The sequence below is a fragment of the Podarcis cretensis genome, assembly GCF_951804945.1.
Source record: "Podarcis cretensis genome assembly, chromosome: 5".
Classification (NCBI taxonomy): Eukaryota; Metazoa; Chordata; class Lepidosauria; order Squamata; family Lacertidae; genus Podarcis; species Podarcis cretensis.
Window position 1 is genome coordinate 12,972,653 of NC_137174.1, and position 144,179 is coordinate 13,116,831.

Consider the following 144,179-nt stretch of genomic DNA (forward strand, 5'->3'; position numbering starts at 1 on the left):
GTATCTTATTTCACATGTTGCTTAATTCACTCCCTTAATCCAGCCTTGCAAGAGAGTCAGAAAAGTGGCAACGGACAATTGAAAGTAGATGGAATAATAAGGGATTTTTCCGTGAGAAGGTTGGGATTCTTGGAGGTGCGGAGGAAAGCAGTGACTTTCCGTGGTGTGGCTAGTGACGGCGGGGGCAAGAATATCCTTGCTGATCTTGGGCCAGCGTGTCTCGGTAGCCTGCGGAGATCAGTGATCATTTCCACCCCACCCAGGCTCTCTAACAATGGAGGAGAAACCCTTTGAGATCAAGGAGCAAAGATTATTTTCAAAGGTGCGGTAAACAAACTCACTTGCTCTGTTATGTGTAAGAAGGCCAGGAGCGACCTCTGCCACCCCTTCCTTCCTGAGGAAATAGCTGCAGGAAGCTCCTGCAGATTTTTCCTGCTGAGAGGGGGAAAGGACGTGATGGTAACCACTGATGAACTTCTTTAACCCTTATCACATAGAATGGCTAGAGGCCCACTGGGGACTAATGGTTATGTAGGCAAATGGATTGTTGACGTGCCAAAGGAAAGTCACCATGTTTTGCTGGCTGAAATGTCGTTTTCTTCAACCATTCATGGGTTCGTTGATGGTCCCAGCCAGCCTCTGAACCAGCCTTTCCCAATTTTGGGTCCTCTGATGTGCTTGGACTACAACTCCCATCGTCCCTAGTGAAAAGGGGGGCCAGCAGTCAGGGATGATGGGAGTTGTAGTCCAACCACATCTGGGGGAGACCCGAGGTTGAGAAAGGCTGCCCTACATAAACAGGCGCTCTCTGTCTTTGAAGGGCCCATTTGTTTTCAAAAGCTTGTTGACCTCATGGTGAGAGATACAGTATTGCTATCCAACCATACATCTAATGAACGTGGCTGATTTGCGACTGGCCCAGGGACGCGGGTGGCGTTGTGGGTTAAACCACAGAGCCTAGGACTTGCCGATCAGAAGGTCGGCGGTTCGAATCCCCATGACGGGGTGAGCTACCGTTACTCGGTCCCTGCTCCTGCCAACCTAGCAGTTCAAAAGCACATCAAAGTGCAAGTAGATAAATAGGTACCACTCCAGCGGGAAGGTAAACGGTGTTTCCATGCACTGCTCTGGTTCGCCAGAAGTGGCTTAGTCATGCTGGCCATATGACCCGGAAGCTGTACGCCGGCTCCCTTGGCCAGTAAAGCGAGATGAGCGCCACAACCCCAGAGTCGGTCACAACTGAACCTAAAGATCTGGGGTCCCTTTACCTTACAGCTGGGTCAAAACTCTTAAAAGCAGATTGTTCCCTCCAAGTCCACTAATGTTGCACAAGTGACAACTCAAAGTCTTGGTGCTGACCTTTAAAGTCCTAAACAGCCTCGCACCAGTATACCTGAAGGAGCGTCTCCATCCCCATCATTCTACCCGGACACTGAAGTCCAGCACCAAGGGCCTTCTGGCGGTTCCCTCACTGAGAGAAGTGAGGTTACAGGGAACCAGGCAGAGGGCCTTCTCAGCAGTGGCACCCACCGTGTGGAATGCCCTCCCATCAGATGTCAAGGAAATAAACAACTATCTGACTTTGAGAAGACATCTGAAGGCAGCCCTGTTTAGGGAAGTTTTTAATGTTTGATGTTGTATCATGTTTTTAATATTCTGTTGGGAGCCGCCCAGAGTTTAATTGGTTGTTTTGATGGATGTTTTATCTGCTGTCTTATTATTTCATTGCTGTATTTTTGCGAATTATTGCATTTTACTGTGTTATTTCTGTCGGCGCCATTTAGTGGAAAGGTGGGCTCTAAGTTAAAAAAACCCCAAAGGCCATTGCATTGTTTTAAATATTTGTGGGGTAGGTTGTGCTGAGAGAAAATGACTTGCCCAAAGCCATGGGGGGGAGCTTTGTGGCTGAGCAAGGATTTCAACTGGGTTCACGGCATCCAAGCCTAACATTAAACGAGCTGTAGCTCACAAATCTGCTCCACTTCCCAGTGGGGAGGAGTTGCGGTGGACCACATGGCCACCCACTCCCCACCGGGGGCGGGGGACTTTGTCCCCCATTGCCTGGGGGATCCCGGCCACGTCAGAGCCCGGCCGGCCAATCCGCTGGCCGGGGGGCAGGGCATGGCTGGGGCAGTTTAAACGGTTTTTCACCTACCTCATAGCAATCGTCACAACTTTGTTAGGGTTGTGGTTAGGCATTGTTTGACCTTGTGTGGGGGAGGGGAGGTGTGGCCATCACCTGCCTCTCCATGTTTAAGGGTATTCCGCTAAAGGAATCCAGGGGTGTTGCCCTTGTCCGAAGCCCGGTTGACATGACCAAGATGGAAACACCAGGGGGAGCTTGAGTTGGTTTGCATCGACAGGGCTGCCCCTACCGGTGGTTTACCCTTACCGGACTTCCTGCGCACCGGGCAGGAGTCAGATATAGTCGGGTCCAATCAATGCCTAGCCAATATCACTCACATTCTGTAATTCATTAAAGTGGTGGCCCAATTTGCCCAATAGTAAAGGTAAAGGGACCCCTGACCATTAGGTCCAATCATGACTGACTCTGGGGTTGCGGCGCTCATCTCGCTTTATTGGCCGAGGGAGCCGGCGTACAGCTCCCGGGTCATGTGGCCAGCATGACTAAGCCGCTTCTGGCGAACCAGAGCAGCGCACGGAAACGCCGTTTACCTTCCCGCCGGAGTGGTACCCATTTATCTACTTGCACTTTGACGTGCTTTCAAACTGCTAGGTTGGCAGGAGCAGGGACCGAGCAACGGGAGCTCACCCCGTCGCGGGGATTCGAACCGCCGACCTTCTGATCAGCAAGTCCTAGGCTCTGTGGTTTAACCCACAGCGCCACCCGCGTCCCTTTGCCCAATAACATAAACTTAATACCTGTGTCCTGGTGTGAGTTATTTCCCAATGAGGGGGTGGCTGAGGGGTCTCCACATGCAAAGGATCAGACCCGCACATCCCATTAAAATCAGTAATTAGGCTGCATATGGGCAGTTGTATTAAGGTGCTTCCACAGACTGTTATTTTGCACGTGAGATTCAGTCGCATTCTGGCAGTGAATGCGGATTTGGTGCTCTTACACAACAAAGCAACTTCGGACTTTTTGCGGGAAGGAAAGTGGTGAGGAAATGTGGGGTGACAAGTGCTTCATGTGAAATTGTATAGCTTAAGAATGCTTAATAACGTCAAACATTAAAAAGGAACTTCCCTATAGAGGACTGCCTTCAGATCTCTTCTAATGGTTGTAGAGTTACTTATCTCTTTGGCTCAAGGGTCACATAACTCCATACCCTCCAACATTTCTCTGATGAAAATTGGGACATCCTAAGGAATAGTGGTTCGTTCCAGGATCAAAACAGAAACCAGGACGGCTTCTGCAAATCCGGGACTGTCCCTGGAAAATAGGGACACTTGGAGGGTCTATGAAGGCTCGACAAACAGGTAACCTGGAAGCTACTGCAAACATTGCTAACTTGTCCCATTGATTTCAACAAGATTTCAGCACGACTAATTGTCTTTAAATGAGGGGTTTACCCCTCATGATTTATACAGAAAATGAGCAATGTATAAGATGCAATAATCACGAGTGCTCCCTTTCAGGGCTAGAATCCTGGAAAATTTTCACCAAAAAGCTTTCTTTGAAGAGGAATCAACCTGATGGCTCTTATTTATCTGCGAATTGAATTTCATAACAAAGACTTGCCTCCTTTTTCTGTGTTTAAATATGTTATCTTTTTCACTGAGCCTCTCCCAGAAATATGTGAGTTGGCACAACATGCGAGATTATATAGTGGCAGCTGCCATAATCTTCGGGAGCAAAGTTCGGCCTGCTCCACACACGCCCTGAATCCATGCGCAGGTCACCATAACCTGGTCTTTCATAACTATATTTGATTTCTCATTTTTACATAACATGCTGCCAGAGGCTTTGGAAGCCAAAGTTCCTGTGGGAGCTGCTCATAATCTGAACTCTTCCTGCTTGAAAAGGAATGCCTCATATTGAGTCAACCCCAGACCTGTTCGTTTCCCTCCCTTGTCTTAATTTTGAAAAATCTGGAGTAGGGGAAAATATTGAGGGTTCAAACCTTCCAGTGGCTTGCTCAAGAGCACACATGTTTTTTGTGTGTAGGGAGGCTAAGCAGAGTGAAATATACTTGGAGTCGAGTGTGGATTTCATGCTCTCTATTCAGTTCATAGTAGTGAGGAATGGAAGTTCCCCCGAAATGTCTGCTTTATATACATTATTTACACAATGGGACACACGTGATTGGCTAATTTTGGGATTCTCCTGTCGGCCAATCAGGTTGCAGATTCACTTCCACCTGGAGTTGGATTGGGTGGTTCCTGCGGACCAATCAGACTGCTGCAATCTGGATCCTATTGTTCTAGGACCAATCAGACTGCTGCATTTTGGATCCTATTCAACTCAGTACATAACACAGAGCCTCCAAGTGTCCCTGTTTTCTAAGGACAGTCCAGGGAATTACAGAAGCCGTCCTGGTTTGCGTGTTCAGACCCAGAAACCTCCTCCCTAAATAAATTCACACAACTGAATTTTTTGGTTTGGTTTTTGGCAGAATTTAGGCCACAACTTTATTGTTTACAGAAAGTGAGTGGTTGCATAGGCTCTGGTTCGACTAGCTCCCTGCCTTGCAGGTAGCGCTGACCCAGGGTTCCAGCACAGGTCAGCCAAGGGTGAACACCTGGATAAGTGGAAAGCCAGGAACTGGCTATCTCTGCCACCCAAATGTCCTCCTGGACTCAGGCACAGGCACAACCCCCTCACAGGGATTGACCTAACCATCGAGTCCCTGGATTCCTTTAATGGAATACCCTTCACATAGGGATGGCGAGAGTGTTCTCCCATCCCTATCACCTGAACCAGAGCCTATCCGCAACCTTACAAGTTGTGACGATTTGCTATGCGGCAGGCGAAACCCCAATGGCACCAGCCAATCAGCCTAGTGGGGGAAATTCCTGCCGTTCCCCTGTCCCAATGACAGACGACACACAACGGCATAGCAAGCTCATGCGCAACAAACCCTAAAAGTAGGGAGAGGTGGGCGGGTGTTCCGAATGCACGCGCCGAAAGAGAAAGCTCTGGGTCATGTGCATGGGCATAAATAGGTTCCTCAAACTGTTTGGACTGCATTCCATTGGCCAGATTGTACCCAGCTACGAGGGACCTACCAATTGGTTGTTGTGGCTGACCAAATGTACCCACCCACAACACAAGGTGTTAAGTTGTGGGTGAACATATCAGACAACACAGCGATTCTTCAGACAGCTCTTGTTTATTCACAGGCCAGAACAGAACTGAACTGAAGGGTGCAGCCAGCCTGCTTATATAGAGCTCACCTACAAAGCAACAGTAACAACTTTCTGTAACTATCCTTACGGCATATAATGCCCTAAGAGAAAACTTAATGAAAATGATCTACAGGTGGTACATGACACTAGTCAAGCTTGCAAAAATTTATCATTTGCCCAATAATAAATGTTGGAAATGTAAAGAGAAGGAAGGTACATTCTTTCACCTTTGGTGGACATGCCCAAAGATTAAGACTTTCTGGGAGATGATCTATAATGAAATGAAAAAGGTTTTTAAATATACCTTTCTGAAGAAACCAGAGGCCTTTCTCCTGGGCATGGTCAGCCAATCGGTGTCAAAGAAGGATAGAACTTTCTTTATGTATGCTACAACAGCAGCAAGAATACTTATTGCAAAGTACTGGAAGACACAAGATCTATCCACCTGGGAAGAATGGCAGATGAAGGTGATGGACTACATGGAACTGGCAGAAATGACTGGCAGAATCTGAAACCAGGGAGAAGAGTCGGTGGAGGAAGATTGGAAGAAATTTAAAGACTATCTACAGAAACACTGTAAAATTAATGAATGTTAGAAGGATGTTGGAATGAAGTTATGTGGTTTTAGCAGAAATGTTATAAGGGTTTAGGAAACAATAGACTGTTAATTGGTGAAAGGAGTGAAAGTAAAGTTACATTATATTAAGATAAATTACAGAACAAAAAGTGGAAAAGATGGAAAGGATTTGGTGAAATAGTTAACTGAACTAGAATACAAAAAAGGGAGGTGTGAGGAGGTCAAGGTAAGAAGCAAATGAAAGACAAGTTATGGGAAGATTAGCTGTGTTTTCTTTTTTCTTTCTTCTTCTTCTTCTTCTTTCTTATTGTGATGCGTTGTTTTGTTCTTGTTTGATATGGTGTTTTTACTTTTCCTTTTTGTAACCTTTAAAATTTTAATAAATATTACAGTGGTGCCTCGCAAGACGAAATTAATCCGTTCCGTGAGGCTCTTCGTCTAGCGGTTTTTTCGTCTTTCGAAGCAAGCCCATTGACAGCTTAGCGGATTAGTGCTATTAGTGGCTTAGCGGCTTTTAGCGGATCAGCTGATAAGCGGCTTAGGGCTTAGGAAAAGGGGGGGAAAAGGGAAAAAACCCCGCAGGAACTCGCAATACATTTTCGTCTTGCGAAGCAAGCCCATGGGGAAATTCATTTTGCGAAGCGCCTCCAAAACGGAAAACCCTTTCGTCTAGCGGGTTTTCCGTCTTGCGAGGCATTCGTCTTGCGGGGCACCACTGTATTTATATAAAAAAAACTTTCTGTAACTATCCAATCACTGAACGTCACTTTCAATTTCTTATTTGCATATGCAGATCTGAGTGAAAACTATCTACAGCATCCCCCTGCTGGTCCAGGGTGAGAACTTCAGTACATAACACTGGGTGTCAGTTGTCCAAGTCTCACCGCAATACATGCCCTCTTTAAGGGAGGACCCGGTTTCTGATTTGATCTCAGAACGTCCCAGTTTTCCTTTCTGCTCCCCTCCATGTCTCAGAGAACAATTAAAAGTGGTTTGTGCTTGTAGGTGCAAAAACTGAGTCCTGTTTATGCTGAAAATAAAATTCCTGCACCAAATGAAGGAAATAGTGAAGCTGGCCTATGAAGCTCTTCTTATGATTTTGAAGGAAAATGTCACCCATCCACTTTAAAATTTAAATTATTTAATTGCAGGCAGCCTTTTTTTTTTTTTTTTTTTTGGAAATGCATTTATTGCTTATTCCTTTATTGTAAATGGAGCCTTACACTGTCTACTGAGAAGCTAAGTCCCACTGAATTCAATGGAGCTTACTCACAAGTAACTGGGTAAAGACTGGGCAGCCTTACACTGCAATCCTAAGCATTTTTACTCTGAACTAAAATCTCACTGAGTTCAATAGGATTTACTCTCTGCGATGTTCCTGATCATCCTCACAGTTTCCGTTGTTGTTGTTATTATTATTATTATTATTACCCGCATTTTCTGTGACAGAGACTTAAGGCAGCTCACATTTTATTTCTTTCCATTCATCTGTTGAAGGTGTTGTACATGATCTCTTCCTGCACACATTTTTTTTCCTTTAGAACAATACTGCGAGGTAGGCTGAGAGGTTGCACTTGTTTCAAGGTGGCAGTTATGCATATGATGGCTCTGTGTGTGGCGAGATCAAATGCGGGAGAAGCTTCCTGATGCAGAAAAGGCTGTCCCAATTTTCATCATACAAATGTTGGGGGGATACGCAACCCCACATGCCACACTAGACTTCATCACACACATGTGCAGAGGTGTACGACAATGTACAATGCGTTGCAACACCCAGTTGAAGTATCTATGAGAAATATCCCAATGTGCAACCTTCTGAGCATGAAGTTCGTATTGAGGAAATATGTTTTTGAGGGCAGTTCCTTTGCTTCAGTAATGTATCGACACATGGTTTCACTGGCATGGAAATGCTTCATGTCGTATATGTCAACAATCTAAAGCAAATTATGCGGTCCAGCCCTACGCACTTTATTTAGAAATAACTCCCACTGAGGCCAACAGGCTTGCTCTAAAGCATGTTTGCATAAGGCTGACACCAACGTTTCCGAACCCTGCCCTTGTCTACTCCACAAAACGTGTAGAGCTACAGGTGACCTGAGAAGACCAGGGTTGATTGAAACGCTCAGCTCTTAAGAAACACTTGCTGGTGTTCCTTCTCTTGTTTCTCGTCATAGCCAATAGCATTGTTTAGAAAACTTTGTTGTTGTTTTTTAATGATATTTATTCAGAGTTTAAAAGTTACAAAAAGAAAAAGAACAATACAAAATACAAAAGAAGAATACAACAACAACAGAAAAAGGGAAATAAAATAAAAGTAAAAGTAAAAATGAAAAATACATTCACTTAAAAAGTAAAAAGAACTGATTAAACCTTTACATAACTTTCTTCCTTTACTTATTTCCTTGACCTCCCCTCACCTCCCAATTTTGTATTCTAGTTCAAATCGTTATTTCAGCAATGACCGCTCCCCACTTAAAACGGGGGGCGCCTTTTGCGTGGACGCGTGCAGCCCTGGACCTGGAGTGGCCCCATCAGCATAGGCTTTGCCTTCCCTCAGGTGGGATACCTGGAGGTCCCCGCCTACCCCAGTGAGTTGTCCAATCCCACCTGGGGGAAGCGTTGCCAGGGAAACCAGGCCAGGTAGGGGGAGGGATTACCTGCCCACACAATAGAGGGTGGATCTTAATTGTTAATCCTCACTTGGCTCCAGAGCTTTTCCCACCCTACCCACCCTCAGTTAATGTCTTCTTTTGCAGGTTAACTTTTCTTCACAGGTTTTGCAGGTTAACCTGTCTCCACAGGTATGCGGGCGCTGCTACGATAAGGTCGCTGTTAAAGGGCCGGAAAGGAATTTCCCTGCATTGGCAGGTTTCGCCTTTCCCGTAGCAAAACGTCACAACTTTGGCGGTATCAGGCCTTGGGCGGAATCCTTTAGTCCATCTTCCTCTTTGCGGCGGCGATACCAGGGTTCCCCGTTAAAGGGGTTTCTGAAGGGAGGCTTTGGCCGTACGCCGAAAGGTCGTCATTGCTCTCCCCTGCGGCGGCGTAATGGGGGCGGCTATCTCTGCTTGAACATATGTTCTCCAGAGCCGGCCCATCCCCCCCCACACACACTGGATAACCCTGATGCTCCCTAGGTCCCCGGCTGGGGACTAGGGAGGGAGAACGCCCAATGCCTGAGCCAAGGTCTACCCACATTTGAAATTTAATAAAGTTGTGGCCAATTTAATCCCATAGCACGTTGTCTAGGGTCGTTATTCCACATGACGGGGGGGACCACTCGGGATCTGGGGACTCCGCCTGTCCACGCAAATCCTTCCAACCTTATTTTCTTTTAAGTAATTTAATTCATTATATTATAATTTAACGTCCTCTCTTTCATCAAGTTCATCAACTCATTTTTTTACTTAGTCCTTTATATTATTTCTACCAAAACCACCTAATTTTCTTTTTCCAACATCTTTCTAACATTCCTTAATTTTACAATATTTTTGAAGATATGCTTTAAATTTTTTCCAATCTTCTTCCACCGACTCTTCTCCTTGGTCCCAGATTCTGCCCGTCATCTCAGCCAATTCCATATAGTCCATCACTTTCGTCTGCCATTCTTCTCGGCTGGGTAATTCTTGAGTCTTCCAATACTTTGCAATGAGTATTCTTGCTGCTGTTGTAGCGTACATAAAAAAGGTTCTATCCTCCCTTCGCACCAGTTGGCCGACCATGCCCAGGAGAAAGGCCTCTGGTTTCTTCTGGAAGGTATATTTAAATACCTTTTTCATTTCATTATAGATCATCTCCCAGAAGGCCTTAATCCTAGGGCACGTCCACCAAAGGTGAAAGAATGTACCCTCAATCTCTTTGCATTTCCAACATTTATTATTGGGCAAATGGTAAATTTTTGCCAGCTTGACTGGGGTTAGGTACCACCTGTAAATCATTTTCATTATATTCTCTCTTAAGGCATTACAAGCCGTAAACTTAATACCTGTGGTCCATAACTTTTCCCAGTCAGCCATCATAAGCATTGTATAGAAAACTTTGAAAGGAGAAATGCTTTAGAAAGTGTGATAGGAATTTTGAGGTCTTAGATATATGTTAAATGTTCATAAGTGTACCAACCAAGCACATACATGGATCAGCACAGGAAGACCGACCTGGAACCATTTTGATTCCCAAACTGACCAAATGTTTTCTCTGCAAGGTCAAAAGAAAATGGAAAAGCCTCCCCATTGTCTTTTCCTTCACAAATCCTGTCTTAATGGTATGTCTTTGTTTGAATAGGGTGTGAGCCTGTGACCTGGCCCAGGAACTATTTATCATTACAAAAGACTGGCCAGGCTACCCAGGCAATCCAATCAAGTAACCTGCCAGACAGGAGATAAACAACGACAGGAGAAAAACAACATTCAAATTTATGTTTTAAGACCGCCTTTTCTGTGATGTAGGTATGATGTATCTTGGGGTGGTCTTGATCTACAGGGTGGCAATTTCAAAAGTCTTTATAAGGTCTTGCACGCCTCGGCCCAGTATACCTGAAGGAGCGTCTCCACCCCCATCGTTCTGCCCGGACGCTGAGGTCCAGCGCCGAGGGCCTTCTGGCGGTTCATTCATTGCGAGAAGCAAAGCTACAGGGAACCAGGCAGAGGGCCTTCTCGGTCGTGGCGCCTGCCCTGTGGAACGCCCTCCCATCAGATGTCAAAGCGATAAATAACTACCTGACATTCAGAAGACATCTTTAGGCAGCCCTGTTCAGGGAAGTTTTTAATCTGTGATATTTTAGTGTATTTTTGGTTTTTATGGAAGCCGCCCAGAGTGGCTGGGGAAACCCAGCCAGATGGGCGGGGTACAAATAAATTATTATTATTATTATTATTAATTATTATTATTATTATTATTATTATTATTATTATTATTATTTTCCTGGGTTCCTCCTCCTCTCCTACAGGTGAGGGGAGCACCCTGTTGCAACACATCAATAAAGATCAAGCTTACTAGCTGCTTTGCTTCTCAGTATTCTCTGGTTGGCCTCTGTTTATTTTCTCCTACCAATAGGGAACCTATGTAAGGACTCTATATGGGCTCTTGGATACTCCATAAGGGAAAAGGACAATTTTTGTTTACAACAAAAGAAGAAAACATTCTGGAAAGAAACAAACATGAAGGGGGTGGTGGGGGCCCGGCCTTGCATTGGCCCCAAATCCAAAATGTATGAAAGCTGTCCCTGTGTTGTGAAAACTTTAAATCTCATCTGCCCCATTACTTGTAGGTCACTTACTCCTTTCTTTCTTTTTTATTTCTCCCCCCCTTTTTGGGGGGGGGGAGAGAATGGTTCCTGCTGAAAGGGTGACATACTGATTTTTCTTAAGTGAAATTCCGCCTTTCCACTAACGGGGAGAAGAAACATAAGAAGCTAATCAAAACCTATTACTTGGCGCTTTTGTGGGTCAACATGCAGCCATGTATTCCAATTTTTTCTTTGGTTATGTCTTAATTCCTCCTCTGTGCCCCTCACCATGCAGCCAAAATAGTAAAGGGTCAATGACCCACACCATGCCCTGTTGACTACATCCCTTTTACTCTTTTCCATCAATGGAGTGCTGGGATAAGGTTCAGGGAAGGACTGAATGGGAAACAGAGGCTGCGGTGCCTTGCCCTTTCTTCCACTAATACACACAGGGCCAGATTTAGGTTTGATGAGGCCCTAAGCTACTGAAGGTAATGGGGCCCTTTATATGTCCAGCTGTCCTTTGTCAACAACAAATTGGCACTGTTTTTTGTGTTGAATATATGCTGTATGGTAATTTATGGACCTAATAGGTATCTAAAGCCATTTGCACGTGCAGAATGTAGGCACCCTATATATGCTGTTGTTGTTGTTTAGTCGTTTAGTCGTGTCCAACTCTTCGTGACCCCATGGACCAGAGCACACCAGCCACTCCTGTCTTCCACTGCCTCCCACAGTTTGGTCAAACTCATGTTCGTAGCTTCGAGAACACTATCCAACCATCTCATCCTCTGTCGTCCCCTTCTCCTTGTGCCCTCCATCTTTCCCAACATCAGGGTCTTTTCCAGGGAGTCTTCTCTTCTCATGAGGTGGCCAAAGTATTGGAGCCTCAGCTTCAGGATCTGTCCTTCCAGTGAGCACTCAGGGCTGATTTCCTTCAGAATGGAGAGGTTTGATCTTCTTACAGTCCATGGGACTCTCAAGAGTCTCCTCCAGCACCATAATCCAAAAGCATCAATTCTTCGGCAATCAGCCTTCTTTATGGTCCAGCTCTCACTTCCATACATCACTACTGGGAAAACCATAGCTTTTACTATGGTTTTCCCAGTAGTGATAGAAATGAGCAAACCAGTGATATTTTAGGGAGCAGGCTAGCAGGCGGGGCCCATGACTTCCATTACAGGAGCCTACACAACACAAAACACTGCTGCTGTATGTAGGTTTTATTTTATTTGTTTTGTATCTTATAATTTGGAAATGTACATCCAGTTGTTTTTTTACTTTAAATTTTTTGGGGGGCGCCCAAGAGAGTGTTGCCCTAAGCTATAGCTTGTTTAGTTTATACCTAAATCCGGCACTGAATACAAGTGTGTCAGAAAGTGTGCAAGGGCGGGTAGTTTCAGGGGTGGTTCACAGGCAGCCCACAGGTGGGCTAAGCAAAATGTGCTACATGAAACAAAATGCATCGTATAAAAGAAGGTGTGGTCCTTGAATCTATCCACGCAGAGCCGTGAGGGTTTTCAGGTGCAGTGCAGATGGGCCCACATATTGTAACTGTCTTGTACGCTTGGCTTATGAAGGGCGCTGTTTCACTGATTTGGTGAAGTGCAAGATATAAAGAAATAAGCGATGCAGTTGCCTGCTAGATTGTGCGCTAGAGACATCTAGTGTTCTGCTGGAGAAGTGTCTGATAAACTTAACAAGGGTGCAAAAGGGGTGGAACAATTTTTGTGTGATGGCACCGGTGTGGAAGCTGAGGTCTGAGGAAAACCACTTCCCCAGAGTGGGGCTCTGTGTAGGATAGATCTGTTTTTAAATCCCTTCATTTGGAGATGAGCAGCAGCATTACCACATCTGTGGCACTCCCTAGGGTTGGCATGGTGGCGCCAAATATGCCCAACTCATGGAGCACAAAGATTGCACCTTCCATGTGCAATGCCACTACAGGAAATTATTTTTGGCTGCCTCCCCATTGGGACTATAACCTTAAAACCCAGGGCTTTTTTTCAGCCGGAAATCGCTCCCGTTGCTCTGTCCCAGCTCCTGCCAACTTAGCAATTCAAAAGCACACCAGTGCAAGTAGATAAATAGGTACCGCTGTGCGGGAAGGTAAATGGCGTTTCTGTGCGCTCTGGCTTCCGTCACGGTGTCCTGTTGCACCAGAAGCGGTTTAGTCATGCTGGCCACATGAACCGGGAAGCTGTCTGTGGACGAACGCGGCTCCCTCCATGGGGTCACGAAGAGTCGGACACGACTAAATGACTAAACAACAACAACAACATCGGGTATTTATTCAGCCAGGACTGTGGTAAGAAACTTGTTCCTTTCAAACATTCAGACGGGGTGTGTGGGTGTGGGGAGGAGGGGAGGAAAAGAAAGCCACCCACATTGTGTACATATTGTTCACTGAAAAATCCTTTACTCCTTTCAAGTTACATTTAGAACTTTTAGCCAGAAGCGCCATATTTTTTATTTTTTTTTACAAGAATACAAGAAGTCACAAATGACAATACGGCAGGTGACGGCACTGCATAGCAATAGCCATAGAATCGTAGATTTGCAGAGATGGGAAGGGACCACAAAGGACATCTAGTCCAACCCTGGTCCCGAGTGACAATCATTGCGCATCACACAAGAGGATGGGAAGACATGACAGGTTATCGTGCCTAATCTAGTCATCAAGCATCAGTAGCAGTGCTGAGATGTGTGTGATGGAAGGTAGATCTAACACAAGGCTGAGCGCTTGCGGGGTCTGAGCAGAGAACAAATCTACACAACAGGAGATCCAGGCAGGTGGGCTCTGGATTAGGGGCCACACAGAGGTGGAGGAGGAGTTGGGCAGACCTGGCAGGTGATAGCAATAAGTTCAGCCCTGGGTGCAATGGTCCAGGCTCTGCATATGGCTTTGGGCTCTACCGAGAGAGAGGTACAAAATGATACGTGGAATTTTAGGTTATAATATCTGCAACCTCTATTTAAAGCAGGGGTCAGCAAACTTTTTCAGCAGGGGGCCGGTCCACTGTCCCTCAGATCTTGTGGGGGGCCGAACTATATACCGTATTTTTCTCTCTATAGGACGCACTTTTTCCGTTCCAAAAATTAAGGGGAAATGTGTGTGCGTCCTATGGAGCGAATGCAGGCTCCTTGGCTTCAGCGATAGCAACACGAAGCCTCTGAAGCGCAGAGGGAACGCTCCCCCCATGCTCCGGAGGCTTCGGGTTCCTTTTGCTGAAGCCAGGAGAGCAAGACTCTCCTGGCTTCAGCAGAGAGGGAGAGCTGTGCAGCGCCGCTTCAAAGAAGTGGGAGGAGAAATGGAAGGGGCTCCGTTTCTCCTGCCGCTTCGCTGAAGGGGCGATGAGCAGAGAGGGGGAGAATTTTTTTTCTTGTTCTCCCCCTCTAAAACTAGGTGTGTCCTATGGTCCGGTGCATCCTATAGAACAAAAAATACAGTGGTTTTTTGTGTTTTTTTTGAGGGGGGAAATGAACGAATTCCGATGCCCCACAAATAACCGAGAGATGCATTTAAATAAAAGCACACATTCTACTCATGTAAAAACACCAGGCAGGTCCCACAAATAACCCAGTGATGCATTTTAAATAAAAGGACACATTCTACTCATGTCAAAACACGCTGATTCCCTGACAGTCCACAGGCTGGATTTAGAAGGCGATTGGGCCGGATCCGGCCCCCGGGCTTTGGTTTGCCTACCCATGATTTAAAGGAAGAGTCAGGGAGAACATGTGTACAATAGACAAGGAAGCCATTTGAAGCTTCCATCTGAGGCAGCGGATTTGCACCAGACCAGCTACGGGCCCTTCCAGATTGATGCTGTTTCTGGATAGCAATCAGTCACATGCTGGCAAATTTAGGCTGCACAATTAAATGCGCTGGGAAGTGTGGGATAGTAATGGCCTGACGCACAGTTTTGTAACTCCCCGCAAACAAATCAGAATAAACGTTCCATAAATGACTAACCTTGCCTAAGCTCCCCACAAACTTTGTGCAAACGGATTAGGAGGAAGGCTCAATAAGCTGGCAGTCTGCAATAAATAGACAGGTTTCTATTTAGCCATGTATGCAGGTGCATAGCTGTCAACTTTTCCCTTTTTTAAAGGGAAATTCCCTTATTCTGAATAGGATTACTCACAAGAAAAGGGAAAAGTTGACAGCTATGTGCAGGTGGTGGGAATTTGCTGCCTCAGATGGAAATGTTATGTTCGTCCTTGTCTATCGTAATTGTCCTATTAGTTTTATTTTAAGCACATGTTGCACATATTATTATTAGTTTTTACAGTTCTCGGAATACATACCATTCAATTATATTTATTATAATATATAGTGTGGGCATGATTTCCCTGCATTGAATTGAAATCCATGTCGAAAAATATTTTTGTGCAAAGAGACAACAACTTTTAGACTTCCTCAGGGCTTTCAATCTATCTGAGCAGGACTGGGGTCCATTTGAAACATACAGAAGCCAGCGGCAAAATTTGAATCCAGATCTGAAATCTGCCCCCCCACTCCAATGCCCAGAGGAAATATTGATCCTTCTCCATTGCAGTTCATCGCATGTAGCCAAACAAAGTTGTATTGTGAAGACTGTGTTCTTTCTCTTCCAGGGGCGAAATGAGAAGAGACTTTAATTGCCATAGCTGTCAACTTATAGATTTGAAAATAAGGGACCAGCAACCTCAAAAATAAGGGATCAGCAGCCAAAATAAGGGATTTTCTGGACACAGGTATGTTCAACTTCTGAGCCCCTCCGAGCCAAAGGCAGAAAACCCAGCCAGCAGCCAAACGAAGCCTCAAGCGGTGGTTCCCACAGCGCAGCAACCCGGCAAAGGGGATGCAGCAAGGAAAACCACCGTCACCTCTCCGCTGGGAAGCGCTGAGCAAAGGCGAGTCCCCAGGCAACGCGGCCGATTTGATCGGCACAAGGCATGCAAGCTCCCTCCCCCCCAGTCGTTCTTAGACTCCTTATTGGGTGAGCAACGCAGCCAAGCAACACAGTTGGAGCCTCCCTCCTCCCTGGCCGGCAGGGAGGGAGGGAGAGGAGCTGCTTCCTTTGAAACCCAGGAAATTTAAGGGACATCATCAATAAGGGACAGCAGCGGGACACAGCGCTGGGATAAGGGACTTTCCCACCAAATAAGGGACAGTTGACAGCTATGTTAATTGCACTTTTGAATCCCATGCCACAAAAAAGTAGCTACGGATTTCCCCAATAAAGGAAGGGTTATTCTGTGCCCCCGTGACATTTATCAAATGTCATTTATCAATCACCCTCCTTGCCAGCTCCGATTTGCTGCAATTTTTAACGACTGAAAATTGCATACTTTTTTTAAGAAATCCAGCGGGGCAGGGGCAGTTTTCAGCAGGAAAAGGAGACGAGGTTAAACTCTCTCTCACCCCACTGCTCTGATCTGGACTGAGGCCCTTGAGGTTCCATTTTGGAAAGAGCAAGACATGGAGAGTATTATGTATTACAGTATTTTAGGGGGTTTTTTTGGAAGCCGCCCAGAGTGGCTGGGGAAGCCCAGCCAGATGGGCGGGGTATAAATAATAAAGTATTATTATAAATTATTATATTATAACCATGGGATTAAAAGTACAATTAAAATCACGCATAGGTGTTTGTTTTTTAGCCCTGACTAGTCTAAAAGTAGTAAAATAGCGGAAATTGTGGTGGTGTTTTATTAGCGAAGTGGGGTTGTTCAGAAACGAGTTAGAAGCTTTTATTGGATTGTCGTGGGGCGCTCTTGGGTGTCTGAGAGCCGGGGAGCTCTGTCTTGGGGTAGAAAGCGCTGCTGCCACTCAGGGGAGTTAAGCGGACATCGTTCTCCTGCCTCTCCGATCCACCTTCTTCCTTGATGACCCACTCGGCGTTCTGAGGAACCAGACTTCCTTGGCTGAACTGTTCTTCCTGCGAGCAAGAAAAAGGGTGAAATATACTCAGAGTCGAGAGTGGATTTCATGCTCTTTATTCAGCTCATAGTGTTGAGGAGGAATGAAAGTTTCCCCAAAGTATCTGCTTTATATACCGTATTTTTTGCCCTATAGGACACACTTTTTCCCCTCCAAAAATGAAGGGGAAATGTGTGTGCGTCCTATGGGGCGAATGCAGGCTTTCGCTGAAGCCTGGAGAGCGAGAGGGGTCGGTGCGCACTGACCCCTCTCGCTCTGCAGGCTTCGCGGACCTCTCCGCAAGCAGCGGGAGCGCTCCCGCTGCTTGCAGAGTTGCCTGCATTCCGAAGCCTGTGTGAGCTGAGCTCAGCGCGTTCAGGCTTCACGGACCTCTCCGCAAGCAGCGGGAGCCAGCGCTGGGCTCCCACGGCTTGCAGAGAGCTGCCTGTTTGGGGGCTGGGGCGGGGGAAGCTCGGGCCTCCCCCGCCCCAGCCCCGCGCCTCGGGGGGGGGAATAATTTTTTCCCCTTTATTTCCCCCCCAAAAAACTAGGTGCGCCTTATGGGACGGTGCGTCCTATAGGGCGAAAAATACGGTACATTATTTACACAATGGGCTGCACGTGATTGGCTAATTCTGGGATTCTCCTGTAGGCCAATCGGGTTGTGGATTCACTTCCACCTGGAGCTGGATTGGGTGGCTCCTGAGGACCAATCCTACTGCTGCATTGTTCTAGGACCAATCAGAATGCTGCATTCTGAATCCTATTGTTCTAGGACCAATCAGACTGCTGCATTCTGAATCCTATTGTTCTAGGACCAATCAGACTGCTGCATTTTGGATCCTATTCAACTCAGAACATAACAAAGGGAAAGGCAGCTGCTCATTCAGAGGCTTACGGACAGAAGTGGGGAAGGATTTGCTGCAACAATAGGATTACCAGCAGCACTCTCCCCACTCCATGGGTTCCTGAAGCTGGTATTCAGAAGCATCACTGCCTCCTGTGGCAGGGAGTTCCAAAGTTTGACTATGCGGATTATCAAGCGTTACTGAGGTGGAGAGGAGACTCCAATGGGAATCTTTTCACTTTAAACCACCAGTCCACAGGGAGATGTAAAGGTGGGTTCAGATGATGCAAGAAACCAGAAACCAGCAGGGGAGGAGTGCTCTGGAAAAACACACACACACCACACACACACACTCTTTCAGTTTTAAAATTTAAAATACAGTGGTACCTTGGGTTAAGTACTTAATTCATTCCAAAGGTCCGTTCTTAACCTGAAACTGTTCTTAACCTGAAGCACCACTTTAGCTAATGGGGTCTCCAGCTGCCGCAGTGCCAGAGCACGATTTCTGTTCTCATCCTGAAGCAAAGTTCTTAACCTGAAGCACTGTTTCTGGGTTAGCGGAGTCTGTAACCTGAAGCATATGTAACCTGAAGTGTATGTAACCCGAGGTACCACTGTACTAATTTAAACATCCTTGAGATATCAGTGACTTCCCTTCCTCTCTTTCCATGGTTCATTTTGCATATCACAAATCCCTGCATATTTTACAAAAACTAAACCTTTCAGTATTCCATCCATCAACCTATTTACACTGTTGAATTCATCTTAATGCTGCCAGTGTTTTCAAATCTACACAATTTCCCCCCAGGTACTCAAAAAATGTTTTCCAGTCTTCTCTAAAGGTATGTTATTCTTGTTCTCTTATTCTATATGTTATGTCTGCATGCTGTGCATATTCCATCAACTTAAGTTGCCATTCTTCTTTAGCTGGGAGCTCGCTCGTTTTCCATTTTGGGGCTAACAAAATACAGCCCGCAGTAGTGGCATACATAAATAAACTTTTTTTGCACCTGGGAATCTCTGTCTGTATTATCCCCAACAAAAGGACTCTGGTTTTTTTTTTGTTTGTTTTTTTGAAAGGTGCTTTTAAACATTTTTTTTTTCCAATTCATTATGGATTATTTCCCAATACTCTCTTACCCTTTTACAATTCCACCACATGTGAAAGAACATTCCCTCAACCTCACTGAATCTCCAGCACTCATCTGATTCAGTCTTAGACATCTTAGCAAGCCTAAGGTAAAGGGACCCCTGACCATTAGGTCCAGTCGTGCCCAACTCTGGGGTTGCGGCGCTCATCTCGCTTTACTGGCCGAGGGAGCCAGCGTACAGCTTCCGGGTCATGTGGCCAGCATGACTAAGCCGCTTCTGGCGAACCAGAGCAGCGCACGGAAACGCCGTTTACCTTCCTGCCAGAGTGGTACCTATTTATCTACTTGCACTTTGACGTGCTTTCGAACTGCTAGGTTGGCAGGAGTAGGGACCAAGCAATGGGAGCCCACCCTGTCACGGGGATTCAAACCGCCGACCTTCTGATCGGCAAATCCTAGGCTCTGTGGTTTAACCCACAGTGCTACCCGCATCCCTTAGCAAGCCTAGGTAAAGGTAAAGGTACCCCTGCCCGTACGGGCCAGTCTTGACAGACTCTGGGGTTGTGCGCCCATCTCACTTAAGAGGCCAGGGGCCAGCGCTGTCCGGAGACACTTCCGGGTCACGTGGCCAGCGTGACATCGCTGCTCTGGCGAGCCAGAGCCGCACACGGAAACGCCGTTTACCTTCCCGCTGGTAAGCGGTCCCTATTTATCTACTTGCACCCGGAGGTGCTTTCGAACTGCTAGGTTGGCAGGCGCTGGGACCGAGCAGCGGGAGCGCACCCCGCCGCAGGGATTCGAACCGCCGACCTTTCGATCGGCAAGCCCTAGGCGCTGAGGCTTTAACCCACAGCGCCACCTGCGTCTCGGAGTTAAATGCCATCTGTAAATCAATTTCAAGACACTTAGGAGCAGTGTGGGCCAGCACAATTGTTGATTCGCATTGAACTACAGCAGGCTTCCTCAACCTTGACCCTCCAGATGTTTTGGGCCTACAACTCCCATGATCCCTAGCTAGCAGGACCAGTGGTCAGGGATGATGGGAATTGTAGTCTCAAAACATCTGGAGGGCCAAGGTTGAGGAAACTACATTTTGTTTTAAGCTTGGGTTTCATGTGACTGGCGAACCAGGTCAAAGCCTTTGCCCCACTTTATTGGGTGGAGTGGATACCGTACTTTTCTGTGTATAACAAGCCCCCGTGTATAAGACACCTCTTATTTGGGGGGGGGGCTAAAAATTCAGATAAGTGGGGGGATTGCCCAGAGTTGTTGAGATTTATTTTTTTTTTTGGGGGGGAGGAATGCCCAGTGTGGATTCTGCACCCTGAGTAGATAGGATGTTGCAAAGCGTGTTCTCCCTCATGGGGAGCAGGTGTTGTGGTGGGGGCTGACGAGACACCTCACTGTTGCTAGGCAAAAGGTTTGGCCATCTTTTAAGCAGGGGTGGGCTGTTACTGGGGAAAGTTATATGTTGCCATTTGTTGATTGACAGCCCTATTGGTTAAATACGTTCCACACAGCGACGAACTTCCTCTTTTCGCTGCTTACTTCGGATCACCCGCCCTCCCTTCCCTAATTTTAGGCTCTTTGCTTGACCTTGCAATGCCTGTCATGGGGTCGTCTGCTTTGGGGCAGAGGCCCGGTAGGAATTTTGTCCATTTGGCTGATTGGCTGGTGCCATTTGGTTTTTGCCTACTGCGTAGCAAATCGTCACAACTTGTAAGGTTGCAGTTAAGCATTGGTTTGGGAATTGGTTGGTGGAGGGGTATGGATTTGGCTGTGCCTGCCCCTCCAAAATGCTGCTGCTGCAAGGGTTTTCCGTTAAAGGAACCCAGGGGCTCCCCCATGCTTTTGTCCGAAACCCCCTGGCAAGGGGCTAGGGCCACGCAAGCCCCTGGGAGCATTTGGGGAGAGGTGAGGCATGGTTCCCAGTCCTGTCTCTCTCCCCGGGTGACTTACCCTTGCTGACTTTGCGGGGGGTGCGAATGTCAGACTGTCCCCGTGCGGGGTCAGTTAGTCGCTACCAATGCCTAAGCAACCACTGACATTGCTGTAATTTTAATAAAGCTGTGGCCAAAATTATGCCAAAAACCTTAAACAAAAATTAAGTGCCATTGTGTTTTTATTTGGGGTGTCTTGGGGACCTCGACGCGCAATTGGAACCTACAGATACCTACTTTGCTAATGTTGTTGAGAAGCTTGCTCGCGGAGTCCTTGTTCTTGAATTTGCTTCTCTCCAGACCCTCCAGCTTAACCACCAAGGCTTCTGTCTTGGATATGACACCCCCGATGGAATGCTCCAGCTGCAGAACCCGCCTCAGGAGTCTGCGGAAGAAAGTGCGGTTTGTTTCTGTGCTGACATCAATCAGCAAAGGAGAGATTATTCCCAATCTCTGCTTCTAGTTTTGAGCCCAACTCTTCCCAATTCGTTTGATATAAGAAGGGGAATATCAGACCCTCTGAGTGTCCCTATTTTCCAGGGACAGTCCCGGATTTACAGAAGCCATCCCGGTTTCTGATTTCATCCCCAAATGCCCTGCTTTTCTCCTATTTTCATTGGAGAAATGTTGGATGGTATGACGTTAGATTACCCCTGAGCCAAGGAATAAGTAGCTATACAACCAGTGTTTTTTTCCTGGGAGTACGCAGGGGTATGCATACCCCTAAACATTTTGTGAATCTAACGGGAGAAGAAACTAAAAATGTTAAATTTTAAAGGTTTTTTCTAGCATGGTGAACCATCAGTTCCATTGCTACCCCCGATGGCGGCCTCATTTCCTGTCACAGTGTATTTTCCTCAGTCTCAGACAGAAGCGAGTGTTTAACGTGTGAAGTAAGGTAAAGTAAAGGGACCCCTGACCATTAGGTCCAGTCGTGACCGACTCTGGGGTTGCGGTGCTCATCTCGCTTTATTGGCCGAGGGAGCCGGCGTACAGCTTCCGGGTCATGTGGCCAGCAGGACTAAGCCGCTTCTGGCGAACCAGAGCAGCACACGGAAATGCCGTTTACCTTCCTGCCAGAGCAGTACCTATATATCTACTTGCACTTTGACGTGCTTTCGAACTGCTAGGTTGGCAGGAGCAGGGACCGAGCAACGGGAGCTCACCCTGTCGCGGGGATTTGAACCGCCGATCTTCTGATCGGCAAGTCCTAGGCTCTGTGGTTTAACCCACAGTGCCACCCGCGCCCCAGCGCCCCACCTCCAATGGCGGCCTCATTTTCTTTCCTGGTGTTTCCTGAATCTCAGACAGAAGCGAGTGTTTAATGTGTGAAGCAGTGTGGAATGTGGACATGTGGTGTTTTACTGATAATAGTTTGGCCTCATTGAGGGGCAGTATTTCAAAATGAGTAATGCATGTTCTTTGTACTTTTGTCCATTTACTGTATTTATTTTCCCTGATTTGAACTATAAAATGGTGATTTTATTGAGTCAAAATGAGAGTACCCCTGAACATTTTTTAAAGAAAAGAAGCACTGTATACAACCATTAGAAGACATCTAAGGCAACCCTGTACAGATAAAGTTTTTTAATGTGTACTGTTTTATTATGGTTTTTATACAGTATATATTGGAAGCTGCCAAGAGTGGCTGGGGCATCCCAGTCAGGCTGGTGGGGTATAAATATTATTATTATTATTATTATTATTATTATTATTATTATTATTGAATAGGACGTCCCTATTTTCATCAGAGAAATGTTGGAAGGTAATGGCGTATAGGCGCCATACCTATGTTTCGCATAATATATAATTTAGTGATCTCTTTTTGGGTCTGTATATTCTGATGAGTGTATTTGACAGGTACTAATAAAATTAAATGATAATACAGACGTTTGGAACTCCTCCTCAGACACCAGGCTAGATTTGTTTCCTTGACTGTTCTTTGCATCCACAATGGCAAATGGGCCGTCCAAATTGTTGTCTCTGAAGGATTTCCCCAAATTCTCAATTTCTGCATTCAACGCAACCTAGGAAAGAAGAAGCAGCCAGTCATTTTTATCGTGTTCAGGTTTGACCATCGTGCTTTTAAAACTCAGGACCACAATCAAAGGCACTCCCGTGACACAGAGGGAGAATGTATCCTTACTCTCTTCTCCTCCAAGTCGTTCCGCATTCTCTTCTGCTCCTCCTCATCCAGAATCTGGTTCCCATCTTTATCAAACTTTGCAAAGGCTGCCGTTATCTCGTGCTCAGCATGGCCGAGCCTAAGGAAGGAAGGACAGCAGGAGAGAGACTGGAGCTGAAACACAGGGCCTGAACACCTAACATTCTTATTATCGACGAAAATTTGGCAAAACACTTTGGCCACCCCTTCAGCATATGCTGTGAGTGTGGGATGTGATTCATGAGGAGCAGTCAAGTACAGTGGTGCCCCACAAGACGAATGCCTCGCTAGACGAAAAACGCGCAAGACGAAAGGGTTTTTCGTTTCTTGAGTTGCTTCGCAAGACGAATTTCCCTATGGGCTTGCTTCGCAAGACGAAAACATCTTGCGGGTTTGCTTCCTTTTTCTTAAAGCCATTAATACCCGGGGAATCCACGCTCTGCAAGATGAAAAAATCACAAGATGAAGCAACTCACGGAACGAATTAATTTCGTCTTGCGAGGCACCACTGTACAACATTCCTTCTTTTCCTAGAGAAGACATCCGGGGGAATTGTGATGGCCTGGGATTCGGACTTGGAGGCTGAACCTGAGGAATCCCAGCCTGCACAGGAGTCCCTGTCTCCAGGACCGGCTGAGCCGGGGCTGGGGCTTGAGCCTGAAGGGTCCTCACCTGTGCTGGATCCTCAGGTGCAGGCACCAGCTGAGTCTACTCTGGCTCCTGAGGTGATGGAGGACCCATTGCCTGCAGGTGCTCTACTCTCAGCCCCGTCAGGGGAAGCTGAGGTTGCCTCTGAGTCCGGTAACCCTCCAGCCTCTCCTGAGCTGCAGAGGCTCAGGGCAGAGAGGTGGAGGGAACTAAGTTCCCACAGGAGGAGTGCTTGCCTCCAGGCCAGGAGAGGCAAGTCTCCTGTGGACCAGGCCGCCCTATGCCTCGGGGCAGATAAAAGCCAGCCAGCCCCAGTCCCAAGTTGGGGGAGCAAAATTGTTGGTAGCCAGTTCCTGCCTGCACCCTGTCCTGCTGGATCTCTTGACCTTGCCTGACTCCCTGCTTTGGACCCAGTTTCAACTTTGACGGCCGGCCTCAATACTGCACCCTCGACCTCGGACTGAACTCGGACCACGCCTCAGGGAAACCCATGGGACCAGCACAGGAATGTTTGGTCCAGCCAGTCGAAAACTTCCTGTTTCCTCCTGGCCTGGAACATCCTTCCTCTTGCATGTGACTAGAGGTGGGCGTGACCTTACCTGCCCAGGTAACAAAAAGGGCAAGGCACACAACACACTTTCTTCTTTTCGACTCTTCTCCATCTTCCTTTCGTCGTGTGAACTGCAGGACTGCTAGCCTGCAGTCACTGGGATTATTCCCCCATATGGGATAGGTCCAAATGTATATACTTTGTAACTAAGTCTGCCTTCAGGGAACCAACTGTGAACTGATGATGTGAGTAAACTTGTGTACTTTAAACAAGATTGTGGCGTGTTCATTCTTTTAAGAGGGATAATAAGGGGACTTACCAGGAACTTTATTGTGAGAGGCTTAAACGAGCCTGCAACCAGCTATCTGCTGTGCGTTTAAAAGGGGAATGTAAAACTCTGCTAAGTTATGGAACTTGCTAGCGCAAGTTAGGAAGGATATTAATAAACAATATATCCTCTCCTGCCTCCCTGAACATTCCCACAGTGAGACTAAGATATGTGAGGAAGTCTAGCATCAAACATTGTTGGCCGATGCCAGTCTGTGGTATGAGGGACTTCCAAGAAGGTTCTCTGCAAACTCTGAAGCTACTTACTCTCTCAAGCTGTTCTTAAAGTCTTCAAATTCCAGCTCCTTGGTCCCTTTCTGCAAAGCTTTTTGCACATCAGAGATCCGGTCTTTTTTCAGCTTCAGCTTCATTAGGGTCCTATTATAGCCCTGGAGTTAAAAGATGCATGGAAAAATTCAGCCTTGCCACCTCACCCTGCTGCAGGCAGAGGAAAGAGGTATGGCAGCAACATGAACAGTCTGGAATATGGTCACAATGAAATCAGACATCAAAGTGAGTTCACATGTCCCCCCCACCCTGCACACCTTCCAGTTCTCTCTGCAGTGTGTCTGAAGTGCTTAATAATAATACTAATAATATTTATTATTATTTATACCTCACCCATTGGGCATCTTATAGCATATCTAAAAACATAATAAAACCATCAAGCATTAAAACCTCCTGATACAAGGCGGCCTTTAGATGTCTTCTAAAGTAACCAGTGTGGTATAGTGGTTAAGAGCGGTAGATTCGTAATCTGGGGAACCGGGTTCGTGTCTCCGCTCCTCCACATGCAGCTGCTGGGTGTCACACTTCTCTGAAGTCTCTCAGCTCCACTCACCTCACAGAGAGTTTGTTGTGGGGGAGGAAGGGAAAGGAGATTGTTAGACGCTTTGAGACTCCTTCGGGTAGTGATAAAGTGGGATATCAAATCCAAACTCTTCTTCTTCTAAAAGTTATATAATTCTTTATCTCCTTGACATCTGATGGGAGGGCGTTCCACAGGGTGGGCACCACTACTGAAAAGGTCATCTGCCTGGTTCCCTGTAACTTTGCTTCTTGCCTTGAGGAAAGAAGGCCATCGGAGTTGGACCTTAGGCTGATGGATGGGGGTGGAGACACTCCTTCAGGTATACTGGGCTGAGGCCGTTTAGGGCTTTAAAGGTCAGCACCAACACTGTGAATTGTGCTCGGAAATGTACTGGGAGCCAGTGAAGATCCTTTAGGATCGGTGTTACATGGTCCTGGCAGCCACTCCCAGTCACCAGTCTAACTGCCGCATTCTGGATTAGTTGTATTTTCTGAGTCCCCTTCAAAGGTAATGTTAAGTTGTGGGTGAACATATCAGACGACACAGCAATTCTTCAAACAGCTCTTCTTTATTCACAGACCAGAACTGAACTGAACTGAAGGGTTCAGCCGGCCTACTTATATAGAACTCCACTAGAACGCAACAGTAACCACTTTCTGTAACTATCCAATCACTGAACGTTACTTTCAATCCCTTATTTGCATATGTGGACCTGAGTGAAAACTATCTACAGTATCCCCCTGCTGGCCCAGGGTAAGAACTTCAGTACATAACAGGTAGCCCCATGTAGAGTGCATTGCAGTAGTCCAAGGGGGGGAGATAAGCTGTTCCTCCCTCTTCCCTCTTCCCGGCACCCAGTGTGATGCATAACAGTGGGGCAGAAGGACCCAAAGTTTTGTGGACCTTGAGGAAATTATGCATCCTGAGGGTTGCTGGGGTTCTGCGTGCCAGGGTGCTGCCATGTAGCATCTGAAGCTGCAGAAATTGGAAGGAGGAAAAGACTGCCCTTCTTTTCCCTCCTTATGGCTTCTGTAGCAGAGCCTTTGTTGTGTCAGGATGTGGGGGTTCAAAAGGAAAGGGGTGTGTGTGTGTTTGTAGCAGGTCACCTGATTTTGAAGCTGGTGGGGGGGATCTTGTCTAGAGTCGACCTTAATCCTCTATCAGGTTTATCACCACCACCACCATTCATTGACAGGATTCAAACAAACACCCCAAATTCCCCTCTTCCCATCATCTATCGTTTCCCAGAAAAGCCTTATAATGGTGAGCGTTTTCTCAGTGGGCAAACCCTCCGAAACATAATCCAAATTTCACAGGAGAGGAAATGTGGATTTCAATTAATGAAGGAACCTGTTTCAGAATATCCGTGAGCTGCAGTTCATTCTTCTGGTTTGAAAGCTCCTCTTTGACTTCAGAATACGTGTCGTTGATAATAGCCAGGAACATGTTCTGTGGGAAGAGAAGCAGAAGGGTCGGTTCCTCCATGTGGACTAGACACATAAAGCACCCTCTTTGCTCCATGGAGCAAATGAAAGTACTGTAAATTATACCTCCCAACCATAACACTTCAAGAATCTTAAAATATATATATATATCTGCTCAACTGCTGTCACAAATAATGTAGTCTTTCCCACTCCACCTATTTAGTGGCAGTGCCAAAAAGAGGGAAATGTCCCACAAGCCACCTAGTTCAGTGTTGGGGGGGGGGGACACACAGTCATTGTATTATAGTCTAAACCACTGAGAATAGGGCTTGCCGACTGGAAGGTCGGCGGTTTGAATCCCTGCGACGGGGTGAGCTCCCGTTGCTCGGTCCCTGCTCCTGCCAACCTAGCAGTTCAAAAGCACGTCAAAGTTCAAGTAGATAAATAGGTACCACTCTGGCAGGAAGGTAAATGGCGTTTCCGTGCGCTGCTCTGGTTCGCCTGAAGTGGCTTAGTCATGCTGGCCACATGACCTGGAAGCTGTACGCTGGTTCCCTCGGCCAATAAAGCGAGATGAGCGCTACAACCCCAGAGTTGTCTGCAATTGGTCAGGGTTCCCTTTACCTTTACCCCACACATCCTACTGAGTTGCCCCAGCCACTCTGGGTGGCTTCCAACACATATAAAAACATAATAAAACATTGAAAAAACTTCTCTATATAGCATTGCCACCAGACGGCTTGCGGGGTCAAATAACTCCATACCCTCCCCAACATTTCTCCAGTGAAAATAGGGACATCATATCAAACCCTCCAACATTTTTCCAATGAAAATAGGGGCGTCCTAAGGAAAAGCAGGACATTCCAGGATCCAATAAGAAACTGGGACAGCTTCTCTAAATCAGGGATGTCCCTGGAAAATAGTGACACTTGGAGGGTTTGCCATTTGGAGGGCTAAGGTTCCCCACCCCTGACCTAGACAAACTGAGAAGAAAAGAAGATGGAGGCGCAAAACTCTTCTTCACGACACCATTTATAAGCATTCTTGCTTGAGACTTGCTCGATGCAAAGAACTGCTGCTTACTCCAGGTAGCCCTGCTTTGAGCAATCCCGAATAAAATCAACAAGCACTTTTGTTTCGTTAAATCTGGAACCACTGCTTCACACTCCCTGTATCATAGGGGCCAATGCCCTGGGACCCTGGGTGCCCGAGCACCCACAAAATTCCCCTGAAGGGGCTGGGCACTCACAAATTTCAGTGCCAGAGACATGCACGCTGCTTCCCATGGTCACGAGGCCAAGCTGGGACTCCTGCCATCTTGTTTGCAATATTTTGTTGGTGTAAAGCAGAGAGACTTCCCAAATCTAGATCAAAGCCCTACATTGAGCTGTTGTGACAATAATCTGTTTGTTTGCCTGATGGTGTATAACTTGAGAACAGAATCTAATATATTCCAAAACGCTGGAGTGGTTTCCAGCTGGCTTTTTCACAGCTTCATCTCTTTGCAAAATACCAGTGCATTTGCTCCTATCTGCTTGGCTCATAGGTCACATCACTTCATACCTTCCAACATTTTTCCGAAGAAAAAAAGGACGTCTGAAGGGAAAGTGGGGCATTCTGGGATCAAATCAGAAACAGGGACGGCTTCCGTAAATTCAGGACAGTCCCTGGAAAATAGGGACACTTGAGAAACAGCAGTGATCTCTGTAAAAGGTAAAGGTAAAGGGACCCCTGACCATTAGGTCCAGTCGTGGCCGACTCTGGGGTTGCAGCGCTCATCTCACTGTATTGGCTGAGGGAGCCGGCGTACAGCTTCCGGGTCATGTGGCCAGCATGACTAAGCCGCTTCTGGCGAACCAGAGCAGCACACGAAAACGCCGTTTACCTTCCCGCCGGAGTGGTACCTATTTATTTACTTGCACTTTGACGTGCTTTCGAACTGCTAGGTTGGCAGGAGCAATAGAAAGCAATAACGCACAACTTACCAACAGCACAAAGAAGACAAAGAAGACGTAGGTGACAAAATATATCGGCCCCAAGACCCGGTTAGCGTTGTCAATGGCATTGTAGTCAAAGTCGCCGAGGATTATTCGAAACTGGGTGAAACTGGAAGGTAGGAAGAGGGTAAGGGTCAGCAATGTATGGCAGAATGCTTCACTGGGTGCAGAAAATAAGTTCAAGTGGTAAATATGTCACCGTGTATCCCTAGACCTCAAATGGAGGAGCTCAGGGCTCTGGCAGTCTAGAAGGAGAGCTTTGTAGTGTTGTGCTGGGCTTGTAGGACTCTTACTTCCCATGACAGAACCTTCTGTGCACAAAACATATAACTGAAGTTGTAAGGTTAGTGCCTCAGTGGGGAGTCCTGCCAGGACTCCCCATTTGGTCCATGAAGTAGTTTGGACCAAACGAGAGCCACCTGTCCATTTCCTGAAATCACTGGGCATCAGGTGCAGGGCAGGTCAAGCTGTGGGGCCAAATTCAAGCGGAAAGTGGGGGGTTGCTTGCATCCGTAATAGCTTATAATATTCTTAATGAGAGAGATTAGGGTCAGAAGGTGTCAGGGACTGGTCAGAGGGGGGATGGTGGAGACCACCTCCCCATCCTGACCCTTCCAGGGAAGAGGAAGACAGTATAGATTTACAGCAGGGAGTTGAGGGAGGTAGCAGCTCAAAGGCAGACGAGGGGGAAAGCTGGGAAATCATGGGAGAGCTGGAACAACACCTAGCTGAAATGTTGTCATTAGAAAGCATTCCATCTCCCAGAACCTGGCGAGCCTTAAAAGTAGGAGAGCAAAGAGCTCAAAGACAGAGGGCGCTTAGCAACACCTGTAGATGAGGTGATGATGATATTGATGAATGAGGAGGTGGGAGAGATAGGAGGTGGAGAGTCACTTGGGACAATGCCATTATCCAAGAAGCTAGGCTCTATAGCCTCTCTCTGTAAAGATTAAAATAAAAAAGGACGGTTGGAAACTTTCCCTTGTCTTTATACTTTCCTGGGCAACCAGCCGGGAGCCACTGACAGCATCCTGACAGATGGCTATCCTGTGAATTTAAAAACTACCTCCCTCCAATATAAAGCACTTAGATTTGCATTGCAGTCGACCTATTGCAGTCGTTAAGAGTCGTCAACGACCTATTGCAGTCGTTAAGAGTCGTCAACAGGCTCATCACAGCTATCTGCCAATCACCCAATCCCACCACCCTTCTGAGTAATACCCCTCCCCACCTTCTCACTATATAGAAGGGTCTGGTGACTTCTGTTTCAGTGTATCTGAAGAAGTGTGCATGCACACGAAAGCTCATACCAAGAACTAACTTAGTTGGTCTTTAAGGTGCTACTGGAAGGATTTTTTAAATTTTGTTTTGACTATGGCAGACCAACACGGCTACCTATCTGTAACAAGATTTGCATGTAGCAGCTTTGTATGGTTATTCCTTCAAATATTGAACTCTGTGGCCTGGTGAAATGGGTCCATCCAGTAGAGTTGTTCAAGGGCTGGGCGATATCTGGTTTCCAACATTGTGGTATATCACCAGTTAAACACCGCAATGTAAATATATGGAGCTATGTAGAGGCACTGGTTGGCTTCACGGTTTTCCCCACATCGTGATTTTTTATTGGCACCTGCTCTTGGGATTTGCTGCCCCTGCATGAGGCAGGGGAGAGCTGAGCCAACAGAGTTTACCTGTTTCGCGATATATTGCCAGGCAGTGCTTTTTTTCCTTAAAAATGTTTTGGGGTACTCTCATTTTGGCTCCTCCCCCTCCCCCTAATTCCCTCCAATCCCTGAACAAGGGACTCGAGGGAGCGGAGGTGGCACTGAGAGGACAGGAAGGGCGATGACGGGGTTGGCTTGAGAGAGAAGGAGGGGGAGCAGCACCGTCGCCTCCACTGCAGCCACCCCAGACTCCCCTCCCTGGGCAACAGAGGGGAGAATGATGGAGCTCCAGTCTGTGCTGCTGCTGCTGCAGAGACAGCTGGCATGTCGGTCCATCGGTCAGTCAGTTGGCAACACAAAATGTTGGGAGATTCTATTCCACCTTTTGTTGCAGACATGGGATTGTAGCGTGTCACATGTCTGTTTACATTCCAGCGCAGTTTGCTGGCGTAACTTCCGCTGTGTTGCTTTGGTTTTGAGACTCTCTCCGTGAAGACGGCAAGAAGAGACGACATATTTCTTTGTTCTGATTTATGTAAAATAAATCTGTAGTTTATGTATGTATCCACAGCCTCCAACCTCTTCTGTTATGCAGCTTACTCTGCTACATATAGTGTGCTCATGGCAGCAAGCTTAGTCGCTGATTTATGTCAGAGCCAGAGGTCGATGAATCCCTGCAACGTGAATGCTGAGAGGGAGACGATGCAGCTGGGGGCTAGCCACCTGGCCTTTCGACCCCTGGATGCCGACATACACGTCCCCCTGTGTCCCCCCAGAAAAAAGCACTGTTGGCAGGTCAAAAATTATGAAACTGATATCACAATACAGTGGTACCTTGGTTCTCAAACTCCTTGGTATTCAAACAACTTGGAACCCAAACACTGCAAACCCAAAAGTAAGTGTTCCGGTTTGCAAACCTTTTTCAGAAGCCGAACGTGCTCCGTTTTGAGTGTCACACTTCCATTTTGAGTGCTACGCTGAGGTCTGCCTGGTTTTTGCTATTTATTTTGTTTTTTTGTTTTTGTGGCTCATTTTTTGTTTGTTTTTGTGACTGTGGAACCCAGTTCAGCTACTGATTGATTGATTACAGGTAGGTAGCCATGTTGGTCTTATTGGTGTTTTGCAACTTTGACCTGTTGCAGGACCTTGGCCAGACCTTAGCAGAGCATATGCAGAGTTCTCAAAAGCAATCAGTTGCAGGCAGGATGGACGAAGCAGGAACAAGACGCTGCTACCAGTAACTTGATTACTTAGAGGTGTTTATTATTTACAGCAGACTTCAAGTTACTATATACAAGAACAGAACAGATACACAGATTTTAACTAGCTCTCTCTTAACAAACTCCAAACGACTCTCAGAACGCCACACTGACCAACCAACACATTCCAGTCAGTAAGGTCATAAATCATCATGCCTGTGTGAGACCTTAACCAATGGTAAAGCTGTTTCCAGGGTCCCATATTTCCAGGCAGATAACTCCTCAGTCATCCTTGGCTGTCTGCCAACTCTTAATTGCTTCCGTGTGAAGCTGCACAGAATTGCATGTAGTCAAAATCCCAACAGGTCTGCTGTAGTCAAAACAAAATAAAAAAAATTATTCCAGTAGCACCTTAGAGACCAACTAAGTTTGTTCTTGGTATGTGCTTTCGTGCACACGAAAGTTGGTGTCTAAGGTGCTACTGGAATATTTTTTTATTTATTTTTTATTGATTGTTTGACAACAGTACGCTGTTTATTGCTTTCATTTTATGGATCAATGGTCTTGTTAGATAGTAAAATTCATGTTAAATTGCTGTTGTAGGGGTTGTTTTTAAAAGTCTGGAACAGATTAATCCATTTTGCATTACTTTTTATGGGAAAGTATGCCTTGGTTTTGGAACGGACTTCCGGAATGGATTAAGTTTGAGAACCAAGGTACCACTGTATGGACTTCAAACCAGTTTTGGATGATATATTGATCTACCGCCCAGCTCCGAGTTGCTCTGGAAGCTGAGCTCCAGTCCTGAGAGAAAGGTTATTCGCTTACCAACAAGCCTTGGAGAGTTTTCTGATTAAGCGGTCTATACTTTTGTCCTGAACAAACAAGCAAAGAGGAGAACAAACAAACCCAGCACATGCTAGTCTACACAATCAGGCACACACTATAAAACGTAGAGCAGGTGTGTGATGCGGTACAATTCAGTGCTTACCAACCTATGTGGTGGCATGCGACCAAAAACCTTAAAGGAGGGTGAGGAGGAGGAGGAGGAAAGGGAGGTCCACTCACATGCATTTGACAAAGGTGCTGAAGTTTTCCACTTGGGTCCCGAAGAGAAGGTATCCTAGCTGGGCGTAGGCAAAGAAGACGATGAAGAACATGATGGCAAAGCCTAGGATGTCTTTCGCACAGCGAGCTAAGGTGGAGGAGAGCTGTGTCATTGTTTTGTTAAAGCTAATGTATTTGAATATCTGGATAAGGAAGGAAAAGAGAAGGACAGGTTAAAGTGAGATGGGATGAGGAGAAAGCCTGGGGGAATTTATGGACTTCCTCTCAAGTGACAAAGATTGACAGGGCTCTAATGGTATACAGTGGTACCTCAGGTTACATATGCTTCAGGTTACAGTGGTGCCTCGCAAGACAAAATTAATCCGTTCCGTGAGGCTCTTCGTATAGCGGTTTTTTCGTCTTGCGAAGCAAGCCCATTGACAGCTTAGCGGATTAGCGCTATTAGCGGTTTAGCGGCTTTTAGCGGATCAGCTGATAAGCGGCTTAGCGGCTTAGGAAAAGGGGGGAAAGGGGGGGGAAACCCGCAGGAACTCGCAAGACATTTTGTCTTGCGAAGCAAGCCCATAGGGAAATTTGTTTTGCGAAGCACCTCCAAAACGGAAAACCCTTTCGTCTAGCGGGTTTTCCGTCTTGCAAGGCGTTCGTCTTGCGGGGCACCACTGTACATACGCTTCAGGTTACAGACTCCGCTAACCCAGAAATAGTGCTTCAGGTTAAGAACTTTGCTTCAGGATGAGAACAGAAATCGTGCTCCGGCAGCGCGGCGGCAGCAGGAGGCCCCATTAGCTAAAGTGGTGCTTCAGGTTAAGAACAGTTTAAGGTTAAGTATGGACCTACGGAACGAATTAAGTACTTAACCTGAGGTACCTCTGTACCTCAGAAGCAGGTCTTCTGTGGCTGATGGTTCGAGGGAGCAGGGTGTGTCTGTTCCATACTCTCCAACATACCTCTGTTGAAAACAGAAATGTCCCCTCCAATATGGGGTTGTCTGTATGTGTATCAGGTTGTAAGGTGTTGTACTGTGGTTGTGCAGCAGTTCTTCAGTTTTTCAAACAGGTCTGTTTTCTTCATGACAAAAGGGGCAGACATTGCACACAACATCCGGTAGGTGGCTCCCTCTGCAAATTTTGTCGCCCTGGAAATTTCTCATTTCAACATTTAAAATGCATGCACCCCGTATTGTCTGGCCAGCAGCTGTTGCCTTAGGCTTAAGTAGAGCAGCGGAACCTGAATGACTTTTGAACTACTCAGGACTTCACCCAGCCAATGAAAGCATGCCGTCCTCAGCCAGCTTGAGTACAGCACATAAATAGTTTTTGCCAAAAACCAGAGAGGGAGAATGATATGCCTTGCAAAGAACCGCAGTTAAAAGTGTCGAGGGGTCCATTTTCAGCACGTTTCCAGCATAGCTGTCAACTTACAGATTTGAAAATAAGGGACCAGCAGCCAAAATAAGGGATTTTAGTCAACGAGTTAAAAAGGACCAGATAATTTTGGAGAGCAGCGCCGGTTTTTAGCCCTTCGTTTCCAGAGGTTGCTGCTCAAGACACCAGCCGATGAAGCACTGCAATTAAATAACTAGAAGCAGCAACCACTTTTTGTGCAAAACAAAGTTCAAGTTACGAAGATGCTGCTGCAGTTCTGTATCTTTTCTCTCATGCTCCATCTGCAGCTCTCAATTCCATCAGGTGGGGCGGGAGGAAGGGGGGGGGGAATAGCGCCCAAAGTAAACCCGCAGATCAGACCATCTATGCTAGTCTACCACTACAAATCTATGGGAGAAGCGCTTGCGGTCCTTCCCTTGTAGCCCTTGGAACACCTGCCCACGCCTCCGCCTCCTCCTCTTCCTCCTCTTTCTGAACTGCTTTCTCTATGGTTGCCCTTGCTCTCCTCTCAAGGTTCCTCATAAATTCATAGACCATGCTAGGCTGCCCATCTGATTCGGGTCCTTCGGCAGCACAGCCGCAGTACGGCCTGGCGGGAGTGGCGGCAGTAGGCAGAGGGGAGGCCCCAGGCAGAGACACTCAGTTTGGCAGCCGCGAGGAGGATGGTGGCGGAAGGGCCCGAGACTCCCACCAGTCCCGGCGGGGAGGGGTTCCTGGGGGCCGAGGCTGGTGAGAGGAGGCTGGAGGGGGCCGGGCCAGGCAGCCAAGCAACACAGTTGGAGCCTCCCTCCTCCCTGGCCGGCAGGGAGGAAGGGAGAGGAGCTGCTTGCTTTGAAACCTGGGAAATTTAAGGGACATCCATCAATAAGGGACAGCAGTGGGACACAGTGCTGGGATAAGGGACTGTCTATGGTTTCCAGTTGCTGCGGTACGGTTGCCACCCATCCTGTATAATACAGGATCATCCCGCATTTCAATATAAAATACTACATCCTGTATTCATTCAATACAGCATGTCGTTTGCCCTGTATTTCCGCTCTGCTGTGTGCCTCGGATGTGACTTCTGGTGTTTCACGAGGCACCAGAAGTTGCGTTGGGGGCCATGCGGTGTGGGTGCTGGCCACCCACCCAAAAATTTAGGTGGGTGCTCAAGCACCCAGGGCCCCCTAGAGATGGCACCCTTGGAGGGCAGGGGAGAAGATGAGGGTGAAGGAGACTAAGCGGAGATATGATAGACATCTTCAAGTATCTGAAGGGCTGTCACATGGAGGAGGGAACAAGCTTGTTTTCTTCTGCCCTGGAGAGTGGGACCAGAACCCATGGCTTCAAGTTACAAGAAAAGAGATCCCAACTAAACATCAGGAAGAACTTCCTGACAGTAAGAGCTGTTCAACAGTGGAACGGTCTTCCTTGGGAGGTTGTGAACTCTCCTTTCTTGGAGGTTTAGAAGCAGAGGTTGGGTAGCATAGATGCATCAGTTGAGATTTCTGCAGGGCTTGGGTTAGATGGCACTTGGGGTCCCTTCCAAATCTACGAATCTACGATTCTGTGCATAATATAGATGCTCCATCCTAGGAGTGCTGGAATCTTTGGCTGACAACAGACGGATTCATAGTCAGGAAGCCAAGTTTTTATCTTGTAAATTGCCCTGTGATCCTCAGATGAAGGGCAGATAGATAACCAGATAGATAAATATATAGATGTTAGATAGATAGATAGATAGATAGATAGATAGATAGATAGATTAGATAGATGATAGATGATAAATAGATGATAGATGATCGATAGAAGATAGATGATAGAGAGATAGAGAGAGAGATCGATAGAGAGATAGAGAGATATATAGAGAGAGATAGAGAGATATAGAGAGAGAGATAGAGAGATAGAGATAGAGAGACAGAGAGATAGAGAGATAGAGAGACAGAGATGATAGATAGATAGATAGATAGATAGATAGATAGATAGATAGATAGATGATGGATAGATAGATGATAGATAGATAGATAGATAGATAGATAGATAGATAGATAGATGATAGATAGATAGATGTTAGATAGATAGCTAGATAGCTAGATAGATGTTAGATAGATAATAGATGATAGACAAACAGACAGACAGACAGACAGACAGACAGACAGACAGACAGACAGATACCTTGATCCAGGCAAAGAACAAGTTCACAGCGTTCATGTTGTTGTACTGAGTCTGCCAAAAAGCCAGGAATTCAAAGTCCGCATAGATGCTGGGGTTTCTCAGAAGCTGTCCCATCAACCTGTTGACCTCAATGGTGCGAAAGATGTGGAATCCGATGGCTACAATAGAAAGCTGAGGGGAAAACCCTGGGATTTAAAGGAAATTCTACAGAGAGTGGAGCCTCATCATTCTTTCGGACTTTCTGTAGCCATATTGCTCGACTACACCAGGGGTGGGGAACATCACATATGACGTCAGGTGTGAGAAAGGTTGGTTTGGCCCAAAGGGACTTTGACAGCACTGCTGGGTGTCGGGTGCTTTAGAACTGCTGAACAAATTGTTTTGCCAGCCTTGTGTTTGGTGCCTAGGAAAGATACCATGCCTTATCACACCCTCCCAATGAAGGTTCATTAGGTGAAAGTGCATTTTCGAATGAAGACTATTGGGGCAGGGCAGTTTCTGTTGTCGCCTGCTAATTAGTCGAGAAACACATATGATTTCTGCAAAGGTGAGATTGCAATCATACTTAACATAGTCAGCTGCTTTGCATATTGCATACCACCAGTGCTGGATTTACATATAAGCTAAACAAGCTATAGCTTAGGGCCCTACTCTCTTGGGGGCCCCCCAAAAAATTAAAGAAAAAAAACCTGGATGTACATTTCCAAAATATAAGATAAAAAAACCAATAAAACCTACATGCAGCAGATATTGGTGTTGTGTAGGCTCCTATGATGTAAGTCATGGGCCCCGCCTGCTAGCCTGCTCCCTAAAATATCACTGGTTTGCTGATTTCTATATATAGGGTATCTACATTCTGCAGGGAATGGTTGCAGGGCAACATGTAGCATGCAGCTGCAGACTGCAGGGCAGCACAGTTGAATGTAGGCCAAGCTGTTGTAAGGTAAAGGTAAAGGGACCCCTGACTATTAGGTCCAGTCGTGACCGACTCTGGGGTTGCAGCACTCATCTCGCTTTATTGGCCAAGGGAGCCGGCATACAGCTTCCGGGTCATGTGGCCAGCATGACTAAGCTGCTTCTGGCGAACCAGAGCAGTGCACAGAAACGCCGTTTACCTTCCCGCGGGAGCGGTACCTACTTATCTACTTGCACTTTGACGTGCTTTCGAACTGCCAGGTTGGCAGGAGCTGGGACCAAGCAACGGGAGTTCACACCATTGCGGGGATTCGAACTGCTAACCTTCTGATTGGTAAGCCCTAGGCTCTGTGGTTTAACCCACAGCGCCACTCACGTCCCTTTGGTTGTACCTGTTACCTAATATTAAAATACATATTTTGTTATGTGCAAATGGCTTTAGATACCTATGAGGTCCATAAATTATCCTATAGCATATATTAAACACAAAAAACAGTGACAATCTGTTGTGGACAAAGGACAGCTGGACATATAAAGGGCCCCGTTACCTTCAGTAGCTTAGGGCCTCATGAAACCTAAATCCGGCCCTGCATACCATCCAAGTGTCCCTGTTTTCCAGGGACGGTCCCAGATTTACAGAAGCTGTCCCGGTTTCTGATTTTACTCCAGAGTGTCCCGCTTTTCCTTAGGACGTCCCTATTTTCATCAGATGAATGTCGGAGGGTATGTTGTTTCCCTGTCTTTCTCTGATCTGCGCTGCTCTCCTTGTCAGCTCCCAGACAACCTTAGTCTTTGGTGGAGGGGTGGTTGCAACCTCTGCCCGCCCCTCTAAAAGTGCAGAGGTATCCTATTAAAGGGATCCAGGAGGAGCTGCTTTTGTCTGGAAACCCAGTGTCAGGAGTCCAGGTTCTCAGCTTGATAACACAGTGAGCGTAGCTAATTAAAAAGGAGGCTTTATTGCAAAAAAAACCCAGATAGCTCCGGGCGGCTTGAACAAAGCCTGCGGCCCCATTATTCAAGAGGACCCTTCTGAAGACTGAGTGACCAGAAGCAACTGAACTTTCGCTTCTGACATCTTTTGTTTTGCTTCCTATCCTGCAGCACTCTCATTCGTCGAGATCTCGGACTGAGTGGGTCAGCTCCCGCCTCTTCCCCATTCTCTGAGAGGCTGTCTCTTCACTCTTCCCTGCCTGTTTGTGCTTCTGGCGAGCTTTGACAGCGTTCTAGCCTGCTCTCCGTTCCTGTCTTATCAGCTTGCACATCAAGGTCAGGAGGAGCCGGACTATGCAGCTGCTGGTTTTCCTCTGTCTGACTAACATCAAAGCAGCCTTTCTGTTCCTGGCTGTTTTCTGCATTTAGCTGCAACCTTTCGCTTGGAGCTGACTCATTCCTGACACCCAGAGAGGGGCGGGGGCCATACCACTCTTCAAGGTGTCAGTCTCACAGGGGAGACCTCCTTGATGTGTGTCATTAGGTCCTCTGCTCCTCGGGCTGACCCCAAACGGTATACAGTGGTACCTCGGGTTACATAAGCTTCAGGTTACAGACTCCGCTAACCCAAAAATAGTACCTCGGGTTGAGAACTTTGCTTCAGGATGAGAACAGAAATCATGCTCCGGTGGCAGCTGGAGGCCCCATTAGATAAAGTGGTGCTTAAGGTTAAGAACAGTTTCAGGTTAAGAACGGACCTCCGGAACAAATTAAGTACTTAACCCGAGGTACCACTGTATAGCTCAGCAGGCAGGCTGATGGTCAAATTAGTTTTCCAATAACTTGCCAAACCCTTCATCTGTCATCAATAAAAGTTGTGGTCTTCTTGGAACCAAGCTATGTGTCTTTCCTGTGTAATCATTCAATGGTTCGTTCAATATGAATGGAAAGTAATCTCACCAATATGACAACGATGTCCAAGATGTTCCAGATGCTGGTGAAGTACTTTAGCCTGTGAATGCGCAGCTCCAAGATCTCTTCCACCACGTAGTAGAAGATGAAGACGCAGAAGATGATCTCGCAAGCGACAATGAAGAAGTCCCAGGTGCTGACGTAGCGGAGGAGCTTTACTGTTCGGATCTGCCACGAAGGGATGGCTCCACCGGTGGCTGGGAATTCAATCACTAACCTAATATGGAGGGAAGAGAATGTGTATGGGCAAAAACCAAGGCTGCATTTTCCATTGACGTGCCTCAAAGAAGAATGGCAGATCAATAAAGGTAAAGGTAAAGGTACCCCTGCCCGTACGGGCCAGTCTTGACAGACTCTGGGGTTGTGCGCCCATCTCACTTAAGAGGCCAGGGGCCAGCGCTGTCCGGAGACACTTCCGGGTCACGTGGCCAGCGTGACATCGCTGCTCTGGCGAGCCAGAGCCGCACACGGAAACGCCGTTTACCTTCCCGCTGGTAAGCGGTCCCTATTTATCTACTTGCACCCGGAGGTGCTTTCGAACTGCTAGGTTGGCAGGCGCTGGGACCGAGCAGCGGGAGCGCACCCCGCCGCAGGGATTCGAACCGCCGACCTTTTGATCGGCAAGTCCTAGGCGCTGAGGCTTTAACCCACAGCGCCACCTGCGTCCGTATATATAAAACGTGATTGAAAGATGAACTCACCCGCTCTGCATATTGGTTTTGTAACTATTCTGCAGTCTTTGGTAGTAATTCTTATTAGTTTTCAATTTCATTCCAACAATAGCCTCATTTTAACAATGCCAAATTATAATACAATTACTAATACCAATCATCCTGACACCAAATTAAATAATAATAATAATAATTTTTATTCATACCCCGCCCTCCCCAGCCAAGGCCGGGCTCAGGGCAGCTAACAAGCAATAATAAAATCAAGTTGAATGAATACAACTTAAAAACAAGATTAAAATACAACATTAAAATATTGAAATATTAAAATATTAAAATGCAGCCTCATCGCAGGAGGAGAAAGGAAAAAGAAAAAAGAAAGGGGGGGGAATCAAATTGGCTCCAAGCCAAAGGCCAGGTGGAACAACTCTGTCTTACAGGCCCTGTGGAAAGAAATCAGATCCTGCAGGGCCCTGGTCTCATGAGGCAGAGCGTTCCACCAGGCCGGAGCCAGTGTTGAAAAGGCCCTGGCTCTGGTTGAAGCTAAATACAGTGGTACCTCGGGTTAAGAAGTTAATTTGTTCTGTAGGTCCGTTCTTAACCTGAAACTGTTCTTAACCTGAAGCACCACTTTAGCTAATGGGGCCTCCTGCTGCCGCCGCACGATTTCTGTTCTCATCCTTTAGCAAAGTTCTTAACCCGAGGTACTATTTCTGGGTTAGTGGAGTCTGTAACCTAAAGCGTATGTAACCCGAGGTACCACTGTAATTTAGGTGACCCCCCCCCAGCTGTCAATGTTTCCCTTTTTTAAGGGAAATTCCCTTATTCTGAATAGGATTCCTCGCAAGAAAAGGGAAACGTTGACAGCTATGATCCCCCCCCCGCATGCTGGAATTGATGGTTTAACGTTTTTCTTTATTTCTGCGTTCCAAAATCTTATTAATTTCAATCGCACTCCAGTCGAGATAACAATTCCTTATACAACAACTGCAATATTAACAACTTCCCTTGGTATTGACACATTAAATGACATATGAAATGGGTAATAGATGGTCACTCACCTCAGGACGCAGAAAAGGTTGATATTGGCATTGTACACAGAAAAGTCAATGAAAACCACGCGAGTTCCCCGATTGAGCCACAAGTTTTCTTTCAGGACTCGGAGAGCTCTAGCGCTTTCCCGACGGGTCATTTTGAGATCCATGTAATAACCTCCTCCGCTGTAACTTGTCAGCCGGCCCCAGTGAGAGGAACCGTCTAGCTCTTCCTCTGTGTGGTACTGCCACCTGCACACAGAAGATGCAAAAAAGAGAAAGAGGGGGCTGACGGACAAAGCCAAAATGTTATCTATTCCCGACCCGGGATGCCATGTGCATATTGCACATGAATTTCCCCCCCCCCTCAAAAAAAGATTTAACTTAATGCCCCAGAGGTGCACACAACCAGAACACAGTTCTTGGGACTCTGGCCGATATTCTTTACATCAAATATTTTCAGAACCCTTTATGCGACGTTGGCTCAGTCTGCGCCGAAACAAGGCATGGAGCGAATGCGCAGGCTTCTAGAACGGAGATTATGGCTGGACTCTTTGCTCCCTCACAGGACCTGCTCCTCCTGTTTGGCTCCATGGTTAGGCTTAGCATGTTATCTGAACCCCAGGTTCATGGTTTATCTAAAGGTAAGAACTATCACCTTGAAATTAACTTTGGGACAGCTCATTACTCAATGGTTCTACTGTGGGCCGGCCCATCTATTAGTCTCCTTGAGGCAGTTGCCTCAGGAGCCAGGCTGGGGACAGCTGGGAGAGGTGGCAGATCCGGGTGCCTGAGGGTCATGCCACTCGCGGACTCCTGCGCTTGCGTGGTGAGTTTCCACCTCCCCCCTCAGAAATAAAGACACAAGACACTGGAGTTTAAGGTTAATGGGCAAAATAGGCCACAACTTTATTGATTACAGGAATTGAGCGGTATTGCCTTAGGCATTGGTCCTATCGACTAACCAGCTTCAGCCTGCTAGCTTGAAGACCGGCAAGGGTTAACCACCAGTAGGGGGAGTCCTGCTGATGTACATCAACTAGGTAGTCCCCCGGGGTCACCGCTCGGGGGCGTGCCTTAGGCCCACACCTCCATAGGCTTCGGACAGGGCAACGCCCCCCGGAATCCTTTATCGGACTACCCTTCGATTTGGGGGAAGGTGATGGCGCTTCCTTCCCACCCTTTCATCTGCATAACAATACCCCTACCAATGTCTAACCGCCAATGCCGAGGAAGTTGTGACGATTTGCTACGAGGTAGGCGAAAAACCAAATGGCTGGTGCCAATTCCCAAGTGGAAAAAATCCTACCAGGCCCCTGGATGGCGACCAACCGAAGTCCATAGCAATGTCAGAGATCCGAACCTAACGGGTGGGAGGGTGGGAAAACCTAAGCAGCTGGAGGGAAATCCTTGGCCACGCCGGCCCTAAATAGGACGGGCCACGCCTCCTGGACCAGCCAATTGGCTGGCCAAGGAGATGAGGCAACCGAGGATTCCCCTAGTATCGCGGGGAGGGGGGGTGAAGCCCGCAACCCCACCTCCTCTCTAGTTCGGAAGTGGCTTTGTCACACACAGCTGCCAGTTCAGAAGAGCAGGGCTGCTGCCGGCTCTTTTCTGGCCTCCTTTTCTCTCCGTGTCACCTTCAGCGTGTCAAGGCCAACCCAGGCCACCTCCAGTCGCCTCAGGCGGCGGCAGAGGCAGCATGTGTGCGTAACAAGTGCATGCGTACCATTTTCTGTTTTGCCTCAAGCTGCAAAATGTCTTGAGCTGGCCTTGGTTTCACTGTTACCTGCTCCTAGTGGCTAAGAAACACCACCAGGCTGGGAATCACCTGTCCCTGCTTGCACTGATGGTGTCTCAGAATAACCTTCCTGACATCCCACTGGCTACCAAACCGGAGGTTCCCCCTCCCATGCCAACCGCAGACCCTCCAAAAGTGCCTATTTTCTTGGGGCAGTCTTGGATTTACAGAAGCCATCCTGGTTTCTGATTTGATCCTGGAATGTCCCGCTTTTCCCTAGGGCGTCCCTATTTTCATCGGAGAAATGTCAGAAGGTATGGAGTTATGTGACCTCCGAGCCAAGGAGATAAGTAACTATACAACCTTTAGAAGACACCTGAAGGCAGCCCTGTATAGGGATGTTTTTAAAAAGGGTTAATGTTTTATTATGTTTTCATGTATTTTGGAACCTGCCCAGAGTAGCTGGGGCAACAGTCAGATAGGTGGGGTATAAACAGAATAAAATAATAAATATAATAAAAATAGAGTGGGACATGCCTATTTTCATCAGAAAAACATTGGAGGATATGAAGGTGTAGACGTTACTTTTGCTTTCCAACCAGTGCCGGATTTACAAGCTAAACAAGCTATAGCCACCCCAAAAAATAAAGGGGGGGAAACTGGATTTACAGTGGTACCTCAGGTTAAGTACTTAATTCGTTCCGGAGGTCCGTTCTTAACCTGAAACTGTTCTTAACCTGAAGCACCACTTTAGCTAATGGGGCCTCCTGCTGCCGCCGTGCCATTGGAGCACAATTTCTGTTCTCATCCTGAAGCAAAGTTCTTAACCCGAGGTACTATTTCCGGGTTAGCGGAGTCTGTAACCTGAAGCGTATGTAACCTGAAGCGTATGTAACCCGAGGTACCACTGTACAGTTCCAAAATATAAGATAAAAAACAAATAAAATAAAACCAACATACAGCAACAGTGTTTTGTGTTGTGTAGGCTCCTGTGATGTAAGTCATGGGCCCCGCCTGCTAGCCTGCTCCCTAAAATATCACTGGTTTGCTCATTTCTTTATATAGGGTGCCTACATTCTGCATGGACTGGTTGCATAGCAACATGTGCAAATGGCTTTAGATACGTATTATGTCCATAAATTACCATATAGCATATATTCAACGCGAAAAACAGCGCCAATTTGTTGTTGACACAAGGGCAGCTGGACATATAAAGGGCCCCATTACCTTCAGTAGCTTAGGGCCTCATCAAACTTAAATCCGTCCCTGTTTCCAACAGTGGAGAGGATGACCAAGCTCTTAGTTTGTGAAACTCAAAAAAGGCAGAAGTTATGATCTACTCACGCTGTTCCATTGAGGAGCCCAAAGGGGGACCTGTCCTCCTTCTCCTCGCTGTAGACATCATAACAGCCAAAAATGTCTTCCTTGAAGTCTTCATGCACCACACACGAGTTGTTCTGCACCTTCAGTTGACGCAGTCGTGGGACCCCCAGCAGCAAGTTCTCGTAATAGATGTACGACTGAGTGTTGTGGCCTAGAGATTCGTTGTTGTACCATTTGGTCCAATACAAGCTGTCCAATAAAGGGCCTTGAGTATACTGTGGATATATGCAGAAAGGGACAAGAAGAAGGACATGAGATCTAAGACAACAACAACACACAGAATGGCCAGAGACTGGAAACTAGGGTTGCCATATTCCCCAAATCCACACAAAGTTGTTGGAACTTTTTGGGGGGAACATCCCCCCCATCAAGTTTTTGGGCTCTTCTTGGATTTTTAAAGCATTTTATAAAAAAGAAATCGCCCTACTTGCCATACATCCAGATTTCCCCAGACATTTTGCCGATTCAGCAAAAATCCACCCGGGCGCCATTTTTGCAACCCGATTCCCGTATGTGTCCAGGAAAACACGCATGTATAGCAGCCCTACTGGAAAACTGCCTTTCTCATATGACTAAATGTATTATTGGGTTCTGTTTGCAGAGATTCTCAGTTTAAAAGGGGATGGGGAGCAGTTTGGACTCTCCTTGTATAACAGGCCTCTCTAAAAGGTTGGAGAGTAGAGCCAAGTTGGGAGTGCAAGCAGATAAGAGTTATGACTCTGAGCAGCCAAGGGTGGGAGGGTCCCTTTGTGTGTGCTGGGGGAAGTATCTTTGCCAACGGGCTACTAGCTGACATGTGCACAAATTGCTAACGCATGATGGCATGGGCTGTGTGTACATTTTCTCACATAGCTCAATGTGCAGTCACCAACACAACTGACTCCCAAGTCCAGGAAGGCTTGATGTCTATACAAATTGAAAAGGAACCCTGATCAGCTGGGATGAATACGTTGTTCTATTTCTGGCCTGGGTCTCTATCCTTCGTAAGTCCATACCATTCATTTTCTCCCTTCATTTGAATGTTTAAAAAAGATTCTTCAAAGATTGTTTTTAAATACACATTTCGTCACAAAAATACATATTTAAACATGTATTTTATAGCAGTATTTTAAAGTGCACATTTAAACCTAAAATGCACACATTTCTTCTTTTTTAAACATTTTTGGAGCTAAGAACTGTTTTGCAAAGTTCGGAGAGCTGCAAAGTCCAAAGAATGGTTGCATTTTGATCCACGTGTCCCGGAGGCACAAATTTGCTTTCAAATGTGGACCGAATGAAAATTCTCCCCCGTTCCTGCTAATCCATTTTGAGCTGTTGGATGAACAGCTTTCAGCTGAACCTGTGCCGATTTGTAACGGCCAGTTCAAGCCAGTTAGTTATGATAGGCCAATTTACGAGAGCCACTTTCAGTTTGCTAGGAAAAATCTGACACAGGAAACACAGAGCTTGTTGGTTACTCACTCGCCAAAAGTCAGCCATGCTTCCAATCTCCTGGAAGGAGATACCACTGTCCGTAGGAGTTTCCAAGAAGAGTTCGGACATCACTTTGGTGTAGTAATAGGCATTTGAACTTGTCATCCCATAAGTCACTAGAGATAAATCAGGTTGGGGAAAACAGCACGCAATTCAATAGGATTTAGACATTCATTCCACCTGACTGGCTTAAGTACGCAATATTAGAGTGGGAAGGTAAGCTTTATTATACTGATAAGCTGGAAGAATGCAGATATGATCCCCAATGATCAATGGATTGACAGTATGACAACACTTATAAAGTATGAACAGACTGCTTAAAGATTTAGATTTTGTTTGGATAAATATTACAACATTTGGAAAGAGTTCGTACGGGGCGAAGTATGCAATTAATGTCTACATACATATTAGGGTAATAACACTATATAAGAATACATGGGAGTATATTATATTGCTGGTGGGGCTGTGGTCTAAATCACTGAGCCTCTTAGGCTTGCTGATCGGAAGGTCGGTGGTTCGAATCCACTCGACGGAGTAAGCTCCCATTGCTCTGTCCCAGCTCCTGCCAATCTAGGAGTTCAAAAGCATGCCAGCGCAAGTAGATAGGTACCACTGTGGCGGGAAGGTAAACAGCGTTTCCATGCGCTCTGATTTCTGCCACAGTGTTCCATTGCTCCAGAAGTGGTTTAGTCATGCTGGCCACATGACACAGAAAGCTGTCTGCGGACAAACGCCGGCTCCCTCAGCCTGAAAGCGAGATGACTGCCACAACCCCATAGTCACCTTTGACTGGACTTAACCATCCAGGGGTCCTTTACCTTTTTACCTGATATACACACACTTTTTCCTCACGCCCCACTTTTTTTCTCTGTATCGTTTTATTTCTTAAAAAATGAAATTCTTTCAATAAAATATTAATATTTTTTAAAATTGGCATTTATTATTAGAGTATCTCGAGGCAGGAATGGGAAGGGGTTTGAGTGACAGGAAAATCTTTCTTAGGCAGCATCGATGATACAGAATTTACAACAAAGCATGTTCTCCTTCATGGAGAGCACGTGTTGCGGTGGGGGCTGCCAGGACACTCCAAAGTTGGGGGCGGGCTAATTGATCGTTGGCCACTGATGCGATTGGGGCTTCCCTTGTTGTTGGGAAGAAGTTAATGTTGCCATTTATTGATTGACAGCCAGAAATAGTAAAACTCCTTGCACGAGGCTAGGGCTTTCTCTTTTCGCCAGTGCATTGGATTGCCCGTCCCTCCCTCCCTAGAATAGGGTTGTTTGCTTTGACCTTGCTATGCCTGTCATGGGGTCGTCTGCTTTGGAGTGGGGGCCTGGTAGGAATTTTGTCCATCTGGCTGATTGGCTGGGGCCATTTGGTTTTTGCCTACTGCGTAGCAAATCGTCACAACTTGTAAGGTTCGCAGTTAGGCATTGGTTTATGATTTGGTTGGTTGAGGGGCATGGATTGGCTGTGCCTGCCCCTCTAATGCTGCTGCTGCAAGGGATTCCGTTAAAGGAATTGGGAGCTAACTATTGCTTGTCCACTCTGAAAAGGGGGCTAGGGCCATAGCAATGAGCTCCTGGTTGCATTTGGGGTGAGGGCAGGTTCCCTGCTCCGCGTAACCCCCAAGTGTATTCCCCCATTCTGACTTTCGCATCGTGCGGAATGTCAGTCTGTCTCCCATGGTGGGGGCAGATAGTCGCAACCAATGCCTACGCAACCACTCACAAATTTGTATTTTAATAAAGTTGTGGCCAAAATTATGCCAAAAATCTTAAACAAAAATTTCTGTCAAAACAAAATAAAAAAGTTTTCCTTCCAGTAGCACCTTAAATACCAACTAAGTTAGTTCTTGGTATGAGCTTTCGTGTGCATGCACACTTCTTCAGATACAAAGAAGTGTGCATGCACACAAAAGCTCATACCAAGAACTAACTTAGTTGGTCTTTAAGGTGCTACTGGAAGGAAAAAAATTTTCTTTTGTTTTGACTATGGCAGACCAACACGGCTACCTATCTGTAACTAAAAATTTCTGTGTGATGTGTGAGTTATTGGGGTGGACCTGGGGACCTCGACACGCAAAGGCAAAATCTTGATGGCGCCTATATCAATAAAAATATGAAAGATTTCAATTTTTATATCAAGAGGAAGTAAACAGCATTAGTAAGCTCTGTGTCTCAGGCTAAAATCTCAGGCTATCGAAAGCACCTGATCTACAGATTAGCCAGCATTGCAGCAGTCAAGGGTTGCCGCCCTCCCTTTCTGCAAAAAAAAATTATCCTTAACACATTTTACAGAGTTTCCGACATACAATAGATCCTAAAGGGACCGTTTAACGGGCAATGATGCATTTAGGACAGATCCTTTGGCATATCAGCATATGGTGACTGGGAGTGGCCACCGAGACCATATAACACCAGTCCTGAAAGACCTACATTGGCTCCCAGTATGTTTCTGAGCACAATTCAAAGTGTTGGTGCTGACCTTACAGCCCTAAACAGCCTCGGCCCAGTATCCCTGAAGGAGTGTCACCACCCCCATTGTTCAGCCCAGACACTGAGGTCCACGGCCAAGGGCCTTCTGGCGGTTCCCTCACTGCGAGAAGCGAGGTTATAGGGAACCAGGCAGAGGGCCTTCTCGGTAGTGGCACCCACCTTGTGGAACACCCTCCCACCAGATGTCAAGGAAATAAACAACTATCTAACTTTTAGAAGACATCTGAAGGCAGCCCTGTTTAGGGAAGTTTTTAATGTTTGATGTTTTGAGCGCTGAACTGGAGCAAACGGCAATCGCTCGAAGCCTAGAAATTGTGGGGGAAGTTGAAAACTACTTGGGCCTGTCTAGGCACAGAACAAGGGTGTGTTCGATGTAAAAGTATTTTTGTATGCCACAACTGCTGCACATATTTTACTAGCCAAGAAATGGAAAACACAAGAACTACCAACGGTAGAAGAATGGCAGATGAAGATAATGGAGTTTATGGAGCTGGCTGATCTCACCAGGAAAATCCATGACCAGAAAGAAAAGGAACACCAAGAAGACTGGAAGAAATTCAAAGACTATTTGAATATATATTGTAATATTAAAGATATGTAATCACTTGAAAGCATCTATTACGCCTAGGATTAAATTGGGATTACATATATATAAAAAAGAAAATGTACGATAAGAAAAGTTAGGAAATATGATTATGACTGTGATATGGTTTTATGAAATAATGATATTGGAAACTGCTATATATAAATACTAAGAAACTCAGGTGGAAGAGATTTGAGGAAGTCAAATAATATGTTTATGAAGATGGATTCCAATTAAGTGTTAGTTTATGTGGTGATTTGTTGTATTTTATGTTTTATATTCTTTTTTCTTTTTTCCGTTTCATTTCCCCCCCTTTTCTTTATTATTGTTACCTTTTTCTTCTGTTATGTTTATGTATGGAAAATAATAAATATTATTGTGTGGGGGGGGAGAACAAGGGGGTGTGTGCATGAGCCCTGAGCCATGTGACTAAGTAGGAGTCCATGTCTATTTTCCCTGAGTGGAGACTAATCCATAGAATTAGTAGATCCTATCTCCGTGTGCGGCTCTGGCTCGCCAGAGCAGCGATGTCACGCTGGCCACGTGACCCGGAAGTGTCTCCGGACAGCGCTGGCCCCTGGCCTCTTAAGTGAGATGGGCGCACAACCCCAGAGTCTGTCAAGACTGGCCCGTACGGGCAGGGGTACCTTTACCTTTACCTTTATCTGAGGTTGGTGTCGGAGGCCTCAAACACAGGCATTTCCTAATGTCCTCCCGACTAATCCGATTCACATGCTTTAGAGTAGGGCAGCCATAGTTACGTTTACTTCTTGTATCGGCCTGTTCAAAGCAGGCTCCCAAGCCAGTTCAGTTGTACAGTGGTGCCTCGAGTTCCGCGAGTCTCTTCGTCTAGCGGTTTTTTCGTCTTGCGAGGCAAGCCCATTGACGGCTTAGCGGATTAGCGCTATTAGCGGATTAGCGGCTTTTAGCGGCTTAGCGGATCAGCTGATAAGCGGCTTAGCGGCTTAGAAAAAGGGGGGGGGAACCCCGCAGGAACTTGCAAGACATTTTCGTCTTGCGAAGCAAGCCCATAGGAAATTCGTTTTGCGAAGCACCTCCAAAACGGAAAACTCTTTCGTCTGGCGGGTTTTCCGTCTTGCGAGGCATTCGTCTTGCGGGGCACCACTTTACAGAGAGTAGCAACGAGACGCAGAGGCATAGCATGGTGGGGGGAGCCAGGGAGGCCGTGGCCCCAGGCACACATTTTTGAGGGGACGCAATCAGGCGCCCGCACGACAGCTGAGGCATGGCAGCGGGTGGGTTTGTCTAGTGGGCAGGTGGGATAGAGGCAACGGGCAAGGACGAATGTGTTGGAGGTCGGCTCCGTTCACCCTCCATGCACCCCCCAGCATGCGCCCCCCACCCCAGCTGCCCAGTCCATCACAGGGGTGCAACACGCTGTTAAGTTGTGGGTGAACATGTCAGACAACACAGTGATTCTTCAAACAGCTCTTGTTTATTCACAGGCCAGAACAGAACAGAACTGAAGGGTTCAGCCAGCCTGCTTATATAGAGCTCCACTAGAACGCAACAGTAACCACTTTCTGTAACTATCCAATCACTGAACATCACTTTCAATCCCTCCTTTGCATATGTGGACCTGAGTGAAAACTATCTACAGTATCCCCCTGCTGGCCCAGGGTGAGAACTTCAGTACATAACACTTGCCCTGCCCTGGCCACCAGCAACCCACGCTACACCACTGGAGGACGGTGGCTGCTACTCTCAAAACACAGCCTTGGAGGTAATTTTCAAGGTAACAGATCTCCACATAGCATGGGTTTGGGCTACATTTGGGGAAACGGTTGCATCTCTGAAGAAACTGATCTGGATATCCGCTACTCCAGAGATTTCCAAACTTTTCATGTTGGTGACAGACTCCTTACACATGCATCATTTTGCAACACAGCAATTCAGTTTTACTGGCAAACCAGAGGTTAAATTAACCCTTTCCCAGCCCTGGGAGGAGCTCGGGAGGAACGTGTGACACACCTTACACCAGGGGTCAGCAAACCTTTTCAGCAGGGGGCCGGTCCACTGTCCCTCAGACCTTGTGGGGGGCCAAACTATATTTTTTTGGGGGGGAAGGGAATGATTGAATTTCTATGACCCACAAATAACCCAGAGATGCATTTTAAATAAAAAGACACATTCTACTCATGTAAAAACACGCTGATTCCCGGACCGTCCGCAGGCCGGATTTAGAAGGCGATTGGGCCGGATCCGGCTGCCGGGCCTTAGTTTGCCTACCCATGCCCTACACACTGCAGCCGACACACTAACTTGCCACAACACACAGTTTGGAAAGCTCTGATCTACACCAAAATGGGAGGTAAGAAGCTTCACCCTTAAACATATAAGTAAAGGTAAAGGTACCCTGACCATCAGGTCCAGTCGTGACCGACTCTGGGGTTGTAGCGCTCATCTCACTTTATTGGCCGAGGGAGCCGGCGTACAGCTTCCGGGTCATGTGGCCAGCATGACTAAGCTGCTTCTGGCAAACCAGACCAGCGCACGGAAACACCGTTTACCTTCCCGCCGGAGAGGTACCTATTTTTCTACTTGCACTTTGATGTGCTTTCGAACTTCTAGGTGGGCAGGAGCAGGGACCGAGCAACGGGAGCTCACCCTGTCGTGGGGATTCGAACCACCGACCTTCTGATCGGCAAGCCCTAGGCTCTGTGGTTTAACCCACAGAGCCACCCATGTCCCCTCAAACATATAGCAGCAGTGAAAGTTTTTCTTTCACACGTGAAGTGATATAAGGGCTTGTGTGACAAGAAATCATCAGGAATTATGGCTATAAACATGGTTTGGGATTGTCATGGCCATTTTAACCAAATGCCTCATCCATTCAGCAAAGGGATCAGGTTGTGCTTGCTCTGCTAAGAGAGGGATCAAACTTATCACATGCATGCATGCACTCAGAGACACGTAAGCGCTGCCTAAGCTGTAACGTCAATGGCAGGATTCTCAGTGGGGAGAAAACTCGATAGGCATCCTACACAAACAACACATTTTCAAAGCTCCTCTTTTGCCCAGGTCAGAACATCATTACTGTATGAGAAGAGTGATTTGATCTTTGTCCCCCTGTTTGCAAGTGATAACTATTATTGCCATACCTGTTCCGCCGTGGAGTGCATGAAATATAATCTGTTGCCCTATGAGACATCACAGGTGCACCTTTGAGATAACAATAAATCTTCCCAAAACAAACAGCCATTGTTGTGCCCACACAAAGTGGTTTAGTATTTGGCACACAGCTGCATTCAATCTACCCAGAGAGCACAATAGGAACGGCCATCTATGTTATCGTTCAGACCATCCTTCCTGCATAGTTCTTTGCGATGGAAAGGGGGGGAAACATCAGGGTGTTGTGGAAGTTCTAACCACGCATGTCAAATTCCGAGTAGATGCAAGAAAATGTGGATATTCCTATGAAATGAGAATGGGTCGTTCCTTCCACTACAACAGTGCCCCCCAAACTTGGGTCTCCAGCTGGTTTTGGACTACAATTCCCATCATCCCTGACCACTGGTCTGCTAGCTAGGGATGATGGGAATTGTAGTCCAAAAACATCTGGAGACCCAAGTTTGGGGAACACTGCCCTAGAATAAGGTTACCAGATTTTTTTTCCCAATGAATCTGGGGACACTTTTCAACTTCAGTAGGAATGATAGGATTTTGTATGGGGACTGATTTGTAAATCCAGGGACTGTCCCCAGGAAATGGGGACATCTGGTAACCTTCCCCTAGAAGAACCAATGAATTTGTGGGCAGGAGAGGAAGGAGGGGATACCAAGAAGGCACCATTGTTTCTCTTACCACAATCCAATCCAGGAAGCCAAGTTCAAAGCTTGTGGGTTTGGCATCATTTGAGACAGCCCCATGGTTACCATGGAGGTCATGAAGTTCTGAGCTACTCTCAACAAGGGTGTCCCAGTGAGAAGTCTCACTGCTTTGGGGCAATGAAGGGGACAGTATGCCAATCGGATTCCTGTTCTGTCCCAAACACCCAGCCTCAGAAACAAGCACTAGAAACTGGACACTTAAACACCTGATAACGGAGAGCTGGACCATAAAGAAGGCTGATCGCCGAAGAATTAATGCTTTTGAATTATGGTGCTGGAGGAGACTCTTGAGAGTCCCATGGACTGCAAGAAGATCAAACCTCTCCATTCTGAAGGAAATCAGCCCTGAGTGCTCACTGGAAGGACAGATCCTGAAGCAGAGGCTCCAATACTTTGGCCACCTCATGAGAAGAGAAGACTCCCTGGAAAAGACCCTGATGTTGAGGGCACAAGGAGAAGGGGATGACAGAGGACGAGATGGTTGGACAGTGTTCTCAAAGCTACCGGCATGAGTTTGAGCAAACTGCGGGAGGCAGTGGAAGACAGGAGTGCCTGGCGTGCTCTGGTCCATGGGGTCACGAAGAGTCGGACATGACAAAATGACTAAACAACAACAACAAGGGAACTAGGGTCCCAGTAGACTACAGTATCTCTGCCTCCTTATCCCCGGGGCCCAGTTTGCTGCTGCATGGAGAACTCGTCTTTTCAAAAGTCACCATGTTGAAAGGCGGGGTGCATGTGTAATGAACCAACACATCTAAAAGAATATTTGCCCCTCATTGGGCTGGAACCAATAATAAAAAGGAAAAGCAGCCCAGGCAAACTTACATAAACAGATATCCACCAAGAATACAATGTAGACCAACAGTTCGCGCAGTGTGGTCCTTACGTAAAGCTCTCGGTTCTCAGCGGTGTTTTCTGTTAGTGTGGTGCCCCAAAGTCCTGCAAAGAGAGAGAAAAGGGAAGAAAGTGATTAAACGTGCTTCTGTATTCACCTATTTTAGGTGCTAATCCACAGCACAATTGCCCCAGAGGGCTTCATCTGATGTGAGCAGTACAACCCCAGAAAAACTGAGTGAAAGCTTTCAGGGCTGCTCACAGGAAATACTGGGGGTGTATATATGACAGGCCCCAGCCCAGCAAGGACCCCAGATTCTTAGCTAGCTTTTCTTTCTTTCTTTCTTTCTTTCTTTCTTTCTTTCTTTCTTTCTTTCTTGTAAGTTAATTAGTCAGTTCTAAAGAAAGTTAGCCCCTTCATGGATCACTGCCTTGTTGTGGCAAAGGGGCTTGAATAACTCAGAGAAGCTATGAGCTATGATGCCATGCAGGGCCACCCAAGACGGACAGGTCATAGCCGAGAATTTAGACTAAATGTGATCCACCTGGAGAAGGAACTGGCAAACCACTCCAGTATTTTGCCAAGAAAACCCCGTGGACATAAAAAAGGAGAAGCTTTGAGAAGAAAGTGAGCGTTTCCAAGGCATGCACTGGTTCATGGGGTCACGGAGAGTTGAACCCGACTAAGACGACTAAACAACAACAAAACAAAGTTATAAAACAAAATGCAGAGGCAACTCTAAGGCTTCAGCACTTAGCAGGCAGCACCTTTGCTAAGGACACATAATCACTTCAACACTGTTGCCAAACAATCCAAAGAGGGAATGCTGACCACCCCCATCTGGGATTTGAAAAGGGGCCCCCTACCAGAGCAGCAACCCCCCAAGAGAAACTTCTTGTTACTGCTATTCTAAAGCTGAATAGAGGAGGATACTGGAGTGGTTTGTTTAAGCACCTTCCTTGTATCTCATTCACTCTTCAAGGGTGCTGTCTTTACAGAATAAAGCACAATTACTCGGCTTTGGTGTGTTGTAGTCAGAAGCAGGGCTTTTTTCAGCCGGAGTGTGCCGGAGCACAGTTCCGGCACCTCTAAGGACAATGCCATTGAAGGGTGGTGCTTCCCCCGCCTGCTTCTTGCCTTTACGTACTTCTGAGAAGCCCAAAACGAACATTTCAAGTTAAAATGGAAGCTGACCAGTGTGTGTGAGTCTACAGGAACTAGCTCTTATAAATTAAATAGCGGTTCTTATAATGACCAGCTGGAGTGGAAACCAGTAGCAGTCAGTATGGCAGAGCATCCCCACTCCTCCTGACGGTGAGGTCAGTGCAATGCGAGGACATTAGCGGGAGCGATTGGCTCTGCTACCGTGTTAGCACCATGCTGGTCTCACATTACCCCTCCTGTTCTACATCCTGGTAAGCCACAGTGATGCAACTAACCAGGGCCCAGGTGAGTGTCCTTTCGGCCGAGCTGACGGGACACATTCTGCTCCCCACCCCTTCCACTGAGGCAGCCTGACGGAGCTCATGCGCTCGACTGCCATTCCAGATTCAAATCAAATGCTCTTTCGTGCTCCCAGTGGTGCCAAACCTGAGTCTAAGAACATGGGCTGGGATCTGTTTGAACATTGTTTTCTTTCATCAAGTCGCTGTTTCATCAGCTAACAAGCTGATGAGATAGGTCAGACCATTAATGGCTTCTTCGTTGCCTTCTTCTTCTTCTTCTTCCTACTTAAACTTTCATCTGGTGCGCATGTGATTCCCCACTTAAAAGCCGAGTAGGTGTACCAACATCAATAGCTTAAGGGTTTCCATTCCTTTAATATAGTCTCAAGTGGTTCAGCTCTAAGGACACCTGCTATCAGCGATCTGTGATGGATATTGCTCCACACCCCTAATCAAAAGCACTAAGTACAGAACAGAACAAAGTGTGCTGTAATAGGGAATGCTAATATATCGTGCGAAGACAGGAGTGCCTGGCGTGCTCTGGTTCCATGGGGTCACGAAGAGTTGGACAAGACTAAACGACTAAACAACAACAACAAAATATATTGCGTGAGTGAAGCTTTTTCCTCCTTCCTACTCGCGCTGCAAAAGCTTCCTTATCACGACACAAGTCTGTCTCTGTGTTGAGATGGCCTCTGGAATCCTCACGGCCACCATCAGAATTAAGGCAGGGTTTCTGATTTTAGTCCATTGTCTGGAAGGACAGGGTAGTGAGTCTTTAATTCATTAATTCAATCTATTGGTATCTGTGAGATATGAAAGACATTGGGTTCACTCGCAAGTAATAACCCTCAATCAGCTATGTGGATCCACATGAACAAATAAACATGTTTCTGAATGCACATTCCCATCTGGATTCAGTCTGGTATGATAAAAAAATGTGTTGCGCATCGTGCAGTGTTAAAAACTCTACTAGTATCCGCAAGGCTACTAGTTGGGCTCATGGGTTTCTGGCTTAGGGATATTGTATTTAAAAGTGGTGGTGGGATTTTCCCCTACCCTTGACTTTTCTGTCTATTTTTAATACATAATGATTTCTCACGATCATCCTTGTTAGTGTATCAGTTGTCTATTATTTGCAGAATTTATGGGGGGATTATGTTCTTGTTGTTTTCCTTTCTGTCTTAAAATGCACCTTCTCATTAAAATATCCCTTCTCATTTCTCCAGGTCTTTCATCTCTCAGTTTTATCAGACCAACTTCCATGCAACTTTCTTTTATCTGTTGCCTTTTGATTTCACGGGTGCTATTTGATCAGAAAGTTGGGTTGCATTTTATCGCTTTACAGTCAAACCTTGGATCCGAAACGCCTTGCGAGTCCCAAATATTTTGGCTCCCAAACACCGCAAACCCGGGAGGGAGTGTTCCGGTTTGCGAATGTTCTTTGGAACCCGAACATCCGACACGGCTTCTGCAGCTTCCGATTGGCTGTAGGAGCTTCCTGCAGCCAATCAGAAGCTGTGCTTTGGTTTCTGAACATTTTGGAAGTCAAACTGATTCTGTTTGACTTCCAAGGTACGACTGTAATTATAAGCCACCCTGAAAATAGTTTCCTTGCAGATACACTCTGCAAATGACCATTATGAATTGTTCCAATAAAATATATATCCTGTACCACTCCCACTGATTTTCTGATTCCCTACAGACGCTTTTTCTTTTTCTTTTTCTTTTTACCAAATCTGTCAGGGGTGGGAGAATATCTGGCCGTGAGCTATGTGTGGGCTCTGTTGGTAGAGCATGAGACTGTTAATATCAGGGATAATGGACACAGGTATAGCAAGAGAAGATCAGAAAATATTCCTCTATGCCACAGGAGCGGCAAGGATCCTAATTGCTAAAAACTGGAAAAAAGAAACTGTGCCAACAAAAAAGGAATGGCAAGACAAGCTGTTAGAGTATATTGAATTGGCTAGATTAACAGAGGCAGTTAGAGATCACGCTAGACAAGAGTTTCAAAAAGCATGGGGGAAATGCAGAGAATACTTCACAAAACAGTGGCCTAAAATACATACCTGGACTTGTTTTGATTAATGTCTGCAGGAGGCTTTGTGGATACAGCGGTACCTCGGGTTAAGTACTTAATTCGTTCCAGAGGTCCGTTCTTAACCTGAAACTGTTCTTAACCTGAAGCACCACTTTAGCTAATGGGGCCTCCTGCTGCCGCCACACGATTTCTGTTCTCATCTGAAGCAAAGTTCTTAACCCGAGGTACTATTTCCGGGTTAGCGGAGTCTATAACCTGAAGGTACCACTGTATTTAAGTTACAATTAGAAAAACCTTAATAATTATTCATAAAGGAAACAGTTTATAAGAAGTAAATAAGTGGACTATATGCAACTGGCCGAGATGACTGGTAGAATCCGAGACCTGGGAGAGGAGAGGGTTGAGGAGGACTGGAGGAAATTCAAGATTTATTTACAAAAATATTGTAATTTGGTTGAATGTTAAGAAGGATGCTAGATCATAAATAACTGCCCACCACTGAATTAGATCTGATTTTGACGATAAGTGAGATTAAGGAAAATATAATTTTTTTTGGAGAATTGTTAGATTTTATTTAAATGAGCGGAGATAAGATTGTAAACAAGTGGGTAATTTGCTTGGAATTTTTTTTTTTTTTTGTAACGATGTAAGTGGGAGCGGGAGACGTGAGGGAGTCCAAAGAAGTGATGAAATTATGTTATAATATAAGTAATGTTGTTTATTATTTATGCATTTGTATTCAAAAAACTTTAATAAATATGTATTAAAAAAAAAGAAGTAAATAAGGAGGCCAGATACAGGATAAAGGAAGTCTTTTATTTCATTGTTTGTACTGTGTTTGTTATGCTCACTGTATGTTATGTTCCCGTTTAATGAGGGTGGGTTGTGTATTGGGGGAGGTGCGGTTTTTATGTTATGTTGTAAATAAAATTCCAATAAAAATTATTTTTTTAAAAAGAGAGACAATATCAAGATCATGGGTTCAAGTTCCACGTAGGCAAAAGATTCTTGCATTGAAGGGGGTTGATGACCCTTGTAGTCCCTTCCAACTCTACAATTCGACAATTCTGTATTATTTATTCATTTACCTATAATATTAATTTCCCTTGACAGAGACTCAGGGCGGCTTACAAATAAAAGCAAGATGCATGGAATGGTCTACAAAGGTTAATAATACGTTGCAGTTTCGTTTTCTACACACCTATGCCCAGGGATGTATTTCTAGGAAACATTCCAGATTATGTCACCTATCTGAGGCAAAGTGAGCTCCAGTTTCTGAAAGCTAAACAACAAGTCTACTAGCTTGTTGTTACTAAACTTGTTCGGTTTTACAAAATGAAGGAGGAGATATTAGTATAGCATGCAAGCCGACCTTGTGCATGTTTAGTCAGAAGTTAAGTTTCGCTGTGCAGAGTAGCATTCACTTCCAATAAAGTGTGTATGTATATATGGGGTTTGCAGCCGAACAGTCCCTGACCTTAAAGGGACATGGGTGGAGCTGTGGGTTAAACCACAGAGCCTAGGACTTGCTTATCAGAAGGTCCCCGCGACAGGGTGAGCTCCTGTTGCTCAGTCCCTGCTCCTGCCAACCTAGCAGTTCGAAAGCACGTCAAAGTGCAAGTAGATAAATAGGTACGGCTCTGGCAGGAGGGTAAACGGCGTTTCTGTGCACTGCTCTGGTTCGCCAGAAGCGGTTTAGTCATGCTGGCCACATGACCCGGAAGCTGTACGCTGGCTCCCTCGGCCAGTAAAGCAAGATGAGCGCCGCAACCCCAGAGTCGGTCACGACTGGACCTAATGATCAGGGGTCCCTTTACCTTTACCTTAGTCCCTGACCTAATTTTGTTTCAAAGTTTTTGTCTTCCCTGTGGCCAGAGGTATGCTGAAAAAACTGTGGTAACTTTTAATCAGTGTGTGTGTGTGTTTGTGTGTGTGTGTGTGTGTGTGTGTGTGTATTTATTAGTAAAATGTGATGCTAACAGCAACTGGGTGAGGGGTTCATCACAACCCAATGAAAATTGTCCTCTTTAAGGGCACCTTTTATCATATGTGGTGGAACTGTAAAAAGATAAAGGGATTCTGGGAAATGATATACAATGATTTTTAAAAAAAGTTTAAAATAACCTTTGCCAAAAGACCAGAAGCCTTTCTTGTAGGAATTTTAGGTGTAGATATACCGAAGGATTTGAGAAGACTGTTCATGTATGCGGCTACAGCTGCAAGGATGCTGTTTGCTCAGTGATGGAAAGAGGACAAGAGGCCGACAATGGCAGACTGGCAGATGAAATTACTGGACTACGCAGAGATGGCCAGATTGACTGGAAGAATCAGAAATCAAGAGAATCAAAACTTCAATCAAGAATGAGATAAATATAGATTGTGTTTAAAAGAAAACTGTAAACACTTTGGCAGCCTTTGAATAACACTTGCAATGTTCCAAAGACTTTGGATATATTGGAGGACTATAATTCGGATGAAATTTGATGAGCATTCCCTCAGTTCCTTCCTCGAAGTGTTTTTTTACAAAGACACTGAACAACAATGGGCCCAGGACAGAACCCTGCGGCACCCGAACTGCCACTTTTCCCCAGGTTGGACAACGCTCCAGTAACCAGAGGACGAACGTTGGAGCAACTTTTTCCGTGCCATCTCTCTGTGTTTCAGGGAATCCACAACCACTGTTTCAGTAAGAGCACAAGTGTCAGCCAGAGGTCATTCCTCGAGCCAAGGGAGCTGGAGTCATGCCCTGAAATTGCTTTGTAATTTACAGGTGAAGCCTACTTTGAAAGAAAAACATTTCTGGGCAGTGGAATGGAATGGCTCTGACACCTTCCTAGAAAACCAAGTTCAGTTCTGCTTTTGGGGATGATCAAGAGAAATCCAAAGACCGATGGTTCTATTCAAGCTGAGAGTCTCCACCCTTATATCGAATACGACCAGGGAGGGTGGATGTCTTTGAACCCAACATGCTGGGGCGCCCCTGAGAGGCTGGCACCCTGGCATGACGCACCACTAAGCCCTATGGGAAAGACGGCTCCGAGTCTAATATAATCTGTACTGATAATCAGTCACATCTAACCTGGAGCTGCAGTGTTCAAGCCACAAGGACTAATGGGAGCCGCCCAGAGTAGTTGAGGCAACCCAGTCAGATGGGTTCCTTAGAAACAATACAATTATTATCTGTCTATCACATCCATCTCATACATAGCATACATAGTTTCTTCCTTCCCATTTTATCCACATAAGATCTGTGTGAGGCAGGTTAGGCTCAGAGACTGTGACTGGCCCAAGGCCACCCAGTGAATTTCATGGCTGAGCGGGGATTTGAACCCTGCTCTTCCCAGGTCCTAGGCAAGCACTCTAACCACTACACTACACTACACTACACTACACTACACTAGGTGCTCTCCTGGTCCCATCGGACTCCAACTCCAACCAGCGCTAGGCTAAGGTTTTAGCAATGGCTCATTTATCATCTTAATGAAGACTAGGACATAGCCTGTGTCAAGCTTTGGAAGTTTCTTAGCTCTGTGAAATGGAGGCATGCAGTTTACAGTCTGCCTTGTGACCTGTTTCTTAGTGCCTGGCTCGTTGTTTAGTCGTTTAGTCGTGTCCGACTCTTCGTGACCCCATGGACCAGAGCACGCCAGGCACTCCTGTCCTCCACTGCCCCCCGCAGCTTGGTCAGACTCATGCTGGTAACCTCGAAAACACTATCCAACCATCTCGTCCTCTGTCGCCCCCTTCTCCTTGTGCCCTCCATCTTTCCCAACATCAGGGTCTTCTCCAGGGAGTCTTCTCTTCTCATGAGGTGGCCAAAGTACTGGAGCCTCAGCTTCACAATCTGTCCTTCCAGTGAGCACTCAGGGCTGATTTCCTTCAGAATGGGTGCCTGGCTCAGTACTGAGCAATTTGTTCCAAGATGTCTTGAAGGTTGTTTATTGGGCCTGTCTTAATCCTGCCCTTCCTGGCCAAGACAGGGGACATTGCCAGCTTTCTCTGATGCTTACTGTGACCATGTAAAGTAACTTGGTTCGCTTGTTGCATTTTAGAGCCTAGCAAAATTGAGAAGAAAATCAAGGAAGTCACCCACAAGGAAAAGACTCTCCCTTGGACCCAGAGCTCTGGGCCTAACTAGAATAACAAAGGCCAGTAGCAGTGTTTCAGTTTGGCAGTTTTTGCTTGATGTGAGCAGGAGGGAAAATCGTTTCAGCCTGTTAAACACGTCAAACTGAAGGCGGTGGTGATCAGAGCACCATTTGGGCTGATAGTTTGAATCGAAGGCAGCTACGGGAGAAACAGGACCCTCTTGGAGTGTAATGCTGGACTTTAACTGGTTTCTTTTCTCTTTTCTTTCTTTTACAGTACAACAGCACTGTTAAGTCAACAAACACAAAGCACTCCAGTTTTACAGTACAGTTGATGTAACATTCAAAAACCAAGTTCAAAACTCAAACTTTTCCACTCAGAAATTAAATTTGAAATGTTACAGAATGGTGTTTTTTTTTTTAATAGCTGTTCAGTGTGGGCTGGGGGATATTTTCTTCTGGCTCTTCAGTTTATCCACAAATTACTTAATCCCAGGCCTCTAATGGCTTCATTTGAAGTGAAGTTACAGGGAACCAGGCAGAGGGCCTTCTCTGTAGCGGCGCCTGCCCTGTGGAAAGCCCTCCCGTCAAATGTCAAGGAAATAAGCAACTATCTGACTTTGAGAAGACATCTGAAGGCAGCCCTGTTTAGGGAAATTTTTAAATGTTTGGTGTTTTGTTGTATTTTTAATATTTTGTTGGAAGCTGCCCAGAGTGCCTGGGGAAAACCAGCCAGATGGGTGGGGTATAAATAATAATAATAATAATAATAATAATAATAATAATAATAATATGTTGTTGTTGTTGATGATGATGATGATGATTTGGATTCCTGCATTTAAACTCAAGGGTCTACCATTGGCCCTCTCTTATCTTTGTTGTTTAGTCATTTAGTCGTGTCCGACTCTTCATGACCCCATGGACCAGAGCACGCCAGACACTCCTGTCTTCCACTGCCTCCCGCAGTTTGGTCAAACTCATGTTCGTAGCTTCGAGAACACTGTCCAACCATCTCGTCCTCTGTCGTCCTCTTCTCCTTGTGCCCTCCATCTTTCCCAGCATCAGGGTCTTTTCCAGGGAGTCTTCTCTTCTCATGAGGTAGCCAAAGTATTGGAGCCTCAGCTTCAGGATCTGTCCTTCCAGTGAGCACTCGGGGCTGATTTCCTTAAGAATGGATAGGTTTGATCTTCTTGCAGTCCATGAGACTCTCAAGAGTCTCCTCCAGCACCATAATTCAAAAGCATCAATTCTTCAGCGATCAGCCTTCTTTATGGTCCAGCTCTCACTTCCATACATCACTACTGGGAAAACCATAGCTTTAACTATGCAGACCTTTGTTGGAAAGGTGATGTCTCTGCTTTAACATAATAAAACATTAAACATGGGGGGGGGGGAATTGTGTCTGGATTTTCACTTCTTCGGAATATGGAATCACCACCTCGAAACCTGCTCCTTCGGGGAGAAGTTCAAATTCTCCCAGAACAGGGCAAAGCAAAGTGGGCAAGTTTGGGTGGAGGAGGGGGCAGCAGTCCCACCGATCTTCTCCATGCATCCAGCGAACGAACAGGACGGCACTTGCGGAAAGGGATAATGTTTGCCTCCAGTTCTGAAGATCTAATCAGTATAACTTGGTGCCTTGTTTTAAATACACAGTTGTTGAGATTCAGGAAACTGAAGAAGGAGCCAAAGGTTAGTCCTGGAAGGGAGGAGACGCAAGATGACTCCTTGCTCCACCTCAACGCTGCTTTAATTATGGTGATGAAATGAGGCTAGGGCCAGCCCTGTCATGTGGCAGCATGCGGCTACTGCCTCAGGTGGCAGAAGATGGGAGGCGGGGTGGGAGCCTGCCTGTTTTCCTAAGCTACCGGCAGCCATTAGGAAGGTGCCGTACCATTGCTGGTGTCAAAATAATATTTAACTCCCAACATAATGAAACAATAATAGGAAGGTTACCTGTTACAGTGTCATGACTAGAACATTTTGTTCTAACTTCTCCAGATGTGTAAAGAACCTGACTCATGAATTCCTTTTCAAGGGACAGAAGGAGGAGAGAGAGAGAGAGAGAGAGAGAGAGAGAGAGAGAGAGAATATTGTAACAAAAGCTGTGAGCCACCTCCAGTCTCTGCAAGATTCCTGGGGGGTCCAGGCACTCACCCAGAGTCTGTGTTCCTTTGGAGAATTGAGACACCGCGGAGAATTGAGACACCGCGGAGACTGCTGTAGCTTTAAGAAATATGGTTTATTCACCTATTTACACCTTCAGTCTCCATGGAGGAAGTCCAGATTTTGCAGCATGGCCATTTCAAGTGGGGCTTCTCCCCCACAGCAGTGCAGCCCTGAAGTCCAAGGCATCTCTCCCAGCCAGCCTTCAGCCAACCTGCACAAGATGGATCCCATTCTTTCTTCCTCCTCCTCCTTCTCAGAATACCTTGCTAAAAACTCTCTTTTCCTGTCACTTCAAACACACTGCTCCATCGCCTTGGCAACATCTGTCTCCCCAGGCCAAAGGATTCCTCTCGGATGGCCCATCAACCTCTTTTGTCATGGTAAAGGATTTGCTCTTCCAGCTAGGCCAACCAGGCTGGTTTGCAGAAGCCAGCCCAGGGATTCCTTGCAGGGATTCTGCAGCTTGTACTTCATTCATATCCCAATTTATCAAAATCAAAAATCGACCGTTTTTAAATTTCTAGGTTTTAGCGGTCTGTGTGTGTGTGTGTGTGTGTGTGTTCAGCCTTATCGATGCCTCCGGCCTTCACCCGACCACATCCAAGATCCGCGCTATCCAGCAGGCCCCCACCCCAAAGAACAAGACAGAGTTGCAGGCGTTCCTGGGGCTGCTGAACTTTTATAACATGTTCCTGCTCCACAAAGCCACTGTGGCTGAGCCTCTTCACCGACTCCTTAGCACAAAGACGCCTTGGGCCTGGGGTCATCGGGAGACGGCGGCCTTCAACGCAGTCAAGGCTCTCCTTTCATCAGACAGTGTGCTGGTACAGTACAGTGAATCCAGGCCGCTGGTCCTTGCCTGCGACGCCTCACCTTTTGGCATCGGTGCTGTCCTTAGTCACCGTTTTCCAGACGGAAGAGAAGCACCGCTCGCCTACTTTTCCAGGACGCTATCTCCGACGGAACGGAATTACAGCCAGCTCGACAAGGAGGCACTGGCACTTGTGCCTGGAGTGAAGAGGTTCCATGAATACCTCTATGGCAGGACTTTTGACCTCATCACTGACCACAAGCCACTCCTGGGCCTCCTCGCCGGTGATCGTCCAACTCCACCGGTCCTCTCGCCACGCATGCTGTGATGGACTGTTTTCCTGGCTGCCTACCACTCATTCATCGCCCCGGGAAATCGATGGGCCATGCCGACGCCCTCAGCCGTTGCCCTCTTCCAGCATTTGTGGAAGACCCGGCTCCAGCTTCATCGCTCCTTCTGATTGAGGATCTTCCGGCAGCGCCTGTATCGGCTGCCACTGTGGCCTCCGCGTCTGCCCAGGATCGCACCATCAGCCGGGTGCTCAACTGGGTGTGGAGGGGGTGGCCACAAGGGCCTTTTGCATCGGAGTTCCAGCCCTTCGCAACCAGACAACATGAACTCTCAGCTCATCGCGGCTGTCTGCTGTGGGGAGACCGCGTCGTGATTCCCCAGGGACTCCGTCAGCACATCCTGGAGGCTCTGCACGTTGGCCACCCGGGAATTGTCAAAATGAAGGCGTTGGCTCGGTGTTACGTCTGGTGGCCTAATATGGACGATGCCATCACTGCCTGGGTGTCCGCCTGTCAAGCGTGCCAAGAGTCGAGGCCTGCACCACCGGCAGCTAAGGGACACACCAGCTCTCACTTCCATACATCACTACTGGGAAAGCCATAGCTTTTAGCATACGGACCTTTGTTGGCAAGGTGATCTCTCTTATCTAAGCTATGTCTATTCAGAGCAGGGGGATTTGGCTACACTGATAAGACACATCACAACCCAACCAGCCAGCAGCTTAACAGCTGAAATCTCTGGGCAGGACCAGGCATGTAAGAGTTGTTGTATCGGAAGCAAACACAAAATCTGCCCAAACAGTCCTTAGCGGCACATTTGCCATTTATCCAGAATTTGACATAGCGATGGCACAGAATTGGTAATGGGCTTTGGGTCTAGAAGGGGGCCAGCATCATATCGCAAGGTGCATTTGACAAGACTCCGTGCCCTTCTGCTGATCTCATTGGCTGCTGCGCGGGTGAGCCAATGGACCCAGGGCAGAGCCTGAATTTCTGCTTCTCATCTCAGCCACTCTGCAATCTCTTTATCCACCTTGAGCACACCTCTGACTCCCTCATCTTCAAAGGACCAATTGCCTCCTAGCCGGTTTCAAGAAAAAGAGGTGCCGGAACTCACCATGAACATCTCCCTTGTTCTCTTATAATGGCAATGGCGCCCACCTGGAGGTGCTGGAACTGGGGGGGGGGGGCCTGCTAGTCTCCTGCTATGAGTATATTAAATGTTTGTTGATGATGCTGATATTTGTGTTTTGAGCAACATGCTCCTCCAGTTCATTTTTAGTATCCTCTTGGCCTTGGTGGTAGCTTCCTTCATCTTTGGCGTACATTCAAGCTTCTGATATTGTGGTTTAAAAAAATCTCCTGAGCAGTTTAGGGAGACTTGACCCTCTTCCCTTTGCATTTCTGCTTCCTTTTTTTTAACCCTCCCCCCCCCACCAGTGGCGAAGCTGCATGCTCTGCTACCAGGGGTGGAGAGCAGGCAGGGGCATGGCTGGTGCCCCCAAGGGCATGACGTATGCCCCGGGGGCATGGCGCTTATCCCAGGGGCGTGGTATGCATTCTGGGGGTGTGACACGCTGCCTGTGGGAGCGTGGCACTTGGCACGCCTGGGGGAGGGGTACGCAGTGCGTGTCAGGGGGGCACCACGACGGCTCCCTACTGGAATAGTGGTGCCAGGGGCGGTCCGCTCCATAGCTGTCAACTTTCAGATTTGAAAATAAGGGATCAGCAGCCTTGAAAATAAGGGATCAGCAGCCTCACCTGTCCCGGGGACAATCTGCGGGATATCTAACAATCCAGGATAGCAGCAGGAAGCAGTGGGAAACAGCGCTGGAATAAGGGTAAAGGTAAAGGTAAAGGTACCCCTGCCCATACAGGCCAGTCTTGACAGACTCTGGGGTTGTGCGCCCATCTCACTCAAGAGGCCAGGGGCCAGCGCTGTCCGGAGACACTTCCGGGTCACGTGGCCAGCGTGACATCGCTGCTCTGGCGAGCCAGAGCCGCACACGGAAACGCCGTTTACCTTCCCGCTGGTAAGCGGTCCCTATTTATCTACTTGCACCCGGAGGTGCTTTCGAACTGCTAGGTTGGCAGGCGCTGGGACCGAGCAGCGGGAGCGCACCCCGCCGCAGGGATTCGAACCGCCGACCTTTCGATCGGCAAGTCCTAGGCGCTGAGGCTTTAGCCCACAGCGCCACCTGCGTCCCTTGGAATAAGGGAATTTCCCACAAAAAACGGGAAGGTTGACAGCTGTGGTCCGCTCCCTCCACACTCCGGTTCCTCCGTCAGTGCGCCCCCACCCCACTTTTGGGATGTTTCATCTTTGAAGACAAATGTGACTGTTGGGTCCGTTTTATATACAGTGGTACCTCGGGTTACATACACTTCAGGTTACCGACTCCGCTAACCCAGAAATAGTACCTCGGGTTAAGAACTTTGCTTCAGGATGAGAACAGAAATCGTGCTCTGGCAGCAGGAGGCCCCATTAGCTAAAGTGGTGCTTCAGGTTAAGAACAGTTTCAGGTTAAGAACAGACCTCCGGAACGAATTAAGTACGTAACTGTGGTGAAACTTCACTACATAACAGTAACGAGAGGTACCACTGTATATATTGAATCTAATCAGCGGCGTAGCATCAATTTTTGGCGCTCGGGGTGGGCATGCATGTGCACCTGACATGGGGGGTCTCAGCCCAACCTTTGCCACCAGAGTGGCCCCAACTCCACTGGAGCAAAGTGGGGCCACACTGAGCCGCCTGCCTGCTCTTGCAGGAAGAAGCCCAAATGCCCAACATGTGGCCCTTGACGGACAGAGAGGAGCACCAGGCCTGGGATCACCTGCATGGGGGTGCCTGCTTTGCACCCCCTCAAAAATTGTGTGCCTGGAGCACGGCCCCCCGGTACTCCCCATGCTGTACCCCTGAATTTGACAGCACTGTGGTTCCCAGTTAGTCTTGGGTGGCACTTAAAACTAACTTCAGCGTCACCACCCCTTGCTGGTTCCATGACCAACTCTTCTAGGTAAAGGTAAAGGTAAAGGACCCCTGGATGGTTAAGTCCAGTCAAAGGCGATTCTGGGGTTGCGGCGCACATCTCACTTTCAGGTTGGGGGGAGCGGTGTTTGTCCACAGACAGCATTCCGGGTCATGTGGCCAGCAGGACTAAACCGCTTCTGGCGCAATGGGACACCATGACGGAAACCAGAGTGCACAGAAACGTCGTTTACCTTCGTGGCACAGCGGTACCTATTTATCTACTTGCACTGGTGCGCTTTCAAATGCTAGGTTGGGAGGAGCTGGGACAGAGCAACAGAAGCTCACTCCATCCTGCGGATTCGAACTGCCAACCTTCTGATTGGCAAGCCCAAGAGGTTCAGTGGTTTAGACCACAGTGCCACCCGCGTCCATGGCTCCCCATCGGGGAATCGAACTCCGGTCTCCTGTCTGACAGGCAAGGATACTTATCACTATGCCCATGCTAGCTAGGTTCATGAGACAGCCCTGTTTTGCTACGTTCCATGGCAAATCTGAAACTGGCTTCTGAGTGCCTTTAAACTGCCTAGTAACTGCAAAGGGTGTTATCGCCCAGGCCCCTCTGTCTTGTAACACAGCGAGCAATTTCCCTAGCAGTGTGGGAAACCAGCAGAGCCCTCCAGAAATCATGTATTTTATTACATTTCTATCCTGCATTTCCTTCCAGGAGTGCAAGGCAGCATATACAGTGGTACCTCGGGTTAAGTACTTAATTCATTCCGGAGGTCCGTTCTTAACCTGAAGCACCACTTTAGCTAATGGGGCCTCCTGCTGCCACGCCGCCGGAGCACGTTTTCTGTTCTCATCCTGAAGCAAAGTTCTTAACCCGAGGTACTATTTCTGGGTTAGTGGAGTCTGTAACCTGAAGCGTATGTAACCTGAAGTGTATGTAACCCGAGGTACCACTGTACACTTCTCTTTCCCTGTTACCTTTCTGTGAGATAGCAAAGGCTGAGAAACAGCACTATTTAACCTTGGGGGGGGGGGAGAGACAGGGGCATGTATGGAAATCTAAGGAACTCCAAGTCACCACACAATGCTCATTTAACAGACGAAAAACTGGTGGTGTTCAGAACCACCCCATGAAGAAAGGGGAAACAGAGATCTCCCCAAGCCCAAGCAACCCAAGATGGATCGAAAAATAATAAAAGAAATGGGGAGGATTAGGGAATCTTCTTGGGCATACCACAAATGCCCACGACTGCCACTGTGGGGACCCCAGGATTACCTTACCCAAAGAGCTTCATAGCTCCATGGGATATGAACCAGGGATTCCGCAATGCTAGTTCAAGACTTGGCAGAGCAGCAAACATAGAGTAGCCACCCTATAATAATAATAATGTTATTATTTATGCCCCACCCATCTGGCTGGATTACCCCAGCCCCACCAAAGGCTGTGTACACAGCTTTAAATCCCTTTCAAAACACATTCTTGCGCTCCAAGAATTTAGGGCACTGCTATTTACCTCTCACCGAGTTCAAATCCCCAGCAACTCTTAAACACTCACAGAATTCTTTGAGGGGAAATAATGTGCTTCGAATATGATTTAAATGTACAGTGCGTGCACAGGGCCTCCCCACACAAAAAAATTGCCAAGAGAGTATAAGCTCAGGGAAGTGAGTCAAGCTACACTTTATAAAGGGGAAGCAAATACAACAACATTGTGACCACCTCACATGTAGCAGATCGTGGGATCAGAGTGATGGATGTGTTTATGGAGGAGGGGGAGATACAGGTATCCCTCTTAGTTTCAAAGAAACACTTCCATTGAACTTTCGAAAAGTTCCCCCCTACCTTCAAGTTTTTAACCAACCTCTCTTGTTCTTGTAACAATCCTCTATCAACATTCAGGACGGAACACAAACACCCCATTATAAAGAAGCAGCAGGAGCAGCAGCAGCAATAAATAAATATTTCATTCTCAAGTCATTGCAAAAATGTATAAAGGCCACTCCAGCTCCAAACTATCCATGGTCATGTAAACATCTTCGATATTATCCTATTTTTCTACACGTGATGTTTGGTCTAACTGCCCTGTGATCCACGGATGAAGGGTGTTGTAAAAATTTAATTGCCGGTAATTACATTTAATTATTAATAATAGTAATAATAGTAATAATAGTAATAATAGTAATAATAATAATAATAATAATAATAATAATAATATGTTTGGAGCTCAGAGAAATTACACTGGCATTGCATCCCTCTACGAGTTCAGCAGTTGTGAACTCTGAGGTTCAAGCTCTCCAGCTGGAAAAGGCTTTCAGATAACCCCTGTTCTCCTTTCCTGTCTCTCTATCCCTGCTTTTCATCCTGTTAATCAAACAATACGGCCGATGCTGTACAGAGAAGTGCTAGGCGCAGCTGTTTTGCTGCAAACCCCTTCCGCAGCAATCGCTGTGCAAAAGTTACCCTCCTTGCTTCCCTCCTGCATGGAGGTGGAGTTGCTGTGAATCGCTGGCCCTCTCCTGAATCTAAAAACCAAGCCTCACCATCGCTTCCACCAACCACCCTGTTACCTCGGATGCCTTTGCAGATATAGAAGCAGCACGCAGAGAATGGCTTCTTCCTGCCAACTCTCATCTCATCTTTCTCTCTCTCCTTCTGGTAGGGCAGGGAGTCGGTCAGCTTCTCAATATTCTCATAGGGATTTTCCAAGATGGATTTGGGATTGTAGATGGCCCTGATCTTCAGGGAAGAGGAAGGCGACCCATTATAAACAGGGTTGTCCCATGCCTTATTCCCCAAAGTTTCCAGTTCGTGCTCTTCTCGGGCTTGGAAGTGGCTCTCAGCTCGGTTGTTCAGGTGGGAAGAGCTCATAGCGAAGCAAAATGAGCCGAAGTTTCTGTTTAGTTCAGTTGCCGGTTTGCTCGAAGGAACACCGAGGAGAAAAACAGGCAGGTCAGCAATAGGGAGAGCATAGGTTCTGTTCTGCACTCAGCTGCTGAACGGCCTCCTTCTTTTATACCAATTCATTGGGTGACAGGTACAGAATGGAGGCAGAGACCATTGTTGGAACAAGCGCAAGGTCTATTCTTCGGCGAGCACAGCTACACCCAGGGGAGGATCTCTTCCTCGCTGTGAACAACAGCCATGAAAACCAGCATGAGATGGGGAGACAGAAGACGGTGAGGATATTGGCTGATTTGGCCTGGCTTCCAGGGAAGGAGGGAGGCAAGAAAAGGCCGGGTGTTCATTGGACACCTTGGGTTGCCGATAATGGTGAGTGACACCTGGCAGATCCCCAAATGTGCTGGTTTTTAAATAGAGCTGCACCGACAAGAGCGTTTGAGGTCTGTAAATCAAAACGTCGACTTGTTTTCTGAGGCCGCTCTTTGAACTGGGGCCTTTCAGAACTCCTGCATTCAAAATGGCAACCTGGGAACAGGATCTAACCAGCAGCAGCGGCGGCCATATAAAATCCACACGCAGGCCAATTGTAGGATCAAGGGAGGCAGTTCCTGGGGGACAAGCCCTTTAGGGAGCCCCCAATATTTTGGGAGTGCGGGCTGGCCCCACCAATGTCCAAAAAGTAGAGAGGCAAAGCGCGGAGCTTCTTGGGAGAAAAGCAATGACAAACCTAGACAGCATCTTAAAAAGCAGAGACATCACCTTGCCGACAAAGGTCCATATAGTTAAAGCTACGGTTTTCCCAGTAGTGATGTATGGAAGTGAGAGCTGAACCATAAAGAAGGCTGATCGCTGAAGAATTGATGCTTTTGAATTATGGTGAATTATGGACTGCAAGAAGATCAAACCTATCCATTCTTAAGGAAATCGGCCCTGAGTGCTCACTGGAAGGACAGATCGTGAAGCTGAGGCTCCAATACTTTGGCTACCTCATGAGAAGAGAAGACTCCCTGGAAAAGACCCTGATGTTGGGAAAGATGGAGGGCACAAGGAGAAGAGGACGAGATGGTTGGATAGTGTTTGCGAAGCTACGAACGTGAGTTTGACCAAACTGTGGGAGGCAGTGGAAGACAGGAGTGCCTGGCGTGCTCTGGTCCATGGGGTCACGAAGAGTCGGACACAACTAAACGACTAAACAACAAGAAGAAAGCATGGAGCTGAGCTCAGCATGGCTCCAGTAGCCAACTCCTCCCTCTCCTCCTCCTGCCTAGGAGGGGAAGGAGGGTCAAAGTAGCTTCCTGCTAGTGGCAGCACATGGAGAATATCAGGGAATGGCTGGATGAGGAAGAGTGGTGGGAGCCCCCTGCTAAGTCTAAGATGACTTAGATCCCGGATCCTGAAGGTGGGACACCAAAGAGCAGTCTGTGGATCAATCTGCACACAATGTGTATCGAAATATGTTCAAAGTAACTGAGCCAGTTATTAAATCATGTTAAGTTAATGTCTGGATCAGAGCTGAACAGGAAGAGAGAGAAGAAATACTGCTAAACACTGAGGTTCAGTTCTGTGTTAGGGTAAGGTCTCAGCTATGCCAGTTTCAAGTTAAATTATACTGTACACTTCAAGGAAAGAGCAGTAGGAGAGCCAGTGTGGTGTAGTGGTTAAGAGCAGTAGACTCGTAATCTGGTGAACTGGGTTCGCTTCCCCGCTCCTCCACATGCAGCTGCTGGGTGACCTTGGGCCAGTCACACTTCTCTGAAGTCTCTCAGCCCCACTCACCTCACAGAGTGTTTGTTGTGGGGGAGGAAGGGAAAGGAGAATGTTAGCCGCTTTGAGACTCCTTTGGGTAGAGTGATAAAGCGGGATATCAAATCCAAACTTTGCTGCTGCTGCTGCTGCTGCTGCTGCTGCTGCTGCTGCTGCTGTGCTATTTTGTGAGCCAGCTGGCTCGTGGCAGCAGAAGACTTTTGGGGTTCTGGATTTTGGCATCAAACAGGGCACCACTGAAAACTGAGGTGTCAAGGTCTGACGCCGGTCCACAAAAAGTTCTGCAAAAAGTCTGGTTTTCTTGGGAGGTGGGTTTGTTGTGGAATCTGACTTTGCTGGTATGCGGTTGAATCCCACCCAAAATCAGTGATGGCATGGAAATGGCTGCTGTCTTCACCATTCTCTTAAGTTTTACGACGTGGGGAGCAAACGGTTTTGCTGGTGACTGAAGGCTGTCCAATACACATAACCGCCAGGTACATAGAGTCCTCTCTGCCTCCTTTGCCTGTTATATTTGTGCCAAACAGGTTGGCACAATAACATTCCTCATGGTACCTTGGTTATCGTGCCTATACTGGTGATTTCACTAATAGCTTAGATTCCAGATCCTGATAGTGGGGTACGCAAGAGCAGGCTGCTGAAGGGACGAGCTGGGAGGTGCTAGAAGCGGGGGGCTTGAGTGATCAGGGTGGGTGGGTCAGGAGAAGCAGAGTCTTCCAGGACAGGGTTAAAGGCTGAGAGTCATAGTATGAGAGCAGACTTAGACAGCATTGCTGTATTAAGAGGGCCTCCACGATACATGGTGTGGGTGCTATTTTTCTAGAAAAGGAGGTGCAGTGTGGTGTAGTGGTTAAGAGCGGTACATTCATAATCTGGGGAACCGGGTTCGCGTCTCCGCTCCTCCACATGCAGCTGCTGGGTGACCTTGGGCCAGTCACACTTCTCTGAAGTCTCTCAGCCCCACTCATCTCACAGAGTGTTTGTTGTGGGGGAGGAAGGGAAAGGAGATTGTTAGCCGCTTTGAGACTCCTTCGGGTAGTGATAAAGCGGGATATCAAATCCAAACTCTTCTTCTTCTTCACCATGAATGTCTCCGTTGTTCTCTTATAGTGGCAATGGTACCCACCTGAGAGGTGCCAGAACTGAATTGCAGTGAGCTCTGGCTGGGGAGGGGGGGAGCCCTGCTAATAATGATAATAATTATTTTATTATTTGTACCTTGCCCATCTGACTGGGTTGCCCCAGCCACTCTGGGCAGCTTCCAGCATATACAAAAACATAATTAAGCATTAAAAACTTCCCCATTCAGGGCTGCCTCCAGATTTCTTCTGAAGGTTGTATTGTTGCTCATCTCCGTGACATCTGATGTCAAGGAGGCGCACAAGACATTTTGGCACCTGAGGCAAATCAGAACATGACACTTCCCTCCCCGTCAGGGAAGAAGGGGTGTTCCATCAGGAAGAAGGGGGGGGGGATAAAGATATACACTGAGATTTGCTGCCCCTGTGGATCCTGCCACCTAAGGCGGTCACCTCACATCACCTTATCTCATGGTGGGCCGGCCCTGTTCGGAGGAAACAAGGCCGCAAAAGTTGAACTTGAGTTATGACAGCAGTTTTCCTACTCTGAATGAAATTGTTTGAGCAATCATGATCACCGTGGCAGAGTTTAGGAAGGAGCCCCTCACCCCTGCCCCCCCCCACGCCACCCACATTATTGTCTATACTTTGAGGCAGGCAGACCTTCTTATTCTTTGTAAGCTGTGAAATTAAACAGCGCACCTGTTAAAAAAAGGGGGGGGGGAAGGATAGCATCTCAGTCGGTGGCCACAAAGGAGAATCTCAAAACGCTGGCATTGATTTATTGGGCAAACAGTGAAAGCACTGATGGGCCATTAGCTCAGGGCATAAAAGAAGATCTGCCTTACGTAAGATATCACAAGACAGTTTTGTGCATTGCCTCCAAGAAATCCTTAGGGCTTAGTTAGGAAACCAATGAAAGGCTGGAATCCTGGCTACTTGTTTTCCAAACGCCAAGAGGGACTGAGATGTGGCAATGGACATGATAGGTAAAGGACCCCTGGATGGTTAAATCCAGTCGAATTCAACTATGGGGTGCAGCACTCATCTCCGCTTCCAGGCCAAGGAAGCCAGCATTGGTCCACAGACAGCTTTTCTGGGTCATGTGCCCAACATGACTAAACCGCTTCTGGCTCAGTGGGACACTGTGATGGAAGCCAGAGCGCATGGAAATTCCATTTACCTTCCTGCCACAGTGGTACATATTTATCTACTCATGCTGGTATGCTTTTGAACTGCTAGGTTGGCAGGAACTGGGGAAAAGCAATGGGAGCTCACCCCCGTTGAGTGGATTCGAACTGCTGACCTTCTGATTGGCAAGCCCAAGAGGCTCAGTGGTTTAGACCACAGTGCCACCCATGTACCACACTGCACATGAGAGGGGACGCCCAGCACATCCTAGTGTTTGGAGATCTGATTTCTTTGCATCCCCTTCAGCATATCAAGGAGACCCCACATTCTCTCACTGGTCATAAGAATTCTCCACATTTGTATAGCGCTTTTGACTGTCCACAGTGCTTCCTGTGCAGAACTTTGTTAAAACTCTTAGGAACAGAGAAAGCTGCCATATAGGCCAGTATTGCCTGCACAGACAGGGAGAATCTCTCCAGGGTTTCAGACATGTGTTTCTCCCAGACTTACCTGGAGATACAAAGTGGCCTTCTGCATGCCTGGCAGGTACTCTAACACTAAGCCATGTGCAACAAGCTAGGCATCAAACGGCTCCTTAAACCAAAGTTGCAGTAGCCAGAATAGAATGTCTAGTTGCCATTTGTGGGCAGGTAAAAGGTAAAGGGGGGACGCAGGTGGCGCTGTGGGTTAAAGCCTCAGCGCCTAGGACTTGCCGATTGAAAGGTCGGCGGTTCGAATCCCTGCGGCGGGGTGTGCTCCCACTGCTCGGTCCCAGCGCCTGCCAACCTAGCAGTTCGAAAGCACCTCCGGGTGCAAGTAGATAAATAGGGACCGCTTACCAGCGGGAAGGTAAACGGCGTTTCCGTGTGCGGCTCTGGCTCGCCAGAGCAGCGATGTCACGCTGGCCACGTGACCCGGAAGTGTCTCCGGACAGCGCTGGCCCCTGGCCTCTTAAGTGAGATGGGCGCACAACCCCAGAGTCTGTCAAGACTGGCCCGTACGGGCAGGGGTACCTTTACCTTTTTAAAAGGTAAAGGGACCCCTGACCATTAGGTCCAGTCGTGGCCGACTCTGGAGTTGCGGTGCTCATCTCACTTTATTGGCTGAGGGAGCCGGCGTACAGCTTCCGGGTCATGTGGCCAGCATGACTAAGCCCCTTCTGGCGAACCAGAGCAGGGCACGGAAATGCCGTTTACCTTCCCGCTGGAGTGGTACCTATTTATCTGCTTGCACTTTGATGTGATTTCGAACTGCTAGGTTGGCAGGAGCAGGGAGCTCACCCCGTCGCGGGGATTCGAACCGCCCACCTTCTGATCGGCAAGTCCTAGGCTCTGTGGTTTAACCCACAGCGCCACCTGCGTCGCTAAAATCTTATTTTTCAAATGATGGACCGACAATCAGTTAAACATCTGTCTAGTTCAGATGACAACCTTGAGCTAGGTTAAGAACTTTGAGAACTTAGGTCACTTATGACCCCAGTCAAGCTTGCAAAAATCTATTATCTGCCCGATAATAAATGTTGGAAATGTAAAGAGACTGAAGGTACATTCTTTCACCTCTGGTGGACGTGCCCAAAGATTAAGGCTTTCTGGGAAATGATCTATAATGAACTGAAAAAGGTATTTAAATATACCTTCTTGAAGAAACCAGAGGCCTTTCTCCTGGGTATGGTCGGCCAAGTGGTGCCAAAGAAGGATAGAACTTTCTTTACGTATGCTACAGCAGCAGCAAGAATACTCATCGCAAAGCATTGGAAGACACAAGACTTTCCCACCTTGGAAGAATGGCAGATGCAAGTAATGGACTATATGGAATTGGCTGAAATGACCGGCAGAATCCGAGACCAGGGAGAAGAGTCGGTGGAAGAAGATTGGAAGAAATTTAAAATCTATCTACAGAAACACTGTAAAATTATTGAATGTTAATGACGTTGGAATGAAATGAAGTGGTTCTAGTAAATAAGGTAAAATAAGAATATGCAAGAAGGGATGGATATCAGATGAAAATTTGAAGTTAGAATATGTGAGGATAAATAATTAAGGGTAAAATATGAGGTTATGAATTTGCTGAATAAATTTTTAAATGGAACACAAAAAAGGGAGGTGTGAGGAAGTCACGAAAATAAGTAAATGAATGTAAGATATTATAAAAGAGGGATTTTTATTTTTTATTTTTTATTTTTATGTTAAATTTTGGTTTTTGTATTTTTGTATTCTTTCTCTGTGTTATTATTTTGTAACTCTTCTGTTAAAAATTTAATAAATATTATTAAAAAAAAAAAAGAACTTTGAGAACTTAAAAAAGAAACGTCATTTGATCCAGGGACAGCCCACATATCCGTTGGCCTATTCCGACTTCTTTCTCTTAATGGCGACACAGACCGCTCATAACGTAAGAATATTCTTCGCAACTCTGAGCAGAGCGGTGGGGTGGCAGAAGTGAAGACAAGCAACAACAGTTAACTAGAACGTTGTTCACTGCTCAGGCAGCTCAGAAAAAGCGTCTCCTGAAGTCCATTCTGATTCTGCGGATAAAATAGTATAGATGGAATTTTACAGGATGTGGTATTAGTGTGTGAAAACAGCCAAGATCCAATGATCACCAGGCATTTGCCTAAGCAATTATGTGGGCTTCTACAATTTCCCCTTCCAACTGCAAGTTCTCAGGCTTCAACAAACCCTGTTCAGGGAGGAGTCCTTTTAGAACCAGTTGGAGTGACATGGCAGAAGAAACATGGTCCTTTGGATCCGTCCGCATGTTTTAGGAATTAAAAAAGTTCTCTAGTTAAATATTCATCATTACAGTCATTCCCACTGGACTGAAATCCACGAGAATAATGGCTAATGACACCAATGTGTATCTGAATATGTTCAAAGTAACTGAGCCAGTTATTAAATCATGTTAAGTTAATGTCTGGATTAGAACTGAACAGGAAGAGAGAGAAGAAATATTGCTAAACGTTGAGGTTCAGTTCTGTGTTGGGGTAATGTCTCAGCTATCCCAGTTTCAAAGTTAAATTATACAGTGGTACCTCGGGTTAAGAACTTAATTCGTTCTGGAGCTCTGTTCTTAACCTGAAACTGTTCTTAACCTGAGGTGCCACTTTAGCTAATGGGGCCTCGTGCTGCCGCCGCGCCGCCACCACGCGATTTCTGTTCTCATCCTGAAGCAAAGTTCTTAACCCGAGGTACTATTTCTGGGTTAGCGGAGTCTGTAACCTGAAGAGTCTGTAACCCAAGGTACCACTGTACTGCACACTTCAAGGAAAGAGTCTTCTTCTGCTGCGCTACTTTGAGAGTCAGCTGGCTCGTGGCAGCAGAGGACTTTTGGGGTTCTGGATTTTGGCATCAAACAGCGCACCACTGAAAATTGAGGTGTCAAGGTCCACCACCGGTCCACAAAAAAGGTCTGCAAAAAGTCTGGTTTCCTTGGGAGGTGGGGTTGTTGTGGAATCTGACTTTGCTGGTATGTGGTTGAATCCCAACCAAAATCAGTGATGGCGTGGAAATGGCTGCTTTCTTCGCCATTCTCTTAAGTTTTACGACGTAGAGAGCAAATGGTTTTGCTGATGACTGAAGGCTGTCCAATACACGTAACTGCCAGGTACATATAGTCCTCTCTTCCTCCTCCGCCTGTTATTTTTGTGCCAAACAGGTTGGCACAATAAAATTCCTCATGGTACTTTGCTTATCATGCCTATATTAGTAGTTTTGCATGACAGGTTCTGCTTGTGACAAGTGTGTGTGTGTGTGTGTGTGTGTGTGTGTTGGCAAAGGCGGTAGCTCTCTTCTGTAAACTTTTGATCACTTCCAGATAACCTGTTTATTTAGCGTTCCTTGTGATTCGTTTACAGGGGGATTAGACGGTGGCTGCTATTTCTGAGTGGAAAACTTTCCTGTTTAGGGGTACTGTAGTTGGAAGGGACCCCGAGGGTCATCTAGCCCAAACTCCTGTGCTGCAGGAATCTCAACGGAAGCATCTGTGCCTCTGCTTCCAAGCTCCAAGGAAGGAAAGTCCACAACCTCCTGTGAGAGACCGTTCCACCACCGAACAGCACTTACTGTCAGAATGTTCTTCCTCATATTTAGTTGGAATCTCCTTTCTTGCAGCTTTCAAGTCCTACCCTCCAGAGCAGAAGAAAACAAGCTTGTTCCATCCTCCACATTACAGCCCTTGAGATATCCGAAGATGGCTATCATATTTCCACTCAGTCTCTAAACATACCCCAGCTCTTTCAACCATTCTTCATAAGGCTTTGTTTGCAGACCTTCAGTCATCTTGGTTCCCCTTGTTCCAGCTTGGTAACATCCTTCTTAAATTGTGGTGCCCAGAATTGGACACAGCATTGCAGATGTGGCTTGACCAAGGCAAAATAGAGTGGCACTCCCTTGATGGCACCCAGGGAAATGTCACTGCACAGGTAAAACATAACCCCATACGCCATGTGCTTCAGTGCATACATGTTCAGATACCATATATTGGATTGTCTTCCCTTATTGGATTATCTGCGGACCAGGAAAATCTTAATTAATTGGGGGTGAGGCGGCTGTCAGTTTGAGACACAAGCAACTTCAAATCCACGTTAAACTCCCATGCAGAGGAAAACCCAAATGTCCACACTATATCAAGTAAACAGAATTATCCCCAGTAGGTGGCAGCAAAGTATTTCGCTTTGCTAACTTCACCTGCAAACAGTCCTATTTATCCTCCTTATCCTTGTGCAACAGAGAGCATCAGTTGTTTCTTCTGATGTGACTTTTGGGAGACACAGAGGGACTCTTAATCCCGATCCTACCTGTTTCTGCAGATTCGTGGATTTATTTACTTCAAGACATCCAAGCATTCCAAACACAGCCCCCGAATTTTGTGTTCTTCTAGCCCACGTTGTAGCAAGATGAGGCAGGGGATAGCGGAGGCTCACATGATTTCATGCTCCTACAGTTTAAAATAATTATTATTTGAAATTCCTTGCACACAGAAGACTAGATGTCAGGGAGAAGGGTATAGCTTTCTTCCTGATGTGTTAGTTTTCTATGAGAAGGGCTTAATTAATGTGTGGCCCATTGAGTGGGAAGTACAACCTGTTAACAGTTTTACCATCTCAAATGATGTTTGTGAAAACTTGGCCTCAGAGCGTGAGAGAAGTTCACAGGTGAAATTTGTGTGGGTGCTTGCGGCTTTGAACTTAGCTAGGCCCTTAAATTGGGCCAGAGATCCGGTCCTGTGTGGGTGCCATTGGGTGTGTGCCAACTGAACTAAAAATACCTAGATGGGAACTGGTGAGAGCATGAGGTACCTACAGATCCTTTCATAATGGCCCTTTCCGTGACTAGCCAGAAAATATTTCCCAGCATAGTCAGAACCTTCCCCGCTGCTATGTTTTGAAGTGCCGTTGTAGGTAGACAATCTTAACTCTGCATAATTTTGACAATGAATCTTCCAGTCTACCTGGGGTGGGGCAGAGGAATCAGAACGACATGCTCCCCTGAAAGAAGCTGATTGTAAAAGAGCTCAGTTTTTGAATTGTTTTTATTTTATTTTTCATATATAGAAAAGCCATTTCCCAGGCAGCCATTTCCCCATTCAACCGCTCCCTCCCTCAATGTTCCAGATGTGCATTTATGCTTGTAAACATTCTGAAGGGACGCAGACCTTGGAGGGCTGTACCACCTTTCTCTTGTTAAGCATCTGAATAAAATCTAATGTGTTCTTCCTCCACTGCAGACTGACAGGTACCATCCAAAATGGAAAATGCTTATTGGCAAGGGAGAACAGCAACAGCAACAGCAACAGCAACAGCAACAGCAATAGCAATAGCAATAGCAATAGCAACAACAACATAATTTATTATTTATACCCCGCCCATCTGGCTCCCAACAGAGCACTAAAAACAGAATAAAACTTCAAACTCCTGAAACAGGGCTGCCTTCAGATGTCTTCTAAAAATCAGATAGTTGTTTATTTTCTTGACATCGGACGGGAGGGCGTTTCACAGGGCGGGCACCACTACCGAGAAGGCCCTCTGCCTGGTTCCCTGTAACCTCACTTCTCGCAGGGAGGGAACTGCCAGAAGGCCCTTGGAGCTGGACCTCAGTGTCTGGTCTGAACGATGGGGATGGAGATGCTCCTTCAGGTATACTGGGCTGCAGGGCTGCCTTTGCCTGGGGGTGAAAGGGGTGCAGGCGCTGAATTCTATGGGGTGCCAAATGTATACCTACTGTATACTGGTCCCTCTCAGTCGGTGGCAGTGAAAAGCAATGGAGCAAAAGTCCCCACCCCTCCCCCTTAAATAATAATATTTTTTTTTAAAAAAATATTATTTATACCCCGCCCATCTGGCTGGGCTTCCCCAGCCACTCTTATTCCATAGTGTTAAATATTCCTGACGAATTGTTACAGGTGAGCGATTCCCCCCTCCCCCCCAAAAAGCTGAATAAAAGTTAATTTGGGGGCGGCTAAACTAAATTTGGGGGTGCTGGGCGGATTTTTGCATCCCAGTGGCCCTGGGCTGGCCCTGCTGGGCTGAGGCCGTTTAGGGCTTTAAAGGTGAGCACCAACACTTTGAATTGTGCTCGGAAACGTACTGGGAGCCAATGTAGGTCTTTCAGAACTGGTGTTATATGGTCTCGGCGGCCGCCCCCAGTCACCAGTCTAGCTGCCGCATTCTGGATTAGTTGTAGTTTCCGGGTCACCTTCAAAGGTAGCCCCACGTAGAGCGCATTGCAGTAGTCCAAGCGGGAGATCACTAGAGCATGCACCACTCTGGCAAGACAGTCCGTGGGCAGGTAGGGTCTCAGCCTGCGGACCAGATGGAGCTGGTAGACAGCTGCCCTGGACCCAGAATTGACTTGTGCCTCCATGGACAGCTGTGAGTCCAAAATGACTTCCAGGCTGCGCACCTGGTCCTTCAGGGGCACAGTTATTCTGTCCAGGACTAGGAAGTCCTCCAAACCTGCTCGCCCCTTGTCCCCCCAAAACACAAGAGGCATTAAAACTGTGTCTTGCCTGGCCTGCATTGGTGAAACAATCCACTTTGCCATCACTCAGTTCCTCTCCTGCTCCTTCCTTTTCCCTATCTCATACCCTCCGACATTTCTCTGATGAAGATAGGGATGAACAATTCAACAACAACAACAACAACTTTACTATTTATATCCCACCCATCTGACTAAGTTGCCCCAGACATTCTGGGTGGTTTTCAACATACCGTATTTTTCACACCATAGGACACACCGGACAATAGGACGCACCTTGTTTTAGAGGGGGGAGAACAAGAAAAAAAAAATATCCCCCCTGTTAAGTTGTGGGTTGACATAGCAGACGACACAGCGATTTCTCCAAGTAGCTCTTTATTTTGTAAGCTGGAATAGAACTAACTGCAAACAGCTCAGCCGGCCTGCTTTTATAGGCAGCTGGCTGTCAACATTGTAGCAACAACAGCCCAGCGTTTCCCGCCTAAAATAACTGACGTGGACCTGAGTGAAAACTATCTACAGACCTGAGTGAAAACTATATACAGTATCCCCCTGCTGGCCCAGGGTGAAACTTCACTACATAACACCCCTCCCCACCGAGATAAGGCGTTAGTTACAATCGTAATGGTTTCCTTATATACAGCACCACGCGTAATGGTTCAATTAGGCACAAAAGCATATCGGTTACATTTCCCATACTTAGACCAACAGTGATACATGTCCAACAACATAGTCCTTTAAATAAGTTGGGCGCTTGGGAACTCTGCCAGACCGCCGGGGACTGGTAGCCAAGTCCGGAGGGCCACACAGTTCTTGCTGAGGCTGTGGTGCGACCCTAGGTGGCGTTGGAACCAACTCCCCTGTAGTCAGCGCAGATTCTCACTGACCCATCTGGCTTGACAGGTGTGACGATGGGGGTTTCCCACTTGGCGTGGTCAACTGGCTCCAAAACTCCTTGGGCGATCAGTTTGTCCAGTTGTTCGTCCACCTTAGCCTTGAGAGCAAAGGGAACCCGGCGTGGCTTTAGCTTGATGGGGGCGACTTGTGGATCAAGGCTAAAGGAGATGGGCGTACCTGTATATTGCCCCAAGGTGCCATCGAAAACCTCGGCAAAGTCTTTGACCAGACCCTCAGTCTCTGCGTTAGAGATGCAGTTGATGCCGGTGACTTCCAGGCCGAGGGCATCAAACCAGTCTAGCCCTAGGAGGCTTGGCCGCTGACCTTTGACCACCACCAACCGGAGCAGGCCCGAAAAATCCTTGAAGGCAATCCGGAACCGGCCAACGCCTACCACGGGAATGTCGTTTCCCTGGTAGTCTCTCAGGTGTACGCGGTGAGAGTCGAGTTGCCTTTTGGACACTCTGGGTACCAGTCTTTTGATGGTGCTCCATGACACGATGGACAGGGCAGACCCGGTGTCGATCTCCATGTCACATGGAGCTCCTTCAATGAGCACCGTGACGTTCAGCTTGCGTCGCGTAGGCGAGTCGGTTTGGCCAATCGTGGTTCCAGACGGGCAGCGGCAGTTGGTGAGAGCGAAACAACTTTCCTTGGCAGACTGGAGTGAAGACTTGGACTTGCAAGTCGATGAAGGGGGGGTGTCAGACGGAGCCAATCGGCAGACCTTAGCGATGTGGCCCCTTCTGGAACACTTCCTACAGATGGCGTCTCTGAATCGACACTTGGCACGGGAATGGTTGCCTCCGCAGCCGGCACATTCCGGTTGGCCCTTGGACTTCTGTTGGAACTTCCTGCGCTCCCGCTTTGTCTGGTGCACGTCATCGTCTTCACTGGAGGATGCCTCATCACTGCTGGCCTCTTCATGATGCACCGGAACTGGCTCCCTAGCAAGACGCGGGCTGCTGGACTTGCGGATCTCCTGGGCGGAGCGTTCAGCAGCTTCTGAGGCCACAGCCTCCTCAATGGCTTTCTGTAGCGTGAGGTCTGGCTTGGCGAGGAGACGCCGTTGCAGATGGATGTCCCAGACCCCGCAGACGATTCGATCCATCAGGGCATCGTCTAAGTCTCGGAACTCACAGTGCATTGCAGCCTGTCGCAGGGCGGTGGTGTAGTTGTTGATTGACTCCCCCTCTGCCTGGTTCTGGTGGTAGAACGCATGGCGGGCAGCAATCTTGGACGGCTTTGGTGCGTAGTGGTTGCGGAGCTTCTCTTGGATCGTGTCCCATGGTGTTGCCTGGACTGCTTCAGGCGCAACCAATGCTCGGGCCGTCTCAAACACCTCAGGCCCACAGAGGCTGAGGAATAGGCCCCGCTTCCGATCCTTTGATACTGCTGTCAGCTCGTTGGCTTGGAGGTAGCAGTCGAACCGAGCGAGGTAGGAGTCCCATGATTCAGAGGCTGGCGCAAACGGCGGTAGAGGCACAAGTGAAGCCATGATTCCGATGCCGGCGTGAAGGGCGATGGATGGAACACAGTGCTCTTAGCCAGAACAGTCAGCTCTGAATTGGTTCTGTCCAGTGATTTCGCTCAGTGATTTCGCTCAGTGATTCAGCTCAGTGATTCAGCTCAGTTCAGAGGCTGGCCGCATCTGGCTGTGCTCTGATGTCCATCGATCCCACCTTCGTCGCCAGAGTTAAGTTGTGGGTTGACATAGCAGACGACACAGCGATTTCTCCAAGTAGCTCTTTATTTTGTAAGCTGGAATAGAACTAACTGCAAACAGCTCAGCTGGCCTGCTTTTATAGGCAGCCGGCTGTCAACATTGTAGCAACAACAGCCCAGCGTTTCCCGCCTAAAATAACTGACGTGGACCTGAGTGAAAACTATCTACAGACCTGAGTGAAAACTATATAGAAGAGTTTGGATTTGATATCCCGCCTTTCACTCCCCTTCAGGAGTCTCAAAGCGGCTAACATTCTCCTTTCCCTTCCTCCCCCACAACAAACACTCTGTGAGGTAAGTGGGGCTGAGAGACTTCAGAGAAGTGTGACTGGCCCAAGGTCACCCAGCAGCTGCATGTGGAGGAGCGGAGACTCAAACCCGGTTCCCCAGATTACAAGACTACTGCTCTTAACCACTACACCACACTGGCTCAGTATCCCCCTGCTGGCCCAGGGTGAAACTTCACTACATAACACCCCCCTCTCTGCCCAGCGCCCCTTCAGCGAAGCGGCAGGAGGCGCTGCACAGAGAGGGGGAGAATTTTCCCCCTCTTGTTTTCCCGCTCTAAAACAAGGTGCCGTTCAGGCGGCTACCTTGGAAGCCTGGAGAGCGAGAGGGGTCGGTGTGCACCGACCCCTCTCACTCTCCAGGCTTCAGGTTCCTTTCGACCTGCTCTTTGGGGCTGGCGGGGGAAGCCCACCACCAGCCCCAAAGAGGTCAGGGAGCAGCGGAAAGGCGCAGAGGAGAGGCTGCTGCCATACCCGCGCGTCACCTCTCTTGCCGGGAGAGGGTCGCGGGGGGCATCTTTTGCCCTGCGCGCGCTCTCCCGGCTGGAGAGGGGACGCGCGGTTGTAGAAGCTCCTGCCATAGCCGCGCGTCACCTCTCCAGCTGGGGAGGGTCGCGGGGCTATGGCGTCTTCGCTCCATAGGACGCACACACTTTTCCCCTTCATTTTTGAAGGGGAAAAGGTGCGTCCTATGGAGCGAAAAATACGGTATATAAAAACAAAATTAAACATTAAACATTTAAAAACTTCCCTATGCAGGGTTGCCTTCTAAAGGTTTTATAGTGACTTATTTCCTTGGTTCTTCACACCATGCATAATTCTATACATCTCTATCAGGCCTTGCACTGAGAGCCAGTGTGGTGTAGTGGTTAAGAGTGGTAGTCTCGTAATTTGGGGAACCGGGTTCGCATCCCCGCTCCTCCACATGCAGCTGCTGGGTGACCTTGGGCTAGTCTCACTTCTCTGAAGTCTCTCAGCCCCACTCACCTCACAGAGTGTTTGTTGTGGGGGAGGAAGGGAAAGGAGAATGTTAGCCACTTTGAGACTCCCTCGGGTAGTGATAAAGCGGGATATCAAATCCAAACTCTTCTTTTTCTTGTCTTTTTTTCTAAATTAACCCCCCTCCCCATAAATACGGCAGACTCTTGATCATTTCAGTTGCCCTGTTCTGTACCTTTCCCAGCTCTGCAATGTCTCTTTTGAGCACTGCAGCATCGAGTCAATTGGAAAAGCCCCAAAGTGCTAATTCCATAATAAGAAGTCTCCGTGCTGCCCAGGTGAAAAGTTAAAAGAAGTCCGGTACAGAAAGTGTGGGTGGATTTTTTGACATCTGATACATCTGAGTTTCACAATATAAGATAAGCGGTAAGTTTCAACACCCAAGCGATATGATCTAAATTACCAAAGTTGTCTCTGCGGAACAGAACAATCCTGAATTATAAAATAACACAATTAGAGATCGAGGAGGCCATTCAGAACATGCAACTGGGAAAGTCTCAAGGGCCAGATGGGCTTACCTCCAAATACTATAAGACATTGAAAGACTATTTGATACATCCATTAATGGAGGTTTGCAATGAAATTATGGAGGGGAAGAAGGCACCGGAGTCGTGGAAAGAAGCTTTCATCACATTGATACCCAAACTAGAAACTGAAAAGACACAACTTAAGAACTACCGCCCCATCTCCCTCCTAAATGTGGATTACAAAATGTTTGCAGACATTTTAGCAAGTAGATTTAAAAAAGTTTTAAATGAAGTAATTCACAAGGACCAGGCAGGCTTTCTCCCAGGTAGACATTTGTTTGCAAACACGAGGAACATTATTGATATTTTGGAACTCTTGCAAACAAACATTAATACAAAAGCAGTTTTGATATTTATAGACGCGGAGAAGGCCTTTGACAATATTTCCTGGAAGTTTATGAAGAAAAATTTGGAAGGATTGGGAGTGGGGCGGGGTTTTACAATGGGATAGAGGCAATTTATTCAGAGCAAAAGGCAAAATTGATAGTCAACAATGTGGTGACAGAAGAGATTAGAATTGAAAAAGGAACACAAGGTTGCCCTATATCCCCTTTGTTATTTCTATCGGTCCTAGAAGTGCTCTTGAATATGATCAGAGGAGACCGGTTGGTGGAAGGTATCCAGGTCAGAGCGAAACAATATAAACTGAAAGCATTTGCAGATGACCTAGTTTTGACCCTACAGGAGCCAGAGCCTAGTACTAAAAGGGTATTGCAATTGATTTATGAGTTTGGTCGAGTGGCGGGATTTAAACTTAATAAGCAAAAAACCAAGGTTTTAGAAAAAATTTTGACTTCTTCAGAATCAGAAAGGTTTCAGAAAGAGACAGAATTAAATGTGGTTAAAAAAGTAAGATACCTAGGGGTAAACATAACAGCGAAGAACAGGAACTTATTTAAAGATAATTATGAAAAATGTTGGTCTGAAATTAAAAGGGATCTAGATGTTTGGTCAAGATTGAAACTTTCCTTGACAGGACGTATTGCTGCTATTAAGATGAATGTATTGCCAAAAATGTTGTTTTTGTTTCAAACTTTGCAGATTGTGGATAAAATGGAGTGTTTTGGGAGGTGGCAGAGAGATATTTCAAAATTTGTCTGGCAGGGCAAAAAGCCCAGAATTAAGTTTAAGATATTAACTGATGCTAAAGAAAGAGGGGGCTTTGCCCTGCCAGACTTAAAGTTGTATTATGAATCAGCAGCTTTCTGCTGGTTGAAAGACTGGCTACTTCTTGAGAACACTGATGTTTTAGATTTGGAAGGATTCAACAATGCGTTTGGGTGGCATGCATATCTGTGGTATGACAAGGCTAAAATACATAAGAATTTCAAGAACCATGTTGTCAGAAAAGCAGTATTTAATGTCTGGTTGAAATATAAAGACTTATTGGAAAACAAGACCCCAAGGTGGTTATCACCAATGGAGGCTAAGGCCTTGAAAAAACTCAATATGGAGGCCAAATGGCCGAAATATTGGGAAATAATAGAAAAAGATGGAGATAACTGGAGGTTGCAGAGTATGGAGAAAATAAAAGATAAAGTGCGAGATTGGCTACATTATGCTCAGATTAAAGAAGTTTTTAAGCTGGACAAAAAGGTAGGATTCCAGGTGGAAAAATCAAAGTTAGAAACAGAACTGTTAGAACCCAGCTCTAAGATACTTTCAAGAATGTATAATTTGCTGTTAAAATGGAATACACAGGATGAAACGGTCAAATCAGCCATGATAAAATGGGCACAGGACATAGGGTACAACATCATGTTTGCTGACTGGGAAAAGTTATGGACCACAGGCTTGAGATTTACGGCATGTAATGCCTTGAAAGAAAATATTATGAAAATGATATACAGGTGGTACATGACCCCAGTCAAGCTTGCAAAGATATACCATGTGTCTGATAATAAATGTTGGAAGTGTAAAGAAGCTGAAGGAACATTCTTTCACCTCTGGTGGACTTGCCCTAGAGTGAAGGTTTTCTGGGAAATGATTTATAATGAACTGAAAAAGGTATTTAAGTATACCTTCCTTAAGAAACCAGAGGCCTTTCTCTTGGGCATTGTTGGTCAGAGTGTGCAAAAGAAGGATCGAACCTTTTTTATGTACGCTACAACAGCAGCAAGGATACTCATCGCTAAAAGCTGGAAAACTCAAGAGTTACCCACACTGGAAGAATGGCAGATGCAACTGATAGACTATATGGAACTGGTGGAGATGACTGGCAGAATCCGAGACCTGGGAGAAGAACTGGTGGAGGAAGATTGGAAGAAATTCAAGGACTATCTACAAAAATATTGTAAATTGTATGATTGTTAAGAAAGATGTAAGATTAGCAAAAACATGGCTTCAACAAACTAGTTATAAAGAATATAAATTTAAATTTAATTGGAAGATGAAAAGATAAATTTTGGATAAGTAACATTTTATAATTAAGTTTCAATAAGAGTATGTTAAATCTTAAAATTTGAGATATTAATATTGAAAAATTATATTATATGAATTAAACCAAGTTAATAATTTGCTGGTAAAATTTATGAGTTTAGAAAGCAGGAACAAGGGTTGTGAGGAAGTCCAAAGATGAATATGAAATGTGGATTTTGGAAAAGATTGTGTTATTACCTATGTATTTTATTGTTAAACTAAAATTTAATAAATATTATTTAAAAAAAAAAAATGATCTAAATTATTTTGATTTAATCAAATGGACTCCAGATTATACCAGGGAGAATTTGGCCAGGAACCGAACTGGCTCTGTAAGGAAGCTGATTCTAGTTCCTTCGGCAAGCAGCTCACCTTGGTTTGCCTTCCCACCCATTCTTATGGCAGGTTCCTTATACAACAGCTGTCCGTCAAATAAACACCAGCCATCCAGCTGACCCAGGAAAGAATGGGGCAGGGCTGGTGCACCCAGGAGGCAATGGGTGTTTCGTGGCAAGTTTCCGCCTCCCCCCAGTGGCGTAGCGTGGGGGGTGCAGGGGGGGGCCGACGGCACCGGGAGCAACATCTGGGGGTTAGGGGTAGGGGTAGGGTTAGGGGGCGCAAATCCACGGGTTAGGGGGCGCAAATTACTTGCCTTGCCCCAGGTGCTGACAACCCACGCTACGCCACTGCCTCCCCCCATGGAAATAAAGACACAGGACACAAGAATTCGTGTTAATGGGTCGAATTAGGCCACAACTTTATTGATTACAGGAATTGAGCGGTATTGGCTTAGGCATTGGTCCTAACAACTAACCGGCTTGAAGGCCGGTAAGGGTTAACCACCAGTGGGAGGAGTCCTGCTGAGGCATGTCAGCTAGGACCTCCCCCTGGGGTCACTGCGCGGGGGCATGCCGTGGGCCCACACCTCCATAGGCTTAGGACAAGGCCACGCCCCCCGGAATCCTTTACCGGACTACCCTTTGTTTGGGGGAAGGTGATGGCGCTCCTTCCCCCCTTCATTTGCATAACAATAAGACAGTACCCCACCAATGCCTACCGCCAATACTGAGGAGTTGTGACAGTTTGCTATGAGGTAGGCGAAAACCAAATGGCTGGTGCCAATCTGCCATTTGGAAAAATTCCTACCAGGCCCCTTGACAGCGAACAACCGCAGTTCATAGCAACGTCAAGACCAACCTAAAGGGTGGGCAGGGAGGGAAAACCAGGTCAGCAGCAGCGAGGAAAAGAGGGGGAGCCTTGGCCGCGCCAGACCTAAATAGGCGAGGCCACGCCCCCGGAGCCAGCCGATTGGCTGGCAGGGAGTATGACACGGCCGAGGATTCCCTGCTATCGCATGGGCTGGGGCCAGCCCCCGCGAGTGTGGGGAAGGGGCGTGAAGCCTGCAGCCCCACCTCCTCCTTATCTCAGAAGTGGCTTTGTAAAACAGGCAAAAATGCAGTGCTTTTTTTCTTTAAAAAATGTTTAGGGGTACTCTCATTCCGTCTGAGACTCAGGAAACACCATGACAGGAAATGAGGCCACCACTGGGGGTAGCAATGGAAGTGACGATTCACTGTGCTAGAGAAGAAACTATTTTTTTTTTAGTGTCTTCTCCTGTTAGATTCAAAAAATGTTTAGGGGTATGCGTACCCCTACGTCCCCCCAGAAAAAAAACACTGTATAAATGTTGCCTGAACACACACACACACACACACACACACCGCTAAAACCTAGAAATTTAAAAACGGTTGATTTTGATGAATTGGGATATGAATGAAGTACAAGCTGCAGAATCCCTGCAAGGAATCCCTGGGCTGGCTTCTGCAAACCAGCCTGGTTGGCCTAGCTGGAAGAGCAAATCCTTTACCATGACAAAAGAGGTTGATGGGCCATCCGAGAGGAATCCTTTGGCCTGGGGAGACAGATGTTGCCAAGGCGATGGAGCAGTGTGTTTGAAGTGACAGGAAAAGAGAGTTTTTAGCAAGGTATTCTGAGAAGGAGGAGGAGGAAGAAAGAATGGGATCCATCTTGTGCAGGTTGGCTGAAGGCTGGCTGGGAGAGATGCCTTGGACTTCAGGGCTGCACTGCTGTGGGGGAGAAGCCCCACTTGAAAGGGCCATGCTGTAAAATCTGGACTTCCTCCATGGAGACTGAAGGTGTAAATAGGTGAATAAACCATATTTCTTAAAGCTACAGCAGTCTCCGCGGTGTCTCAATTCTCCGCGGTGTCTCAATTCTCCAAAGGAACACAGACTCTGGGTGAGTGCCTGGACCCCCCAGGAATCTTGCAGAGACTGGAGGTGGCTCACAGCTTTTGTTACAATATTCTCTCTCTCTCTCTCTCTCTCTCTCTCTCTCTCTCCTCCTTCTATCCCTTGAAAAGGAATTCATGAGTCAGGTTCTTTACACATCTGGAGAAGTTAGAACAGAATGTTCTAGTCATGACACTGTAACAGGTAACCTTCCTATTATTCTTTCATTATGTTGGGAGTTAAATATTATTTTGACACCAGCAATGGTACGGCACCTTCCTAATGGCTGCCGGTAGCTTAGGAAAACAGGCAGGCAGTCTTCTGATCTGTTGCTGCTCCCACCCCGCCTCCCATCTTCTGCCACCTGAGGCAGTAGCCGCATGCTGCCACATGACAGGGCTGGCCCTAGCCTCAGCAGGCAAAGATGTTGGGCTGGCCCTGTCGCAGTAACACTCATTTCATCCCCATAATTAAAGCAGCGTTGAGGTGGAGCAAGGAGTCATCTTGCGTCTCCTCCCTTCCAGGGCTAACCTTTGGCTCCTTCTTCAATTTCCTGAATCTCAACAACTGTGTATTTAAAACAAGGCACCAAGTTATACTGATGAGATCTTCAGAACTGGAGGCAAACATTAGCCCTTTCCGCAAGTGCCGTCCTGTTCGTTCGCTGGATGCATGGAGAAGATCGGTGGGACTGCCGCCCCCCCCCTCCACCCAAACTTGCCCACTTTGCTTTGCCCTGTTCTGGGAGAATTTGAACTTCTCCCCGAAGGAGCAGGTTTCTAGTTGGTGATTCCATAGGGCTGCCATATTCCGAAGAAGTGAAAATCCAGACACAATTCCCCCCCCCCCTGTTTAATGTTTTATTATGTTAAAGCAGAGACATCACCTTGCCAACAAAGGTCCGTATAGTTAAAGCTATGGTTTTCCCAGTAGTGATGTATGGAAGTGAGAGCTGGACCATAAAGAAGGCTGATCGCTGAAGAATTGATGCTTTTGAATTATGGTGCTGGAGGAGACTCTTGAGAGTCCCATGGACTGCAAGAAGATGAAACCGATCCATTCTGAAGGAAATCAGCCCCGAGTGCTCACGGGAAGGACAGATCCTGAAGCTGAAGCTCCAATACTTTGGCCACCTCATGAGAAGAGAAGACTCCCTGGAAAAGACCCTGATGTTGGAAAAGATGCAGGGCACAAGGAGAAGGGAACGACAGAGGACAAGATGGTTGGACAGTGTTCTCAAAGCTACTAGCTTGAGTTTTACTAAACTGCAGGAGGCAGTGGAAGACAGGAGTGCCTGGTGTGCTCTGGTCCATGGGGTCACGAAGAGTCAGACATGACTAAACGACTAAACAACAACAATATGTTGGGAGCTGCCCAGAGTGGCTGGGGCAACCCAGTAAGATGTGTGGGGTGTGAATAGTAAAATTATCATTATGGAATGGGATGTCCTTATTTTCATCAGAGAAATGTTGGAGGCTATGCAATCGCTGTGCCTGCTCGCAGAGAAAGGAGACCTGGCAATTAGACTCTGTTTCGAGAGAACCAAGAAAGGAAGGACAATTGGTTGCAAGGAGACTCCTGCGGATTGTTCTGGAACAGGGGTCGGCAAGGTTTACCTCACCTGGGCCGGTTTTTTTAAAAAATTATTATTATTTAATCCTTTTTCAACACAAACAACAACCACAAAAAACACAACAAAAAACGCAATAACACTAATAACATAATTTAACATTTCAGGTTTGAGAACTGATATACCTATGACTACACTGGTACACTCCAGCAGAGATCCTTCTGTGGACCAGATGCGTGCACGGCCGCAATTTCCAGTGTCTGCGTCTGCGCAGATGCAATTTCCGGCGTCTGAGCATGCGCAGATGCAATTTTCGGCACCACAGAAGCGAGTCCCTGCACTGCGCCACGCTGGTTTATTGCAGCACATGAGGACTTGCCGAGTGGGCGGCTTGGTTCGGGGGCGGCTCGGGGGCCGGCTAAATGACCCCCGTGGGCTGCTTGTGGCCCATGGGCCTTAGGTTGCCTACCCGTTCTGGAGGGTTGAGAAAAGCTTCACCTCCAAAAATGTCTTCTTTTAATTTACAACTGTTCAAAGCATAGGAGTCCCTGGGTCTGCTTTTAATTCTTATTTTGTGGGGGGTGGAACAGGGAGAAAGAAACGAAGCACAGCAATTGTTATAGCAGCATCTGGCCTCCTGCTGAAGAACTGACTTTTGCTATCCTTCTGGCCTCTGTCCAAAAGGGGAGCCAAAAGTGGACCTTTTTCTCCCTATCATTGTTTGGTGGAAACGCTGATTTAGGGTCTAATCCCTAAGACAGAGCAATTCCGCCTGGCCTTTAATTTGAATTAGCCCGATTCTCTATTCCCTTTTCCCTTTCCTTTTCTATGAAGAAACCATTCTGGGACCCCACATTTTAACTCTTACCTGGTCTCCTTGTTGGCCCTAGTAGGACCAACTTGGCCAGTTAGCCCTGGTGATCATTTGATGTCTACTAACTGGGGTCCCCCCCCCAAAAAAAAGACCCCTAAATTTTGAATTTTATTGATATTGATGCTGCGTTTATGTTGTATTTTATGCTGTTTTTAAGTCACATTTTAATCAGTGTTTTATATTTGCTGTTAGCCGCCCTGAGCCCGGTTTTTAAACTGGGAAGGGTGGGGTATAAATAAAAAATTACCATATTTTTCGCTCTATAAGACACACCAGACCACAAGACGCACCTAGTTTTTGGAGGAGGAAAACAAGAAAAAAAATATTCTGAATCTCAGAAGCCAGAACAGCAAGAGGGATCGCTGCGCAGTGAAAGCAGCAATCCCTCTTGCTGTTCTGGCTTCTGGGATAGCTGCGCAGCCTGCATTTGTTCCATAAGACGCAGACACATTTCCCCTTACTTTTTAGGAGGGAAAAAGTCAGTCTTATAGAGCAAAAAATATGGTATTATTATTATTATTAATCCATGGGGAACTTCTCCTGGGCAAGAGCACTGTTGTTCTTTTCTCATACAGCTCCCTTTTGTCGCTGTTGTTGTTTCAGTCCGCAGGAGAGCTACACAGCGGTTTGTGCCATTGCTGTGCGATGCCGATAGAGAGTTGCTGGCTCAACGTGGCGGTGAAGTGAGCGAGGACCACACAATGAAGACAGTGTTCCTTTCGGAGCTCTCTGCCCAAGTCAAAAAAAGACATCATTACGGAGCTACGGAAGCGAGCCAAAGGGGGCAGGGTTGTGAGATCATCCTGGACCGGGGCAAATTGCCAGAGTCAACAATGCTGACCATTGTGAAGCTCCGTTTACACAACACCGTATTTTCCTTCTTTCTGATGCTCCCAGGGCATGAGGGGGGCACATGTTGCAAAGCGAGGCTCAGGTGATGGCCGGGAGACTGGGGCTTCTAGTCACGTCACTTAGAAGTGGATGCAAAGTTTGAAATCAGCAGATCAGGACAAAGTAGGGTGACAAATGCCCCACTCTCTCCTGAGCTGCTTTCATAGGCTTCTGATAAGATAAGGGATCCCACGGCAAGGACTTTATCCTGAAGCACACCACCAGGGTTATACATAGCTCTGTTCAAATATGTGGTCACAGCCATCGTCTTTCCCGCTATATCCTATTGCTAAAAATAAACCGGGCTTCGGTGGATTTCAAAAACTACCTGGAGCAAGCTTGCAGGGGACGCAACAGACAAAGGAGGAAAGTCATCACAACGAAGAGTTGTGGCCTAGTTTCGTTTGCAAATTGTTATTATTATTTTTTATAGCTGCTTAGAGTATAGCTATAATTAGCCTTCGTGACGAGACAGGGGCCTAGTATAATTGTAAATCTGTCTGGGCTCTGCAACTTCAAACTGCCGGTGAAACTCTCAGGACTGAATGTTCTTCCCTGTGAAGGGCCTTGTCTCAGTGGTCAGAGCATCTGTTTTGTGAGCAAAAGATCCTAGCTCGATGGACCAGCGGTCTGGCTCAATATAAGGCCCTATGTTCCTAAAAAATACATTGTATCTAGGAAACTAGATAAAGGTAAAGGGACCCCTGATCATTAGGTCCAGTCGTGACCGACTCTGGGGTTGCAGCACTCATCTCACTTTATTGGCTGAGGGAGCCGGCGTACAGCTTCCGGGTCATGTGGCCAGCATGACTAAGCCGCTTCTGGCGAACCAGAGCAGCGCATGGAAACGCCGTTTACATTACTGCTGGAGCGGTACCTATTTATCTACTTGCACTTTGATGTGCTTTTGAACTGCTAGGTGGGCAGGAGCAGGGACCGAGCAATGGGAGCTCATCCCGTTGCGGGGATTCGAACCGCCAACCTTCTGATCAGCAAGTCCTAGGCTCTGTGGTTTAACCCACAGCGCCACCCACGTTCCTTTTATAGGAAACTAGTTGCAGGTTAATTTCTAGTTGCAGAAACTAGTTGCAGGTTAATTAAAGTGGTGCTTCAGGTTAAGAACAGTTTCAGGTTAAGAACAGACCTCCAGAACGAATTAAGTACTTAACCTGAGGTACCACTGTAAAAGGTTTTGTGTTGTAAAATGCAATATACAAGTGTGACACTAGATGGCGACAGTGAGCTATGGCAAATTCAATATATACTTTTTTTTAAAAAAAAAGCATTTTCGCAGCGTTTTTAAAAAATATGTGTGTAGATTCCACCCCAGTTTCATTATATCTAAAAGCAACAGGAGACATCATTATGACGAAGAAGAAAGGCCATAAGGTGAAATGGTAACCTCTCAGAAGTGGAGAATCTCCCAGTCGCGGGTAACTTTCTTTGATGTATAGCTTAGTCATGCTTCATGCTTTGTTTATTTTAGGCCCCCTCACTGTTAACTCCTCTCAAACCAGCCCTCAGGCTGTATTTCACATGAGCATTTAATCCAAACAGTGTACTTTATAAGAATTTCAACAACAACAACAACAATTTATATGCCACCCATCTGACTGGATTGCCCCAGCAACTCTGGGTAGCTCCCAACAAAATATTAAAAGCACAGTAAAACAACCACCATTAATGCTCCAGAGGAAGGCAAAAGTTAGCCCAAGGCAGACATGCTGGAGAAGAAGACTGATCAGTTACTAGTCTCTCAGGACCCTGGATCACTGTCCAGGGAGAAGAATACAGTACTTGCTGCCCCTGAGCTCTTATATTCCACCTAGCTCTGACTACCCTTCTCCCAAGCACATCCTTCTTCAGAAGTGAAGAGTCTTACATGAGGAGCCCTCAAAGCCAAGACTCCCTTGCCTTTCTATCCGTTCCCACCTGGTGCAAGACCTATCTTCTTCTTCTTTGGCGATCACTCATAGCCGAGTAAAATTGTCTTCCATAAACACGGTTTTAACAGTGAGTCCATAAGTGACTGTGGAGGCCAATTCTGGATCCACACGTCCTTCCACAGTTGGTACATAGGTTTCCAGGTGGGAGTTGATCACGGTGAGGGTTTGCCAAGCGTGCCTTCCTCTTAGCACGTTTCTCCCTTTCGTCCTGAGTTCGAGCGTCTTCAAAGCCCATCACACCTTTGGTAAAGGCTGTTCCCCAACTGGAGCGCTCTCAGGCCAGTGTTTCCCAGTTGTTGATTTGTATACTACATTTTTAAAGATTTGTATACTACATTTTTAAAGAGAGCTGCTAAACTTCTTTTGTTGACCACCAGCATCACGCTTTCCATTTTTAAGTTTGGAATAGAGTACAGTGGTACCTCGGGTTACATACGCTTCAGGTTACATACGCTTCAGGTTACAGACTCCACTAACCCAGAAATATTGCTTCAGGTTAAGAACTTTGCTTCAGGATGAGAACAGAAATCGCGCGGCAGCATCAGGAGGCCCCATGAGCTAAAGTGGTGCTTCAGGGTAAGAACATTTGCAGGTTAAGTACGGACCTCCGGAACGAATTAAGTACTTAACCCGAGGTACCACTGTAGTTGCTTTGGAAAATGTGTAACTGTGTGCTGGGGTTGGGGGGTGGGACCCCTGGGAAGAATATTCTGTCTAAGGGGTTGCTATCTCTGGAAATCCTGGTCCCAGAATCTTGGGCTCCCAGAACTCTTGAAAGGTTCAGGTTCAGACATTCTGCTCATTCTCCAACACTGAACAAATTGTTCAAAATGATCCAGGGGAATGTAATTTCCCGGATATATAAAAATGAAAGGATGTCCTCATGCAGTCGACACTGGAGGATTTCTACTGCCGCATCACAACCCGGGATTTCTGTGAAGAGACTGGGGGAGAGGAGAAAACAAAAATATCATAGAATCGTAGAGTTGGAAGGGACCAATCAGGTCATGATGCTGGAAGATGAAGCACGTTGCACAACAGCAGAGGGAAATTGAACCTTCACTGTGAGAGGGAGGATAAAGTATGCACAGCCCTGAAATATCCCATAATCCCTTCCCACAATGTGTTGCCTTCAACATGAAGTTACAGATTCCATGTGGAGATTGGGAAGGCGAGCTGTTTTATTAACAAACAAGCAAACACCCATGTAAACAAAGCAACCGTCAACTGACTTTCACCTTCTCTATCTGAACAAACTGAGAATTTGGCCCTAAGGTTCTTAAAACACGGCAAGTATCGGGTGTGCACACAAGCAGAGCTGCAGAATCAGAAGGGACGGTGGCTTGATATTAGGGCGGAAGGCAAGTGAAATATACTCCGAGTTGAGTGTGAATTTCATGCTCTTTATTCAGCTCGTAGTAGCAATGAATGAAACTTTCCCCAAAATGTCTAGCTATACAGTCATACCTCGGGTTGAAGACACTTCGAGTTGAGCGCGTTTGAGTTGCGCTCCTCGGCAACCCGGAAGTAACGGAGCACGTTACTTCTGGGTTTCGCCGCTTGCGCATGCACAGACGCTCAAAATGATGTCACATGCATGCGCAGAAGCGGCAAAAAGCGACGTGCGTGTGCACAGATGCGCCGTCACTAGTTACGTTTACTTCTAGATACGAACGGGGCTCCGGAATGGATCCCGTTCATATCTAGAGGTACCACTGTATAAACATTATTTACACAACGGGCCCCGCATGATTGGCTAATTCCGGGCTGCTCCTGTAGGCCAATCAGGTTGTGGATTCACTTCCTCCAGGCGCCCGATTGGCTGCTCCTGCAGGCCAATCAGGTCGCTGATTCACTTCCACCTGGAGCTGGATTGGGTGGCTCCTGCGGACCAATCAGACTGCTGCATTCTGGATCCTATTGAACTAGGATTCAGCTCAGTACATAATACCCCTTCCCTCTAAGTTCCAGTCCTGCCCAGGAGGTTGCATTCATTCGTAGTCCTCAAGGTACGCCAGCCGCCTACGTATGTGTTGCGGCCTGGGTTGTTCCTCAGTCAGGGGTTCCGGTTCTGGCTCGTGTTCCGAGGCTGCTGGCTGTGATGGGGCTGTTTGGTCTGGCGCAACTGGCCCGCTCGGTCGCGGCTCTGGTTCCAGTGTCCTTTCGGCCTCGGGGGTCCCCTCTGTACTTACTGATTCTGCCTCCCCGGCCCACCCCTCCTGCTCTATGGGCCTCACCACCCAGCTGTCCCCTTGGAACAAACATTGCAATGAGTCACTGCAATGTTTGGGTGGAGGAAGATGGCAGCAGCCACCGTGGAGGTGGTCTGTGTACAAGGGGGCTTGCCCCAAAGGAGGGGGGAGGAATGGTCTTGGAGGGTAAAATGAGGGGTTCAAGGTGGGGCTGCAAAAGAGAGAAGTGGCTTCAGAAATAGGGCTGGGTGAAAAGTCTGTTTCTAAATTCCCCTCCATAACAGCAGCAACGAAAGGCTACTGAGAGGGACACACAGAGGCCCCTTTGGACCAATTGCTCAGCTTCAATGTGTGGCAACCACCGGAACTGCATCCTTCTGCCCAGGCAAAAATATTTCACTGGCTTCATTTCAGAGCCCATACAGGAGTGTGTTAAGATTTGTGGACGTTTCTTGGCGATTCCCGTTTTTAGAACATACTGCCAGCCTAACTCCTAGCGGACAATGTCCCTCCCCCACCATAAAATATTGGGGGGGGGGGCCTGCAATATGGGCATTGCCATTCAAACGTTGTGGGTGTGTGTGCTGTGTCATGCGACTGGAAGGGGCGTACCTGGTTCTCCAATATTTTATTCAAGTTGGCCCTCCTGACATGGGTGTAGGCAATAAAATAAAAATACTTAACTGAGGTTCTGCTCTCCTAACATAAATCCTGGCTACGCGTGCGCGGGGGGGGGGGGCGTTATGGGGGTAGTTGCCCCCCCAACCAATACAAATCAAGACAAATCTGAGATTCTCCCCGCTCCAACAAAAGCCTGCCCCCCAACATGACCCCTGATGGGCATTCAAATGGTGCGCACCACGTCTTGTGATTGATGCGGGACAGGGCTTGCCTGCCTCCCAACCAGTGGCGTAGCGTGGGTTGTCAGCACCCGGGGCAAGGCAAGTCATTTGCGCCCCCTAACCCGTGGATTTGCGCCCTCTAACCCATGGATTTGCGCCCCCTAACCCCCAGATGTTGCGCCCGGTGCGGCCGGCCCCCCCTGTACCCCCCACGCTACGCCACTGCTCCCAACCCATATTATATTCAAGTTGGCACGCCTGGGCAGGGCACTTCCAACGCGCCAAGGGCTGCGGACCCCGGCGCCTGCTTGCCAACGCCTCGCTGAGCTGCGCCGGTGAGCTCCAAACGCGTGGGGAGCGAGCTCGGGGTCTGCACCGCCCCACAGAAGGGAGGACCTCGTGACCCACTTTGCCGGCGGAGGTCACTGTCGGTCATTGCCTTCCCGGTTCCGGGAGCGGCGTAAGCCTCTCGGGCACGCGCGCGCACGCCCCCTTTCCCCCTTAACCCGAGGTACCACTGTAGTTGCTTTGGAAAATGTGTAACTGTGTGCTGGGGTTGGGGGGTGGGACCCCTGGGAAGAATGTTCTGTCTAAGGGGTTGCTATCTCTGGAAATCTTGGTCCCAGAATCTTGGGCTCCCTGGACTCTTGAAAGGTTCAGGTTCAGACATTCTGCTCATTCTCCAACACTGAACAAATTGTTCAAAATGATCCAGGGGAATGTAATTTCCCGGATATATAAAAATGAAAGGATGTCCTCATGCAGTCGACACTGGAGGATTTCTACTGCCGCATCACAACCCGGGATTTCTGTGAAGAGACTGGGGGAGAGGAGAAAACAAAAATATCATAGAATCGTAGAGTTGGAAGGGACCAATCAGGTCATGATGCTGGAAGATGAAGCACGTTGCACAACAGCAGAGGGAAATGGAACCTTCACCGTGAGAGGGAGGATAAAGTATGCACAGCCCTGAAATATCCCATAATCCCTTCCCACAATGTGTTGCCTTCAACATGAAGTTACAGATTCCATGTGGAAATTGGGAAGGCGAGCTGTTTTATTAACAAGCAAGCAAACACCCATGTAAACAAAGCAACCGTCAACTGACTTTCACCTTCTCTATCTGAACAAACTGAGAATTTGGCCCTAAGGTTCTTAAAACACGGCAAGTATCGGGTGTGCACACAAGCAGAGCTGCAGAATCAGAAGGGACGGTGGCTTGATATTAGGGCGGAAGGCAAGTGAAATATACTCCGAGTTGAGTGTGAATTTCATGCTCTTTATTCAGCTCGTAGTAGCAATGAATGAAACTTTCCCCAAAATGTCTAGCTATACAGTCATACCTCGGGTTGAAGACACTTCGAGTTGAGCGCGTTTGAGTTGCGCTCCTCGGCAACCCGGAAGTAACGGAGCACGTTACTTCTGGGTTTCGCCGCTTGCGCATGCACAGACGCTCAAAATGATGTCACATGCATGCGCAGAAGCGGCAAAAAGCGACGTGCGTGTGCACAGATGCGCCGTCACTAGTTACGTTTACTTCTAGATACGAACGGGGCTCCGGAATGGATCCCGTTCATATCTAGAGGTACCACTGTATAAACATTATTTACACAACGGGCCCCGCATGATTGGCTAATTCCGGGCTGCTCCTGTAGGCCAATCAGGTTGTGGATTCACTTCCTCCAGGCGCCCGATTGGCTGCTCCTGCAGGCCAATCAGGTCGCTGATTCACTTCCACCTGGAGCTGGATTGGGTGGCTCCTGCGGACCAATCAGACTGCTGCATTCTGGATCCTATTGAACTAGGATTCAGCTCAGTACATAATACCCCTTCCCTCTAAGTTCCAGTCCTGCCCAGGAGGTTGCATTCATTCGTAGTCCTCAAGGTACGCCAGCCGCCTACGTATGTGTTGCGGCCTGGGTTGTTCCTCAGTCAGGGGTTCCGGTTCTGGCTCGTGTTCCGAGGCTGCTGGCTGTGATGGGGCTGTTTGGTCTGGCGCAACTGGCCCGCTCGGTCGCGGCTCTGGTTCCAGTGTCCTTTCGGCCTCGGGGGTCCCCTCTGTACTTACTGATTCTGCCTCCCCGGCCCACCCCTCCTGCTCTATGGGCCTCACCACCCAGCTGTCCCCTTGGAACAAACATTGCAATGAGTCACTGCAATGTTTGGGTGGAGGAAGATGGCAGCAGCCACCGTGGAGGTGGTCTGTGTACAAGGGGGCTTGCCCCAAAGGAGGGGGGAGGAATGGTCTTGGAGGGTAAAATGAGGGGTTCAAGGTGGGGCTGCAAAAGAGAGAAGTGGCTTCAGAAATAGGGCTGGGTGAAAAGTCTGTTTCTAAATTCCCCTCCATAACAGCAGCAACGAAAGGCTACTGAGAGGGACACACAGAGGCCCCTTTGGACCAATTGCTCAGCTTCAATGTGTGGCAACCACCGGAACTGCATCCTTCTGCCCAGGCAAAAATATTTCACTGGCTTCATTTCAGAGCCCATACAGGAGTGTGTTAAGATTTGTGGACGTTTCTTGGCGATTCCCGTTTTTAGAACATACTGCCAGCCTAACTCCTAGCGGACAATGTCCCTCCCCCGCCATAAAATATTGGGGGGGGGGGCTGCAATATGGGCATTGCCATTCAAACGATGTGTGTGTGTGTGCTGTGTCATGCGACTGGAAGGGGCGTACCTGGTTCTCCAATATTTTATTCAAGTTGGCCCTCCTGACATGGGTGTAGGCAATAAAATAAAAATACTTAACTGAGGTTCTGCCCTCCTAACATAAATCCTGGCTACGCGTGCGCGGGGGGGGGGGCGTTATGGGGGTAGTTGCCCCCCCAACCAATACAAATCAAGATAAATCTGAGATTCTCCCCGCTCCAACAAAAGCCTGCCCCCCAACATGACCCCTGATGGGCATTCAAATGGTGCGCACCACGTCTTGTGATTGATGCGGGACAGGGCTTGCCTGCCTCCCAACCAGTGGCGTAGCGTGGGTTGTCAGCACCCGGGGCAAGGCAAGTCATTTGCGCCCCCTAACCCGTGGATTTGCGCCCTCTAACCCGTGGATTTGCGCCCCCTAACCCCCAGATGTTGCGCCCGGTGCGGCCGGCCCCCCCTGCACCCCCTACGCTACGCCACTGCTCCCAACCCATATTATATTCAAGTTGGCACGCCTGGGCAGGGCACTTCCAACGCGCCAAGGGCTGCGGACCCCGGCGCCTGCTTGCCAACGCCTCGCTGAGCTGCGCCGGTGAGCTCCAAACGCGTGGGGAGCGAGCTCGGGGTCTGCACCGCCCCACAGAAGGGAGGACCTCGTGACCCACTTTGCCGGCGGAGGTCACTGTCGGTCATTGCCTTCCCGGTTCCGGGAGCGGCGTAAGCCTCTCGGGCGCGCGCGCGCACGCCCCCTTTCCCTCCTAACCTCTCCCTCTCCCCGGCGGCGCATCAGCTGCTAAGGGGAAAGTCCCGGCTGACGCGCCGGCTGCGCACCCGGCTGGCCATGCGAGGGCCATGCATGCAACCGAGTCCCTCCGCGGCCAACGGCGCCGTCCAACAGCAGATTGCGGGCAGCCAATGCGGAGCGCGCAGCGAGGTGGCACCAAAGTGCCGGCGACCAATGGGAGGCTCTCTCCAAGTGCCAAGGTACCAGCCTCCTGATCGCCTCTGCGCCCAGCTGCGCTCCACTTAAGCGGCGCCACCGGACCCGTCAAGGCATCCTTTTCGGCGGAGTTGCGCAGAGTGGACGGATCCTGATCGCCCCGTGGTGCGCCGCTGGACATCGTCGCCGTGCAAACAAAGGGCCAAAGAGAGAGAGAGACCGGGCACCTCCTGGGGGGTTGCTCGCGTTCAGGGCTCGGGCAACTTAAATAGCTGCGCACCAGCGCGCACAGCAGCCAAAGGAGCGTGGGGACTTGGAGGCAGCTGCGCACCAGCGGAGCCGGGAAAGAGCATCGCCGAGAAGGAAGAAGAGCAGCACAAAGCCCTCTTCCGATGCCTGCCCAACTAGCCCACGGGGAGGTAAGGCGCCGCTTCCTCCTCCTTAATCATTTTTATTTTATTTTTCTAAAATGGTGAGTCGCTTTCTCTTGCCCAAGGCAACCCAGAACGGCTGACGACTCATCCAGCCCCCTTGGTAGGTCGTTGCTGCCTGTCTCGCGGGATGGGGGTGAGTGGAGAGCTCCTTCTGCATCCGACCCCCTGGCTTGGGAAGCCCGGTCCGCATCCTTTCCTGGGCAAGAGCCGGGGATCAGCATCCTTCCTTCCTGCCTGCCTACTTCTCCCTTCCCTTCCAGCATCCCAGAGCAGCTCCATTTCCCCAAGCATCCCTTTCCTTTAGTGTTATCATCCTTCTTTGATGGCCGCGTCGAAAGGCCCTGCGAAAACGTCCATTAAAAAAAACAACAACCCCAAAGCATTCCGGTCTTTTTCCTGCTCGCACCTCCTTAAACCAGAGGGTAAGCCGCCCCTCTCGTGTGAATAATGCAAGCCCCGCACCGAGGTCTTGCCCTGCAGCCAGGCCTTCCACAGCCCGACCTGGTTTTTGCAACGGCTTCTGTGCGCAAGGGGGCGGAGGCGCTGCGCAATCGCTGGCGATGCGCGCCGCGGAGCGAGGCAGGGGGGCGTCACTAGCCGGGCCATTGGCGGCGGCTTTTGTGATGGAGTCGGTGGGGAAAGCTGCCGGCTGCAGCCTTCTTTGCCTTTTCCTGGAAGCAAACCCTGTTAAAGGCAGTGGGGTTTGCATGGGAGTAAACACGTATGCGCTGCGTTAGAGGGAGAGAACCCAGTCTCTCCAAGCCACGACTGCGCCACTGGTTGGATCTTCTTTTTCACCCGATGCCTCACTGCGGTCCTGGCAGCCCAGCTGCAGCTCCAAGTATGACAGGCTGCAGTCTCAATTTGCATTTACTTGCGAGCAAGCTCCTTTGCAACGCGCCCCGGGATTGAAACGTGCTCGTTAGTTTCTCTTTGGCAGAAGAGCTTTCGGCCAAAAGGGTATCCTTGCCAGGGCTTTTAGCAAGATTATAGAATGAGCAGGTTACTCCCTGGAGGCCACCTGGCCTTTAGGAATGCGGTTTCGGCTGCCAACTTGCCTTTTGCATGCTTGAGAGAGCATCCAGGTCATTCTCAAAAGCCTCTTCTGCTGACAATACCTGTCCAGTCAAAAAACGGCAGGCAGCCTTTGGCGGAGGGGGTGGAACTGCGTAGGTGCCACAGATCTACACAAGCTAAGCATCTGTGTTGTCTCAACGCCAGGGAAAGAGAGTGATAATACTAGCGTGTTCTTGCATGAGTGGCCAATCTTTTATGTTACTCATAACTTGCTACAGTGTACATCTGGTTCCCTGGCTTTCAAATATCCAGGAGCCAAACCTCCTTAGGTGGTGGTCTCTCATGCCCTCAGGCAATATTGTTAATAAATGTTGCTGCTAATAGAAATACATTTGACCAAAAGTTCTGTGAAACACAAAAAGCTGCTTATTTTTTAAATTTTCCTCCATGCAAACTGGTCTGTTAAAAGGCAACAAGTTATTCATTCTGTATTCTCCAGGACCATCATAAAAAAGAACTCTCGACTCTAGTGTTCATTTCATATTCATTTCATGTTCAATATTCATTTCATATTCAATGCAGTAATGCTCCTTATTCTTGCTAGAAATAGTCCGTCGTGTCCCAGAGGCTCAAAGCTGTTTCCAAAACGCTGGTTGCCCCAATCCCAACAAATTAGACTGCAGTCTCACACCCCCTAAAGCAGTTACAGTACAGTACAGTACGGACTTCTCTGTAGACGTAGTTAGGACTGCAGGCCTAGTTACCGTCTCAGTGATTCTCTGTATCAAACAATGTTGATTCACATTGTTCAGTGGGGTTTCCTTCCTTCCTTCCGTGTGTGCATTACATGGGATTGCAGCCTAGATCTTTTTAAATTCTCCATTAGAATGAATGGGACTTAAGTGTTTGACTTTGGCTATAAATTGTGTCCCTTGCAATTTACCATCACATCGATACTATAGCAATGTTAACTGGTTTGTAGAAAAAGGTGGGAGCCTTTGGACTCTCAGACGGAATGGAAGGGTAGATCTTCCCCAATGAGCTTTCTTTGGCATTCCTGTTTGACATTTATTATGTTTTTATATGTACTGGAAGCTGCCCAGAGTGGCTGGGAAAACTCAGCCAGATGGGCAGTGTATAAATAACATTATTATTATTATTATTATTATTATTATTATTATTATTCCCCTTATGTGGTTACCATTGCACAAGGAGGGAGAGGGGAGCACACTACCCCTTCTATCATATTTCTGTCACTTCTTGTTGCATCACCTTGTTGTCACTCCTTTGTTACATCATCCCTGCTTCTCCTGCATCTCTCTTGGGCAAGCTTGAGCCCTGATTTTTTGAAGGTTCCAAATTACACGGGCCACCCACACAAATCCAAGGAGGCTGCAACTGAAGCAATCATTCAGTTAGTGAAATGAGAATAAATGAGATAAAACAATAACAGCCACTGTAAAACACAGAGCGTCTAATTTGCTAACTATTGCGCTGCAGAGTTAACAGCTTGTGGTGAATAGCCTGGCAGAATAGCCAGATCTTATGCTGATGCTGTAACTGAGCTAAAGTGAGTGCCAAACATAACTCAGGTTAGAGGGTATTCCACATTTGGGGTGCCACCACAGGGAAGGCCTTCTCCTGTGTCACTGAATGGTTTCCAAAGTCACGATGATAAAAAGAGTCCATCTGAAAGATCTTAATGCCTGGCTACTGCAATGCTGCGTCAGATTTCTATGTCCCAAGCCTTTCATGGATCACACCCAAGGCTTTGAATTCTGAGCAGAAACATATTACAGTGGTACCTCAGGTTACAAACTTATTTCGTTCCAGAGGTCCGTTCTTAACCCAAAACCATTCTTAACCTGAGGCGCGCTTTCACTAATGGGGCCTTGCGCCGCTGCACAATTTCCGTTCTCATCCTGGGGCAAAGTTCTTAACCCGAGGTACTACTTTCGGGTTAGCGGAGTTTGTAACCCAAAGTGTTTTTAACCCGAGGTGTTTGTAACCTGAGGTACCACTGTATTTATTTTATGTCATTCATTTCACAAAATTTGCATGCCATTTGATTGTAAAAAGAAAAATACCGTATTAGGTTAAGGTCTGATTAACTACAATAACAATTTTCTCCCCTTTTTTGCAATGTACACAATATATTTTTTTGTTGTTGTTGTCCTGTTTCGTTTTCCACATGGATACTATTTCTTGTTTCTCCTGTGCGCTTGTAATTTGCATACCTATTTATATAATCGTGCATATATTCCAATCCTCTGGATATATTTAGAAAAAAAGAAAAGGGAAATCCCTCAAAGCAGCTTACGACCCTGCGTTAGCAGGGTTGCTTCCAGGCTGCGTAAGGACGCCATCCCACGCCTCTCTTCTCAGAAGTAAGCTTAGTGGATTCAGTGTGGCTTGCTCCCAGGGAAGTGGGTGTCAGGATTACAGCGTTCATCACCCTGCAGATTCATTGAAACGGATGATCCGAACTGTGCCTAACTTTGGGATTAAAGCATGACGACAGGACCAGTCCTGATGCTATCACTCTCACCAGGCCAGGTTTAGAAGCCAGAAGCTATGGGGAGACTCCTCCCAGCACCTATATGGGTTTTTGCAGCCCCCTGAAAAATGGTTCCCTCAGTCTCTATCCCTGGTCGCTTAGAGGCAAACAGTTCATTTACCTGCCACTGCAATTAACTGCAGGCTTATTAATTTTTTTTGGAACCAGGGACTGAGGAGGAGCAGGAGGAGCCAACCTTCCTGGGTCCTCCTCATGTGTAGTTTTGGTACAGTCTGTGTAAGCTGCTTTGATTGGCGGAGGTGGCTGTGGGGTGAGGGTGAGGAGAGCACATTAGTCATTGTGGTTCTGGGCTGAGGTGATGAGGTGGAGAGATTTTAGGGGGGGGGGGAAGGGCCCTCCTCCCAGTCCCAGCCCTTTTGATGCCTTCATTGTTCTGTCTCTCCCTACCGGTCAGAGGCAATAGACATAATTACAGCCAGCTCAAAAGACTATACAGGAACCTCTGTAGAGCTGTTTTGGAGTTGTCTAAAGAAAGACAGGCTGATTTATTTCCATTTACGAATCGCTTCCTGTCTCGAAGCTGTTAGCAATAAAAACCTCAAACAGAAGACATTCTCTTAAATTATTTGCATGACATAATTATCTTTACAATTTTATTTCAGCTCCTTCTTTATCTTTTCCTTGGGCTCTCTCTATGTGTGTGTGGCCTTGCTTCTTTTAAATTTTGTGTTTATTTTACGTTTTTATACATGTTGCATATCGCCTCACCTTTCAAATGCCAGCTGAAAACTTTTTCTTTTCTATCATACTAATGCAGGCAATTAAGAATACATTTTCCCACAACTTTCTTGGTGTGGCCTTTATTGTACGGCTTCATATATCAATGCTGCAAAGTGTTCTGATTTTCCCTCCACTGAATGATTCATAAAGCAGACAAACAGATCGTTTCATTTCCCCATTGATGACTGTTATTTCCTTCTGTGCCGAAGATTTCAATACACTGTATAGACAAACAAACAATAATTTAATATACAAAAACAATTCAAATCTAATGCAGATGCTGACTGGACTAATTTAACATGCCCATTTTCTTTCTACTGTACGGTGACTTCCAGCTAAAGTCATCATAAGGGGGCACGATATGTTATTGAACTACAGCTCCCATCATCCACTGCTGGGGCTGATGGGGTTTGGAGTTCAAAACATGCAGAAGGCACCTTCTCTGGTTGCTGTGAAGGCTTTAGAAGAGGAACAAACATGGTTAGGAAAAGAAGGGGAAATCAAGAGGGGAAATCTGGTACAGAGTTTCTTTGAATATGACCTATCAGGAAACTCAAGACATCCCAGGAATGAAAATCATTTATTTATTGAATTTGCATTTTATTTATGCAATGGTAAACGTTGTCATATGGGACGCAGGTGGCGCTGTGGGTAAAAGCCTCAGCGCCTAGGGCTTGCCGATCGAAAGGTCGGCGGTTCGAATCCCTGCGGCGGGGTGCACTCCCGCTGCTCGGTCCCAGCGCCTGCCAACCTAGCAGTTCGAAAGCACCTCCGGGTGCAAGTAGATAAATAGGGACCGCTTACCAGCGGGAAGGTAAACGGCGTTTCCGTGTGCGGCTCTGGCTCTGGCTCTGGCCAGAGCAGCGATGTCACGCTGGCCACGTGACCCGGAAGTGTCTCCGGACAGCGCTGGCCCCTGGCCTCTTAAGTGAGATGGGCGCACAACCCCAGAGTCTGTCAAGACTGGCCCGTACGGGCAGGGGTACCTTTACCTTTAAACGTTGTCATATTACATTACAGGACTTACTATAGTATAATTTCCAACATGTATACAAAAATTATATACAAATTTTATATACCTAGAAAGAAAATGAAACAACAAAAAAAGAAAGAACAAAGAGAAAAAACAAAAACACCCCCCAAATCATATACATACCAACACACAAGACTTCCTGTCTATCCTGTTGTATATTCCTTTTTTACAAATGAATGCACTCTTATTATTGTATATTTCTTTACATTTTATCTAATACATTCCTATATCAATATGATTGATATCAATCAGTATCAAATAAGTCTTATTTCCAACGTTAATCAAATGCTAGCGTAGTGAACCTTTACTGTACAGGAATGAAAATCAAGATGAGAAAATGTTACTGTCCTCACCCTTTGTTATATACGGGGCTTTTCCCCCCCAGCTCAGCTCCGGCACCTCTCTGGTGGGCACTGTTGCCATCCTAAGAGAATAAGGGGAAAATTCGTGGTAAGCTCTGGCACCTCTGGGGATAGGGCAAATGCTTCATGCCACTGCTCCTGGTCTGGTACCCATTGCTGTGAGAAGAGGCTTAATACTGTATTTTTTGCTCTATAAGACTCACTTTTTCCCTTCTAAAAAGTAAGGGGAAATGTGTGTGCGTCTTATGGAGCGAATGCAGGCTGCGCAGCTATCCCAGAAGCCAGAACAGCAAGAGGGATTGCTGCTTTCACTGCGCAGCGATCCCTCTTGCTGTTCTGGCTTCTGAGATTCAGAATATTTTTTTTCTTGTTTTCCTCCTCCAAAAACTAGGTGCGTCTTATGGTCTGGTGCGTCTTATAGAGCGAAAACTACGGTATATGGCAGGTCTCAAGAGTAGCTTTTTGCACCATGTTAGTGCCTGCTCCCGCTTGCGTTGTGATTTTCTCATGTGGGCGGGATCTCAGTGCTATTTGCCAGTTCGGAGGAGGAGGCAGCTTTGGAGAATGACTTCCCTGCTGCCAGCTGCGGCCGGCTGGAGCCTGTCTCCTGATCTCCTCTGTTCTCCACCGAGCCTCTCATCAGGGCATGCCGCCTTTCTTGAAACCTTCTGATGGTGTGACAGTGCAAGTCACTTCTGAAGTAATCTATGTGGTGTCCTTTCGATCAAAGTGCCAGCAATTAGGAAAAATTAAGATCTGGAATTTAGATAAATGCTTTGTGTTGTTTATGAGAGGGAGGGTTATATCATAGATCACCTGATGCTTTATTGGGACAGTTGCATAAGGTCAAAATGGGTTGATTGGGAATAGCTACCGCTGGCCTGTTTCCTTGTATGATGGCAGTCACTAGTCTGAAAGAACTGCCGCACTAAATGAAGGTTGCCATCTTGCTTATGTGTAGAAAAGAAGTGGCCGTGTGCCACGATACCTTGGTTTCTAGCCAGCTTGTTTAAATGATGATAATTACAAGCAAACAATTAGCAGTGGCTTCTCAACATGGCCCATCTCTGCCTGAATGTGCCTGAGGGCCCAGGAGCCATTTAGCCGCCTGTGGATTTGCCTAACACAACAAGAGCTTTGGTTCCAATTCTTCTCTTTGTGACTTTGGTTTTTGTTTCCCTTTCTCTGCCTCTTGTGCCAGCTCCCCTCAGATTTCTCCACCACCACTGCCTTCGCTCGCGTGGCCCAGAATGGGGTAACCAGCATGGAGAAGGTCCGCTCCGCCCATGATGACATCGGACCTCACAGAGAGATGACGGATGACGTTTTCGACGAGACCTATCGTGAGAAAGAAGGCCCCAAGCCGCAGAAGAGATACGTCTGGAGGAACATAATTCTCATGTCTCTCCTCCATTTAAGTGCACTGTACGCAGCTATCTGGCTCACCCCTACAGCGAAGTTTGCCACCTTGGTGTGGGGTAAGCAAAGAACGTGTTGATTTCCCTCTGAAGGAATTGCCTCCTTGTTTTGCTCTGTTTTCTGACCTCCTGCGCAATGGGATCTGCCTCTCATTGTTGCCGTGTTCAGCTTTGCTCTCAGAGGGCCTCGAGGAGAATTAATTACCACCTGTGAACACAGGAACAGGCTCCATCGGGAAGCATTGTGGTTGTGTTTTTTTAATTAGTTCAAAAGCATATTGTAGCACACACTTAAGTTCCCTCCTCAAGGCAGTTGGAAGGCCCATCTGGATTGCCAATACCCTCATAGCCATTAAGATACACATCCTTTCCTTCTAAAAAAAATATTTAGTAAGCTGATTTTTGTGTGCAAAGGCATTTTTTTTTAAAGTCCCTTTACACCTGGGCTGGTTAACCTTTTTGGGGGCAGCTCACCAGAGTTACTATGTTAGGGTCATGGCAGATGAGTCACTATTGCTTACTGAGAGGGAGAAGCATTGGGGAGGTCAGTGCGGTGCAAACACACCAACAGAGCCAATCTGATGCTCCCGCTGAACTTTAAGCTGGCCTCATTTGTTAAGTTTACTTATTGCATTTATATGTCTGCCAAGACACCCAAGGCAGTTTGCAATTTTAAGGTATTAAGATGTCACATGCAAAAGTTAATCTTGTTGATGAGTGACTTCTGAGGATGACTTAGTTGGATACAACGCACAGCATGAAAGCAGGTCTGTTTGATATCTTTCAGGAAGGCTATTCCTTCTCAGTAGAATTGCAAGCAGTTTTGTTTTTGATTCCATCCCTCCGCTGAACATGTGCACAGCTAAACTGTCCTAAGAGACCATGTGCTATGCATATGTTCCTAATTAAATGGACAAATAGTGGACTGAAGATATAAACAAAAACCAATACAGTGGTACCTCTGGTTATGAACTTAATTTGTTCCAGAGGTCCGTTCTTAACCTGAAACCATTCTTAACCTGAGGTACCACTTTAGCTAATGGGGCCTCCTGCTGCCGCCATGCCTCTGTTGCATGATTTCTGTTCTCATCCTGAGGTAAAGTTCTTAACCTGAGGTACTACTTCTGGGTTAACAGAATCTGTAACCTGAAGTGTTTGTAACCTGAGGTGTTTGTTACCCGAGGTACCACTGTACTCAAATCCTGACATCCATGCCATCCCCTTAAAAAGAAATGCGAAATACTCTTCAACATCCTATTTTCAACTAGAACAACAAACGTTTCACCATGCTTGTTGAAAGCAATGGGGCAAAGAAAGACTTTTAGATTGGTTTGCCTCCATAAACTAGCACCAAATAGTAAATTGCTACCACTTGAGGACATTAGATCAAGGCAGGCATAGAAGGCTCTCTCTCTCTCTCTCTCTCTCTCTCTCTCTCTCTCTCTCACACACACACACACACACACACACACCCCATAGCTGTCAATGTTTCCCTTTTTTAAAGGGAAATTCCCTTATTCCGAATAGGATTCCACGCAAGAAAAGGGAAAAGTTGACAGCTATGATACACACACACACGCCTCTAAAATGGCCACTTCTTGGGTGACTTGCGAATAAACAGCATAGGAAGTTTTGAAACTCTGCTCTTTAGAAAGCTTTAGCAGAGAGGCTGCTATGTTTAGACTTCAAAGGGTTACGTAGCCAATTCCAGCCAAGGGTGCATCTCCACCTCAGAGTAGATGCTGTTGCATGCTTTCAAAGGGCAGTTTCAGAGAAACTAATATTTATGGGGTGTGTCTCTTAACATTCCTTCTGGGAAACGTCCATGCTCTCAATTTGAGAACGCTGCTATTTTCAATGTTCTCTCCTTCTGAAATGTGCGCTCCTTGTAGGAATGCAACATACAAAAGTTCCTAAGATCAATGCCTAGCATCTTGAAGTCTGATTGGGGGAAGAGAACCCTGTTTATGACCCTGAAGGTCTTCTCAATGATGAGTGAGAATGACCACTGGTCTGCTTCCTATCTCAGATGGAAAAGATGGGAAATGTATTCTGGGTGAGATGGAGTTGCAAATTTGGTGGATGAAAACCCTGTCTTTCACCTTGAGCCTTTGAAGAAAGGTGGAGTCTAAATGCAGTACATAAACAAATAACAAAGGAGAAACTCCAGGAACTCCATCCCATTAATGCAAGAGCAGGACAATCTATTTCAGCCACTTACCCAGCCAATGTTTTAAATTCAAATAAATTTCAGCTCAGTAGTTTGAACCTATGGCAGCTATAAAATCCCATTGATAGCCACAATGACAAAGCCTTTGGGGGGGAGGAAAGACATTTGACATCAGGTGACATTCTGAAACTGGCAAGATAGCCTCTTCCAGGCCTCAGCCTGTTTGCCCTTGTCCCAATATCCACCTTGCTGCATCACTGCAAAGAACAGCTGAGGAACCACAAAATGCCACCCCACTTTGAATTGCCTGAATTCTGAAAGATATAATGTCTGATTTGTGGTAACTGGAAGAACTTTATCCCCTTTACTCTCTGATCCTCACTGTTCACATCCTGCAGAATGGACTGGCTCCTGGGCATTGATTAGTACACATAATAACCCGTACATAATAACCGGTCCCTGCTTATTATCTTCTCTTTTTTATTGTGGTAGATGTAGATCTTTATAGACAAAGCTATGGAGATACTTTTTTTATACTGCCATGTTTAAAATGTGATTTGACGCCGCCAGCAGCAATAATGATAACAGATTACAAGAGCTGATTGTGCCCAAAGTTGATGTGCAAACTGCTCTGTATGGAGCCATCAACCAGGGTGTTTGGAATTGGGCCGTAATGGGGCAATTTGCACTTACTAATCAGGTGAACCTGTGGGGCTGCCCTCTTTAAAAAGAGGGAGGCAATCCCAAGTTACATATTGAGAACTTAAAGCGGCCCCAAATGAAAGGCCTGGAAACTAGAAGCAGAAGAGGAACGGTAGCCCCAAAACATAAATTTAAAAACTGTGACTGAATAAAGAGACTTAATCGTGAGGAATGTCTTTAAATTTTTTGACTTGGAATATAAACGGTTTGAATGAAAAATCTAAAAGGAATAAACTAGAAAAAATTGTGAGGAATAAAAACTATGATGTGATCTGCTGGCAAGAAACACACGTAGCCAAAAAACACAAACATATATTGATAAATAAAAAGCTGGGAGTAGAGTTTATCAATTCGGATGTAGAAAAAAAAAAGAGGGTTAGTAATTTATGTTAAAGAAAAATGGGAACCAGTACTGATTTGCAAAGATTAGGGGCACGACAGCATTTAAGGACTGGCAGAGAACCCTGTCCAGATTCATTTGGCAGGGCAGGAGAGCAAGAATTAAATTTAAATTACTAACAGACCGTAGTGACAGAGGAGGATTTGCCGTTCCTAATCTGAAACTTTACTATGAGGCCGTGTGTCTGTGTTGGATCAAGGATTGGATTGCCTTGAAAAATGTAGACCTGCTGGATTTGGAGGGGTTCAATGCCAGATTCGGCTGGCATGCGTATCTATGGCAAGATAAGGAAAGAGCTCATAAAGGATTTTCCAACCACATATTTAGAGGTGCGCTACTCGAGGTATGGAACAGAAATAAGAAACTTCTAGAAAAAGACACCCCGTGGTGGTTATCACCAGTTGATATTCTGACAATTAAAAAACCTAATATGGAAGGTCAAAGATGGACCTATGAGGATCTATTGGTAAAATCAGATAAAGGGTGGAAGCTCAGACCCTATGAAGAACTGAAGGATAAATTAACAACCTGGTTGCAATATTATCAAATTAACTCCCTATGGAATGAGCACAAAAAATAGGGATGAGCGAGAAAAAGTCCAGATTTCAGGTGGAAATAATAGAAGGAAACTCCAAACTCCTATCTAAAATGTATAGTCAACTACTAGATTGGGATATGAAGGATGAAGAAATAAAGGAGGTGATGACCAAATGGGCCATAGACCTTGGTTACAACCTGGACTTTGACAGATGGGAGAAACTCTGGAATAAGGACATGAAATTTACAGCATGTGTTGACCTCCGAGAAAACTTACAAAAAATGATGTACAGGTGGTATCTTACCCCTGTGAAACTAGGGAAAATGTACAAGACGGGGGATAAGTCTTGCTGGAAGTGCAGGGTAAAGGAAGGAGACTTCCACCATATGTGGTGGACCTGCGAAAAAGTAAGAAGGTTTTGGGGACTTATCTATGACGAGCTAAAAAAAATTTTGAGATATACCTTCCCCAAAAAACTCGAAGCCTTCCTTCTAGGGATGGTTGGGAAGGAGATTAGACAAGAAGATCAAACCATGTTTCAATATGCAATGGCAGCAGCCAGGATACTGTTGGCGCAAAACTGGAAAACCCCTAATATTCCAACCATTAGGGACTGGCAATCCAAATTATTTGAATATATAGAGTTAGCAAGGATGACACAGAAGATCAGGCAGCAGAAAAATGAAAAATTTATTAATGACTGGAGCAAATTTTTTATATATATGGAAACAAACTTAGGAAACATTAAAATTTCAGTGGGCGATACATAAAGTTTGAGAGGTGTAAATAAAGGAGATAAAAACACCCCGTAGGAAGATAATGTGGGATTACAACTTAAGCCGTTTTGAAGGGAAGTCAACCACTGTTGGTGACGGGTGGGTGTGTTCTTTGTTAGTGTTTTTTTGGTTGTTGTACTTGTTGGTGGGTTTGGGTCTTGTTTTTTGACGTTGTTTACCTTTGTTTTCCTTTGTTTTTGTTTTATTTTTTATGTTTTTCCTTGTGATTTTCTTTTCTTATGAAAAAGAGCTTAATTAAAAAAAAAAAGAAAGGCCTGGAAACAAGGAACAAGGGATAAATGTTCTGTTTTTGTTTCTTGTTGTTTATTTTGGTCCAGCTGACTCAGATTTTTCACAATAGAAGCCGAAATATTCGGCATCAGCTGAGTCCCCACAAAGGCCCTTTGTTCTGAACAAGGAGCCCAATTTTAAAGACAATGCTTTGGTCATTTCCCCTGAGAAGCCATTGTGCTTTGAGAACAGCACTGCCTTCTGGGTTTCAGATGTGCTAGTTATACGGTCTGTCCTCACAATTGATCCCTCTAGGTTGACTGTGTTAACAATCCTTCAGCATCATTTCAAGGCCATCATTTCCAGCAGGCAATTTAAGAGACTAGCAGCAATATCATTGCTACAAACAGTGGGAGGTGACTTTCCCTCTCACATACCCTCCAACATTTCTCTGATGAAAATAGGGACGTCCTATTCCATAATAAGGGATGCGGGTGGCGCTGTGGTCTAAACCATTGAGCCTCTTGGGCTTGCTGATCGGAAGGTCGGCGGTTCGAATCCCCGCAATGGAGTGAGCTCCCTTTGCTCTGTCCCAGCTCCTGCCAACCTAGCAGTGCGAAAGCACACCAGTGCAAGTAGATAAATAGGTACCGCTCCGGTGGGAAGGTAAACGGCGTTTCCGTGCACTGTTCTGGTTCGCCAGAAGCAGCTTAGTCATGCTGGCCACATGACCCGGAAGCTGTCTGCGGACAAACGCCAGCTCCCTCGCAACCCCAGAGTCGTCCGTTACCCGACTTAACAGTCAGGGGTCCCTTTACCTTTACTAATCCATAATAATAATACTACTATACCACACCCATGTGACTGGGTTGTCCCAGTCATTCTGGGCACCTTCCAACACATATAAAAACATAAAGCATTGAACATTAAACAACTTCCCTATACAGGGCTGCCTTCAGAGGTCTTCTAAAGGTTGTATAGTTACTTATCTCCTTGGCTCAGGGGCACATAACTCTATACCCTCCAACATTTCTCCAGTGAAAATAGGGAGATCGTACCATACCCTCCCAACAATTCTCCAACGAAAATAGGGGTGTCCTAAGGAAAAGCAAGACATTCCAGGATCAAGTCAGGAATAGGGACGGCTTCTGAAAATCCGGGCCTGTCCCGGGAGAATAGGGACACTTGGAGGGTCTGCAATTAGTGATTCGATTCAGAGCAGAGTTAACACCTGGGGTTCTAGGAAGCAGGGGAATTTTCAGCACTCGATGGAGTAAGGCTGTTTCTGCCCAAAGTGACTTGAGCACAATAACAGTCCCTTGCGACAGCTATGCATGCTGTCTACTCCTATCCGCAGCAGAGGATCAGGTTTTGCAAGCAGAGCGATCAGGTTTCTGAGCATCCTCTGCTTCCAGAAGCTGAAATGCAGTCTTCTATTGATTCCCATATCAGGATTGGCACTGCCAGCCAAATTATGGTTTCTCTCCCCAGCCCCAAACACTAGTTGCCAGCTTTTAAGGAAGCATCAAAAGCTGTATTATTTCAGTAGGTGTTTTAAAAGGTCTTTTTTCTCAGTTTGGCTTTTTGCCCTTCTGCTTCTGCCTCTTCTGACTGTTTGGTTCTCCCTTTACATTTCCCATTTATGTTGTTTTAAGAAATTGTTCAGTTTAAAGATGTCCAGTGTGCCTTTTTCCTAGAAAGGTGGGCTATACATTTCAATTTACATTAAAAAATAGGTACCGTATTTTTTGCTATATAAGACGCACCAGACCACAAGACACACCTAGTTTTTAGAGGAGGAAAACAAGAAATAAAATATTCTGAATCTCAGAAGCCAGAACAACAAGAGGGATCCCTGCGCAGTGAAAGCAGCAATCCCTCTTGCTGTTCTGGCTTCTGGGATAGCTGCGCAGCCTGCATTTGCTCCTTAAGACGCACACACATTTCCCCTTACTTTTTAGGAGGGAAAAGTGAGTCTTATAGAGCAAAAAATACGGTAATTTTGTTTTCCACACGAGCAGCTAAAGAAGCAGGAGAGCTGATCTAGTAACAGAGGAAGTCTCCGCTGGCTCAGCAGAGCTTACAATCTGCTGTTCTTGACTTATCTATCCATAGCGCACTTGCTTTGTGGTTAATCTGTGGCTTGGTTGCTCCTTCCACAAGACTTGCAACATAAACATTTAATGACTCTCCTTATCTTTTTAGAACTTCTGCTATTGCCTCCTTTTAATAAACTCTGCACTTGCGATGCATGCAGGAGTTGTGCAATTAACCTACCGTGATATTACAAGTATTGTTGAGGAGGGGTTCATGACTCACACGCCAGATGCAAAGCCTTGCTAGCTGGGAAATAATTGCATTTGCCCCATCAATAAGATATAATTTAGATATGCAATATCTAAATATGCAATATTTATGCAATCTAAATATGCAATGTCTCCGGCCCAAAGCTGCCTGGATCTCATGCAACAAATACTTTTTGTATGCCAAAAATTAACAACAATTAAGAAATTAGATGTTTGTGAAGTGGATCTATTGATATGCCCTAAAAGCTCAGACACAGATTTGCAGTGTTCGGTGAAACCTGTCTGAATGGCAATTCTTTGCCTTCTGTTTTTCTAAAAAATCGAACTCCAGGTTCTTCCTTCAAATGAGTATTATTATTGTTTTGTGGTTTTTTTAATATTTTTTATTAGATTTTCCACAGTGATAACACAAACCACAAAGCAAAATTTTACACAAAAAACAGAAAAAGAAAAAGAAAAAAGAGGGGGGGAAGGGGAAACAATAAACAGATAAACAATAACAACAAACTTAATTCTTCACAAATCCAACCTTTTAAACATCTTGGTTGACTTCCTCAAATCCCTCCCTTCTGAGTTTCCTTGTAATTAAAAGTAACAGCTTTCCAATATCATTATTAAACTAAAACAATTTCCAATTATAGTCCATCTTATTCACTTTTCTTAACATTCTAAATCCCATTTCTTTAATTATAACTTAATTTAATCCTAGACCTCTTTGTTTCTTTCAAGTAATTTCTATTTTTTTTATATTACAATATTTATTCAAATAGTCCTTGAATTTCCTCCAGTCCTTATTATTGTTTTTTTTTTAGCAATGCTTACATTTGTGAGTTGCAGTGGGATAACGCTGAAGTAGGCTTCTTCCAATTCACTCTCTCAAGTCAAGTCAAGTAACCTTTATTGGCATCACATAAGAACATTCAGAATACATTCAGAATAGATAGGCCAGTGGAATCTCGTCGCCACCCCAGCGGCGCAGCCACCCACCAAGGGGCAGAAGAGGCGAGCAATCCGCCTCATCTCTGTGGGTTTCCAGCAAGGGCAGGATCCTGTAGCATACGTTGGCGACCAAAAAAATCAAATAGAGGAACTTAGCTACTGTCTTGGTGAGCTCCTGGTCACCTGCACATAACCTCTGTCTCTGGTTTCCATGTTGGAATACATAGATGGTCTAGAAATCGTTGGCGGAGATCATCATACATTTTACATTTAAGGGCCATGTGAGATAGAGTTTCCACCAGGTGGGCATCGCATGGGCAGATCCTATCTCCTTCTGCCAAACCCGCAAGCCTACCCCAAGGGAGGTTAAAAGGATTAGAATTGAACCTAGCCAATGGAAAGGCCCTTCTTTCTTGCGGATTAAACAAAAATTGTAAGTAATTAGGATTAAATTCCTGCACCCAAGAGAGTCAAAATTCACTCTCTCCCTCGCTTTTCTTGTTCACAGTATTTGTTCTCTTCGTCTTGAGTGGGCTGGGAATCACAGCCGGAGCACATCGCCTTTGGAGCCACCGTTCCTACAAAGCCAGCCTGCCTCTCCGAATATTCTTGGCGATCATCAACTCCATGGCTTTCCAGGTAAGAATTATGAGATGATTAACATGGCCAGATTCCAGGGTCATGGATACATGAGGGGAGGGAAGACAAGGCTACATGCCTCCTGCAGTTTGGCTAACTTGGAATTTCGAACAAAAAATTTGGTATCTCATCCCCCTCCCTTTCCCCCAGTAACTTTTATTTCCCTTTTTCTGTACAGCGGTACTTTGGTTCTCAAACTTAATCTTTTGGAAGTCCGTTCCAAAACCAAAGTGTTCTAAAACCAAGGCAAGCTTTCCCATAGAAAGTAATGCAAAATGGATTAGTCCGTTCCAGACTTTTAAAAACAACCCCTAAAACAGCAATTTAACAAGAATTTTACTATCTAACGAGGCCATTGACCCATAAAATGAAAACAATCATCAACGTACTGTACTTTTAAATAAGACAGTATTGTAGACGATATTTTTTTAAAAAATCAAAAAAATCTTACCTGCACTGATGATGGCCGTTGATTGGATGGGGGGCTTTTATCCATTTCCGCAGTCACACAATCAATCAATCAGTAGCTGAACTGGCTTCCACACAGTCACAAAAATAAATTAACCGAAAAAGCCTCAAAAAGAGGAACGCAAAATAAGGAGCAAAAACAAAAGCGCCAAACTTAATCTGTTTCGAAAGTCCGTTTGACTTCCGAAATGTTCAAAAACCAAGGCGCAGCTTCTGATTGGTGCAGGCGCCCCGGAAACAAGAGCCGACAGCTGCATCAGTTTGGCTTCCAAAAAATGTTCGAAAACCGGAACACTTCCTTTCGGGTTTTCGGTGTTTGGGAACCAAGGCGTTTGAGAACCAAGGTACCACTGCATTTGAAATTTTTAACTCAAAGGGTAAAAGCCACCCCCAATGACAAAAAGCTCAATAATCTGTCAAAACAAAGGGTTTAGATTAAAACAAATAACTAGGATTGCATGGACTAACTAGGATTAACCAGTTACAGATAGGTAGCCGTGTTGGTCTGCCATAGTCAAAACAAAAAATTCCTTCCAGTAGAACTAACTTAGTTAAAACTCCTTCCAGTAGAACTAACTTAGTTGGTCTTTAAGGTGCTACTGGAAGGAATTTTTTGTTAGGATTAACCAGCGAGGTTAATCCGATCTTCCTGCTGGTGCTTTTGCACAGCGCTGGTGTCGATTCCGCCTGTCTCTTCCCTGTCTCAGTAAGCAGCAGCAGCTGACCTGCCAGGAGTTCAGGGAACGATCTCCACCCTGCCATGGAATCTACTCCCATTTACTACTCTAATTGGGCACTCCCATCTAGATTTTAACACACTGCCTTAATCCAGCAAAGCACGGAGAGCTAGACTGAGAAATTCATTTCAGTGCTAATCGTTCTTCACTTCTAACTGGGTGGATTTGCCTGATGAAGCTTCAAAAAGTCACTTGGCGCAAGTTTGCACGTGACAGGGTGCAACTAGAGAGTTGTGTATGTGTGTTGTTATTTGGTACAATTTAAAACATTCAGGCAGGATCTTCAAAGGTTCCCATTTAAAGGCGGCAAACTTCTGGGTCCTATATATATCCTTGCATTGCTTCATGCTCTCTCCTACAGGAATCATTTAGCTCACTGGTCTTCAACTGGTTAGCTGGGGATCCATTAGGGAGTCGTGGCCTGATCCAGGTTGGGTTGCAACAGGAACACTACCACCATGCAAATAGATGGTAAAAGATTAAGATATAGGTCCCCAGTGGGTCCTGGATCTGAAAAAGTTGAAGATAGCTCATTTAGCCAGTTTGTTCCCCACCCCCAATTTTAAAACCGTAAAATCATAAAAATTCATTGGCGGGTATTGCCATCTCTTAATGAAAGGACTGTATTTCTCCATGTATAAGACTATATTGCATAGGGGGGATTGGCGCTTGGTTCATGTCATGAGTGGGAGATTGTCTGTGGCGATTGGGTGGGTGATTTCCGGCAACCCCCCGCTAAAAAAAGCTCAACAACTGTGGGAAATCCTCCATCCTCCCCCCCAAAAGCTTAACAACTCTTCTTAATTTGGATTCCCCCAAAATAGGGGTTGTCTTATACATGGAGGCGTGTTATACATGGAAAAATACGGTAATACATAGTTTTATTGAAACATCTAAAAGAATTCCCCCTCTCCTTTAAAAAACAATTGAACTTGTCCTTGAGGGCAAGTGTGACATCATCATCATCATTATTATTATTATTATTAAAGTAAGGGTAAAAGGTAAAGGACCCCTGGATGGTTAAGTCCAGTCGAATTAAACTATGGGGTACTGCGCTTTCAGGCCAAAGGAGCCGACGTTTGTCCACAGACAGATTTCTGGGTCATGTAGCCAGCATGACTAAACCGCTTCTGGCACAATGGGACACTGTGACAAGTGCCAGAGGGCATGGAAATACTGTTTACTTCCTGCCACAGCGGTTCATATTTCTCTACTTGCGCTAGAAGGCTTTTGAACTGCTAGAGTTGGCAGGAGTTGGGACAGAGCAACGGGAGCTGACCTCATTGTGCGGATTCAAACTGCCGGCCCAAGAAGCTCGATGGTTTAGACCACAGCGCCTCCCGCGTCCTATATATTAAAATATTATTATTAACATGTCGCCCATCTGGCTGGGTTTCCCCAGCCACTCTGGGCAGCTCCCAACAAAATATGGAAAACACAATAAAACATCAAACGTTAAGATCTTCCCTATACAGGGCTGTCTTCGGATGTCTTCTAAAAGATCATGTCATGTTGGACATGTACAAAAAGGATTCAGGTCCGAAACCTGGTTAATCTAGGCCACATCTAGATCCATGCCAGCCTCAATGTCACCTGCTGTAAAATGGGAATAATAGTTGCTTGTCTTAGACTGATTTTCCTTGAGATGGAGATGGAGATATAGAGATTATAGAGCAGAGGTGGGGAATCTGGCCCACCAGATGGTTGCTCGACTACAACTCTCATCATCCTTGGCCACGGGGGTCGTTTTACCGGCCCACAAGCTGCAACCAAGCTGCCTGCTTGGCGAGTCCCCGCACGCTGTGCTAAACTGGTGCAGTGCGGCGCGGGGACTCACTGTTGCATGGCCGGAAATCGCGTCTGCGCAGACGCCGAAAATCACGGGTGCATGCACTCACCTCACCCGTGATCCGGCCCACAGAAGGGGCTCCACGGCACTGAACCGGCCCAGGCAAGGTAAGCCTTGCCGACTCCTGTCTTAGGAGGAGGAGTTTGGATTTGATATCCCGCTTTATCACTACCCGAAGGAGTCTCAAAGCGGCTAACATTCTCCTTTCCCTTCCTCCCCCACAACAAACACTCTGTGAGGTGAGTGGGGCTGAGAGACTTCAGAGAAGTGTGACTAGCCCAAGGTCACCCAGCAGCTGCATGTGGAGGAGCTGGGAAGCGAACCCAGTTCACCAGATTACGAGTCTATTGCTCTTAACCATTACACCACACTGGCTTCTTAGAGCATTGCGTTCAGGGTGAATGAGTCAAGGAAGTATTTTTTATCTTCCATGTTCCTTAAAGCAGTGTTTCCCAACCTTGGGCCTCCAGCTGTTTTTGGACTACAATTCCCATCATCCCTTGCCACTGGTCTTGCTAGTCAGGGATGATGGGAGTTGTAGTTCAAAAACAGCTGGAGGCCCAAGGTTGGGAAACACTGTCTTAAAGGATTGCTGTGGAAGCGGAGGACTGTTGTCCAGCTCCAAACATGACTAATGTGTTTGCCTTTGTGTCTCAACCAGAACGACATTTATGAGTGGGCCAGAGATCACCGTGTCCACCACAAATACTCTGAAACAGATGCTGATCCCCACAACGCAAAGCGAGGCTTTTTCTTTTCTCATATCGGCTGGCTGCTGGTACGCAAACACCCTGATGTCAAAGAGAAGGGACAGAAGCTGGATCTCTCTGACCTGAAGGCTGACAAAGTTGTGATGTTCCAAAGGAGGTGAGCAAAGGACTCCCATTGAGGTTGCTTTCTTTTTCCAGAAGATAGGAAATGGATTTGTTTGTTTGTTTGTTTACTTCTACTACTACTACTAATTTATTATTTATACCCCACCCATCTGGCTGAGTTTCCCCAGCCATTCTGGGCGGCTCCCAATCAAGTGTTAAAAACAGTACAGCGTTAAATATTAAAAACTTCCCTGAACAGGGCTGCCTTCAGATGTCTTTTAAAGATAGGATAGCTCCTTATTTCCTTCACATCTGAAGGGAAGGTGTTCCACAGGGTGGGCGCCACTACCGAGAAGGCCCTCTGTCTGGTTCCCTGTAACCTCACTTCTCGCAATGAGGGAACCGCCAGAAGGCCCTCGGCGCTGGACCTCAGTGTCTGGGCAGAACGATGGGGATGCAGACGCTCCTTCAGGTATACTGGACCGAGGCCGTTTAGGACTTTACAGGTCAGCACCAACACTTTGAATTGCGCTCGGAGACGTACTGGGAGCCAATGCAGATCTCTCAGAACTGGTGTTATGTGGTCCCGGCGGCCACTCCCAGTCACCAGTCTAGCAGCCGCATTCTGGATTAATTGCAGTTTCTGGGTCACCTTCAAAGGTAGCCCCACGTAGAGCCCAACGTAGATACACTGAAAATCAGATAAGCATTCATAGTGGAAAAACTGCAGATTCCAAATTTCCAACCTTTACAGTACAGTGGTACCTTGGTACTCGAATGGCTTGGCTCCCGAACCAATCAGCTCCTGAATGCCGCAAACCCGGAAGTGAGTGGTTTGCGAACGTTTTTCGGAAGCCGAATGTCTGATGCGACTTCTGATTGAGTGCAGGAAGCTTCTGCAGCCCATCAGAAGCCGCACCTTGGTTTCTGAACCGTTTCGCGAGTCGAATGGACTCCAGGAACGGATTAAGTTTGAGAACCAAAGTGCCACTGTGGTTTGAACCATTGACACCTTAGGGGTTTGAGCTAAAAATCTGATCGTGAATTGGAAATATTTAGTGCAGAGTGAAATCTTGCAGGAAAATGCGAGGGCCTACTCGAAATGAAGCTTTTTCAAACATTGGAATTTTAATGTGATCCCCTACAAAGAGCTCAAATATGTTGACTGCAATGCATGTATCTTTCTTCCCAGGCATTATAAAACCTCCGTGGTGATCATGTGCTTCATTTTCCCTGCTGTTGTGCCTTGGTACTTCTGGGGGGAGACGTATCACACTAGCTTCTTCATGGCTGCCATCCTCCGCTATGCCTTAATCCTCAACGCCACTTGGCTGGTGAACAGTGCAGCGCACATGTATGGCAACCGGCCGTATGATAAGACCATCAACCCCAGAGAGAACCACTTTGTCGTACTTGGAGCCCTAGGTATGTAAAGGGGAAGATGTTGGGGTTTGGGGGACGGGAAGGTCTGCTGTCGTCTTGTTCCCACCACAATTCCCGGTGCCCTCAGTTGGTGTGTATTTTGGTTAAGTGACCCCTGACCATTAGGTCCAGTCGTGACCGACTCTGGCGCTCATCTTGCTTTACTGGCCAAGGGAGCCGGCGTACAGCTTCTGGGTCATGTGGCCAGCATGACTAAGCTGCTTCTGGCGAACCAGAGCAACGCTATTTACCTTCTCGCCGGAGCGGTACCTATTTATCTACTTGTACTTTGACGTGCTTTCGAACTGCTAGGTTGGCAGGAGCAGGGACCGAGCAACGGGAGCTCACCCCATCGCAGAGATTTGAACCGCCGACCTTCTGATCAGCAAGTCCTAGGCTCTGTGGTTTAACCCACAGCACCACCCGCCTTCTTTCTGACCCATGTTCGGATCTGCAGGAAGTTTTGCCTGCTTTCCATCCCTGGTTTTCCAGCTGTGCCCACATCCTGTTTCACTTTCCTCGTTCATGAGAAGTCATCCTGTTGCCATTTACTTTCACACAGGTAGCCATAGCTTCTGGGGAGAGCACCCAGGCTTCTCTTTTGTGGAAGTTGTACTTCCCCACTGCTAGCACCTACCGTATTTTTGCTCTATAAGACTCACTTTTTCCCTCCTAAAAGGTAAGGGGAAATGTGTGTGCATCTTATGGAGTGAATGCAGGCTGTGCAGCTATCCCAGAAGCCAGAACAGCAAGAGGGATTGCTGCTTTCACTGTGCAGCGATCCCTCTTTCTATTCTGGCTTCTGAGATTCAGAATATTTTTTTTCTTGTTTTCCTCCTCCAAAAACTAGGTGCGTCTTGTGGTCTGGTGTGTCTTATAGAGCGAAAAATACGGTATTTGCTGTGTGTGTGTGTAGATTTAATTTTCTGAGCCTTCTGAGCCACATTGATACAAGCCCAGGAAAAGCTGTCCATCTTCAGCCATCTTCTAAGATTTTTTGCTGAATGTGTATGCCCATATCACAAATACCGACTCCTTGCCCATTTGTCAGTTTCAATCTAGGAGAGAGCTTTTTTCCCTCCCCACTCCAACATCCTGGGTGTCTTGTTGTAGCCATCTTCTCCCCTGAACATCCCTCTTCCCTTTATCTGAACACCTTCATTATCTTGAGAGTGGTGAGAAGGCATGTTGGAAGTCAGGCACAGAAGCAAAGAATTCTTCCTGGCTCAGATTTTAATCCCAAGACGGAGAGGAATTTCAGCACCCCTAAAACTCACTTCTCCTTTGAGATGGGATTCTGTGAACCTCAGTTTAATTTCTGATCCCAGCCTCTCCTCTACCTTTTTACTGAGGCGAGGCCTGTTTCATATTGACTTTGAAGCCTAAGTGAAAAGCAGTGCACGGTCAGCTTTTGTTACAGACCACTATAGATACTATTATTAGTATTTAAGCATGGCAGAACACCATTTTAATAATACAGTGCCAACAAGAACTTTATAGAGGTAGGCTAGAGGAAAAGGTTTTCCTACTGTGTGTAGGTGGCATACACACACACACACACACACACACACACACACACACATCCAAATTGTGAAAAGGGGGAAAAATGTATATATAAAATTGTACTAACCATTTTTATCTGCCACAAAAAAATGTTTGTTTGTCATCCTGTTTTGCATGCTGCTTTATTTAGCTGGGAGGCATTGTTCTGAAAGCAAATAATGCAGTTTTGGGTAAGTGTTGTGGAGAAAGGGTAACGCTTCTTGAGGCCACAGAGTTGGAATGTATTTCTCCTCCTGCACACTGGATTATTTCGTTAGTACAGGAGCAGAAACGCGATTTTAGGAATCTGAAACGTGGATCGGACAGTAGATCCACAGTAGATTTCTGTGGATTTAGACACCATGAAGAAGGAATTCTGCCTTATGCCAGAATTTGATCTGAACATCCAATTCTTGCAGGTTTAGAAGGCCCCTGAAATAAATTGATATCGCTTAGGGCAAGTTCCTGAGGGTCACGAAAAGGGTTTGAATTAACGCTCCAGTATTATGCACTGATCCAATATTTTGTGCTGTAGAAGTTTCGTAGGAGGTGTTAATCCCTGAACATTCAGCAGCTCAATGGTCAATTGTTCCCAGTGGGACAACATACTGTAGGTAGATCACCCTATACTTATCTGCTTGTTCACTCCTTGGAAATAGCCTTAACACATCGCCACAGTGAGATGGGCCAAACAACCTGTCATTTCTCTGCCTTACGTTTCTAAGGAAGGAAACTGCAGAACACTTTGCTTCAGTTTGGTGGGTTGATTTGGGGCCATTGCATACCTTCCAACATTTCTCTGGTGAAAATAGGGATGTCCGAAGGAAAAGCGGGACATTGCAGGATCAAATCAGAAACCAGGATGGCTCCTGTAAATCTGGGACTATCCCTGGAAAATAGGGACACTTGGAGGGTCTGCCATTGGTGTGGTACGCTGGGGACCAGTTACTCTGAAGAGGACATTCTCCTTCATTCAGTCTCCATCAGCATCTATAGAGAGTTTTATCATTGCCATTTCCCACTTGACATAGTTTGATCTCTCTGAAGATGTCTGTGGTAATTATCTCCTTGCCACATATGAATTGTACCTTTGCACATTCGATGGCAGCTTATTATTGCAGTTCCAGTGATTATGCAACAAGCCCCACAGATTATTATCCTTAATCCCTTTCCCTCCCCTGTGTTGATTTTAAATTGCAATTATTCTCAGGCCACCTAGCCTAACTTTGTCGTTTGCTGTTCCACGTACACTGACGACATTCCCCTCCCACTGGTTTCTCCCTTCTTGTGTGCGATGGCTATCCCATAATTCCTCCTAAGGGTGACGTGACCCAACCTTTCCTTCTGATCCTTTCGGTGCCAGAGAGCAGAAGTTACTTCATTAGTTGCTTATAATGGGGCCTTTGGGTATTTTGTTCCCCGCCGGAACTCTCCGGAACTCTCAGGTGGGCGCCATTGGCCATTATAAAAGAACAAGGGAGCTCTGGCACCTCTTTTTTTCTTGAAAAAAATTGCATGGGGTGCCTCCAATTCTGGGTCCTTTTTGAGGATCATTCACCAAGAAACTAATCTAGGCTTAATATCAAAATAGTGTGGCAGTGGCAGTGGAAATGGTAGTTCAAATGGTAGCTCCAGCAGTAAGTTAGCAGTTATAGGCTTCCTGCAGCAAACGTTTATTGAATACATACTCACACTCAGTCATAAAGGACATTGTTTTTACTCATCAAGCAAACTAAAGAAACTTAAAATTTACTCACTAGTGTCGACTGCTTTCCAGAACCTAGTTCCCAAATAAATACACTACTTGGGCGCTTATGATTTCTCCTCCTCTCTCTCTCTCCCCAGGCGAAGGTTTCCACAACTACCACCATACTTTCCCCTATGATTACTCAACCAGTGAATTTGGCTTGAACTGGAACATCACAACAGCTTTCATTGATCTTATGTGTTACCTGGGCTTGGCCACGGACTGCAAGCGAGTGTCAAAGGAGACCATCATGGCCCGGAAAATTCGGACTGGTGATGGTAGCCACAAGACTGGCTGAAGGTGTGCTCTCCTCCGTCTCCTTTCCTCCCTTCCTTCTCTTTCAAATAACCTGGGCATATGTTTAATGTTCTGCTTACTAATTACAAAGCAATGCTTTCAGGATTCTCAAGGGGATGACTCTAACCCATTCCAGTACTATGTTTTGAAATGATGTATTCAAGACCTGTAACTTTTACAGGGGACACCCCGCTCTCTCTCTCTCTCTCTCTCTCTCTCTCTCTCTCTCTCTCTCATTTTGTTTTTCCTGTGTTCTCTCGCTTGCTTTCATTAGAAGCTGGTAGAACACCCAACAAACTTCCCTGCAACTGATTGGAGGGATTGAGCCAATGGAGTTTCACCAGTGTAGGGACTCCATTTGGAATTATGTGTGTTTGGGTCAGCTCTCCCTCTCCCTGGTTCTTGAGGCTGGTTCTTTGATGAGTGGAGGGAGATTTGTCCTATCTCTTGTTCTTGTAGAGAAACTTTAGTCTAACCCCTTGGGCCAGGGGTTCTGAAATCTGGAGAAAGCAGAAGGAGTGGGTTTGCTATTGCAGAGGTTAGAGGGCAGGGATGGAAAGCGAAAGGAGAATGTGTTTTGTAAGGGTTGCAAAGAAGCCTGCTGGTTAGTCCCAGAATTAGGGTTTGGTTTTCTTAACTGGAGCCAAGTGATTCTTCTACCTCTGCCCATGTTCTATTGTCATGAAACTGCTCTTTTCCTGCACCTGGGCACTACTTTAGAAACCAAGCAGCCTGTGCAGGATTATGAGATGCTTTTGTAGGAAAACTACACAAAGGAGCTGGTTACTGGATGGCTCTGGAAGAGATTTGGCTGTGAATGGGTTCCGAGTGGGGAAATGGGCATGTTTTGAGGGTGGAAACGAGTGCACCAAAGCAACACTTCCCGACAGGAAAGAGGAGGTACTGGTGGGGTTTGAACCAAAGGTGTGTCACAGACCCAAGCTGTTTTGTTGTTGTTTTTTGTGCTGGAAGAGTATATTTCAATTTGGACGCAGGACGGTGTGTTTGTTGGTGTAGGTAAAAACAGATCGTTTTCATTCTGCAAAATATGGCAGCTGATGTCCACCCACTGATCCCTAGAAGGATCAACGAAGGGCTGAAATCAAAGGGCCAAGAAAGAAGTATATTCCCTGTTCAGGGAGCTTTATACTGTTCTTGAAACACCAGGGCAGCAATAGGTGTCAAAATTTTGCACGCCCTAACAATTTTGCAACCGCCCCGTGGCCCACCCACCCCTGCTATGCCACTGCTTTCTACACAGGTTCTTTGCAGGAAGGCTTGTGAAAGGAGAGAGAGAGAGAGGCCACTTTTGCAATCCATAGGAAAGCTGCTTTCAAACGAGGGAGGTGTTTGCACATCCATTATACACAGATTTCTAACAGGGTGACAAAGACTACAGCATTCACACACTTGATTTGATTATCTGCTACTGGTGAGAGGAGGGGGAATCTGCAGTGATGAGTGTCACATGGCCAAGAAGAGCACATCTTCTGTAACCGTTCTGCACTAAGGAGAGGATATTTTGGCAGACACTCTTGGTTTAATTTTTGAATTTATGTAGGGTTGGCATATGTCTGGAATTCCAATGACAGAATTAGTGTTTGGGGGGAATTTTGTGAAAACGGCAAAATGTCCAGGTTTTGGAAACTTGCCCCCCAGCAGCTCAACGACTTTCCCCCAAAAGCAACCCTAATTTATGTGTTGCATTCGTTTCCCTCTTTAGTGCACCTCTTTCTGCCATGCCAAGAAGTTTCACTGCAGTGAAATTTCCCTTCCTATCATCTAGCCACCTTAATGGGGATGTATTGTGTTTCAAGTAACGTGAAACGTTAGATCAGATGCAACCTATTGATAATTCATATAAAATATCAGCAGAAAGGGTAAGAGAGAAGCTGGTTCTGACTCCACGGAGAGTTGTAGTGCAAGTTGTTTCCAATTGTCCACTCCAGGAAGGGAACAACGACCCACTGCCTAGCTAGCTAGCTCTGCTTACTCAGATTGGATGTGTATAGGATCTTGACTAATACCCTGCCATGCCAGAGTTTGCAGCAGCTGTCCTCTGAATTGTTCTGCATTGCCCAGCTGTCAGCTGATTTACATTTGAATTACTCATCAGTTAGCACCGAGGCTCAGCAAAAAGATAAATCCAGCTCAACAGAAAAACACATTGCAAACAGAACAGCTAAAGCAAGCCCTGATCTAGGGAGAGGACGTTCTTTTCTCTGCTGTATTGCAAAATCTGGTTCCTGAGATTAAAGGCTGCAATCGTACACCTGCTGACTTGGGCGTAAGCATGGCTGGACTCTGTGGGACTTGTTTAGAATCATAGCATCATAGAGTTTGAAGGGACGCACCAAGGATCATTTAGTTTGACTGCCTGCAATGCAGGAATCTCAGCTAAAGCATCCCTGTTCCAGTTAGGATTTCACAGTGAAGGCCCCAAATCCAACCCCTTTCTGTTCCACCGTAGCACCAGGGCACATGCCTATCTCCTTCCCCATGACCCAAATGTTCAAACTCCCATCAATATGACAGCTTCTTGGCCACCCTGCTCCTTGTCGTTCACCAGGAAATGCTTCCGGTTTCTGAGCTTCCCAGGAACATCTGGCTGACCTCTGTTGTCTGTCTGATTCATCAGTCCTCTTCTTATGAATAACCTTTTATTAGGAAGTGGCAGTTCCTGCCAAAGCAGCTTGACACCAGGGGTGATTTCTTATTTTTTATATTTTTGGCCTCAAGAGAAATTATGAGCGTAGCAACCCATAGTTATCTAAAGACCAGTTTTGCCACCTGAGGCACTTCATCATTTTTTTAGGAGAGCAATACAAGGAAGTGTTGAAAAGTGTTGACTTTTTCTGCCTTCACTTCACCAGTTTGGTATGTGGAGAGGCTATGACTTCAAGCAGGTTTTACTCTCTTCAAGCATGTTTTACTTCAATTTCCCCCCTGCCTCCCTTGGCTTAAAGAGTGTCTTTGGGGAAGTCGCATGAGATGCAAAAGGAGCAGAGGGAAACAGTTTTGTAGAGGACCGCCTATGGTCTGTCTTTTCACACATGGAATTTTTGGTGTGTTCCTGACATTAAGTCCACACCAGTGTTCAAAATTAGCCAGGCGCGTTTTGCACCTGGCTATCGACCACTTGAGACCAAGTGAAGATGCCTGGGTGTCAGGAAGGTGCCTGACATCTCCACCATCTGGAGGTGTGTGCCTGGGGATCATTGGATCTGGACCAGTGGCTCTCAACCTGTGGGTCCCCAGATGTTGTTGGACTACATCTCCCATCATCCCTGAGCTCTGGCCTTGCTAGCTAGGGGTGATGGGAGTTGTAGTTCAACAACATCTGGGGACCCACAGGTTGAGAAAGGCTGATCTAGACTGTTTTCACACACTCATACCCCACCCTGTAGAATTCTGTCACTTACATTTTACTGGCACAATTGGAATTAATTTCAGGAACCAAAATGCTTTCTCTGTGTGGCCTGAGCAGGAGCAGTGAACAATGTTATAGTTAATTGTTGTCGCTTGTCTTCCCACTGCCCTGCTCAAAAGTTGTGAAGAATATTCTTACGTTATGAATGGTCCATGTCACCATTGAGAAAGAGAGGTAGGAACAGGCCGATAGATTTGTGGAAGAACCCTCAATCAAGTGACTTTTCTTCCTTAAGTTCTCAAAGTTCTTAACCTGGCTCAAGGTTGTCATCTAAACTAGCCAGATGTTTAACTGAGAATCAATCACAGACCTTATTTGAAAAATAAGACTTTAGAGCATTCTTGCCCCCAAATGGCAACTAGACCCTCCGTTTTACCAACCTTGGTTTAAGGGGAGCCATTTGGCCCTAGCTTATATATCTGAGTTTCTAATGCTGGTAGACACCTAAAACTGCAGAACCTGATTCTTTGTACAGGTACACTTGCCAGGTGACTAGAAATACACTTAGTGGCAGCTTGAGGTTCCTGTTGAGTGCTGGGCTAAGCAGCCATCACTCTCATGAGAATAGTTCAGGAGAAGTTCACAGACTGGGGTTTCCCCTTTCATCGCCACTAATTTTCACTGAATCTGACATAGGATGTTTGGAATATAGCAGTATTGGTTCGGACGCCGTTTCACATTCCTGAATGCATTTGTTCGGCCATTGCAATGAGCTTGGCTATGACCAACAGCAGCCATCCCAAGTCGTTGGGTGGCCTCAGTCATAGTGCTAGGTCAGTGCGATTTCTGAAGGCTTATCCTTGCTCCAGCTTGTACCTGGAAGACACTGGGGCCAGTAATAAATAAAGAACTAAATTATCCTCCTAGCAGGGTCAGCTGCACAGCACAGCCTCCCTAAGTGATGCTCCCCTTGTGGCCATCAGAACTGTGTCCTCACAAAAGGAAACAAGCGCTATCGACTCAGGTGTTGAGATTGCAAACTTGATACGGGCCTAGCGAATCCAAAACGTTTGGATGTGGGATGAAAACGTAAGCAACCAAACAGTTCCCATTTGGGTCCAGACACTTTGCGGGGGCGGGGGGTAAATGGACAAGTATTTTGATGTGCCTTAAGCTTTTCTTGAACATACATAGGAAGTATCAAGAGCTCTTCGCAGTATTTTAATTTTCACCTGTGCTAAATTATTTTTATGTTAATTATTCATCTGCGCTGAATTGTGGGTACAGATGCGTTTTTGTTTTTTTAATGTACTTGGTTAATCTTCTGTTAAGTTAAGGAATAGTTAGATCACTTAAAAATAAAGCCTTTTTTTTTTTTTTTTTTTTTTTTGCTTCTCCTTTTTTTGTGTGGTGCACATTTTATCTAGGATGCATTCTCTAGAAGGTGACCTCTCTGGTTAGCCTCTCTCTCTCTCTCTCTCTCTCTCTCTCCCTCCCTCCCTCCTTTGTGATATGGGCTGGAATTATGTGGGTGTTGATGGGAGTACGCAATCTAGCAGTCAGAGCAGCAGCCTAGTCATTGGGAAACCTGGGCTCTGTTCTTAACTGCAACTTAAACTACAATCCTATACTTAGGTCCTTGGAGGCGGCCCTATTGAATTCAGTGGGATTTTGTATAGGATTTTGTATAGGATTGTACTGTGACATTCTTTGTGAGTGCAATGGGCAAGTTTTTCCTCTTCTCTTCTGCCTGCATTTGCTGGTGTGCAAAAGGGCAAAAGCCCCCGTTTTAAAAGGGGAGTACTAATGTGGTTTAACTCGATGTTCTGAGGTATAAGTCACTATTGACTATTTGGGACTAAACTGGCTTTCATCTCAGTGCTTCAGCTTAACTGGCTCGAGGTCAAATGGACCTCAATATCCAAGTAGCAGTTACACAAGCAAACCTTCGGATTGCAGCGAGCAAAAGAGTTTGAAACTGGAAAACCAAATGCCGGAACAGTGGAGACTGTGAAGGTTAATGTGAATTGTCAACGCTCCTATGCTCCTGATGTGTGTATGCATAGGACCTTTGTTTGCTTTTCCATTTAATATTTCCATATTTTATGTACTGAAAAATAATAATAATAATTTTCTTCTAATATGAAATTGAATGTCTGATTTATGCTGATCTGAAGGTGTGTTTTTGTTTGTTTGTTTATAATAAAATGGTTGGTTTTTGAATTTGACTTTCTGTTGCAATCTCTTGGTGACATTGCTAGACATTCAGAATTACAGGGCCCTGAGCTGTCCTGAACATGCGTCCAGACAGACAAAGCAATGAATTCCCATCTTGCTGGTGTGGCTTCCTCTTTCAAACTTCATGGCACCATTTCCTTTGAAAGAGAGAACCCTGGAGTGTTACAGGGTCTTTGTTCTTGAGATGCTTCCTCCCTTTATTCCTTTTAATATAGTTGCAGGCTGAGAAGGGCTGCAAAAGCAGTCAAGACAGCCTCTAAATCCCATACTCTCAGATCTCCCGGGTTCATAGTTGTCAACTTACAGATTTGAAAATAAGGGAACAGCAGCCTCGAAAATCAGCAGCCAAAATAAGGGATTTTAGTCAACCAGCTGAAATACAAAGTTAAAAGTGACCAGATAATTTGGGAGAGCAGCGCCGGTTTTTAGCCCTTCGTTTCCAGAGGTTGCTGCTCAAGACACCAGCTGATGAAACACTGCAATTAAATAACTACAAGCAGCAAGCACTTTTCACGCAAAACGAAGTGCAAGCTACGAAGATGCTGCTGCACTTCTGTATCTTTTCTCTTGTGCTCCATCTGCAGCTCTCAGTTCCATCAGGCGGGGCGGGAGGAAGGGGGGGGGGAGAAATAGCACCCAAAGTAAACCCTATGCTAGTCTACCACTACAAATCTATGGGAGAAGCGCTTGCGGTCCTTCCTCCGCTTTCCCCCTCTATGGTTAGCCCTTGGAACACCTGCCCGCGCCTCCACCTCCTCCTCCTCCTCCTCTCTCTGAACTGCTTTCTCTATGGTTGCCCTCGCTCTCCTCTGAAGGCTCCTCAGCAATTCATAGGCCGCGCAGGCTGCCCATCTCATCCAGGTCCTTCGGTGATGCAGCCGCAGTACAGCCTAGCGGGGGTGGCAGCAGCGGGCAGTGGGGAGACCCCAGGCAGAGACGCACAGTTCAGCGGCCACGAGGAAGATGGCGGTGGAAGGGCCCGAGGCTCCCGCCGGTCCCGCCGGGAAGGGGTTCCTGGGGGCCGAGGCTGGTGAGAGGAGGCCGGAGGGGGGCGGGCTGGGCAGCCAAACAACACAGTTGGAGCCTCCCTCCTCCCTGGCCGGCAGGGAGAGGAGCTGCTTCCTTTGAAACCCGGGAAATTTAAGGGACATCATCAATAAGGGACAGCAGCGGGACACAGCGCTGGGATAAGGGAGTTTCTCGCCAAATAAGGGACGGTTGACAGCTATGCCCAGGTTGTTCTTGCCCAAGCACCCTCCTTTCCCACAAATGACATCCTGATTCAAATTCCCCAGAGCTAAGCTTCTGGTACAGCGCCTGTCTTTTCTGTGGTTGCCTATTCAACCAGGAAGGAAGTTCCTTCTATCTTCTTATTGGACCTGTCGGTTTAGCCAATGCTTGGATTGCCTGCAGCTTCAAGAGTCAGGTGATGTGCTGTCGGCAACATTGCCTAGAAAAAAAAGAGAGTGGACGAGCCACTTCGAATGCCTTTATTTCGCAATAATGTACAGCCTTGTACTCAAGCAGCCAGACATAGTTGCAGGTTGGGGTTTACTTCAGTTTAAAGTTGGCCCAGGCCCCGTGCCAAGGGTGTGGTGCCAATCTCAGTTCATGCAGCCAAACACGTAACATCATCAGCTCAGGGCTTTCCGACCGGCCAAGTCTGAGTCAGTGTGTCACTTTGCTTCACTTCAGTTCAGTCACCTAACAACGCAGAGGAAATTTCCTTCTGCACCACTGCAGCTTGGGAGGGTAACCCGGTCACATAACCCAGCAAAGCAGAACTGCAGAAAAGTAGGAATGTCTTCCTTCCTTCGTCCTTTGCACCACCTCTCTTGCATGTCCAACTTCAGAGGTTCCTAAACTTATTTGGCCTACTGCCCCCCTTTCAGGGGAAAAAACAACAACTCACTCCCCACCCCACCCCCACCCCAGAAATGTACCTTCTGTAAAAATCAGAAAGATGCCGTGACAAATTTGCATTCTTTTATGTACAGTGGTACCTCGGGTTACATACGCTTCAGGTTACAGACTCCACTAACCCAGAAATATTACCTCGGGTTAAGAACTTTGCTTCAGGATAAGAACAGAAATCGTGCAGTGGCGGCACAGCAGCAGCAGGAGGCCCCATTAGCTAAAGTGGTGCTTCAGGTTAAGAACAGTTTCAGGTTAATACGGACCTCCGGAACAAATTAAGTACTTTACCCGAGGTACCACTGTACAGTGGTACCTTGGTTCTCAAACTTAATCCATTCCGGAAGTCTGTTCCAAAACCAAAACATTCCAAAACCAAGATGCGGTTTCCCATAGAAAGTAATGCAAAATGGATTAATCCGTTCCAGACTTTTAAAGACAACCCCTAAAACAGCAATTTAACATGGATTTTACTATCTAGCGCGACCAGTGATTCATAAAATGCAAGCAATAAACAATGTACCGCAGTCACACAATCAATCAATCAGTAGCTGAACTGGGTTCCACACAGTCACAAAAAAAGAGAGAGCTGCAAAAACACATAATAAATAGCAAAAACAGACAGATCTCAGGGTAACACTCAAAATGGAAGTGTGGCACTCAAAACGGAAGTGTAACACTCAAAACGGAGCACATTCGCTTCTGAAAAAAGTAAACTGAAAAAAGTTTACTTCTGGGTTTGCAGTGTTTGGGTTCCAAGTTGTTTGAGTTCTAAGGCGTTTGAGAACCAAGGTACCACTGTATCTATCTTTCTACCTACATCCTACAATATAGTAAAGAAATAGGAAAAGGTAAAGGACCCCTGACAGTTAAGTCCAGTCACGAACGACTCTGGGGTTGCGGCACTCATCTTGCTTTACTGGCCGAGGGAGCCAACGTTTGACCGCAGACAGTTTTTCCGTGTCATGTGGCCAGCAGGACTAAGCCACTTCTGGCGAAACCAGAGCAGTGTACGGAAACGCTGTTTACCTTCCCGCTGGAGTGGTACCTATTTATCTACTTGCACTTTGACGTGCTTTTGAACTGCCAGGTTGGCAGGAGCTGGGCCCGAACAATAGGAGCTCACCCCGTTGCAGGGATTCGAACCACTGACCTTCCGATCGGCAAGCCCTAGGCTCTGTGGTTTAGACCACAGCGCGACCCGCGTCCCCAACAGAAATACGTTGCTGTAAATAAGCAGGCAAACTGCAACCCACTTCCTGGGCCTGGGTGAAGTTGAGAAAGGTTCATCCAAGTCTGGAAAAAACCCTTGCCTGCAGCACAATTGTTGGATCCAGGAAGACGTTGTTGCCATCCTGCAACAGCGCATGACCTGGCGGTAAGTGGCATTACACAACAGATGGAACACGTAGGAACCGTTTTTCAAAATTTTCTTCTTTATGTTTCCACTGCCCCCGGATTTTTGTTCTACACTCCCTAATTGCGCCCAAGGCTACTGCTGCCCCCCTTGCATCATTCCAGCACTTCCCAGGGCTTAAATAAGGGGTGCAGAATCAATGGCTCCCAATTCCCACCTTCCCAGATTACTGGCCATTCTGGCTGGAGCTGCTGGATATTGAAACTGGAGGGTGTTGGGGTTAGTCACCTGTGGTTTAAATTATAGGATGGGAGGGAACCAGTGGCTCAATGGGCCAATTGTGCAAGCCCCTAGGAATCCCGTACCTGTTAATAGTTGTGTAGCCAAGGGAATTTCAGCACAGAGGAGTGACAAGAGCTGCCTATGCAAAAACGCCCACTACTGCCCAGCTACTAAAAAGATGTACAAGGGTCTCTAAACTAACAGAAAAACTACATGTAAAGGACAACAAAGACTTTAAAAGAGAATGGGAAACATTTACAACAAATATGAAGAGGCAACATCAAGAAATGGACTCATTGGCAGGGTTTGTGTAAACAATCACAACTATATACAACAACAAAAATAAGACTATATGTATTGGGAAATTTGGGGGGGGGACAATACGCAGGGTGAACAATATGGAAATAAAACAAAACGGGAGTATGAGGGAAGTCCAGGGGAGGAAGGTGGAAATATGAAAAATTGTTAAAGATATATTGTTAGTGTTAAGTTGTGGGTGAACATATCAGATGACACAGCGATTCTTCAAACAGCTCTTGTTTATTCACAGGCCAGAACAGAACTGAACTGAAGGGTTCAGCCAGCCTGCTTATATAGAGCTCCACCAGAACGCAACAGTAACCATTTTCTGTAACTATCCAAACACTGAACGTCACTTTCGATCCCTTATTTGCATATGTGGACCTGAACTATCTACAGCATCCCCCTGCTGGCCCAGGGTGAGAACTTCAGTACATAACAGTTAGAAGTAGTATACAGTATATGTAAAAATCAAAAAAAATATTTTAAAAAATAAAAAGATGCACAGTGGTACCTCGGGTTAAGAACTTAATTTGTTCTGGAGGTCTGTTCTTAACCTGAAACTTTAGCTAATGGGGCCTCCCGCTGCCGCTGCGCCGCAGCTGCACGATTTCTGTTCTCATCCTGAAGCAAAGTTCTTAACCCGAGGTACTATTTCTGGGTTAGCAGAGTCTGTAACCTGAAGCGTCTGTAACCTGAGGTACCACTGTACAAGGGTCTCAACGTCCTCCTTAAGATGTGACCACCAGCACTGCCCACATCAACCCTGACATCCAGATTGCCATGTGACATGTCTACAAAAGGGCCCCTGGTGATAATAGCGCTGAAAGAAGTGTATTTTTTGCAAGAAATCTGAGCTGTCTGTGGTGGAGGAGAGTAAAGATGAAACACAAACACTGATTCACTACACACACACACACACACACACACAATTATTTCCAACTCTACGTTTACTACAGAATAGCCCCAAAGCAGGTATGCATTACAACAGATTACAGCGGTATCTCGGAAGTCGAACAGAATCCATTCCAGAAGTCCATTTGACTTCCAAAACGTTCGGAAACCAAGGCACGGCTTCTGATTGGCTGCAGGAAGTTCCTGCAGCCAATTGGAAGATGCGGATGCCAAGTCGGATGTTCGGGTTCCAAAAAACATTCGCAAACTGGAACACTCACGTCCAGGTTTGCGGCGTTCGGGAGCCAAAATGTTTGACTTGCTAGGCATTCAAGATCTGAGCTAAGACAGTATATGGGTACACATAACTTACATACAAGGAATTAGCAGTTAAATTTCAGGCTGGCAGGTGGAAAGAACAGTGGCGTCAGATGAAAGGATTGTTTTTCTTTACTGATATTGTGAATGATGTCAGTGAACTTGAGTCCAGAGCGAAGAAAGTGGATTCTAAAGCAATGTACCTGTTTTTGGACCACCCTGTATAGAATGTGCCCTGGTTGTCTTCTCTTTCATAAGATCTCCTGTCCCCACCATGTTTGCAAAGAATGACTAACAGTAACACCACACAGCTTGGGAACAAGGTACCTGCAGCTTGATGGCACACAGTGAATCCATAAACACCGGCGTAGCGTGGGTTGTCAGCACCCGGGGCAAGGCAAGTAATTTGCGCCCCCTAACCCGTGGATTTGCGCCCCCTAACCCTAACTCCCAGATGTTGCGCCCGGTGCGGCCGCCCCCCCCCCTGCACCCCCCACGCTACGCCACTGTCCATAAATCATCCAAGAGACTCAGAGGAAACTCCTCTTTCAGGGTTAAGAACCTGGAAAGCTCAGTTGCTTGGAGCATGGTGCCAAGGTTGCCGGTCCGATCCCTGAAATATACTCGGAGTCGAGAGTGGATTTCATGCTCTTTATTCAGCTCATAGTAGTGAGGAATGAAAGTTTCCACAAAATATCTGCTTTATATACATTATTTACACAATGGGCCACACGTGATTGGCTAATTCTGGGATTCTCCTGTAGGCCAATCAGGTCACAGATTCACTTCCACCTGAAGCTGGATTGGGTGGCTCCTGCGGACCAATCATACTGCTGCATTGTTCTAGGACCAATCAGACTGCTGCATTTGGATCCTATTCAACTCAGTACATAACACTCCCCATGTAGGATAACTGCATATTTCGGCATTGCAAGGGGTTGGACTAGGGTAGAAATGGCCAAACTTGGCCCTCCAGCTGTTTTGGGACTACAACTCCCATCATTCCTAGCTAACAGGACCAGTAGTCAGGGATTGTAGTCCCAAAACAGCTGGAGGGCCAAGTTTGGCCATGCCTGGACTAGGGGATTCTCAGGATCCCTTCCAATTCTATGATTCTATGACAGGAAGGGGAAGCTCAGGCTCAGAGGCCAAAGTCAACCCTCCAGATCCCTTGTGACTCTTTTCAGGCCATAGTTCTCAGTGGCCCTTGGCCTTGTGCCCTTCTTAAGAACATTTATCTGGCAGGAGGATGCTCTGGAAGCCTGGTAATGCCTCTTGTCTGCCTTGATGGAGAAGAGACAGGTGTGAAGATGGTCGGTGTACAGTGGTGCCTCGCAAGACGAAATTAATTTGTTCCGCAAGTGTCAGGGGTTCAGGAGCAGAGGCACAGGGAGGAGAGAAGATGGAGAGCGAGGGGGAGGAATCCGAGGGGAGCGTAGGAGAAGAGGACAGTGGACCGAGGGATTCCATGAGCCTCTCCAGCGAATCGGAAGATTCACAGAAGGGGGCGCCAGTGGCCAGGGGTAGGGGGTTCCCAAGGGGAACGCCCCAGGAGCAAGGGGGCAGCAGGGACTCCCAGAGCAGTAGTTGGAAATCAGGACCAGCTTCCCCACCAGAGCAGAGTGGGGGGGAAGAGTCCCAAGGATCGGGGCCAGTGCATTCCCCACCAGGGAGAGAAGATAAGGCAGGGCTGACCACACCTCCATCGGAGAGTCAGACAACGGAGGGGAGGTCAGATCCGGCCAGTATCCCGGAAGAGGGAAGCAGTGACAGAAGTAGTATAACGGTCAGGAGGAAGGTCACTGGGTTGGCGCGAGAGGCAAGTTCAAATGTACAGGAGCGCGGGACAGCAGAGAATGAGGATTGGGAACCGGGTCCTAAAGCCCGCCGGAGGGAGGGGGAGGAGCTAAGCGACTCAGCGTCGGAAGAGTCCAGAAAGGGCAATGCCCCAGCGGGCAGGAGGACCCAGAGGAGGAGAGAGCAGCGTAAAAGGTGGAGCAGGGCTAGGATCTTAAACTGGTGTCATAGGGGAGGAGACTCAGACGGTACTTCGCCGGTCTAGGGTTTAAGACGTAGAGCTGCGCGCTGCGGCTTTGAAATGGAAACTGAACCTCAATAAAGACTTTTGTACATAACGACAGCCTAGCGTTGGTCCTCTGTGAGCTGGGACCTAGGGGCAGCTCTGACAGCAAGTTTTTTCTTCTTGCGAGTTTTTCATCTTGCGAAGCATGGTTTCCCATAGGAATGCATTGAAAATCAATCAATGCGTTCCTAAGGAGACCGTCCACGCGCCTTCCCCTCTGTCCCCGGACCTGTTTAAAGCAAGGGGCGGCGGGGAGAAGATTGCTTCTCCCCATTGCCTGCCCCGCAATCTCCAGGGACAGAGGGGAAGGCGCGCCCCCTCTGTCCCCGGACCTGTTTTAAAGCAAGGGAAGGGGCAGCGGGGAGAATCGCTTCTCCCCGTTGCCGCCCCTTGGTTCAAAAGGGGTCCGGGGAGAGAGGGGAAGGTGCGCGCACCTTCCCCTCTGTCCCCGGAGATTGCGGGGCTGGCAACGGGGAGAAGCGATCTTCTCCCCGCCGCCCCTTGCTTCAAAAGAGGTCCGGGGACAGCGGGGAAGACGCGCTGCGCTTCCCCGCTGTCCCCGGAGCTTGCGGGGCAAGCTTCGTTTTGCGAAGCAATCCCATAGGGAGATGCGTCTTGCGAAGCGGCTAAGAAAACGAAAAACTCCTTCATCTAGCGAGTTTTTCATCTTCCGAGGCGTTCGTCTTGCGGGGCACCACTGTACATAGGAACTTCTTATCCGGGTGTTCACCCTTGGCTGATCTATGCTGGTGCCCTGGGTCAGCGCTATCTGCAACGGTGCAGGGAGCTAGTCAAACCAGAGCCTATGCAACCACTCACTTGCTGTAATCAATAAAGTTGTGGCCTAAATTCTGCCCAAAACCAAACCAAAAATTGAGTCTTGTCTGAATTTATTTAAGGGGGAGGTTTAAAGGTCTGAACACGCAACAAATGATTCTCTCTCACACAGAGAGAACATCCAACGCCTTCTCCCAACAGCTGTGTCAAATATTTCTATTCATTTATTTTTTATTTATGACATTTGCATATTGCCTTTCATCCGTAGATCTCGGGTCGGTTCACAACATAAAAATACAAGGTAAAAACACAAATATAAATGCAAATTTAGGCAGACTTTCTTGCAGCGGCGGGGGGGGGGGGGGGACGGGGATGACGACACAAACTCTACTCATGCCGTCAGGGCTGACTCAGAGCTCTTGAGAGCCAGTAGGATGTTCTAGGTCCAGTATTGCTGTTTGAGGAATAGGCCAGCCATTATATATTGTGGGCACCACGCCACAATTACCTGACAAGAATTGCTTCTTATGTACATGCGAAACCACAAATATTGCCCAACATACACTATGTACACATACTCCTCTCCCTCATCCCACCCAGCTATTGCATGCTGCCTGCTGTCAGTCAATGCCACCCACACATCGTATTCAGCTATCACAAATCTACACAACCCAGATTAAAAATGTACCAAATTGGAAAGCAGGAAAATGCTTTGCACACAGAGGTGGTTTCTCCCTGTGGCTACTGTCCTCTTCACAAACAGCAGGGCAAGGCTGCAAGACAGTGGCTGGCCCCTGGCCATCTATTAAGTTTTAGGGTCACCTAACCTCAGATATGCAGATGACACGACCTTGATGGCAGAAAGTGAGGAGGAATTAAAGAACCTTTTAATGAGGGTGAAAGAGGAGAGCGCAAAGTATGGTGTGAAACTCAATATCAAAAAAATAAAGATCATGGCCACTGGGCCTATCACCTCCTGGCAAATAGAAGGAGAAGAAATGGAGGGAGTGAGAGATTTCACTTTCTTGGGCTCCATGATCACTGCAGATGGTGATAGCAGCCACGAAATTAAAAGACGCCTGCTTCTTGGGAGAAAAGCGATGGCAAACCTAGACAGCATCTTAAAAAGCAGAGACATCACCTTGCCAACAAAGGTCCGTATAGTTAAAGCTATGGTTTTCCCAGTAGTGATGTATGGAAGTGAGCTGGACCATAAAGAAGGCTGATCGCCGAAGAATGGATGCTTTTGAATTATGGTGCTGGAGGAGACTCTTGAGAGTCCCATGGACTGCAAGAAGATGAAACCTTTCCATTCTGAAGGAAATCAGCCCTGAGTGCTCACTGGAAGGACAGATCGTGAAGCTGAGGCCACCTCATGAGAAGAGAAGACTCCCTGGAAAAGACCCTGATGTTGGGAAAGATGGAGGGCACAAGGAGAAGGGAATGACAGAGGACGAGATGGTTGGACAGTGTTCTTGAAGCTACCAGCATGAGTTTGACCAAACTGTGGGAGGCAGTGGAAGACAGGAGTGCCTGGCGTGCTCTGGTCCGGGGGTCACGAAGAGTCGGACACAACTGAACGACTAAACAACAACAACCAAAAAAAGATTTACCACCTTTGCTTTCCTTGTTGCAGCTCTGCCCTTTTCATTTCCCATGTTCCTTCCCCACTAGGCCTAGCAAGTAGGAAAGGCTTGGTTTTTCACTTTCTTTACAGGTTGATTGATCTCACTGCACGTCAGAGTGTTGGTGAAATCCCAGCTACCTAATAATAATAGTTATAGTAACAACAAGAACAACAACAACATGTTATGTATTCAGTGGTCTGTGTTTGCCTGAGCTTGAGTCTGGACTAAGTATTCTGAGCTAAGTATTCTGAGCTCCTGTGTTCTGATTCAATACATGTTGTCCAATTGCAGAACATTTCAGGATTTGGGCCTCTGCCATTGGCCCTTGAACTCTGAGTCATGATTTGCAGTTTGGAAGTTTAGACAGCCAATCACATTGGGAGTGGGAGTGGCCCAGGCCTTCAGAAATGTATATAAGCAGTTGTTTTGCCTCTGTTTCCCCAGTTATGTAGTTCAGTAAAGGTTCTTGCTGTTATCACTGTGTCTTGCCTCTTGGGAACCCACCTACACTTCAAATAATAATAAATATTGTTATTTATACCCCACCCATCTGACTGGGTTTCCCCAGCCACCCTGGACAGCTTCGAACAGATATAAAAACATAATAAAAAACATTTTTAAAAACTTCCCACTACAGGTCTGCCTTCAGATGTCTTCTAAAGGTTGTGTAGTTACTTATCTCGGTGGATCAGGGGTAGCATAACTTCATATCCTCCAGCATTTCTCCAATGAAAACAGGGACATCCCACCGTACCCTTCAACATTTCTCTGATGAAAATAGAAGCGTCCTAATGAAAAGTGGGGCGTTCTGGGATCAAATGAGAAACTGGGACAGCTTCTGTAAATTCGGGACTGTCCCTGGAAAACAGAGACACTTGGAGGCAGTGCTTTTTTTCCTTAAAAAAATGCTTAAGGATACTCTCATTTCTCTACTCATATTGAAATACTGCCCCTCAGTGAGGCCGAACTTATATTCACAAAAAGTTTAGGGGTATATGTCCCCCTGCGTCCCCCCCCTGCCCCAGGGAAAAAAGCACTGCTTGGAGAGTTTGCCATCTCTAATTTGCCCAGGGTGCTTCTGGGCAAATTAAAAGATGGCGGGTGGGTTGGCACTTACAAACATTGTGCTTTCAAGTACACTGAAGTGCCCAGGGCAGTGTAAAGAAATAAGGAGGGGTAGAACTAATGTCTAGACATTTTGAACTGAGTTACTCCTCAGCTTTTATTTGTGGTCACCGCCAGCTTCTCCTTTTCCAAGTCTTGTGATAAGTGCAGGGGACTCGTGGAGGAGGGAATCATCTGTCCTTTCTCTGGCCATCTCCAGAGAGTACCGGTAACTATTTTTTCCTAATGCAAAGGCCCAGCGAAAAAGTGAAATAACCCTTTCACTCCTCTCTCACTCATGCTCCACCTTGCCCCTTATCCCTGGTGAGTACTCAAGGGGATAAAAGGAGATGTTATTTCTTCCCTTACATTGGACTTTTGCAATACAGTGGTACCTTGGTTCTCAAACTTAATTTGGTATGTTACCCCCCCCCCACTTTTCTCCAGTAACCTTTACAGTAGTACCTTGGTTCTCAAACTTAATCCATTCTGGAAGTCTGTTCCAAAACCAAGGAGTTCCAAAACCAAGACGCGCTTTCCCATAGAAAGTAATGCAAAACAGATTAATCTTGTTAAGTTGTGGGTTGACATAGCAGACGACACAGCGATTTCTCCAAAGCAGCTCTTTATTTTGTAAGCTGGAATAGAACTGACTAGCAAACAGTTCAGCCGGCCTGCTTTTATAGGCGGCCGGCTGTCAACATTGTAGCAACAACAACCCAGAGTTTCCCGCCTAAAATAACTGACGTGGACCTGAGTGAAAACTATCTACAGACCTGAGTGAAAACTATCTACAGTATCCCCCTGCTGGCCCAGGGTGAAACTTCACTACATAACAAATCTGTTCCAGACTTTTAAAAACAACCCCTAAAACAGCAATTTAACAAGAATTTTACTATCTAACGAGACCAT

General features: G+C 46.7%; 2 protein-coding genes across 2 annotated transcripts; one reads left to right on the forward strand and one right to left on the reverse strand.

The window, feature by feature from the left end:
• Positions 1-16,459: 16,459 nt before the first annotated feature.
• Positions 16,460-70,135, reverse strand: PKD2L1 (polycystin 2 like 1, transient receptor potential cation channel). The gene is made up of 15 exons (XM_079975141.1): positions 69,570-70,135; positions 53,165-53,278; positions 45,393-45,520; positions 43,893-44,146; positions 40,835-41,059; positions 39,094-39,322; positions 36,289-36,459; positions 32,750-32,931; positions 28,807-28,927; positions 26,748-26,846; positions 24,854-24,975; positions 23,044-23,161; positions 22,788-22,924; positions 21,135-21,282; positions 16,460-17,038 (listed from the first exon to the last, which is right to left on the reverse strand). The coding sequence occupies exons 1-15, from the start codon at positions 69,868-69,870 to the stop codon at positions 16,841-16,843; spliced, it is 2,547 nt and encodes an 848-aa protein (XP_079831267.1). The 5' UTR covers positions 69,871-70,135; the 3' UTR covers positions 16,460-16,840.
• A 31,785-nt stretch (positions 70,136-101,920) lies between these two features.
• On the forward strand, positions 101,921-132,600 carry SCD (stearoyl-CoA desaturase). The gene is made up of 6 exons (XM_079975396.1): positions 101,921-102,281; positions 109,208-109,484; positions 117,995-118,125; positions 121,841-122,046; positions 123,187-123,419; positions 126,804-132,600. The coding sequence occupies exons 1-6, from the start codon at positions 102,255-102,257 to the stop codon at positions 127,001-127,003; spliced, it is 1,074 nt and encodes a 357-aa protein (XP_079831522.1). The 5' UTR covers positions 101,921-102,254; the 3' UTR covers positions 127,004-132,600.
• Positions 132,601-144,179: the final 11,579 nt, after the last annotated feature.

Bases quoted from the DNA above. Each gene is read 5' to 3' on its own strand.
- PKD2L1 (XM_079975141.1), bottom strand. From the start codon at position 69,870: ATGAGCTCTTCCCACCTGAACAACCGAGCTGAGAGCCACTTCCAAGCC. The intron at 22,925-23,043 runs GTAAGGATACAT...CTTCTTTCCTAG, and splicing joins ACGACTTGGAGGAGAAGAGA to GTTGCGTTGAATGCAGAAAT. The intron at 21,283-22,787 runs GTCTGTATTATC...TTTCTTCCGCAG, and splicing joins TCTGAGGAGGAGTTCCAAAC to ACTCCTGAGGCGGGTTCTGC.
- SCD (XM_079975396.1), top strand. From the start codon at position 102,255: ATGCCTGCCCAACTAGCCCACGGGGAG. The intron at 102,282-109,207 runs GTAAGGCGCCGC...CTCTTGTGCCAG, and splicing joins CCCAACTAGCCCACGGGGAG to CTCCCCTCAGATTTCTCCAC. The intron at 118,126-121,840 runs GTAAGAATTATG...TGTCTCAACCAG, and splicing joins TCAACTCCATGGCTTTCCAG to AACGACATTTATGAGTGGGC.